Source organism: Carassius gibelio, chromosome A8 (assembly GCF_023724105.1).
Source record: "Carassius gibelio isolate Cgi1373 ecotype wild population from Czech Republic chromosome A8, carGib1.2-hapl.c, whole genome shotgun sequence".
NCBI classification, from domain to species: Eukaryota; Metazoa; Chordata; class Actinopteri; order Cypriniformes; family Cyprinidae; genus Carassius; species Carassius gibelio.
The window spans coordinates 24233432-24334631 of NC_068378.1; the positions used below are offsets into that span (position 1 = coordinate 24233432).

Consider the following 101200-nt stretch of genomic DNA (forward strand, 5'->3'; position numbering starts at 1 on the left):
CTTTCTCTTTGGAGTGTTACAAGCTCTTGGTGAATAAAGAAGATCTGTAAAGTTGCAAAGACTAAAGTCTCAAACCCAAAACTAAACAATATCAAATTTATGTCAACCACGCCCTCCTAAATGGCTCATTCTAACACACCCCCACATGTCTACATCTCGATATGGTAAGATTTGCATAACGCCGTCCAAATGTTTATGCAAAGAAAGAAAAGGTAAATTTTATTCTCGCCGTTGTCACCAGCACCATGTTGTGGAGAAGCTGTGTTTCATAGTGAAAGCGACGCTACTTTGTTTGGTCTTCCAAAAGAGGACACAAGTAGAAATCAGTGGTATTCGTATTTTATCAGCAGTTGTATTTACAACACTGTTCCAGAACAGTTCAACCCAAATATTCAGATGTGTGCATCGCATTTTACGGAGGACAAGGACTGTTTCCTGAACCAGTAGCCTACAATGCCAGTGTCTGTTACTATAAAGTGGGGCAATTCCAACTTTGCACAAGGACAATCTGGCGCTTCTGACTCACAACCTGTGAGTACGTTTTCATATGTAAAGGATTTGTTAAGGAGTAACATTTCCGTCACACGCTTGAGGCATTCGGCCAATCACAACACACTGGATAGCTGGCCAATCAGTGCACACCTCGGTTTTCAGAACGAGTTTTGTAAAAATCGACATTTCAGAAAGGTGGGAGAAAAAAAGAATGTACAGTTTGTAGAAAATATTGGGTTTTTTTTTTCCCTAGAGATCTCTCATATAGCCAAATAAAAGTAACAAATACAGCATCTCATTATCAGCACAATTTTAGATTCTTTGTCTTTTCTAACTACTAATACGAAAATGTACCAAGCTAGTAATTTTTTGCCATTTAGTCAAAAAGTTCCTCATCTTTTCCAGCTACTAAGAATAACATGTATGATGATTTTCTAAAGATATGCAACCGTGGAACAGATAAAAAAAAAAGTGCTTTAAACAACATTGACTGTTTTCCTTTTGATGTGATGCAACAGAAAGATGCAAAACCGCAGTGTGAGATAAAATAGTTTTTAATGGTTTAAGTAAAAAAAAAAAAAAAAAAATGTAATTACTCATTTTAGTATGTCCCAAGAAGTGAACATACTCTGCACCATGCATTATAACGTTATTTATTTAGATGCCTCGTGGAATATGTTAAAAGTTGACAATGCTGCTGTATCACTATAAAATATTAAAGTATCATTAAAATATTAATTTAAATATTAATGTATATAATGTATCACTATATAAAATATAAGTAATGTAGTTTGATTGACATCAGTGAAGCTGACTCATTATATATATTTTTTTAAGTATGTGATCCAATAGTTTAAAGTTAATTTGTTTGGACTCGTGGTCATTATTAGTAATTTACCGAGAGACCACGCAAAAAGCGAATGAACAATTCGCTGAAACGGAATTAAATTGCGCAGTCCCCCTTTTCAGCGCAAATTAACTAAACTATCTTAAAGATAAAGTTATAGTTTGAGCAATGTCTAACATTTCTACCTCTAAAAATGACCGGTGAGCGAAATAAACAGATCGTAATAAATCGACACGAGTTTCGCCAGCCTCCATTACAGATCGCAGGAGTGAGGAATGCTGTCCCGACGTGCGATCAATAACACGCCCGATTTAACGACATCACTATCAAACATCACGCGTTTTGTAAGTGCATTTTATTGACAACGTCCCTTATTAACTGTGGCAGATTTTAAAGACACGATAAGTTTATTTTGCACGACTCTTCACCGTCCATTTCGCCGTGCTGAATGAGCTCCAGCAGCCCCCCCTTCACTGTTGACCCTCCCCTTCATTGCTTTCAGCGAAGCAGCCTCGCAAACGACTTTCCGAGCGCTTTCTCCTGCACGGAACCACGCCGATCTCCCCACTCTTTTACTACAGCGATATCTCGAAATTCTGACGTTGTGTGCGTGTTATATGCACGCGTTTTTACCGTGTACTAAAACATAGCGTATCGAAGACTTGCAGCATTTTGACATTCTTACCTCATCGAGTCTCGCGCAGTCGATCGGCTCGTTCATCTGCGCCTCGTTCTCTCCGATCAGCGATACTTTCGGCGATCTACTGCGCATGTGCTGACACGAGCATCGTAGGAAGTCGATCCTAACTGAGGTGTCGAATAAAGAAATTAAGCGGTAGATCAGCGGTCAGAGCCCTTACAATAATACTCACCATTAGTATAAAACAATAACAAAGCTAGATCATCAGTAACTGTAGTTTTTCGGAGTTTGTCTGTTTGCTTTTTGACGAGCGTGTACGAATATAACATTAAATAATATTGTCGACTTGCGCATCGCTACAGAAAATTATAATTTGTTTTTCCTCGATGAAACGCACCATAATTTTTCATCCTTGATTAATAACACCAGATTTAAATTTTGTGAATCTAAATAAACTTAGAATCCAAATCCGAAAGGGACTTGAATTACCTTTATCAAATTTGGTCAACATAAACACTTTAACATTTGGTAATCACCATCATAATTCTTAATCGTTTATGAAAAGTGAAATGCATTCACGTTACCTCAAAATCGCAGTCATAGGTCGTTGATGCAGATCAGAGATCAGATCAAAAAGCATGACATTTTTACATTTTACATGGAACGCAATAAGAATGATCCAGTTTTGAATCAATCATGCAACCCTGCAAGAATAATAAATGTACCGATTACATGTACATGAATCTAAACTTTGGTCAAACTTTTAATTACAATTATAACAAGTCTCAAAAAATGTTAAAATAATTTGGCCACACCTGGACTATAAAAAAACAATCAGCACAACAAACCCTTAATAATGATTATTTTTTATGTAGATGCACTAGAAATGCAATGTAAACACAAATAGCAGACAATTCACCCACCAGAAAAATATTTTAATCCTTCTCCAGTTTACTTTTTTAATGCACAATAAATGGATATGAGATTCTTTAAAAATCTAAAAAATGTCTTCACAATTAAATGTTGTCACAGCACCATTCAAAAGAGTAAAGCCAAGGGTTACATGAAAGCATAATGCAGAAACACAAAGAGTGTTGTACATGAATTAGTTTCAACAAACAGCTACTAAGACACTGACTCTTCACAAACGTCAGGCAACTTCACCAGCAATGGTTCCTTTTCTCTGTAAGATCAAAGACAAAACTTCAGACTGTCAGGAGAGCTACTTCATGGATGAACATTATGTGCTAATGTTATGGATAAAAGATTGAAAAGGAATGACAGTAACCTTATCTGTCCTTGTTAGTTCTCAGGTCTGTGGTAACTGGGTCGTGTTGGATTGTCTGGTGCAGCATGAGGGCCATGAGACCTGCACGATTCGTCATGGCTGTTTTTAGATTGCGCTCCTGCTCAAACAATTCATCCAACTTGTACCACTAGGGAAGGAGAAGACATAATGGGAATGACTGAAGAAATGAAAGATTAAGATTCATGAATGCAATCCTGTGGGAAAGCAAGAACATCTTAATCACTTTGAGATTATTACACAGCTATTTTCTTTGATCCAAATAAACCAATTCTTTCCTTCAAATAAACGATTCCTTTGCAAATGCACTGACCACTCTGACTCGTTCCAGGTCCACTTCGGCCCTGCGGAGCTTCTCCCAGCAGTAGTGTTTGTTACACTTGCGTTTGGACACCTTGCAATATTCTCCGGTGGGTTCAAATACATCACGAACCAATGGACAACCACAGACCTCATCAGCAGGGACCTGCATGCATATATTCACAATTCTGATTAATGTCCTTAATATCTATGCAGTTTAAATGTTTGTGTATCAAATGCATGTGGTAAAGTACCTTTGGGTCTCTGGAGTGTTCTGGACAGAGAACCTGCAGTCTCTTACAGTAGGTTTTGCTTTGTGGATTGTAAACATCACAGAAGAGCCGAGTAGCACTATTATTCAAGAAGAAAAACAGCCGAAATAATGAGACTTTAAGATTGTGTGCAAATATATTATTTGCTTTTGTCAAAGGCATTAAAGGTGTACTTTTTCCCACAATTAAAAAAAAAAATAATAATAATATATATATATATATATAGAACAGTACACTGAAGAAATGCATGATATAGGCATATAGAAAACAAATATAAAATAAATATCAAAGATTTATTTTACATGAAGCAGTTTTATATATATATATATATATATGTGTGTGTGTGTGTGTGTGTGTGTGTGTGTGTGTGTAAAAAAATATGTATAATGTTAAAAATATTTTTATTTCAAATACGGTAAATGCCGTTCTTCTACACTTTCTATTAATGATAGATAATGATACTGTTACTGATTTCAACATTGATAATAAAAAAAATTATTGAGCAACAAATCAGCACATTATCAGATCATGTGACACTGTTTTTCAATATTACTGTTTTTACTGTATTTTTGATCAAATAAATGCAGCTTTGTTAAGCAGAAGAGACTTAAAAACATTAAAGCGGTCATAAACAGAGACATTTTTCACTCAAAACTTTCTCAACTAGTCTAAAAAAAGCTTATACTAAAGCCAATTTTGAAAAAAAAGTGTAATAGAGTGGATAAACCCCGCCTCCGCAGAAGATCATCAACGCCTGCTTCATCATCACTGCCTTTAGCTCCGCCCATTGGTTCGCACATGTAGTGTAAATAACGAGAGAGACGAACACATGCTCTGAAGACAAGATGCTGTGCAATGCCAAACTGAGGACAAACACAAGGTGTGTCCCAAATCGCGTACTTACACACTATTTTAAGACGTTTTGTAGTATAAATATGTGTGAGAAGTGCGATCACACTGAAAATTCCAAAAAGAACTTTAAACACCCGGATGATGCAATTAAATAACACTTCATGCAACTGTTGCAGCTTTAATTTTGTAGCGGAGGGGGAGGGGCTCGGATCATAATTCATACACTACATGGTTGAGTACATAGTGCATAAGTACATAGTGTATGAGTGCATCGTGTATAGTGCATCATTTGGGACGCAGCTAGTCTTTGCATTGCCTTCCGTTGGATCCCAACATTAAAGTGGATTAGCTTTATTTTTAATGAAGTTCCAGACCATGTCAGTAAATCGTTGGCAATTTGTTCACTTCATTTCACCATAGATTCGTTTGTAAACAATGCACAATTTGATGCCAGAGTGGGCGTTTACTTCAGTCTACAATCCACCACACCTATTCAATCTTGATAACATTATAAGTGGACCTTAGAGAACTGTACAAAATTATAAAAAAAAAGTAGCAGTTCATGAAAAAAACAAGCAGTTCATGACCTCTAAACATTTTTTACATTTATATCACAGTGGAAGCATGTTAATCTAAAAATGTGTACTATTAATATACTGTATATATTTATATAAAAGTGTACTTGCCCCTCTATGCGAGTGGGGTACATGGAGCCAAAAGACGTCTGACTCTCATACTGGTTAGAAGAAAGAGATGAAACGTGAACAGCATTTTAAAAACATAACACTAAAACATGTGACAATGTTTTAGGTTTACACATCACAATTTGTAAAATACAACACACCTTGGCATAGCACCTTTCCATGTGACGTAGTGCCACCTTGGGGTTAACTGGGTGACTGCAGGACACACAGAAGATTTGTAAATCTGTGTCGTCATCACCCTCATTGACCTTTGGGAAAAGAAAAGCAATATCCAGCGCACTGTTATGAGGTCTGAACGATCATATAACACTGAAGACTGGAGTATAGGCTTTGCATCACAGGAATGAATGACATTTAAAATATAAGATAATTATACTTGAACATATTTACAGTGTTTTCAAAGCAACAGAATGCTGGAACTATGTTTATGATGGCTCTCACCTCTTCATCGTGCTGCACAACCTGCTGTTTGGCTTTAGCAATGATGCCCTCCAGCTCATGGAAGCGTTTCTCCATATCAGTGAGTCGCGTGCGAGCTGACTGCTGCTCACGGCGGATTCGATCTAGAAGTTTCTTGCCCTGTTCTTCAGCGATGCACGGGCTCTGCTGCCACTGCTGGATACGCTGGGGCAGGATCTCATAGATTCGACTGGCAAGACAAAAAGACACAGAAATGTCTCATCTCTTACATACAACTCTCTGTAAAATGTAAACTGTAAAGTATTTCCAGGTTTACTTGGCAGCGAGCTTCATGCCGCAGTCATCAGAGCAGTATTTAGAGCTGGCGCGTGCAGCTTCGACACATCCGGGTCCGAGGCACTGTCTGGCTCCTCCGCTGTCCCGAACCTCTGCCCGCTCGCTGTGTCTCACCCGGTCACGGTGCTTCTGTTTGGGCTTGTGCTTCCGAGACTTATTCTCCTCTTTCTTATGAATGAAAACAAAGTCTTTTAATTATGTTCCATTTTAAGTACAATGATCAATTAAAGATTTCTCTTAAGGCTTCTAAATTATAAACATGGTCAAAACGTTGTCGTGGACATTCTACTACATCTAAACTATAAACTAAGATTTTAAATATGATCTTAAGACATATTTTTGGGTGATACAGAGTGACAACTTATATACTTTACAGTATACAAGCTTTCAGAATTTCTTCATACTTTTTGGCTACCAAATATTTTTGCTGCAAAAACGTTTGGGCCTCTGAATAAAACTGAGCTCTATACTCTCATCTGCCATACCATACGATTCATTTAAGCCTGATGCATCAAATATGATCCTCATCCAAAAACACAGATACATAATGTAAAATGTATATTTTTTATAATTTTTTAAAAAAATATCTTGTTAAAGGTTCAAGCATTTTATGCACATATTTTTAGGACTTTACCTTTTTTTCAGATCGCTTTTCTCTTCTTTTCACATGCTTGACTTTAACAGCTCTCTTTCTCATAGCAGGGTCAGCATATGAACCGTCATCATCATCACTGTTCCAACCCTGGTAAATAAAAAAATAAGAAGAAGAATAAAAAAATAAAAAAAGTTTAGGCACAACCATTTCTACAAAAAGAAGTATCGTCAATCTCATCCAAGTATAGACATTATAAAGTAATTTACTTTCTGCACATGCATCAGCCTAAAAAAAAAAAACATTTTGCCTGACCTGATCTAAGGAAGCTACATTTATAAGTTTTATTGCTGATTTGATGCATTTTGCAATCAGAAGATTTTTAGCGTTTCCCATTCAAAAGCATATGAACGGTTCTTGCATTGCTGGAAATGTGTGTCCAGAAGTTTTACCAAGATATCCAGATGGGCTTACTTCCTTTAAAAAGGTATTTTCTGTTTCTCTGAAGTGTGATGTGAGTGTGAGGAGAAGCAGGTACCGTGCTGTGGTCTCCGTACTTCCCGGCACAGTAGTGCTGATACAGCTCCAGCTCATTCTCACTGTAGTCTTCAGACAGTGGGCCATCCTGATAGTCTCTGCCCCTAGACATGGCCCACTCCTCATCCTTCACTCGCAACATTTTCTAAAAAAAAAAACAGAGTCAGTAATCATTGTCATACCTTTAAATATTCCACTAAGGCATTTGATAGAAAAAGCAAAATCACTGGCAATATGACAGTTTTTACGAGAGTGAAACGCACCCTAGCGCGCACTTGACACTGCCTTAGACGACACTTCTGCCGGATCTTATTTGGGCCGCCGAACTTCTTCATGTCTTTACAGAAGTCACACAGTCCACAGTCCTCTGTGCGCATGCAGGCTTCACATTCTCCACACATGCGCGCGGATCGCTTAATCTGTGGACAAATCCCAAATATTCCCCATAGCCAGTCCAAAGGTTGACACTTGACAAACAATTTTATTTTTAGCAACGGTCTTCACAAAGCTCATTGAAATAGAGCAGCTTTATAAATCAGAATTTCTCACCCGTGACCCACGCCGTCCATCCGACTTGAAATCCGGTGTGTCCGGCTGGTTATCGGTCCAGTCTGGCTCCGCTTCTTTCTCTCTGCTTTTCTTAGAACGGAATTTGATCTCTAGGGATTCATTTTTACCTAGATCACAGGGTGTACATATTCAAAGGGACGTTTTTGATGCTATAATAAAAAAAAAAAACCCTGATAAAATAATAATTATAATTCTAATTATTATATAACAAAATATAATACATTAAAATTAAAATAAATATTTAGTTTGTTTAAAAAAATCATTAGATAAAATAAAATGAATAATTTAAAAAATGTCTTACTGCGACACTTTTCACAGTACCAAACTCGGATGGTTTTTGCCATCTTCTCGGAAATATTAATGCAGTCTCCATGAAACCACTCACTGCAGCTGTCACAAGCACTGTGTACATGAAAATAATGGGACATTATGATGCAAAATATTTGGTTTGACAAAAAAAAAACTGCATGCAAACATTTAAAGAGAAACACATCTTACATCATAAAGCAGTTCATGTCTGGTTTGCGACAAAAGCAATAAACAGGTGCATTTTTCCAGTTCAGACTCGTCTCTGGTCCGGGAGGTTGCTCCAAGTCTGACAATTCGCTGTCCTATAACATGAGAGAAGAAACTGAAGAAGCTGAATGTGGATTACATTTGACCTTATCTGTATGTTCTGTAACTACTTCAATCCAGACATTTACATTTCAACAATGTTCCTGTTATACAGTCTACCTGTGCAGTTTATATTCTGCATAATGTTACTGTATATACTATAAAGACAAGCTTTAATATGCTCCTATATGCTATATTTTCTTTATTATCTTGATATGGCTTTTTTTTATATTTTTAACAAAAAAGTAGCATGTTTTTGATATGAACCATGGAATTCTTTCAAATACATTCATTAAGTATTCTGGTGTGTGTGTGTGTGTGTGTGTGTATATATTAGGGATGCACCGAAATGAAATTCTTGGCCGAAGCCGAAGCCGAATAATAATGAAATGCTTGGCCGAAGGCCGAAGGCCGAATACCGAACGCGGTGTTTCGCATTTTTTCCATTTATTTTGCCAATCTGTCACCTTTTTCAGGCCTTCTGAGTTTGCAGGTATGGACATGAGATGCAGCACTAAACAGTCTCTCACTGTTGGTGCTTGTGCATGGAGCAGACGAGTACCTGCAGAATAGTTGAACATTTTATTGCAGTTTTCTGACAGTTGCTCATTTCAAAACGAACAATGTCTTCAAGATAATGAAATGGTTGAAACCCAGTGTAGGCCTACTATTTTACTACACTGAAAATAGTTCAGAATTTTCACAAAATACATATAAAATATAGGTAGTAACACTTTATAATGTTTGTTAACGTTATTGCATTAACTAACAATGAGCAATACATTTGTTATGGTATTTATTAATCTTCGTTAATGTAAGATAATAAAAAATATTTAGTTCATGTTAGTATAAGTGCATTAACAATTTTAACAAATAGGCCTACCACTTTTGATACTTTTTAATTCAGAAATTACAAATGTGATACTTAATTTTAATACTGTATTAGTAAATGTTAACATTAAGATTAATAAATGCTTTTAATAAGGGTTTTTCATTGTTAGTTAAAATTAAAAATAGAAACTACTTATAAAGTGTTACCATAATCCAAAATATAAATAAAATCTTAAATTAATTTCGCATACAAGGAGCCTACCTGCGTGCCATCTGCGCCAGGTCAGGAAAGCGGCCTTGATTATTGCCACAGCCCATATAGAATCACAGACAGCAATTATTTTATCAGTTTTAACAATGAAGCTATGCGTCAGATTTCATCTTCATATAATATCCAATTTTGAATCCTTATCCAACCAGGGTTTAAAATTAGGATTGAGGGGACAGCATTTCCCCATTGTTGCTTTAATGCTTTGTCTCCCATTCTCACCGACATTGTCATAAACATCATAAAAAATTATTTTAAATGATCATACGCCTTCTTGCTACATGCTGCTGTCGCCTTTTTTTTTTTTTTTTTTTGATGACGCGTCGCGCATGCGGCGGACGACTGTGCGCCACTGGTGGCTGGTGTTGCCAGATTGGGTGTTTTTTCGCTACATATAAAGACCCGTTTACGGTGTGTTTTAGCCGGGCTTTCGCCAGGAAGGCTCTATAGAAATCTGGCACCCTATTGAACGAAGTTAACCTGAGAGAGCGTGCCGTTCACAGACACCAGAATGAACGAGTTGACAGTAACGTTCATCAGGTAGTAATACAGCACGTTCAGTTCACGTTCGCCCAAAATATGAACGAGTTCATGAACTATCGTTCAATGAACGCGTTCAGGCACAACACTGCCCATCTAACGGTTGAGCAGTCGAGCTTGTCCTCTGTCTTGCAAATGGGTTATTCTCTTGGAGGATCTCATCGAACATGTCAGACAGCCAGACTGTGCGCGGCTCATCTGTAGTACGAGCCAGTTTACTCTCTGAGCTGTTTTCATCTCCTGCGCTGTGCATCACCTGACAGTCTCCATCACCTAGCGGCTTTCCCAAATCCAGAACAATGTCTGCAAACGGCCGTTTTTGCATCTTTATCTGACACTTTTTAAAGTGTTTCCACACTGCTGACATGTTTGCTGCATAAAGCGCGCGCCTATCACTCTACGCGGGTTATTTGATTGCATCATTAAAAACGTCATTGTTCGGCAAAATTTATTCGGCCTTTTTACTTATTCGGCCGAACACCGAAAGTGCTTTTTTGGCTATTTTCGGCCGAATAATTTCGGTTGCCGAACATTCGGTGCATCCCTAGTATATATATATATATATATATATATATATATATATATATATATATATATATATCAAAGTACCAAGGTATTACAACCTGTACATTACTAATGACAAAACCAGAAGTGCAAAAAAATTTCACTTGCCATGACAGATTTGTCCGGTTAATGTCCAAAAGGAAGGAATGTCACCACAGTCGTCTAGAACATCTGAAGCACAAAAACGAATAAGCTATCATAACCAAGGTGAACTAAACAGCTGTGCAGTTAATTGTTTAAATAGTTTAATAGTTAATGCTTTTGTTTACACCGCGGAACACTGCACAACAACATTTACCTCCGCTTCCTCTACGATTCTTCTTCTACGGTTTACATGACACACGATCTGCTGCCACCTACTGGATGTGTGTGTAAGTGTTTCCTCCGACAGGCAGTAGAAATGCAGGGTTTAATCTCTAAATAATAAAAAAAAGTTTAATGAAATAAAAAGAAAAAAAAATTATAAATAAAAATTTATATATATATATTAGTGCTTTCAAATGATTAATCGCATCCAAAATAAAAGTTTTTTATAGCATATGTGTGTGTACTTTATATATATATATATATATATATATATATATATACACACACATACACACATGTACAGTATATATTTTTTTACAAATATTTATAAAGTGTATTTTTACATGTATATGTTTATATTAATATAATTTATATTATAAATATAAATCTAGTTCATGTATTAAAAAAACATTTTTCTTAAATACATACATGCATACATACATAATAAATATAAATAGCACACTCAAATATATAATGTAAACAAAAAGGTTTATTTTAGATGCATTATTTTTAAACGTCTGTTTATATATATATATATATATATATAAAGCCATACAGACGTTTAAAAATCATAATAAAAATTATAAATACACACACAAAACAATTAATAGAACTATAATTAATCCTAAAAATAAAATAATAATACATAATTATAAAATAATAATAATACAAACATATTAATAAGAATAATTAGTATAAAATTAACTTTGGTAGCTGCTAACAGAGATCAAACGTTTCCTTTTTATGTTATACAGTATAAATACATAAATTAAATTAATCATTTGATTAATTAATTTTAACACTTATAAAATGCCTATAATTTTATTTGATTGTTGAATATTTTATTCAGTTTTCTACTGTTAGAATCAAATGAGAGTATTATATAATTATGAATGAATTAATGCTGATAATACTACCATTTCAGAGAGAATTCAGAGAAAAAATGTGAGTTAATATGGTCAGTAATTTAAACAAATAATTCTGAATTAATGAACAAAAGTTAACTGACAATAGCTTACTTATTGCCAGTCATCAGTCTATAATTAATACATGGAAAAAGAAGGTATGTTTTATAAATGCAGTAGAAAAACGAGATTAAAAAAAAGATATTGTAGTAATCCAGCAGGGAAATGATGTGATAAACCCCAACAAAATAAAATAAGTCGTTACTAAAGCTTTCGACAGGGGCGAACTGGCCGGTACTCCAGGACAGCAGGCGGGCCGGCCCACCACCCACCACACACACAGTCATCACCTCATTCAGACTATAAGTCACACCTTAGTATAAGTCGCATCAGTCCAAAAATAAGTCATGAAGAGGAAAAAAACATAAATCACACTGGATTGTAAGTCACATTTATTTAGAACCAAGAACCAAGAGAAAACATTACCGTCTACAGCCGCGAGAGGGTAATGTTTTCTCTTGGTTCATTTCTCTTGGTTCATGTTAAATAAATTTTTATAAAGAAGTCGCACCTGACTGTAAGTCGCAAGGCCCGGCCAAACTATATAAAAAAGTGTGACTTATAGTGCGGAAAATACAGTAAGTATGAAACATGAGAGGAAGAGTTACTTGCTAGGGATGATGTTAGGAAGTGATATTCAGGTTGCTACATTTTTAATGATTACAGTAGTTAAAGCGGCTAAACTTCAACATTTTAGCTGTATTTTGTGCTTCTACTTTTATACATGGTGGTAATGTTACAGTTAATGCTTACAAACTTTGAAGATTTTGAATACAGAAGTTACATTTGTAATGGTGTATTTTCATAAAGATGTGGTATTATTTGTTATAACAGCATATTATATAATCTATTCCATGCTATCTTGGAATAAAACCTGTTTGTTTTTTTAATCCATTTCATAATTTGTTTATTCAGGTTGAGCTTAGACCAAGAGCAGAGAAAGACACTCACTCCAGCTCAACTTTAAATTACTTTTAAGCGCCCCAAGTGCCCCTTTTTTTTTTGTCAAACCACCCTCAGAAGTAGACAAAATACCTGACAGTACAGAGAGTGTTTAAGTTGAGTGTTTAAATCAACAGTACACAAAGATGGCGCAGACAGACTGTTGTCGAGTTTCCGCACGCCGATTGCTTTGGGTCGGGTTTTATTCCCAGTCCGTCCCTGTCCACGAACATAACCAGGTGAGCAGATCACTCTCTCACTATTTGATTGCTCTAGTCTTTATCCACTCATCATCATCATCCACCAATCAGAACACACGAGAACTCTTTGACCACAGCTGCTGTGTTTCAAAAGCTCTTGCAGCAGCTCAACACTGGTTTTCTCTGAGGTGGTCGGATCACATCAGATTGTGGTTAATCTTGCAGATCATGACTTATATCTACTCTTCCTCTCCCTGCAGTTTGCTAATATAAAGATTCCTCCTTTGAACTCCTACATCTTCTGTAGGTTTTATTGTTCTGGGTCTGAATTTGGGCTCCTGGGATCTCAAAAAAGAAACATTTTCAATCTCCAAGGAGAACGTTATGACAATACACTGTTACAAAAAAGGCTTCATTGGGGTTCTATATAGAACCGGGTTCTTTACTCAACTCCAAAGAACCTTTTATGCTAAAAAGGTTCTATAATGACAAGAAAGAACCCTTTTGGCACAAAGGTTCTCTAGGCTATTATTCATTCATATATTACATTATTCTGCAACATTTTGTATTTGTAATTAAATTATTGTTTGTAAAACTTATTGTTTGTGTAACTTAATATCACATTTTAATCATGCTGATTTTTGGAGAAAAAATGAAATGGCACTCTTTGTGTGATATTGATTAAATACATAAAATTATATAAATATCTAAATTTTCGAACCCCCATATTTTGAATTTTGTGATCATTCACATGCATTCATAAATGCATTTGAATACACCGAATAATGCAGTGAAAGAACGTTAGCCTAGATGCGTGCACTTTTTAGGCATGATTTGTTTAAAATGATTTTCGATCCCCAAACTGACTCAAATGATTCGCGAAACCGCTCCAAACTCCCGAACAGACTCAAATGATTCGCGATCCCCAAACTGACTCAAATGATTCGCGAACCCGATTTGAACTCCCGAACTGACTCAAATGATTCGCGATCCCCAAACTGACTCAAATGATTGGCGAAACCGCTCCGAACTTCCGAACTGACTCAAATGATTCGTGATCCCCAAACTGACTCAAATGATTCGCGATGCCGCCACAAACTCCCGAACTGATTCAAATGATTTGCGAAGTGAACCCGTGCTTTGAACTCCCGAACTGACTCAAATGATTCGCGAACCCGCTACGAACTGCCGAACAGACTCAAATGATTCGCGATCCCCAAACGGTCTCAAATGATTAGCGATCCCGCTACGAACTCCCGAACTGATTCAAATGATTCGCGATCCCCAAACTGACTCAAATGATTCGCGAACCCGCTCCCAAACGGACTCAAATGATTCGCGAACCCACTACGAACTCCCGAACTGATTCAAATGACTTGCGATCCCCAAACTGACTCAAATGATTCGCGAAACCGCTTTGAACCACATATAAATACCTAGACGCCTCATTGGTACGTGATACTTCAACGCGTCCGCCATGTTAGTGAGGGCAAGACTGCCTTAAAACAAATGAAAGTAAATGGGGGAGCTGCGGTTTTTACTGAATAAAAACACGATAACGTTCACATTTATCAACCGATTTCAAAGTTTGTGATGTATGTGCAGTTAAAAAAAACTTTGCCTCCAGTTATTTAGTTAAGTTTGGAAAATTATTAATTAAAAGCTCACATTTGTCTCACTTGTTGATTTCGTTTATTTTTTTTCGGTTTACAAATCTGTTAATTTAGTATAACTGTAACATATTCATGTAATGTAATTTGAATGTACATTACATGATATGTAGTTGTTTTATTGCTCTCTCTGTGTTAAATCCCAACATTTTTCTTTCTTTTTGTTTCTCTCTTTCTTGTATCTCAGGTCACATCGGGACTCCGAAGCGCGTTTCGCGAATCATTTGATCGGGGCTTCGAGCAAGTTCGCAAAACATTTTATTCAGATCTGGACTCCGAATCACGTTTCTCAAATCATTTGAGATCGGGTCTTTCCAGCGGATTTGCAAAGCATTTGATTATATCATGTAGGATACTAGACCAAGTTTAAATAAAGAAAAAAGAGGTTTAGAGACAAATTTTTGTTAATAGCCTGTTAGTAATCCCACAGTCCATAGCATCAGTAACTGTATAATTCAGTAAGGGAAAATTAAAACAAAATTGGATGAGTTTCAATTTTTATTTAATTTATTTAGCAATGGTCATCTTAACCTCTGTGCAGTGTTCAGGGTATTTCAGGACCCTAAATTAAGTGTAACAGCAGCAGCAGAGATTATTAACCGTAAATGAAAACATTTAAAACTCTTAAAAAAAAAATGTAGCAAAACATTACATTCAGATGATATGTAGAACTCTCTGTGATTATCAGTGTCAGACTGTGTGTGTTGTTTTGTCCGGGGCTCGTGGGACAGGCGTACTACTCTGGCTGTGACATCATCATCCTGGGGAGGGACTTTGAGAGGATTCAGATCATCCCAGGAGCCAAACACGGGAACATCCAGGTGGACACACACACACACGGTTCTGGCTTCCAAACAACATCAAGGTCTTTATAAACTGTTACAGCACTTACTCAAGAGTGACACATAGCATAGCTTTTAGCCTCATCGTTGCAGTTTGAGGTTTAGGAATTAGTTTTTGTTTTTTGTAGCCTTTATGTTTATGTCAGTTTTAATTATTTTAGCATTTTAACTTTTTTGTAAAAAGTTACTACTTTAATTTTAGTACTTTTTTCATTTAATTGCTTTTTACTTTACAAATCATTGCAAAACAACTTTACAGAAAATTAAGTTTCTACAATATTTAGTAGTAGCTTACACGATTTATCTATATCATTTTACTTTAGCTTTATTTCAATTACAGAAAACAGTTTTTAGTAGTTTCAGTCTTAGTTAACAACAATGACACATAGTTGGTTGCTTTGGGAATTACTAGTTAGGAATAAAAGTTTAAATGTGTGTGCTTATTTTAAATATATATTTTTTTTTTAATTAAATGTAAAAATTATATATTTTTTGAATGAGTTTCTGTCTTCTGCTGAATGCTAAAATGATGATGCTTTAAACACCAAACGGTTTAAGGTACCCATTCACTTCCATAGTATTTCTTCCTGTAGCATAGAAGTCAATGGGTGCCGTCAACTGTTCGCTCTCAAAAAAACATCTTCTTTAGTGTTCAGCAGGAAAAAAAAAAAACTTTTTCAGGCTGAGGAAGAGTAAACAATCGCAGGATTTGATTGTTTGATTCCTCTCACACAGACAATACAGTTATATGAGTGTTAATCTAAACTGTGTTTGAATATGAAGCAGTTTGTGTGTGAAGACATTTGTGAATCAACCAATCAGCTGTCACTCGATTTCAGAGCCGCTAACTAGAATAAGATCACAGCTACTTTTATTTTCAGTATAAATATGGAGTTGAAAACATGAGGCTTGATGAAATTATACTGTGATAAATATAAACCATATTTATAATCACCGAGGCTCCTGCAGACGTATGTTTTAGGAAGATTGTCCAGGGTTTATTCTTTACTCTTTTCTTTTACCTGTCACTGTTCGACTCGGACACAAACACAAGAGATTTTAATTTCATGAAGGTCATGGTGTTCTTCTTCACCACAGAGAATGATGCTCTTCCTCTTGTTTTCCAGCTCAAATATCTGAGCGTCCTTAAATCGAGAAGCATTTACTGAAATATAAATGAGTTCATGTTTAAAACAAGAACAAATATCTGTCAGCGGCTAAGAAAAACAATAGTTTTCACCTTTGGCAGAATTTTTTCCCCCCGTTTTAAGAATTAACCAATAAAAATCTAAAAATAAATATATTGAGTAGATAATAAAAATTCATATCTGAGGTCATTATGCATCTCCTGCAAATGTCTTGGTTTCATGATGTTCATATATTAGCACTGGAATACAGAGTGTAATAATTTGTTCTTCCCCAGATTATTGCTGATGTGAGGAAGCAGTGAGGAATCCGTTGTATAGTGATCATGCTTTCTGCCCTTTAACCTCTCAAATCTGAATATATACGCCAATGAATCTAATTTTATATCGAGTATGAAGAGATCTGTAATATACTTGACTGTATGTAATGAGAAAATAATTTACTTAATGCAACATCCATTATTTCTTTGCTGGGTTTAAAAGTTTTTTTTTTTTTTATGAATGATTATGTCATCTTTTATTATAAACATGAGTGCAATATTAGCATTTGTATCAACATTATTAGAAATGTCTGAATGAATCAGAATCAAACGAGTAAGTGATTAATGCAGAGATTTTCTTCCTTAGTATTTCTGTATTGTTTTCTGGTATAAATTAATGCTTTCAAACGATTAATCGCCTTAGAATATGAGCTGGGTCATTCTGTCGATTCATTCAGGGCTGCTCTGGGTTTAGTACAAACACAACACTAGTCTAGGGAGGTATAGTCTTGTCTCTGAGAACAGGTTTCCTCAGCTTTCCTTAAGGCTGTCCTTGTCCTGTTTGCAAATGACTAAAAGGGAAGAGAAAATAATACATAGAATAAGTTCACAGTTTTATGAAAAGCAATGAAATCCTTATAATCAAGTGATGATGAACTTAATCGTTAACACTTTTGAATAACGGTCCATTAGTTATTATTAGTAAACTACTTTAGTTAAAATGATCTAAGCACGTTAGCGATATCGCAAGCTATTTATTAATAGTCTGACACTGGCTGTCAACATAATGTTAAAAATGACCAAAAAACATTGAGAAAGAATAGCTGAGTCTTACCTGTGAAAGATAACACCCCGAGATCTGTTTTTTATTATCGTGTGATGGTTTGTAGGTGTCCAATCTGTCGATGAGTCTGGTATGTTTTCTTCTTTCCTGATGTGAGAGTTATGAGAGTTGCCCGCTCCAATATGGCGGCGACGTTGACGTGCGGTCGAGCGGCCAATGGGGCGTCTAGGTTTATTTATTTATTTATATGTCTATGGTTCTAACAGTTGGGACATTGCATGTCTATGCTTTGAACTCCCAACTGACTCAAATGATTCGCAGACCCGCTTTGAACTCCCGAACAGACTCAGATGATTTGCAAACCTGCTTTGAACTCTCAAAGCAGGTTGCTAACTCTGTTGTTAACAAATAAAATATCAATATTTCCATTCCGAACTGCTTTCCACGTCGAAACATCCACGAACAAATGATTCGCGAACCCACTCCGAACTCCCGAACTGATTCAAATGATTTGCGATCCCCGAACTGACTCAATTGATTCGCGAACCCGCTCTGAACTGCCGAACTGATTCAAATGATTTGCGATCCTCGAACTGACTCAAATGATTCGCGAAACCGCTACGAACTCCCGAACTGATTCAAATGATTTGCGATCCCCGAACTGACTCAATTCGCGAACCCGCTCCGAACTGCCGAACTGATTCAAGTGATTTGCGATCCTCGAACTGACTCAAATGATTCGCGAACCCGCTAAGAACTCCCGAACTGATTCAAATGATTTGCGATCCCCGAACTGACTCAAATGATTCGCGATTCCCGAACTGACTCAAATGATTCGCGAACCCGCTACGAACTCCCGAACTGACTCAAATGATTCGCGAACCCGCTATGAACTCCCGAACTGACTCAAATGATTCGCGAACCCGCTACGAACTCCCGAACTGACTCAACTGATTCGCGAACCCGCTTTGAACTCTCGAACTGACTCAACTGATTCGCGATCCCCAAGTCGCATTTATTTAGAACCTAGAGAAAACATTACAGTCTACAGCCCTTTCGCCTGTAGACGGTAATGTTTTCTCTTGGTTCATTTCTCTCGGTTCATGTTAAATTAGTTTTTATAAATAAGTTGCACCTGACTATAAGTCGTAGGACCAGCCAAACTATGAAAAAAAAGTGCAACTTATTGTCGGAAAATACAGTAAGTATGGAACATGAGAGGAGAAAGAGTTACTTGCTAGGGATGATGTTAGGAAGTGATATTCAGGTAGCTACATTTTTAATGATTACAGTAAAGCAGCTAAACACATTTTAGCTGTAAAATGCCACATGCAGTAGCTAATATTAAGAAATATTTTTTGCTTTTACTTTTAAAAATGTTATAGAAGTTACATTTGTAATGGTGTATTTTCATTTAAATGTGGTATTATTATTTGTGCAGTAAGATTAATTACTGCATAAATTAATTAAGATTATTAAGTAATAAATTCATTTGAAGACATCATGGAATAGACTGTGTAATACGCTGTTATAACGCGCCGATTGCTTTGGGCCGGGTTTAGTCAAAATCCAGGGCCGTTTTTTATTCCCAGTCCGTCCCTGGCTGTAGATACCCTGCAGTTCAGGAAGGATGTCGTGCACGCGCACACGCGCTTGTCAGCATAACAGATGCAGCTCGCGCTCGCAGACGAACATCACGCGCTCATTCTGAATTAAAGTGAATAAAAACGTCCTCGGTACAAGACTGGAGTTATTCGAGTTAAGGTGAGACTTCGATTCAATCTTGTTTCTTCATGCAATGGTCATTTACTTCATCTTTGGTCAGTAAACAATGCGAAGTTTACTTCTGTTTCCTTGTTTCAAGTGCAAAGTACACGCTTTAATTTTCAAAATGACGTATGGTCAATTTGGACAAACAATATTTTGACATTTATGACACTGTTTGTTGAGGTGACACCCTACAACTAATTATAATTTGTCATTGCTTGTGTTCAATACTTTACTAATTATAAGTAAATTAATATATATATTATTTAATTTCCAACATCTAAAATAAGCATCAGTCATGTATATGATCAATTCTATAACGTTTATTCATGTTTAGGGTTAAGTACATTGAAAAATTAATAAAGCAAGTAATAGTAAGTTTTAAAGTGATCTGAAGGAGAGCACAAATGTCTTTTATTATCTTTAAGACAAGTATGTACATACAAAATAGATCTATTCTGCGTTGGATTTACCTTATTCAAATAACTTTGTATATAGATACTATAAAGTATGAAATAACTTTAACATTTTTTTTTTAATTGTAAAGTTGATTTTACTCTTAATCAGGGTCAGATAGGGACTAGTATTTAATTTGAGATGTTTGCTTCATGAATGCTCTGTAGGTAAAAGTAGGCAGATTTTTAAAACAGCAAACACTTGTAAAAAAAATGTTTATTATGGCTCCTGGACATTCGCTTGAGGCTTTGATAATTTTGTCAGTTCTGTCGGACTCAGCAGGATTTTAAAATTAGACACTTTCCCAAATCACTTTCAGAGCAGCTGCACAAATATATTTCGTGCACTCAAGTCACATTTTGAAATGTTTCTCAGGACTCTGTCTTAGGGGATAAAAGTCATCATATTTACATTTACATTAATGCATTTAGCAGACGCTTTTATCCAAAGCGACTTACAGTGCATTCAGGCTATACATATTTATTTATTTAATAGTATGATAATAGTATATGTTTCCATTAGGATCCCTTACCCCACAAACACCCAGACTGACTCTGTACAGTCCATCTATGCTAAATGTTTCTCTTTCTGGATTTATACTCAGAGTTAGAGCCAAGCGTCTCAAATGGAGACAGAAGCCCTGGATGTCCAACAGCGGGACGGAGGGCAGGGCAGCGCACCGGACAAGTTCATGCCCCAGGAGAGTCATATCCACACGACACAACCACAGGCCACCCACAAACCTGACGTCACAGGTGAGAGGGATGCTTATGAAGCAAATATTTTTAAGCTTAATGGGAGAAATAGCATTTAAAATTGTCATTACATTTATACGCCAACATTTTTGAAAGCTTTTAGACAAACATAAAGGAATAGTTCACCCAAAAATGAAAATTTGCTAAACATTTACTCACTCCTGGGCCATCCAAGATCTAGATGAGTTTGTTTCTTCATGAGAAATGGATCATTTAGCATCAGTTGCTCACCAATGGATCCACTGCAGTGAATGGGTGCCGTCAAGAGTTCAAACAGATGATAAAGACATCACAGTAATCCACACCACTCCAGTCTATTAGTTAATGTCTATCCATAATATTGCTTTCTCCAGTGAAAAAGTCATTTAATCTGAATCAAGATAGAAATATGTACAGATTATGCACTCTTTACCAGTGAAATCCATTTAAAACGAGTGTGTTGATGCGAGAAGACAACAGAGGATGGACTTTTTTTTATGGACTGAAATGTGACAGTTTATGCTTAAACCTCTTAATGATAGATTTGTTTCTTACGAGCACACAGCTTCTCCTTTCACAAGATTGGTGTGGATTACTTGTGGATTAGTTTGATGTTTTTATCATCTGTTTTGACTCTCGTTCTGACGGCACCCATTCACTACAGAGGATCCATTGCTGAGCAAGTGATGTAATGCTACATATCTCCAAATCTGTTCTGATGAAGAACGAACTCCTCTACATCTTGGATGGCCTGTGAGTAAGGACATTTTAGGCAAACTTTAATTTTGGCGTGAACTTTTCCTTTAAATAATTGTTTGTGACTGACAGGTCCTGTCCCAGCTGAGATTGTTGACAACGGAAGAAACGAGTCCCTGACAGACAGTGTCTCAACCAATGATGATGCTTTACTGCTTCCTGACCACATACCTACAATTTCACGCAAAATAGAGAAAGGCAACGGTATTTACGTTTTTATGCATAAGAAGGCAATGAATATTTGAAAGAAATAATTCTACCAAAAATTTAAATCGCTTGCTACTTCCGACCATGTTTTTTTTATTTTTCTCTGTGAACTATTCCTTAACACAAGTTATAAAACTGATTATGCAGTTAGTTTATGATAATTTGTTGCAAGTGAATATATATTTTATAAACTGTAATGTATTCAAATGTCTTATTATCTGAACTGAACACATTTCAGTGAAGCCCAGTATTCCCAGTGGCTCTGCTATAATTCGTAGTCCTCCGGCTTCTTCATCAGGAGGATCGACGCCTCGCCCGACAACACAACAGAAATGCAACGGACATGCAAAGTGCAATGGACACAGAAAACACACACCCTCCACCTCCAAGAGCCAGCAGCGATTCAAGGCTGATGCCTCGCAGATACAGAAAGTAGCTGGAGATGGTAAGAGTAAAACTATTTGCCCTTTTAAAAATTATATCTATTGGTTCAACCCATAGTCAAACCACATATTTTTATGTATGTTTAGAGCACATGGGGCATGTTTGAAAAGAGGCCTCCACCCACAGGGCGATTCGGAAATATAGGGCCTGGTCTTATCTTTCAGTGACACTAGGACGGGCTTATGGCTTTATCTTCATGTGTTTAATGGTCTCTTCATGTCAGCACTTGATAATTCTTTCCATTAGGTCAAATGTCTTTGTTTGATCACTAACTCACATTTTAAATACTCAGAGGGCTTGATGTTTTGATAACTCCATGAGTTTGTGGCATTATTTCACATGTTGTGAAGGAATTCATTTAGGATTAAATAGATAAAATAAGCAGCCTATATTTTTTAATGTAGAAAAGAAAATTGTTTGGAATTTTCAGAGGGTAATATAATTGTAAACTTATACTTGTAAAATGCTAATAAGGCCAGGTAGACACTTAAGTTTGATTACTATGATCAATTATAATGTCACTCTCTTGATTATAATAACATCAAGCTAAAACCACCACAAAAAAAAGAGAAGAAGAAAAAATATCAGCATAACAAGGTTGGGGGAAAAAACTGCAGAGAATAACACACAATTTTCTCAGAAAATGCATAAAACATAAACAAAAATAACTGGATATTCTAATTTCAATAATAGCATTTTGTATTCTAAATTAAAGCTAATACTTGATACATTTATAGTTATTTCTAACTTTGAAAGATCAGAAGTGACATTGAAGACATTTATAATGTTACAAAATATTTGTATTTAAAATAAATGCTTTTTTTATTTCTATTCAAGAATCCTGAAAAAGAGATATCACTGTTCCCACAAAACTTTTTGCATATTAAAATTATTTCTGAAGGATCGTGTGACACTGAAGACTGGAGTAATGATGCTGAAAATACAGCTGCACATCACAGAAATAAATTACCATTCAAAATATATTGAAATAGAAAACTTATTTTAAATTGAATAATAATTTTTTGTTTTATTGCATTTTTGATCAAATAAATGCAGCCTTGTGGAACAGAAGAGACTTTTCTAACATCATAAATTCCTTTGCATTTCATTTAAGACGGGGTATAAATCTTTCAAATGATCTGACACAGCCTAATGAATTATATCATCATTATAGTCACAAAAAGGGCACGGATGGTTTTGAATACTGTGATAATGAGAGTATGTTTGTGGCTGGTTTCAGACTGCTGTGCACACTGCATCCTAGCGTGTCTGTTCTGCGAGGTGCTGTCGTGGTGTTCGGCCGTGGCTCAGTGTTTGGCCTGCGGTCTGGAGTGTGACGCTCTCTGCTGCTGTGGGGAAGCGGCCACCGGAGGTCTGGCCTGCTGTACTGAGGACACCTGCTCTGCCCTGCTGGATTGTGGGATAGCGGAGGACTGTTGCCAGTCTTCAGACTGTCTGGAGATCTGTGTGGAATGCTGCTCCATCTGTTTCACTGCCTAACTGGACTCTCAACAGACTGATATCAACTGCTCAATAGACTGTAAGCGTTGGGTATATATATCATTGTTATCCCACCTTTTGTATTTATTTAGAATGAAAATTAAGTTGTTGCATCAGTCAAAGTTGGACGTTTCTGTATGAGGCTACTCTCTGAATTCTGACGGGCTTTAAATCTGAAGTGTGTTATTTTTTAAATGCCTACAGAATCCATTTTTTTATGTGAAATATTGCTTCGGTTATTGGAGAATCGACCAATGGCGTTAGTTCAGGAAATCTTTTTCATTATTGCAATTCTGTTTGGTGACACTAGTGGCACAGGAATGACACACTTCATCTTTACCGGGGAAGAGCAAAAGATTTAGACCACCGTTTGGAAGTTAGTAAGATTGTGCAGCAAAACATGATTTTTGTCTTGTTTTCCAGTACAAATATCTAAACAATGTTAAATCAAGTTATATTTATTTGAGATGCAAAATTACTTAAGGTATTAGGTGTAAAGGTTATTGTATTTACCCCACTGGCAGATGATATTCTCTTGTTTTTGATGATTTCAGACAACAAGACTTAATATCTTGGGTTGCTTCTCAAGTAAATGTTCATGATTTAAGAATTGTTAGATATTTGTAATTGAAAACAACATCAAAATGACTATTTGTAATATGGATGTTTCAAGTTTTTACTTGGTCACAAAATACAGTAAAAACCATTAAAAAAAATTGTGAAATATTATTACAGTTTAAATTACAGTTTTCTATTTGAATATATTTCAAAATATTTATTTTATTCCTGTGATACAATGCTGAATTTTCAGCATCATTCCTTCAGTCTTCAGGCACATGATCTTCAGAAATTATTCTGATATTCTGATTTGCTGCTTAAGAAACATTTTGTTATTATCAATGCTGAAAACAGTTGTGCTGCTTAACATGTATATGTTTGAAGCCCTGACACTTGTTTTAGGATTATTTGATGAACAGAACTTTTAAAACAACAGCATTTATATAGCAATTGAGTCTTTACTGTCACTTTTGATACATTTTATGCATCTTGCTGAGTAAAAGTAATTTCTTTCTTACTGACCCCAGACTTTTTAACAGTAGTGTAAATGTTTGTCGCCTATAACAAGGGGGTTATTCAGATAAAGTAGTTAATATTCTGCTGGTCATGTGATCACAACATGAGAGCAAATCCACCTTTATGTGGAATAATACTTTTTGCATTTTATAGTGCTTAGAAAAACAATCTAGTAAGTTGTTTATTCTAAAGAATCAATTTTATCCTAATAGTCATTCTCTGTTTTAAAGTTTAGTATGGCAGCTGAGATTGAGGCATGAGGATCTTTGTTCTCAGCACTCTTAACTAAAGCTGGGTGATGCAAATCACCAGTCAGGATGACTATAAAGCACTCGCATATTCCTCTTGGCATGTTGAATTTCACAGACTTTCTCCAGATGACTCTGGCCGGTGTTTGTACAGCAGGCACTGCTCTAGAGAGAGCTGATGTTGAGTCTGGCAGAGAGACAAGCTTTACTGACACCATCTCCCTCCCTCTCTTCATCCCGCTGTGGCTTACACATTATAAACATCAACTGAAAATGCTGCTCTCCATCACTGATTTATTGATTATATAATAAGCAATTAACAATTAGCAATATTTGAATAAAATGTGTTTAGAACAAATAAAAGTTTTGTTCAGGGATAATTTTTCATGTAGGATTAATAAAGTATCTGTCTATCATAAATGCTATCATTCAATTTAGTTAAAAGCTCAAAAATAAAATAAATTATTAGAATGCTAATTATCATCACTCTAATAATCAAGATATGCATGTGCATAACTATATAATTTACTATACTATTATATTTCATCATAAAAGAAAATGTTTCTCAAGCATATTTATTTATTTATTTAAACATGCTCAAGAAACATTTATTATACCTGTATATTTGGGTCAAAGCTTAACAGGGTTTTTATGCATCAAAACAATAATAATAAAGTTTAATACAATAAAAAAAATTACTTGCATTAAAAGAAAAAAAATCTGTGCCAAAAATAAACATCTATCATTCATTTTGTACCATGATTTACAAAAGACACCCACTAAAATGTTATTTATATACTTTGCATGTAAATAATCTTGCCAGGAATGTTTAGAATAAGACTCATTAGATGATATTAAAAGACTCTATTTAAGAATCACAGTACAGCCCTCAAAAACTAATTAATTGTCATATAAAAATCTTCACCAATAATTCCGCAATAAATTTTTTATAATTTAAAATATTATAACATTTTATATTTTTATTAAGTACAGGTTAGAATAATTTTACATAAATATGTTTGTAACGCTGAATGATGAAGAAACATTATTTCATTCACATTTTGACAAGTTATTTGAAACATTAAAATAAACACTTGTATTTAAATTTCTTTGTATGTATATACAATCACTTTATAAACTGAATTTGATGCAGACACCAAAATAGGATGTCTTATCTTTAACAGTTTCGTTTATATGCTGTAAACCAATCAAGTCGAGTGCATGTGGAGATGACTCTTACCTCCTGAACCAAAGGCTGTAGGAATACAATGTTTATTGTACAGATGTGCCAAGCGACGTCAACAGGAAGTGGAGGAAGTGACTGGGACGACAGGATATAGACCACATGGCCATAAACCAGGTCTGGTTCTGACCCAGCGCTCCTGCCCACTGTTTCAAAGAGTCACTGTCACTCTGTGTCTGCAGGAAGCAGGACAGGAAGCAGCTTTCAGCATCACTGCACCAAAAAAGACAAAACACGGTTTTATACAACAAAGCCCAAATGTCACGCTACAGTTGAAGAAGTCAGTATGATAGTGGGTCTGCTTAGCTTTGATGTTACACTAGTACCCAGAAATTAAACTGAAGAGAAATTTAGTTCACTTGTTCATTTCGTAGATGCTTTTGTTTTAGTGGCTAGCAAATGAAGAACAGCAAGCGCAGTGTAACTGAGCATCTGGTGAGTCTCCTGTAGTCTGTGACGTCTTTGCCTCCGGGGCTGCATGAAGGGTTTGCTAGACGACTGACCACAATCCTCCTTTTGTTCATTCAAGGTTTTGGAGAAGAAAGAGTGCTGACGTCGTGAAGACTCTCACCCATGAAGAACAACAAACTCTGCAGATTCCTTGTGTCTGAAGAGCACCGCAACATTCAAACGGGGTGAAGAAATAATCATAACTTCCTTTATGTGGCCCTTGAAGGTTGAAAATCACACGTATAACAAGTTTAATGAATCATATTAGTGGTGTTCCTCTTATTTGAGCAATGCTAGACCAAATAAGGAACAAACTTTAAAAAAAATAAAAAATAATAATAATAATAATTTCAATATTATTTTAACTGCATATATATATATATATATATATATATATATATATATATATATATAGCCTATATATATATATATATATATATATATATATATATATATATATATATATATATATATATATATATAAAATATCTTATTATATAATACAATTTAATATATGATAAAATCTAAAATATAATTAAGCAACATTAAATTAAAATAATTTATTATTATTAAAACAACATTCATATTCCATAAATATTTTTATTAAAATATAAGTTTGTATATAAATATATATATTCATGATAAATATAAAAATATAAATTATACATATATTTAAACAAATATACAGGTGCTAGTCATATAATTAGAATATCATCAAAAAGTTGATTTATTTTACTAATTACATTCAAAAAGTGAAAGTTTTATATTATATTCATTCATTACACACAGTCTGATAAATGTCAAATGTTTATTTCTTTTAATTTTGATGATTATAAGTGACAACTAAGGACAATCCCAAATTCAGTAAAATAAGAATGTTATTTAAGACCAATACAAAGGAAGGATTTTTTTTCTTTTTTTTTTTCTTGGCCAACTGAAAAGTTTGAACATGAAAAGTATGAGCATGTACAGCACTCAATACTTAGTTGGGGCTTCTTTTGCCTGAATTACTGCAGCAAAGCATTGTGGTGTCTGGCATATCGCATCTTCCTCTTCCCAGTACCCCATAGATTTTCTATGAGGTTAAGGTCAGGCGAGTTTGCTGGCCGATTAAGAACAGGGACTCCATGGTCCTTAAACAAGGAACTGGTAGCTTTGGCACTTTGTGCAGGTGCCAAGTCCTGTTGGAAAATGAAATCTGCATCTTTATAAAGTTGGTCAGCAGCAGGAAGCATGAAGTGCTCTTAAACTTCCTGGTATACGGCTGTGTTGACCTTAAAAAACACAGAGGACCAACACCAGCAGATGACATGGCACCTCAAACCATCACTGACTGTGGGAAACTTTACACTGGACCTCAAGCAACGTGGATTGTGTGCCTCTCCTCTCTTCCTCCAGACTCTGGGACCCTGATTTCCAAAGGAAATGCAAATTCTACTTTCATCAGAGAACATAATTTTGGACCACACAGCAGCAGAACAGTCCTTTTTGTCTTTACCCCAGGCGAGATGCTTCTGATGCTGTCTGTTGTTCAAGAGTGGCTTAACACAAGGAATGCGAAGCTGAAACCCATGTCTAGTCTGTGTAATTTTTTTGAGATACTGAATTTGGGATTTTCCTTAGTTGTCAGGTTTAAACATCAAAATTAAAATAAATAAACATTTGAAATATGTGTGTAATAAAAGAATATAACATACAAGTTTCACTTTTTGAATGGAATTAGTGAAATCAACTTTTTGATGATATTCTAACTATATGACCAGCACCTGTCCTAAATATGTAGATTTAAATATAAAAACATAACATATAACATTAAAGTTATTAACAAGTATAAATAGCATGATATTTTGACTTAAAATTGAACAAATAATATTTCTTTAAATATATAAATCTTTAATCCATAAACAGCTAGATAAACAAGACAGATGAGAGATACAACACACTGACCACAGGAAAAGGAAGAGCTGATACAAACAGGCTTAATTAATGACACACAGCTGAACCAAAGAACTAATCAAATCAGAAACCATGACCACAAAGGACAAGCAGAAAAAAGGCAGACAGGAACTAAAGAATACAAACTAAAAGTCCAAGAAAATGAAACTGAGATATATATATATATATATATATATATATATATATATATATATATATATATATATATATATATATATATATATATATATATATGGTTTAGTTTAGTTTGAATTAAATGCAATAAACAGCTTGAGCTCCATTTCATTACAGGCAACTTCTTTATTATTTAGGTTTCTATGGGGAATCTGCTTTTTTTTCACACATGGAAAATAATTTCGGCCTGCTAAGTGCTAATAAATACAGCCCAGTTGGCATCTCCTCTCAGAACACAGCGGACACTTCCCATCCGAGTGTTTTATATCCACACTCCCGCTCCCTGATGAAGGATCAAGTGAACTATTAAAACACAATCGAGAAGATCTGCCCAGAATGCACTGCAGCACGGACAGGTCTGAGGCGGGGCGCGAGGCTTCATCCAAAACTAACACAGCTGATACGAGGTTACAGAAGAAACAGACGCATGAGGAGAGCTGGAATAACAAAGATATCTCTGTCAGGCAAACAACAGCACGCAGAACAGACACACAACCGGAACCCGCAGGGAGTTTGACAGTTAAACAACATTACCTGTAGTCTTACTAACAAGACCAAACTAATTAAGTAACAGGTTTGGTTTAAGAAGATACGAGAGTAATTAAGGTATGTGGTGATGTAAGTGACGCACAAAGACGATGTTACCGCACTCTGCTGGACAAACAATTGACATGACATGATCAACTCCTGCCCATCTGTTTGAACGGTTTTAACATTAAAAATAGGGTTAAATAAAACAGTGCACACATGGTATTAGGTGAAGTTCTCAAGAGCACACTCAAACAACAACATCAAAAAAACGCGTGAAATCGATTTTCACGTGTGAATAGATTTGTATGTGTGGGTCATATTTCACTCAAAATAATCATATATATATATATATATATATATATATATATATATATATATATATATATATATATATATATATATTATTTAATGATAAAACTAATTGCTTCAAGAAAATGAAGACTTTTTCCATAAACAGTCTTATTATACAAGGTCTTATTAAGATACTAATTAAGTCCTGACAGGATATTATTTACTGTATTACAGTAAAGAGAATCTGATGAGAATCATTAATGAGAAAATAAATAATAAACAAAATAAAAAATATAAATAAAAGCACATTAAAAAACAAATACATAAACAGACCTGGGCTTGTTCAACTTATATTCTGGGGGGCTTAAACTCAATGGTCCTGAAAAGTGGAAACCATATTTAGCATTTTACTTTTGCACGTTTCTGTCATTCTGTCATATATATATATATATATATATATATTTAAAAAAAAAGACATACTCCTACAAATGCATAGCTGTTTTACAACTTTATTCATATTTTTACAAAAAAGAAAAGAATATATTGAAGAGTACAAAAAGAAAACTGCAAAACTGATGCTTGTTTTAATGTTGTAGAGAATACAGGAATAAACATCCACAGGCACGCTGGACCTACTGAAATACAGAATAAACGACAAACACGTTCCCTTTGCTCAAGTCTGACCGGACACTGGACATCTACAGGACATTATCAAGTATGAGATTAATGTAAACTCGGTCTAATTCTTCTCTATTCTCCTGAAGTACAGTTATACAGGTATATATACGTTATTTTTGTAGCTCTCCACAGCACCGACCACAGAACTGATGGCAAGTTTGAGGACATTTCATGAGGCAGAAACTGCAGGGTAACCTCCAAAAACACAAGAAATGCCCAGATCCCATCACTGGACATCCAACATGGAGGCATCAAAAGAAATATATACAAAAGTACTTCATTTATCTATTGTGATTCCCAATGGTTACTGATCTTTAGCAGTGATCATGCAATCACACGGTGGCTGAACACGACCAGTAGAGATTTTTAAGACAACCGATGTCTTTACCAGAGATAAAACCATCTTAAAGTGACGTGATGTACACACTGACATAGCATTGATCCAAAATCTATACCAGCTCATTTTTATATTTTCTTTTCCACAAAAATGCTAGTTAATCTTATTGCATTTAATAAAATCTACAGATTGTAAAATCTACAGATTTTCCCAATTTTATATTTTTTTTCCTTGTTACACTTGCGGTGTTCCCAGTCAAAAATGAGCGAAATAAAAATAGTTATGCTATTTTATTAACAAATACTGTATCACGTTTTTTAATCAACTTGTTTTGTTTCAGTTAGCACAGGTTTTGTATTTCTTTTTGGCCCTGATCGATTGTAGGCCTCACTGATTGTACGAATGCACTTCAGTTTTTGAGAGAACACTGAAAGAAAACATGTTGACAAAAAGATTGAATCCAGTATTTGGTGATAATATAGCAGAATGAAAGATTTACAAGCTATTTTTTTTAAACGATGGCCATTTTTGACCAGAAACACCAAAATTGGCCTGTTTTGTGATTTTCTAGAATGTATTAGTTTTAAAACATAAATCTTTCCCTCTTCACCAGCAAGGTACTAAAACTATCCATCACTGTGGATAGAAATGTCTTTCGGTTAGAATTTTTAAGGAAATAGCAGTGAAAATATATAGTTTAATCTTAAATATATAACATAAGTTGATATATGTAGTAAAAACTATAAACTCTTTTTCAAATACATGTAAGCCATTGTGCTAAATCAGCTTATAATGTATAGATATTGGGGTTTAAGAGGACACATCAACACATATGAACTGTAATGTTGCATAACTACAGTAGTTTCACAAGCTGCTATTGCTAATATACACGATAAAACTCCTCCTCCTTTTTTATATCAGAGTATAAAAAAATAAAAATAAATCAATGCCAAAATCTTAAAAAAGCTAATTTTTAACATGGTCATCCAGAAGTAAATTCAACTTTAAAGTAATTCAATAAACATTCATCTGACTATAAGCATGTAAGAAACGCATTTATAGCAAAACGAGTCTCTGTAGAAATAAAAACAGAACTTGTGAATGTCATGATAATCCTAATAAGGGATGTTGGATTGCAGTAAGAAATACACGATAATGAAGGTTTGATGATTCATTGATATGATTCATTGCTCTCTGGCAGAGAACAAGAACAATATTCTGAGCTGGAAGGTCTTTGAATGTCAAAGGAAACATGACTGTCATCTGCTACTTCACTATGAAAGTACTTGCATAGACAGTCTGACATCGGTGCATGAAACTCAAATCAAAGTTAGAGAGGTCGAGATGCGCTGCAAATCAATGGCACAAATACAGTAGGTGCATTGTAAACTAATTCCACCTACTTCATCTTAAAGACTTAAGTTCAGATGCTTATAGCAAATTGGCTGTAAAAGTCATTTCAGCTTCAATTATATTAAATTGACTTTAACAATCAAGTTGAATGTTATAACTTAAAAAATTAAGCTGAAGTTATGTTGCTATGACTTGTTGATCTCAATATTAGTTTATAATAGAAAGACTCTTTTGACTTTCTTCGTGCCGTTTGGGATCCCTATAAATCTTTCAGACCCTCGATGAGAAGCTGGTTTTAATTTGCTCAATAATCAAACAGAAGAAGTTTCACAGAAGAACACAAAAATGCCAGCAGGAAATGAAAGCCGAGCTGAACAGGATGTTCTGTTTTCTGTCTGTTGCTTTTTCCTGAGGACATTAAAAGCAGGTTTAGGAACAGGTTTACTGCCACCGTTATCAAATGCATGGATGTGCGACGTGCAGATACACACACTCACACATTTAAAAAAAAAAAAAAAAAAACTGTCCCTTTTGTATTTCATGAGCTAGTACTGTAAACACTAACATACAGTCAGCTCCAAACATCTGAGACTTTTATAATTTAATATTATCTTTTTTTTTATTACACTATTGTTCAAGTTTGGGTTTGGTAAGATTTTTTTTCTTCAAGTCATTTATTTAAAAAAAAAAAAAAAAACAGTAAAAATAGTAATATTGTGAAATATTATTTCTATTTAAAATAACTGTTTTCAATTCAAATATATTCAAATATACATGTGACTTCAGGGTCACATGTTGCTTCAGGAGTCCTTCTCATATTCTGATTTGGTGCTGAAGAAACTTTTTTTTTATTATTACCAATGTTGTAAAAAAAAAGTTATATTTCTTATTTGAAATAGAAATCTTTTGCAACATTATAAATTTCTACACTGTTACTTTTGATCAATTTAATGCATCTTTTAAAGTATTCATTTATTTAAAAATGTTACTGACTGAATCAAACCTTTAAACAATAGTGTATATTATTAGCTTCACACCTGTAAATTAATTTAATGAAAAACGAGAATCTAAAAATTGTCTTTTTTTAAGTGCATAATCTAAAATATTTGTTCTTTATTTACGATTCCAAATCTTGCATATCGCCAGGTTTGAAGTCTCATACTTTTGGAGCCCACTATATATGAGTGAGATCTGAAACTTAAAATAATCATTTATTTTGCTATTCCACCAACTTTTTGAATAAATTCATGTGGCTAGTGTCCACGAGTTAATATTACAGTGCTACTTTTCATACAACTGCATATTAAAAACACAGAATTGGTGTTTAGCACTAAATCTACTCTATGTACATATCCTTCTATATATTATCAGAGGTCCAGACAATAAATGAGGCTCTAAATGTCAGCGTCTGCTCCCAAAGTCACTTGTGTCACCTCTAGAAAAAAAGTCTTGAGGATCTCGGACTTCTACAGTACGGCGATTGCTAAAGACTTTAGGATTACACTGCCCTCTACTGGCCGACCATGGAGTGCGCAAGCAGGATTTGCATCGTAAAGCAATACTATCGTCCGAATTGAAGGCATCACAAGTCTTCTTCCATGCTGAAGCTACTTCTACGACTACTCGTTTTGGATGCTCCCGGGGAAACAGAGGAAAGCAAGGGATCGGCGCCCCCTACAGGCGACAGAGCATCAACGTCATCCATCAAAATATCTTCTAATCCCATCTCCGCCATCAGGGCTGGATTAAACACGGAGGCTGTGGGGTCATCCAGCTCGCTGAAGCTGAGTGTCCCGAGGTCCAGGGGGCTGGTGACCGTCCCGCCCACTGAGGAAGTGGAAGAAGGAGGAGATAAGAAAGAAGAGGGCGTGGTCTGGTTGAGGGACAGGAGGGTCTTGGAGAAATCGTTGCTGGGGTTGTGATCCAGAGTTAAAGTCTGCGTCTGGGTCAGCGTGGAGTCAGATTTCTGAGATGATGAGACGCCGTGGAGACGAGTTTGCATTTCCAGCTCCTGTCGATCACACAGGCTCAATCATTAAACTGCAAGAGGGGCATTTACACATGGACGACATGCATTTCAAATCACAACTTAACTTTTAATAAGAGTTGAACAAAGGTAATCTTTATGCAAATGAGCGATGGTGTGATGTGGTGATTAGCAGATTATAGGTATTTATCTGCTGCCTGATCCTGCCCGATTTGTCTAAAACAAATGCTCACTAGAAAGCAACAGACTCACCGATCTCCAGAGATTTAATTGTTGTCAATTGCCGCGTTTCCACCGAAATTACCCTGAACATTTGTACCAGCAACTTTTTTCCCCAGGAACTACTAATAAACAGCAGATTTGAGTTTTAAACAACTAAATTCTCGCCTGAAATGCTTTGCAAATTACATTTCATGACACAATAACAGTAATATTTTGAAAATGATCCAAACCAATGCTGCGTGAACTCAACCAATAAGGATGTTTAGTGCCCAAGTCCCACCCCCGAAAGTTCCGGAACTTTAAAAAAGTACCACCTCGCCAGCAGGGACTTTCTGAGGGGCATTTTTTTTATCTGGAACTTTATTTAGTTCCTGGTTCCTGCGGTGGAAACACACCGAGTACCAGGCCAAAGTCCCTAGTTCCTGGGTAAAGTTCCTGTGGTGGAAAGGCGGCGAATCTAAATTAAATGTGAATTAGCACTAGAGCTCAATGTGTCTGGAATGACTAAATGAATAGTAAAATAATATATAAAATAAAATAAACCAAAATGATTACTCACATTTCACATTTTCAGTGTGGTGTTGTTATTATTTACAAAAATTAAAAATATAAAAAATTATATATTTTTTCTAAAACTAAAAATATTAAAAAAAAAATTCACTAATTGAAACATAACTGAAATAAAATATAAATATCAGATGAAAATTAGAAATGTTGCCTTGGCAACTAACTGAAATAAAATAATTTTAATTTTAAGTACTAATATTAACTGAAACGGAAATAAAAATAGATTCAAGCTAAACAGAAATATAAAATAATAACAATAAAAAAAATGACAAAAACTATAATAATAATAATAATATTACTATAATTAAAATGAAAGAATAAAAGCTCATTCAAAATATAAAAAAAATACTATAATAAAAGTACATAAATACTATTAATTCCATGGTGATTTGGTGAAACGTTTGTGAAATATAGTAAAAAACTATAGAACATTTTTAATTATATAAAAAGAATTAATGGAAATTACGAAAACAAAAACTAAACTGCTAAATACAAATGAAAACTGAAAGTATAAAAATAAAAGCTTAATCAAAATATTGATAAATAGTGCACTAATAAGTCAGAAGTAATACTATTATTACTAATAATAATTCTGTGGTGATTTGGGGGAAAATTTTTGGAATGGATTTAAATATAGACCGTTTCATCGGGCGCACGCGCCTGGACCTAAGTTAACTTCCGGTCTGTGTTGTGTATATCGGTCTGGCTGTGGTGCCTTCTACAAACGCAGTTAAAGTCAAGGTGATGAGACTGAAGGTGGGCTCAGGTGGTTGTGCTGCGGGGTGCGTTTCCCATACATTTATTTATTTTTGGAGACTCGTCACAATTTTAAAACTGATCAATTTTCAAAATGGCTTCGTTGAATAAACATGAGTAACGTTACTTACTGCACGTTTAATAATAATAATAATTCCTTACATTTATATATTTAAATGTCAAAACGAGGCACAGGTGTTTTTATATTGCTGTATGTCGTCTGAAGGAAGACATGCATGTTATATGCCTGATAAAGCAGCGTGTGAGCGTACCAGCTCTGCTTTGTTTACAGCTGTTACTGGGGAAACCTCTATTTCTCGCGCTTTATGTCTATGTTTTAAAACATCTGCTGGCAAAGGATGAATTCGCATTTTCATTAAGTCTGCCTGATCCACGCAGCAAACATATTTTGTTTGTTATCAGAAAATCTACTCTAGAGGGACTTGGCTGTTGTTATTTATTCTATTTGGAGTCTACCGGAAGTTAAGTTAGGTCCACAACAGTGCGCATGCGCAGTAACGTTTTATGTTGTTGCCGTTGAAACTGTCTATAGTTAGTGTTTTTAAGTATAGTAAACAAGTTTTTTTGTGGTGAAATCTGTTGTATGCAGCATACCTGAATGCGCAGCAGCAGGCTGCGGTTGGCGTGTTCCAGTTTCTTCTGTCTCATCTCCATGTCTTTGGCTCTCTGCTGCTCTTTCTGTAGCTTACGGATGTAGTCAACCGATGCCTTTAAGATGGTGCCCTTGTTCCAGCGCATCTCGCTGTTGAGAAAACACATGCAGACACTCTTACAGACACATGTACTGAACAAAATCATTACTAATTATTCAGAAAACAAATACAGTGGGGGAAAATAATTCTAAAACCACTTTGAATGACATTAAAATCATATTTTTACAATTTCGATATAACAAAATAATACTCAGTCTAATGAACTGTCATAACTATAAAATTGAAATCTTTCAGCTCTGGAAACCAGAGAGAAGTGAGAACGAGAGCAGTGATACTTACGGGTCAGAAGACTTTGGAATGAGAGCTCCTAGTTCCTTAATGCGGTCGTTAATGTTGAACCTTCTTCTTCTCTCAACTACAAAACGCACACACAAACACACACATACTTGAAATTGATGGGAATGTCCAAACAGGCAAGATGTTTGTTTCAGATTAACTGAAATGTAATTCATTTCCTTATACTCTACCAAGGACGATTAACCTTCAGGTTTTCGTGCACATAGTGGTGACAGATCTCAGAGATAAAAAAGAAACTGCAAGAATTCAAACTCACTTAAGTTATGGTTGTCTTTTTTCTGTCTCTCCTTCATAATAGCTTTCACCTCTGCATCTATAAAACAGTTAAAATGACAACTTGTATTGAATTTTACAAGGGAAGTGTGAATTTCTATGTCACTTGCATCACTAGAAAGAAATGCCAAAATAATGACTGTTTCCAAACAGGTATCCCCAATACTTTCTCTATGGGACTAGTGGGACTTTTCGTCAGAATCAACTAACAAATAACTTATTTATAGTGGTTTCAGATAGTAAAATGAGATACAAGGAAGTACATCACTATTATGTTAGCTAAATAACATCCACAAACAATATCTGCACTTCTATTATTCCAAATGTCTCATAAAACACTGCTAATATATTGCAATTGCTACTAAAACATCAGTTTTATTTATTTTTAAATGCACACTGGGCAATGACTGATGAATGGTGGGTATCTACATTAATCACTTAGTCCCAAGTTCTGCAAAAGCATAAATATCCACTGATTCATTAATGAATCATATGCAGCGATGACTGTATTTGAATATTGTGTATGTTAGAACAGATCTGCAAAATTGGGAAATGGCAAATGTGGTGTGGAAGTCTGCTGATACAGTCAGACTGACTCGACTGGCCGGTGAAGGATCGGTGCCAGAGAAATGAGGAAGAGGAAGCAGAGAAATAAAGAGATGGAAGACCACAGACAGAGATACACACCGGTCAACTCACTCTTGACGTTTTGGAGGTCTGCAGGGCAGGAGCTGCTGACGGTGATGGTGGGTGCCGCCATGCCCTGACTGCTGTACACATCCAGGAGGTTTCCTGAGACTGGCAGCTGTTAAAAAAAACAAATCGTAATGAATTAAACCTGGACTGACCCCGCCCACTGCATTATCTGGTCAGCGGCCCCCTTATTGCCACATGGTGCACCGTGTGGATAACCTTCATTCAGTTCAAGATAACCACAAACATGAACGTTAATATCTGAAGGGCGACATCTTCAACAATGGCCAAACGGCTCTGTGTGCACGCTTATTTGTAAAGTGAAACAATCTAGACAAGGCAAGGACTGTTATATAGAGAAAATCTGCAAAAATGCAAATATAAAAAGCAATTCGAAGGGGGAAAAAAATACAAAAACATAAACTTTCCTCTGTTAGTGCTTCCTGAAACCTTTGAGAACATAAAGATAGCACATTTAACCACAGATTTGTTTAATTTCTTAATAAAAACACTCATGTAAATTTCCACACAACAGCCAAGTTATTCTGCTTGCGTTTCAGTAATGAGATTCAACGAGGCAGCAGATGCATTAAGAGCGCTGAAAACAAAACTACACATTGATAACCTTAACATCAGACATTGTTTAAATATTTAAACCTGTTACAGAAGATTCATAAACATGCTTGAAGTTTGAAACACGCAGGTTTACCCGAAGACGCATTTCATTCATCATGTCAAACAGAGCCAGCCTGAAAGGTGGCTTTTAATTCTGCGAAACCGATAAAGTGACACCTGTGCAGAAATCAGTAACATATATTCCATCCAAGCTATGAAATCTGAGGCATTAATGTGCACTAATAAACCTACAAGACTGTTTGCAACATGTTTAGATCATTTTTAAATGTCTTTAAAGCACAAATAAAACACAAACCTACCATGATCTTCCCATGGCATTTACACAGAAACTCACAGGACAAGCAACCCGAGAGTTGAAAATGCCTTCAAATTTACCTCAATCTTGCCTTTTTTCTTCTCATTCTCTGGCAGTAAAACCAGAATCCTCATCTTCTCTCACACACCCACAAAGTGCTTCCTCTTTCTGTGCGTCTCTCCGTAAAAAGGGACGTTTAGAAATGGGGAAATATCTTTTGGAGTCTCAAAAAAAAAAAAAAAAAAGGCAAGCTTGCCACAGAATTCAGCTTGTGTGTGTGGCAACTCTCTGTCACTCCTCCGTGGCGTGCTGACCCCACCCATTGTGAGCCATGTGTCAGAAGTTTATATTTGCTTCCAGTGTTTCAAGCCCTGATTCAACCCAAACTTCCTGAATGCAAACACTACACTGACAAAATGTAAGCATTTGAGTCTAATCATAACTGGTTACACAAGCGCCTCTATCTACCTGAGCTCCTCCCAGACTCAAATGAAAATTACTGATTTGAAAACCGAAATTGTATTTCCAAAGCAATGGCATGTCAGAACAGGATTCGCTTTTTCTTGCAAAAGACTAATGCAGAATTGTGGGCTTTAATTAACTACCGCTAATTATGACAAATGGCTGTTGTGTCACCATCATCATGTCAATCCGGGAATAAAAAAAAAAAAAGCTGTTTCAAAGAGTCGTGCAAAACTAGTTCAACAAACTTTTCTTAATCAGTTCTTAAGAAATAGATGACAAAAGCACTTGAGTTGCTCAACTGATCCTTAATAGAGTTGAGGATGTTGCTACATACCGTGCTGGGAAGCTGCAAACCGGAGTCGATCAGTGTCATGAATTCATCGTTTAAACTCGATTCCAGACTGATGATGTCATCGATGACGTCTTCGATCTGTGCATTTAAAACCAAGAGAAAGAACAGCTTGCAGATCATTTTTTAGATTCCTTGCGAGACAAAACAAAAACAGCTTTACTGTGCATTTCCGCCATGAGTCATGAAGCAGTTGGATGTTTAAATAACACACTACACACTGATTTCCCGAGTGACACACTGGCCACATGGAGATGAGAAATACAGACATCCAATTCAAAGTCCGATAAAAGTCTCGAACCTTAGCCAGCTTGTATTTCATCGTAGGGTTTTCCAGTCAGTGTTTATGATTGAGAAGGCTCCTTCAGTATGTACACAGGAGAAATACAGGACTGAAAGACTTTAATAGCCAAGCCCACACAAAGTGCAAAGTGTGCTGGGGTCATTGAGCCATGAGTGTGATATTTACCAGCACAATGTGGTACCAAAAGCAAAGTGCCCAAAGAGAGTCTGGCCGACTTTCACACAGACTTGACAAAGCGCGCTATTGTATTTAGCAAACGCGAGACGCATTCTTCAAAAGGATCTTTCAGAGTCTCAGAGCCAAACATTTAATTAGTTGTCTAGCATACTCTAAATGGCCTAAACCTTGAGATTATAAGGACAATAATTACTGGTTAGTACAGTTTTGTAAGCATGTGGAATTCACAATAAATAAGCTGGCTGGAGAATAAAACCTTTTCCTGTTTGATACAATAATACTAAAGTTTGACTTCTCTCACAAGTTATGTTTCATATACTGAATGTGCTGTTATCTTACTTGGGCAGATCTGGGGCAGATTTAAGATACTGTATGTTGAAGAATTCCTTAAATCTATATAATACTATCTCAGGGCAAGGATTGTAAAGGATATCTTGCAATTTTGCATGTGAAAGTAGGCCAAAGCATACATATACATATACATATACATATACATATATATATATATATACACACACACACACTATGCAAGTAATATTTTTTTTTTGTAAAGAAACTAATACTTGTATTCCACAAGCAAGGATGCATTAAATTGATCAAAGCTGACAGTAAAGTCATTTATAACGCGAAAAAAGTTTCAGTTTCAAATGCACACCATTCTTTTAAGCTTTCTATTCATCAAATAATCCTGAAAATATGCATTACAGTTTCCTCAAAAATATTAAGTTGTACAGCTGTTTTAATAATAATAATAATAAAAGTTTATAATTTCTGAAGGATCACGTGACACTGAAGACTGGAGTAATGATGCTGAAAATTCAGCTTTACCATACAGCAATAAATTTTAACATATATTCGCATAGAAATCAGTTATTTTAAACTGTAGTCATTTTTTGGTCATGTATATAAATAAAACAAAATGACACCATTTACTTTCTAAAGAAATGTTCCTGGTCTGTTATCAATGATTCATCAGTGCATGTTATGTAAATGTTTCATAATCTTCATAAAAATCATGTCTAGAGATGAAGAAAGCCACCGCTATTTTAAGAGTGATTTCTCTGCTGATGTAAACAAAGAACAAACAGCAGGAGGGAAATAAAATTAACCTATAATAATTCTTATTATTTTAGTTAAACGTTTTCTGATCCAATAAAATCCCATCATAAATAATCAAGCCCCCATACATTATTTCCTGCAACAGAAAAGCCATTTCATGTTGAAATATTTATTTTCAAAGTAAGAATCCCTATTTTTAAAGCTCATATTCAGGGTTGGATTCAAAGCACTAATGCTAAGGTTAACATGCCAAAGTCATAGGTTCAATTTCATGCAATAATAAAACATATACCTCAAATTGAATACAAGTCACTATGGATAAATGCTTCTGAAAAATGCATAAATTTAAATGTTTGTGCCATGGGTACTTTTTCAACCAATTAAATATTATGATTTTTGCCAGGTAGTCAATAAAGCATGCACAAATACTGCTAGAATTACATTGAAGGGCCCAGAGCCTAGAATCATGGCATCAAGTAACACTGAAATCTAGTTATTGAGCAGAGATAGTAAAGGTTATATTGTAATTGTGCATGTAAAAGTAGGTCAGAGCACTGAAGATTAAGTTATGCTGTCACTGTTTGTGTAAATGGGTCATCTTTTGTTATGGCATTGGCTCAAGGACTCTTTATCTTTACAATTTTTTATAACTTTATGGCCATGATGCAGTACTGCTAAAATTACATAACGTGGAGACTGAGACAGGATAAACTACCATTCAAATGTTTGGGTTTTAAATGTTTTTAAAAGAAGTGTCTTAAGCTCATCAAGGGTCTAATTGTTTGATCAAAAATAAATGGGCTAAGTATGATTTTATTCATATACACTGTTGCTTAAAAGTTTGAACAGTAAGATGGTTTGGCAAGATTTTTTTATGTTTTGAATGAACATTAAAATTACAGTAAAAACAGTAATATTGTGAAATATTATTACAAATGAAAATAACTGTTTTCTATTTGGATATATTTTAAAATGAAATTTATTCCTTTGCTGCAAAACTGAATTTTCAGCATCATTACTCCAGTCTTCCTTCGGAAATCATTCTCATATGCTGATTTGCTGCTCAAGAATTATTTCTTATTATCAGTGTTGGAAATATGCTCATTCATATTTTAGTGCAAACTGTAATTCTTCTTTTTTTCCCCAGGATTCTTTAATGAATAGAAAGTTTACGTTAACAGCATTTACTTGACATTTATTTTTTTTGTCAGACTGTTAAATTTAAATGCATGCTTGATGAACACAAGTTAAAAAAAAAACATAAAAACACATTCTTGGCCATATAAATGCTAAACCAGAAACATCTGATCTTGGTTCAGTTTGTACCTCTTCTTTATTTGATCCCAGGCTGAGCACCGCCAGAGGGCTGCTGGGAGTGCTACTGGCGGCAGGAGCCAGCGCAGGAGCGGAGGTGGGCTGGGGCGAGGGCGATGTCACCAGCGTCTGATTGGCTATTTTATTGCCAAGGGTGTGAGAAAGGTATTGCTTCACTTGCTGCCTCTGAGCTTGTTGGATGTGGTACTTTGTTGGGTTTTCCAAGTGAGTTTGAACCTGGGATTCAAACACAGGACAACTCATGTTGTAAACAGTATTTCAACATCCAAATCATCAACATTCATGTTTATAGGTTTCCCATACCTTCAGCACTTCCACAGGCACCTGGGTCGGTGTAGCCGGGAGGGTGGATGTGACGGAGATGGCAGGGGAGGCGTCATTGGGCCGCTGCTGAGCGCTGGAGGCCTGTTTCTGGGCCTCCCGTCTCTCCTGGTCCTGAGCTTGCTGTCGCATCAGCTCCTGCCTCATCAACACGCGTGATGTCATCACGGAGCCAGCTGGGGTCACAGGGTCAGCAGGGGTCACAGAGCCACTATGAGGGCAGACGATGAGAATGTAAATCGGCTTATAGTACCACGCTACACCCCGTGCTGTAATCATATTACCACATGCTATTTTTGAAACACAGGGCTGAGAGTTCACCACAGAGACAGCGTGAGAACAGCAACTTAAAACACAAGACGGTCAAAAATAATGAGCTCTTATTCAACATATCATGACATTTTACTTTTCATGTCAAACTCAAAAACTGCATTTCTCATAAACCCAAAAGCTTTTGATTAAAAATTGTAAATTTCTTATTTATAAGGTCTTGTTTTGCATGCTAATTCGAAGAAAAATATCAAATGTAATGACTTTTTCTGACTGAGGCAAACCGGGAGAATATAGTTGACCAACTGCCTAGTTCCTGCTCTGCATTATTTAGCAGAATATTGTGTTTCACTTGGAAATACATCACACTGTGGATGTTAAACGCAGTGCGAACGCTATTTTATGTTGTCAGTATAAAATCAAAACTGATGCATTTACTTTAATATATATCCCTGGTGTAATTTTCATCAGTGCATGATATTCCAAAGAAACAAAATATTTGTTCTCATAACATAACTCTAACTAAAAAAATATTTCATAAAAAAAAAAAAAAAAAAAAAAAAAAAAAATGTATATATATATATATATATATATATATATATATATATATATATATATATATATATATATATATATATATATATATATATATATATATATATATATATTTTTTTTTTTTATAAAGAGAGGAACTATACATAAATAATTTATAAAAAATATATAAAAAATTTAATAATATATAAACATCACCTCTGAAACTACTTTCCCCTTCGGCTGACATCTTTTTCAATTCTCTCGTCCAATCATGTCAAATGACCACATCTCAAAATCTGATCAACTGACGGGGAAAATAAATTTATCCCACATATTTTTCTAACTAATTCTCATTGACTTTAAAAACAGTGTTTAAAATATATACAACCATCAACATTTTATTCATTTAGCATACACTTATGTCCTTGATAACATTATCAAGTTGTGCTATCAATGGCCACTACTTACATAACAACTGTAGAGCAAAATAAATCAAATCTCTCTGTACAGTCTTGCATTTCCAACAATACGGCCTTCACATTCCCTTCACACAGACTTGTTTTTTTCTGATGAGTCATTCTGGGAAGTCCCAGAGCGAATGGAAAACAAGCAGACAAGTCCACGTTGCCTCACACACAGTGTTTGCAACAAGCACATCCAAAGAATACTATGTCAGGCTGATGATCCGGTCGGATAAACCTGAGAGACTGTGGGAGACAGCACAGTGTGTGAACTTTGAAACACTGGTGTAATTGATTTATCTTGAAAAACACTTGGCTATGTAATTCTGAAGCTCTTCAGAGTACTCAAGAGTACCACTATCGTGAACTTATTACTCATTAATCAATTGTATTTTTATTTTTTTCTAAGAAGTACAGTGGAAAGAAGTATTATGACTGTTCGGGGGGTTTAAATTTGTGCTGAATCACTGTGAAGTCACTGGAAACAGACACTGGGAAGTTCTGTCAACAGAAACCCAACGCCCGTCTAAACACCTTCAGGACAGCATGCCCTGACCTGCCTCATCGTAGAAAAAACATAGGACACTCACACAAATGGGCACAAAAACAGTGTTTAATTCCACATAAAACAAGCAATGTAATGAATATGAAAAACAAGAAGAATGTAAAAGATCTCAACAATTTAGAAGCACAGTAACTGCCGGTAAATTCCCAAGAGGTAGAGCTGATTATACCATCCACCAAATCAATGTCACAGGTATGCAGCAAAATATGATCAAAAACTTCTAGGCATCTAACACAGAGTATGCAGGAAGTAGATCAGATTAAACCTCGGCTCTCTCACAAGCATAACTGGTATGCGGTCAGAATCTGTGTGTAGGTGAGAGTACAGAAACAAACAGGAAGTGTGCTTATATAAATCGCGGTTACCGGACTCACCTCGGGGGGATGGGTTGACTCTTCAGCTCATAGAAAGCGTCCGAATCGGTGGAGAAAACACCTTCTACCTCAATATCTGCCACGATCCCAGACTCAGGAAGAAGGGGTTCAACACTGAGAAGGGAAGAACACAGCTACGTCAATTTCTGTCAGTCCACAAACTCATCTCCTAGAATCTGACATGCTGATGCAGAGACCGTGAACAGGAGGGGTGTAAAGTAAAATCCTGTAATTAATAAAGTCTGCCAGTCACTAACCACATGCAGTTCCTCATTCCCAGTACTGTTTAAGACACAGGCTCTGATGGCGGGAAAAACCATGATGCACATACACAGAACAGTCTATCATTTAATACACCCAAACCAAGGTTTTAATGGTATCATCATACACTTAAAATATGCAAATCTTAAACTCATGTGTGTGTATACAGTATATATATATATATATATATATATATATATATATATATATATATATATATATATATATATATATATATATATAATATAATATTTGCAGTGTTATTAGGTCATGTTTTCTCCCTTTTTTTTCAAAACGCGACAAACGCCAATCTCCCTTTTTTTCAGAATGCAATATATCCCCTCAACCAATCACAGCGCACCATTCCACCCACTACAGACAGTAATGGGGCACAATGAATACACCCAGCATCCTAGTTTTCCTCATCTACTTTTTGATCAACAAACAAGGGCTGCACGATAAATCGCCTGTGAGTATCATGGGTATCTCGTCAGTAAAGCCGGTTCTGTGATTAATAGTACCGGTAAATCTCCATCACCTGTTTTCAGATGGAAATTATTCGGATTCATTTAATACACAGAGCTGTAGATCAGTGACAAGTAAAGCTATTTCGCATTCATTTGATCATGAATGTGATGTTGTGTAGCTTGTCAGTGTTAATGTTTTTATTAATGCCATTTATGTTTTTGTTAATACAGCATATAGCACTAGTCAATGTAACATGGCAAAGATTAATGCAGCACTTTTGAAAGTTGAATGTAAGGGAAATATCATTTTGGAATTTCTGTCATCTAATGTGATACAGTTGTTCATGTTCTTGTTCATGATGAAGTTTTCTTTTATTGCTGTAATTAATTTATAGCATTAACAAGATGACCCGATGAATCTATGTTGGAAGCGATGACTGATGGTTGTATTTTTAGTCCAGTGCCTGTACATAAGATTAGTATTGACCAAGTTCAGAGGCTGTCATATGTGGATCAACTTTTTTTTATGTTATTAAAACCTAAAGTCAAGCAAAGTTAAGTCACCTTTATTTATATAGCGGTTTAAACAAAATACCTTCCGTCAAAGCAACTGAACAACATTCATTAGGAAAACAGTGTGTCAATAATGCAAAATGACAGTTAAAGGCAAGATGCTATGTGAACGTTCGAAACAGAAAATAATGGTTTTCATCTCATTCTTGGTAAAGAAAACACATTTTTACTCAAATTAATCAAAATGGATTTATTGTTAAAACTCTTCACACACACACACACACACACACACACATATATATATATATATATATATATATATATATATAAATAAAATTAGCTATTCTCTGCTCACATCCTCTGATAATAATAGCTTTGTAGGACTATACATTATTTGGATAATTAGTCAAAAAAAAAAAATTCTGTTACATAGAAGTAAATAAAAAAATAATATATTTACATTTAATATTAAGGTAACACTTTACAATATTTTAAAAATACTTGAGAATATATATTTTTTTAATGTATTAACTAACATGAACAAACGTTGAACAATATATTTATTACAGTATTTATGAGTCTTTGTTAATGTTAGTTAATGAGAATACAGTTGTTCACTGTTAGTTTAATTCAGACTCGGACTGCATTTAATGTAAACAAGCACTGTTGATTTTAATAATGCATTGGTAAATGTTGAAATTAACATTAACTAAGATTAATAAATGCTAGGACTATTAAAAAAAGGACTTTTGTTCATTCTTAGCTCATTTTAACTAAAGTAGTTAACTAATGAATCTTAATGTAAAGTGTTACTAATATTAATATAAATTCTGTCCAGTTTTATTGTGCTACTTTCAGTAAAAGTCTGGTTATTTTATTGGCTTGTGTTTTTTTAAATTCAGTATCATTAAAATTGAGTTAAATTTAAAAAGTCTTACAAAATTATTTGCATTATTAAATAAAATAATAAATAATCATTACAAAACATTTTTGGTTTCGGTTTCTGGCCAAGTGCATCCAGAACTTTCGGTTTCAGTTTCAATCCCAGAATTCAAATTTCGGTGCATCCCAACTTAAATTAAAATACATGCTCTTTAATAATAATAATAATAAATATTATATATATATATTTGCATGTCCTAATAGGTTTGTGTACACTTGCTCATAAATATACCTAGACAGCATTCTTGGCCATCAAAACCTTAAAAAGCATAAGTGCCATAAAACTAGTAAGCCTCTCATCTATACAATATTTTCAGCACTGATCCCAAAAATGATGTCTATGTAGGCAAATCACAAGGGTTTGAGAAATATCCACAGTCTTACCAATGTGCTATTATAGCAGAAAGGTTACAAAAACATCTGTAACACCATCACCTCTGAGCATAAACTATGAAATAGCATCAACAGGGAACTTTAAATGCATTTCTATATCACATACCTAAAGCCTCTTCTGGATAGTGGAATAACCCAAGTGATGTAATCAGATCAAACGTTATCAAACGAAAGCATCCCGGTAAATCCGGTTTGTAAACACCTCCATCTCATGGTCTGCATCTGAAGCCAGGACTGATACGATACTGTCACGCTGATTTGCACAATCTAAAGGCAGGATTTCACGCGCAGGGAATCATCGTTTCGCTAGTGTTTTGGTTTCAGTAGGTGGCCATGTTTGTGCCACTCGGCGCACGCGAAGCTTCTCTATCCTCCGGTAAAATTACGAAACCTACTACGATGAAGCCCTAGCTCATGTATATCAAAAAGCCTCATTTAGACGTGGCCTGTTAACCTTCCTGGAGCTGTCAGTCAGAATACCATATTAATATTCATAGACCGAGCCCTTGCTATTCGTTAATTGGCCAGCTGACTAGCGCCCACTCACCAACGCCTGTCTTTGAGCCAACCAGCCTGCCCGGCTAAGGAGGGCTAATTAATATTCATGAGCCTACCCTTCAGCGTAGTGCAGCATCCAGAGACGCTTTTCAGGCTGCAGAACTTCTCCCAAATACCCCAATTTCAACGAAAATTGTTCATATACGAGAAAATCATCCCTAAACTAAAATAATCTGTTTTCCAAGTGTATCCACTGCGGGCTGCCCCTAATAAAACTACAGCTTTACTTAAAACAGAGAAGCGGAAAAGCCGAATATCATTAGTTACCGCCAGAGGGAGTCACTCCATCAAGCCTTTATCAATATAAATGTATTCCCTTTTTATTTAACTCTATTTTTATTTATTTATTTCATATATTTATTTGGATTTTCCTTACAATATAATACAAGCTTTTGTAATATTGTACTGTTAGATAATAATGGATTTATGTATTTTCAATCTATTTCACTCAGTTTTATATAATTGCTAACTGTAAACAGACTACACTTTCAAATATCTGCTGCATTTATTGTATCATCAATTGTAACATTTTATTTTACTCTTTCTGCACTGAACAAAACTACCAACGGTGTGATAATGTGACGATAAAGAATATTGAACTTTGAAAGCACATTATGCAACAAGTGCTATGTAAAACATAAAAGGTAAACTTTTATGGTAATTGGACTATAGAGAGAAAAATGTGACTTCATGTCTTTTTATCTGAGGATAGCAAATAAAAAAAAAACATTCTTTTAGGGTACAAAAGGAGCAAAATAGCATGCGCACAGCAAGCATTCAGTCAATGCAAGCAAGAACTTTAGAGGAAGGACAGCAAAAACAAGGATATAGGGAAAAAGAAAAAGGGAAAATGGGTGCGTGGGTGGATTTGCTGAGCCATGTCCCATGAAATCTGAGGCCCAGGACTGAAACGGTAAAACAAAATCTCTGGTTAAACGGCTCTTGTAGGTTGGAGTAACACAGGCAGGATTTTTTTTTTTTTTTTTGGCAGGATGGAAGGGAGAGAAGTTAGCTTTAAAGTTTGAGGCTGGCAGAATGGCTTTGATGGCTGGTTTGGTGAATTTAAGGAGATGATTCTTTTCATATTCTGAAATTCCCCACATTTCAGGGATCCTAAAATAATGTATTGGATTACTTTTGCAACTTTTATGTACAGCACCTTTGTCCCCATTATGTTTTGAAAGTGCAAAAGATATAAAGTTGAATCATAAATTGTCACGTGCCAATGGCTTCTTCCTCCTGCACATGACATTTAGAGACTTGAATTTTGCAAAAAAATAATAGGTGCAGTGTCCAACATCTGCTTTTGGTTACTATGCATAATAATCCTAATATTTCAATAATTTGAATGAGAAATACCCTTTGAATAACTGCATACATTCCTTTGAGTACAGTCAAGTTATACACAAAAATAAAATGTGTAACCTCCAAAATGTGACACCAAAAGCACAGTCTGATTCTGAATCTGCATCCTAACACTTCAGTGACTGTTGATGCAACAGAAAGTTGAACAACCTCTAATCCTAAGCATCTAAATTGAGTTTATCTTCAGGCTGTCAATATTTTCACATCTAGCCTTAAGATGTCCAACAAACAAATTAATCAATTTCGCCTATGATCTAGTGAACCACACTCTGCAGGATTAATGCATGTAGATGCAATAAAACAAACAATCACTTTCGTTGGTTGAGTTAGTCATTGCAACTAGAGTTTATGTGATGCTTTTGCACTCACCTGATGAGATTGACAGATTCGGAGGAGTCTAATATGACGTAGACGGTCTGAGGATGCTCGTGCAGCGCCTGTTGCCCAGGTAACATCACTTCCGGTCTGCCCTTCTCGGGTCTGACGGACTGCTGGCTGGACATTTCTCCAGGTGTGAAACTGTATTTACAACCAGCAAAACACACGAGCTCGAGTAAACGAGAATAATAATAAAGCTAAATAGCTAAAATGAACAAATAATATCAAAACAGTTGTTTTCTGAAGAGGTTTAAACAGAAGACCGTCGTACTAACGTTACCCGACCGCTAACTAAAGCTAGTCTACGCGTTTCCTCAATATCTCCGTATAAATGCTTTCTTTATCAGTCTGCGCTAAAGCTTGATTGAAAATAAAGTCTTAGAAGTCTAAAGTCCGTAGTTCCTAGTCTGGCTGCTGTGCAAACAACAGTTACGTCGCTCTCTTCTCCTCTTCTCTGCACTTAAAGGGGAGTAATTCTGATTGGAAAACCCCACAGTGACGCTCCATGATCAGACGAGTGTGGACGGACAGACGAGCGCTCCAATAGATATACAGCATGGGCGGGGCTTCACTGCGATCAGCCAATAGACGACCGATGGAATATTTGTTTACTTCAGACGTTATGTCAGCCTTTGATATAACGTTTCAAACTATTTCGTCATCCTTTAGTTTTGGATAGTGAACGTGTGATATTCGACTGAAGATAATAATATAATTAAAATAATGTTGACGATGAAATTAATAATCTGTGATTTAATTGAGTATATAATATGGCATCTTATTTGCTGTGCCTTTAAAAAATAGACAAAATATTTGTTTAATTTAAGCTTAATTATTTATTATTGCCTAGGCATAGGTATATGTTATTGGTTCATTTCACAAATAGGATACACTTAAAAAAAAAAAAAAAAAACACAACAAAAAAACCCTTAAGAGGCACAAATTGAAATGAATGAGACACTCTTTTTGTTCTTTTATTACTTTATTTCATAAACATTTTCATGATCTTGCACAGATTTCATTGGGATATTAACATACAATGGTACCCAGTGGCCTGCCACTAATTTAATCAACAATAATAATTCTAATAGTACTTAAAATAACAGTAATACCCATTATGTGTACAATAAACCAGGTTTCTTGAGGAAAAACAATAGCATGTATACTTGTGCCATATATTGTGACGGTTCGGCTAATGGGCTTGAAGAATCAAACATATCAAAGCTTGTAATACAGCCGTTTCTTGTTTGTCTGAGAGAGTGTTTCTGAGCACAATAACACATGTGAACCGTCCTTGAGAAGATAGGGCTGTCTGGCAATGTTTTACAAATCCCTTTCTGCTGATTTGTTGCAGATGTAGGCTACATCACTTGAAGAGTCAGCAAAAAAAAAAAGACAGAAACAAGACAGGAGGCGCTCATTCTGTGAGGATGCCAGAGAGCAGAAGAGAAGAAATGGTTGATCATCTGTAGAAAAGTAATCATTAACATCTATGAGCCAAACAGTTGTCCGTGCCTCCACATTTCTTTCTTTAGATTCCATATAAAAAACTGCTTGACCAAACCCTGGTTTATAATAAATAGGGTTTCAATGTTTGGTGTGTAACAAAGTAATCATCCTCATGGCAAAATGTTTTGGTGCAATAGAACTAGGTTATAAAAGTGAACAAGATTCAGAACACTCAAGTCGAAAATCCAGGTGTAGGAACAGATTACATCATCATCATCAGACCATGCGGTTCGTGGAATCTTTTGGTATGCAGATCTGAGCATATACAATATATACAATGTAATTTAATTCTCTGTTCTGCACCACAGATATGTAATGGTTTCTCCCAAATGATTCTTGCCACACAGAATAATCTTTAGAGTACCATTTTGTTCTTCCTCCACATTAAAGACTAAAACTCTCATTTTATAGCCTGTTCATGTAATTATGCAGGAAAACTGAATTCCTGATCCCATTATATCATATATTTATAAACACAAAGCTATTCCCTTGATCAAACAATAAAATAGCACCTCTGTTTCTGTATATGACTCTTAATGTCAGATAAAAATGCACAGTTGTTCAGATATCCTTACTAAAAATTAACTACAGTGTACTTCATCGACATCTTCTTTGAAAAATGTAGTTTTTGTGAGATTTCAGAGAAATAAATCCCTTAAAAAATAGTTTACAAATAAATTTTGTGGCCCAAGTGATGAAAAATAGAAACCAAAATATTAAAAATCTAATTTCATGCATTACCTTCCAATTATTGTGGGACTAAAACATACTTAAGAGCACACAGAAACAATAACTTAAATTCTCCCAAATGTTAACAAATAGCGTTTTTCCTTTGTATTTCGGTAGTGTTCATCTTTTGGTTCATTGCAAAGTTTACTACCTCAAGTAAAAAAAAGAAACAATAAATATTAGCATTAAACAAAAAAGAAAGGTAAAGAAACAAAATATGTGATAAACATTTCAATTTAGTACACAGTTATACTTTGGCAAAAGGCAATTGTGGAAAACAATGTGAAGATAAGCACAAGATTGCAAAATATCAGTAAGGCAGGATATCAAGAACAATTATACTGAGAGAAGCAGGAAGATGAATGTGTGTGTCAGCGTGAGTGACTGGCAGGCTCAACTGAGGATCTGGGAATGACCAGTACAAGTCGTAAACATATGGAAGTGAACACACACACAGCCCTGTCCCAAAGCCACGCCATCAACAGTCCAAAAACCTCTGAGGAAGGAAAACACAGACAGGCTGGAGGCTGGTGGACTGGGAAAACACACCGACTGATTCACCTTCACTTTCTTGAGCAATGTCTTTGACAACAAAGAGCAAAATTAAAGCAATATCAAACACAAAAAAGTTCTTAGTGAGTCATCAGGCGTTCACATTTGACAAATAACTGGATTCAAAAGAGGAAATGAAAATGAAGCTCTTTCTAAAACACTGAATATCAACCTCTGTAAAAAAAAAAAAAAAAAAAAAGAATCTTAAGATGGTCTTATCTTAAGCTTTTCTTGACCTGGAATTTACCACAATGCTCAGAAGTCCATTTAAAACGGCACATAACAGAGATCAAACACCGAAGCTCATCGACAATACCTAACCCACAAAACTGGGCTCAGAGGAATAACTTATATTTACAAATGAATTTGTCTTTTAATCTTTTGCACTTTTCATACACAAATACAACACGGTTGAAAACGTTTGATATCCTCATCAAAACTTTTACCTTTTTTATTTATATATACTACATTTATCAAAACCCCCTCTAAATAAGGCAGGGATATCATTGAGCTTACAACGATAAAAACTAGCCCGATTCAAACACACCCTCATGACCGTAAATCAGCATATTATCTGCATTCTTATCAAATGCAATAACACTACTGCATTCAGAATCACTGATGCACACTCAAAAAACAGGATAAAATCTCTTTTATCCTGTAGGGACAGCCCTGTCAAGTCCCTTTATTGAAACGTTCCTATTACACATGTTTTCCTCCTCTGAATGGTTTTTCTGTACAGTCTGAACAAAAGGGACAGTCCTAGGTGTGAATCTCACAAAAACATGTCCAGGTCACATTGTAGGAGAGCCAGATTCTGCCATAGAATAAAAAAAAATATATAAGTAAATTTTATTTCATAATTATTATTTTTTTCATTTGTCCCATAAATCTGACTTTTGTTGCAATTGTGAGTCTATATCTCACAATTCAAAATTTTTCTCAGAATTTTTAATTTACATATTGTAATTATGAGTTAAAGCCAGAACTGTGAGAAATAAACTAAGAATTGCAAGAAAAAATTCAGAACTTTGAGATAAGTCACAATTATCTTATTTTTTATCCCATGGCAGAAACCAGCTTCAACACATTTCACCCCCAAAGCACCATTAAGTTTTAATTTTTTACATTGTGACATATTAAGATGTTTTGTTTTCATGTTTTTCTCAATAGTTCTTAACAGATTCTCATTACTGCAAAGTTTTTTTTTTTTACCGGCATAAATTAATGACAATACATCATATAATACTACACTTTATAAATATGTATTTTACAATTTAAATAATATAAAATTTATTTCAACTTATAGTAATGAGATTTTTACTATTAAACCATGTCACAGTGCAACAAAAATCTTAACGGTCATTAAATCAAGATTCATTTACTTTATATGCAAAAGTTTGTAATTTAGTTTCTTGACATGTTCCCTGACATTCACTCCTAGAATGTGCGCGCGCTGTGATCAGCGTCCACTAGGTGGCAGAGTAAATTTATTGGTGTTTTCTGACCTGAAGGACCGTGGATTCAACAGGAAGCACATATTTCTGTCGTTGTGAGTGGTTAAAACCCGCTTAATAAATATTCTTGCTATGTTCCAGCAGTTCCTGATTACCACACATGTACACAGGCTTGCATAGCTGAACAACGGTTCATGTGGCCAGTCCTGTCACAATTCACTACTGAATGCAATAGCCAATGTGTAACGTCATCGAAATGAGAAATCCAGGGTACCAAGCAGATTATTGCCATTAATATTGGCAAGATTCATTCTTCATAGCAGATTTGAAATCAACAAAATTCCCTCCAGCTTCTGGTTATGTAAACTAGGGTATTTTACTGTAGAATCTCTTCTAAGTCACCTAAACATTTCATGAAACCAGACCAAACGTTCACGCACAGCCAGCAAACCGTAGAACCATCTCACTTTTCCTAAACCATAACCTCGATCGAGAAACCACTTCACAACACCTCGAGATTTGGCAGAAACTGTCGATTTAACAAAGAAACTTCTAGCGGCTGAAAGAGTTGATGGACGTAATCAAGTGTCCTCTGATAAGTCATCTTTGAAGTGTGCACACTTTTGTCAGATTGTTCCAAACACTGGTTACTCACACAAGATGAGCAATACACAGAGAAAAATACCTGTAGATATTTCATGCAATTTACAACTGACAATTAATAAAGATGTGTGTAAGAGAGAAGGTATATGTGTGTGTGTGTGTTTGTCTATTATATCCTGTCACTGTGGTCACATTTGTACAGCTTGTGTGTGCAAAATGATATCATGTTTTCAGCCAATCATGTGCTTTCTCCCGTAGGTACTGGCTCCTCCCCTTCTTCCTCAAGGGCCTCGGATATCGGACCGTTTGACTGCAGCTCCTCACCCCTGCCGGCTCTTGATAAGACCTCCATCCAACGCCGCTGCAGCTCCTCACAGTCGGCACTGAAGTAGACGGTCAAATGACTCTGGCTCATTTTGAAGGCGTTGCGTCGTTCTAGACGGTCACTTGATTCGGGTAGAGACACCTCGAACCCGATGAGGGGAATACTGCGCTGGGCTTTGACATCCTGTGCGTATGGAGAGAGAAAGGTTGAGTTCACTGGTCAATCATTAACTGACCCCTGTGAACCGCATTAGTCACGGAATGAACACTAAGGCCTTGTTTACACCTAGTGTAAACATCAGTTTGATCACATGACTCTGGCAGTAACATACATGTCAAATGCATCCCCTGCAAATGCAACCTTATGTGACCAAATGTAATTTTGATGTCAAACAAGCATATGCACTACTGTTTAAAGGTTTGGGGGCAGGGGGGTTGATAACATTTCAGTGTTTTATTAAGTTCCTTCTACTCACCAAGGCTGCATTTACTAGATTAAAAATCACTGGCAATACTGTGAAATATTACTACAATTTAAAACAACTCTTTTATTTTTGAATATATTTTAAAATGTAATTTATTCCTGTGACGGAACGCGGAATTTTCAACATCATTACTCCAGTCTTCAGTGTCACATGATCCTTCACAAATCATTCTAATATTCTGATTTGCTGCACAAGAAACATTTCTCATTATTATCAGTGTCGAAAACTGTTGCGCTGCTTCATATTTTTGTTCAAAAGAATAGCTTATTATTTTAAATAGAAATCTTTAGTAACATTATAAATGTCTTCACTATCAATTTTCAAACAATTTACTCGCTGAATAAAAAATAAATAAATAAATCACACTGACCCCAAAATGCCAGCTCTACATAAAGTCATGATGGTTCAAATTCTTGTCAAAAATACAGAAAAAAATAAGAAATCATATACAATATACAATAACACACACACTTTCATAATAGTGGTGTTTAAACCTGTGGATTAGTTGATGCAGCCTCGTCTTACCTGCGGAGCACCATAGATGTACAGCACCAGTGGTTCATTGTCAGGAATAACAAACCAAGCCTTCTGCCATCCACGTCCACTTCCCTTCTCCATATGATGCAGGAAACTACACAACACACTGTTCTCAGCTGCCACCGAGGCCTGTTTCTGTAGGAATAAAAGGGGAGAAAAAAATATAGACCACCACTAGCTTTTCATGCTTTGGGTTGCCAGATGTCAAGAGTTTAAATGTGCTATCAAACCTCTAGAATGGAGCGGCGTCTCAGTGCGCTGTTGCTCAGACTGGCCGGAGAGGGTGGCACTCCCACTAGCATGGTGTAGCAGTCTATACACACACGGTTGGCTCGGTTGTTATCGTACAACAGACGGGCGCGGAACTCCGAACACTTCCCACACACCACCTGAAATCAAGAAGCCCTTCGTCAGCCCACTACGTCCACATCAGGAGCATGTCGAGTCAAAAGAGAGTTACAGGGTAACATACATGTCCACAGGCTTTGCAGTGATGCCGTCTTTTAGTAATCGAGTTGAAAGGCTCCTGACACTTCATGCACAGCGTGACCTCCTTCTCCCGGATCGGCGTGGGCGCTCGCTTTCCAAGCTCTGAGCAATTCTGAAAACAAAGAGCGGTCAGAGAACACTGCAGCGGCCACAAAACATATTCAGAAAATTAACATGAGTTCAAATGTCATTGCATCAGTGTTTGCGATAAAAAGTACTATGATTTAAATTAAATGCCACTTGGTTTGATATTTTGTAAATTAATGTAATTACATACATTTTTAAGTGTGGCATCAAACAAATAATTTAGGTCACTATATTATGTGTTTATTCATATGAACCTGGCGTTTTCAAACATTTTGATGCCTCAGACGCCCAAATATGGCCATCCATTTGTGAATTATAAATGTTATATATTTTCATCTACAAAGAACCATTCATACTGTGGAAATCACTTTAAATATGCATACAATATTATCTGGTAAATATTTTAATTATATAGTATATATAATATCCTTGCTATTAAGTTGGCATCTTTTTTGAATTGATTAGGATCATGATTTACAACCTGAGTTCAGAAACCATAAACAAATGATTTTTTGATTTTTTTTTTATTAAACTACCTTTTTTTCACTGTATTATATTTTTAAACTAATTATATTATTTACTTACTCCGGATAGAGATTACATTTTATTTTACCATTAAAATCTGAATGAGGTCTGGATAAGGCTTTAGTGTTATTTTAGTAAGATTTATATACTATTTACAGTATTTATCAATATTCTGAATAAGCTTTTAGTAATTTTAATACTTCAACTTCAAATTATTTATTTCCCTGGGTTGCCAATGCAACATTTATATTTGAAGTTAAGCAAAAAAATTCTAATATAAATATAAAAATAATTTCATTTCATTGAAGTTTCATTTTAGCTATATTTTAATGAACACATTTTTTTTTGAATAGTTGTACTTTTAGCTTTAGTTAACAACACTGTGAGTGATAAGATAAAAACTAACCGGAGAGTTTGGAGGAGTGAAGTCCTCCTCCCGAAACGAGCAGTTGTGCATCCGGAAGGTCTCCAGCGTCTGTTCATGTCTCTGTATAGTGGCCTGGATCGCCTGTGAGAAAGAAAGTGAACAACATTTGTTAATAATGTAAGCAGGAGTGTTATAGTCGAAGGATATGAGAACCTGATGTGATGAAGGAAAGCTTACCTGAATCCAATCTCTCTTCTCCTCTTCCGTACTGGTGAAAAGAAAAAAAAGCAAACATATAAAAAATGCCAAAAGCCGCACATACTACTCTTGTTTTCCAGTGGATGACATGCTTATCTTGGGTATTTTCTCCTAATGCCCAAAAGCTCAGACAACATTTCTGAGGTTTTCAATCAACCCCAGATCTGATTTTAAAAGCAGAAGAAGCACATTCCCTCAGCCGTACCTTGCTTGCAGTTCCAGTGAACGCTGTTTTCCCGAAACCAGAAAGGTTCGCGGTACGTTCATGCTGCTGGTCTCCTTCAGCTGTGAAGCAACGCAGAGAGAATCAGCCATTTGATAACAGCAGATTTATTTTGAACATTATGCTGTAAACAAGATAAAAACACGCTGAACCTCCATCCCGTCTACATCAATCCGCGCTCGCACTCCAAACTTCTGTCCTATCAGCCTCAGTTTGGGAACACAGTACAACAACCTGTCATTGAACTTCAGAGAGAGACCAACAAAGTTAAACATGCATGATCTACCAACATTTTTACAAAGAAAAAAACTGATTTGTGTCATTAATGTTTGTCTTTGACTTACCAGAATGAGGTATCTATCCTGTGATGTCCCGTTTTTGGCTGACAGTTTCAGGATGTGTCCCTCTTTGATGAGCTCATTAGTCGGGTTAACAATGTCCTCTTCTCCACCGAGCAACTCGTACACTTTCAACAGCTTTCTCATGCGCTCCTGAGGGACAAAACATTCACACGTTTGTACAGACATCAATATGGGCAACTTTCCCCACCAATATTTGCTCATAATATATATATATATATATATATATATATATATATATATATATATATATATATATATATATATATATATATATATATTATAGTAATAATAATAATGAATAATTATATCTATGTAATTTTTAAAAAATATTTTAATATGTACTTTTACAATAGAAGAATAAAAAAGACTGCCCTGCAGTGATGGGAATAACGGCGTTATAAATAACGGCGTTACTAACGGCATTACTTTTTCCAGTAACGAGTAATCTAATTGATTACTCTTCTCATCTTAATAACGCCGTTACCGTTACTGCCAAAAAATGCGGCGCGTTACTATAACTGATGATGAAGCTGTTTTTTTTTTTTTCATCAGACCAACTAGATCTCTGAGCGAGAGGCAAATACTTTTTTTTACTGTTCTTCCTTGGTTAGTGGGCAGAGCACGAGACAAGCGCATAAATGCTGACGATTGGCTGAGGTAGAGTAAAATTTCATTGTAAGCCAATCAGAGGTAGAGTTGGGCGGGTTTTCGAAAGCACGCATAGTAGTGATGGGAATTCGGCTCTTTTGACTCAGCTCACTGAAAAGAGCCGGCTCTTTGGCTCACAAACGGCTCTTTAAATGACTTTGACTATAATATTTCAATTTTTATTACATAATTATTTAATTTCTATAGGCTAAATTTGAAAAAAAAATAGAGTTGGCTCTTCAGATATGCGAGCCAGCTCCCGAAGTTCAACTAAAAAAGCCGGCTCTTAGAGTCGGCTCATTCGCGAATCGCGAACGACTCATCAAAAGCTCATTCGCGAACGAGTCGATCCATCATCACTAACTGTGCGTTCACACCGCCGGCGTCGACAGCGTCAAAAAGCGCTCTTGCCGCTCTGCTCACGACGCTGCAGAAAGATTCGTGAGCGCTTAGACGCTCTGACGTAGATCGAATGCTTATTTTGTATTTAAAGTGGCCGCAAAGCAAACAAGCTTGTTGATCTCGTGCAGACTAACCACAAGGAGGGTAACGTTATAAGTTAACCTCATTACATATTGTTGTGGACGAAATATTAAGATCCTTTACTTAAAATTAACAAATCTCAGACACCTTGGTCAACGTATCACTTTTAATTTATTTTTTATGTCCCTGTACACAAACAGGGACACCTCAGAGATTATTGCAAACTTGAAACAGCAATAATCAACCTGTCCTCCATTGTGCTTGGGAACTAATGGTCGGAGCTGCGTTCTCTGGAATCCTCTCAAGCGGTGGACTTCTACGTTCCGATTGGTTGCTGCCCAACCGCGTCATAGCTCATTACCATAAAGTTGCCTTGATTTCAACTCTCCTCGACGCTCTCAACGGCCAAGTCGCGCCGCGCCGCTCCTCGTCGCTGCTCGATGCCGGCTTACATTGAAAATGAATGACTTCCGGCCGCTTTGACGCTCTCAACGCCGGCGGTGTGAACGCACAGTAACGCTCATTCGCGAACGACCCATCATCGGACAGGACAGGACACACAACGAACAACACAAGCCAGTCAGTCAACGAGAGACAGGTATGGCGACGAGCCCAAATAATCCAAAAGTAGCCTTCTCTAAATAGAAGTATATACATTACTTTTTCCTTCAAGAAATTAAAGAAACAATAAAAGGAAATATCAAAAGTTCCCAAAAATCTATCGTGTTATTTGCATTGATCCACTATATAAACATAATATCTACATACATGCCATTTGATTGGAGGCTAGTCTCACTTTGTCCCACAGCAACTTTTTTTTTTAGATGTGTGTACAATGTTTCATGTTTCTGTTAATAATGTATTGTATTAAGTGTCCATTTCATTATAATATTCAGATTTATCATAAATAATTGAACATGCACATGTATTTTAAGTTCCTTTAAAGAGGGGTAGAGGTGGGGTCACGTTTGAGCATTTAAAATTTAATTTTACTTGAAAGTAACGCAATAGTTACTTTCTTAAGTAACTAGTTACTTTAAAAATTTGTAACTGAGTTACTAATTTAGTTACTTTTTGGAAGAAGTAACTAGTAACTGTAACTAATTACTTTTTAAAAGTAACTTGCCCAACACTGCTGCCCTGTGCATGCTGTTTATGAAAAAATAAATATATACACACACATACACACATACATAATATACATGTTATTAAACTTTAGTGATATTAAAGTAATATTATTAAACAATGTTATATATCTATCTGTCTATTAATATGTAAATTAGATATTATTAATATATATGTTAATAATATAAATACAAGTAAAATAAAAACTACTTGAAATGTATATTCAAACACATGATGTATTATACATATCACTAAAGTATATATTATTCAAGTATTATAATAAAGATATGTCATATAGTATTACATATATCCAGTATCCAGTATATATTGTACATATGGCAAAACTACTCGAATTGCTTTCTGAAAATATGCTGTCATTTACAGTACATGATTCATGCAATTCATAACTGAATGTTACAAGCCAAGAAACGTTTTGTGCATTTGAAATATTAAGCATGTGAATAAGAGTAAATGTGTGCATATTTTAAAATAAAATATTACTTGCTATATTCAAACTGATTGCCTGATCACAATTAGACTTAGACTTTGTGGTTATGAGCTTGTTTTCAGTGATGATAAAAACGTTCGATTTGACGTTGTCTGTTTTAGGTCAGGTCTATTTGGAGGGAGGCGTCTCATGTCTCAAGATGTCGAAAATAAAAGCATAAGCAATTAACAGATTCAAATGAAAGACTTTCAAAACAGACCTCACATTAAAGAGGCAAACAAGTTTAATTACAAAGGGATGTTAAGTAGCGGTGTTGCTTTTCACCCCAGACGGAGTGTGTGTGGTTCGTCTGAAGCTGCACTCACCATTTTCCTGATGGCAGCATTTGAATGTTCTGCCGCTGTGGCGATAAGCTCCAGAGATTCTGTAAAGGATAAAGGACTTGATATTCACAAGGTGTCATTTTTCCATTTCGCCTTTTATCGTGGCTTGTTAACCTTGCATGAATCTTTTCAATGCAATATTTCCAGGCACATGCACCAATGAAACAGAAAGAGGGCCGCTGCGGTCAGTGGAGGAGATAAGGCCAGTTTGAGCGCTCCACCGCTCTGCACTCACTCTGAGCGTCTTTGAAGTCGTCTGCGTCCTCTGGCAGGCGGTGAAGATAGTCTTTGAGCAGGAGCTCGTAGCGAGGAATCCTCTGCACTGGCTCCAACATGTGGTGCTGTAGGGTAAGATTCCCACACATCTCCTCTTTCTGCAAAACACACACAAAATCATGCAATGAGCAAAAATAAACCACGCACCACAAACCCATCAAGAATGTCTGCAAAGACAGACACCTTAAAGACTTTTAAGATTAAGTCCATTTACTTAATATTTATTGTGAACAAAAGTTATCTGTGCACATAATTATTATATGTAAATGCTTTCATTAAATATATATACATTATATATTATACGTTAAGTTTTATACTATAATAAAAATACAAATATATATTAGCACTGTGAAATGATTAATCGCGATTAATGGCATCCAAAATAAACGTTTCGTTTACTCAGTATATGTGTGTACTGTGCATATTTATTATATATATAAAGATATACACAAATAGTAAATATTTAGCAAATATTTACATGTACAAATTTATATTAATTTAATTTATATTATATATAAATATATTTAATGTAGAAATATGACATATTTGTCTTAAATATATAAACATGAATGTGTTTGTATTTATATATACATAATAAATATACACAGTACAAACACATTATGTAAACAAAAACTTTTATTTTGGATGCGATTAATCACAATTAATCATTTGACAGCACTATATATATATATATATATATATATATATATATATATATATATATATATATATATATATATATATATATATATATATATATATATATATATTAGTGACATATATATTCTGTCAAAATATATGTTTTAATGCATGTGATTATTTATTTCAGGTAAATTCGTTAAAAATATTTCACGCAAATTAATGCAGAGGTGGAGCTAGAGCCAACCCACTCACAACTGCAGCTTCCAACTATTTTTTTTTCGACAAGAATTGCGTTAATGTATTTATCAAACGGGAGACCTTTCATACACACACCACAGTAAAAAAAAGATGGATCTCAAAATCATGCAGTCATTGTTGGAAAGGGGTCAAATATGCAAAAGATGCTGGAAAATCTAAGAATTTGTGGGACCTGAAGGATTTTTCTGAAGAACAGTGGGCAGTTTAACTGTTCAGGGATTTGTGAACAACTATCACACACACACATACACACACACACACACACAAAAACAGCTGTAACAAAGTATTAAGAATCAAGCATATGTAAACTTTTGAATTTTTGAATATATAATATTTATATTTTAACAAAGTATATTATTAAAATACATCCTCAAGTCTCTATACTTTGCTCCCTAGATATATGTTTTTTCCAAACTTTAATTTAGATTAATATTTAAAATTATAGGGTTGCTCAAATTCCTGAGCAATCATTTTAAAAATTTTACTTTTCCCAGTGCAATCAAATCCTTCTGGAAGAAATCAAGTCTCTGCCTACTTTATTTCCCACTAAATATTTAGTTTCACTGTGAAACACATCATGTTGCAAAAGTGAATGAATGCTCTTTCATGCTGTCTTTAACAATTAGGCTAACTCCCAAAGCCCGGGCGAGCCCGATCCAGATGATTCATGGGTAGTGTAACCGGTGCGTGACATGCCTGATCTCCTTCCAGCAGTGCTGTGATCTCAGGCGCTGGGCGTTGAGCTCTCTTAATATTCTCCACACAGTGGCAACCAGAGACGTTTGAAGTGCAGCACCAGGCCTGATTGTTGCACCATTAGTATTCATCATAACCTACAACTCCCCAAAAACAGTCCCGCACCCACAGCGACTCTGTTTCATCTGACGCACTCTATCGTGGCTGAGCCGTGGGAGCGCTCACCTCATTTTTAACATGAACGCTCTTGTCTCAGACTGTGAAGGTGAATTTGGTGGAGTGCACCTGGTGAAAAGATTACTGTATGACTAACACACGCTCCGTTCACTCAGTCCACGGGTGTGAATTATGCAATGCTGGGCGCAATTAACACTCGTTATAAGAGTGAGGGAGCTGGGAAGACTTTCTCATATTCACACATTGGAGCTGAGAGTGTGATGCTCAACAGCACTCACCACATCTGACTTCCACTTCATGTTAAAAGAAAACGTTTTTTGCCTTGACATTATCACAGTTTGAATTTTAAAGAGAAATTTTATTCTAACTCCTACTGTCGTTTCATACTTCTACACTTGAAATCTCTTCAGCGCTCTGTTTTAAACTCTACTGAGCTGCAAGCATACTAGATACAAAGTTAATAACAAAAAAGCCCACGTTAAGATACCTTATTTTAGCCTTAAATCAAATGCAGCATTGTTTGTATTCTTCCCAGATAAGGAAATAGCAGAATGCACTGCAGTTAGATTAGTCATTTAAAAATATATATATAAAATACTGGATGCAATCAAGAGATATTGTTTAAATATACATTATCGTTCAATGTTTGCTCTTATATTGCCCAAGGCTGCATTTACTTGATGAAAAACACAGTAGAAATAGCAATATTGTGAAATTTAAATAAGTTAGTCTTCAGTGTCACATGATTGCTGATTTCCTGCTCAAAAACATTTATTTATTTTTGTGGACACTGTCATCATATACTTACTTAAAAAGTTTAAAAGAACAGCATTTATTTGAAGATTATAAACATCTTTACCTTTCGATAAATTAAATGCATTATTGCTGAATTAAAATTATAAAAAAATATAACTTCTGAATTGCAGTGTATGTTTTGTGCATATATAAATATATGAGAGACTTAGGGTCACCTTTAATTTAATTATTACTGTATTCTCTTTACCTCATGAATATTTTATAATACAATATGCAGTTATGATGTAAAATAATACTTTTAACAAGAATCGTACTGATCGCAAACCTCTGAACAATAGTACTGTATATCATCCAATATTTATGTATGATACAAACGTTTATTTAGACTTGTTTTCTGAAAAAATTAATCTAATGAAGGGAGTTATGCTTAAAAGCAAGAAAATATATCGTTCAGTGAGGTAGGAAAAATAATAATTGTGTTTTCCCTTTGTTTTTTCTGACCCCACTGACAGATATTTTCTTATTTTAAGCATAAGCTCTTTTTTTATACATTTATCTGAAACCAAGACATAAGTCATTTTTCTTCTCAATCAAATATACAGTATGTTGATTTCAGAATGTCTAGTAAGAATAGTAAGTAAGAATAATTTCTTTACTACTGCTACATTCTGTATAGCATACATCAACCGATTGCTTGTAGCATCGCAAAATATTTATGCATGATACAAAAAAAATGTCTTATTACAAAGCATCGCTAGTTTAGCACAGTGTTTAGATCCCGGTCTGGTACCTGGATGTTGTGAATGATGGCTTTGAACTGAGAGGAGCGCTGCATCCAGGTGTTCACCAGCTCCATGGCCCGGTCAAAGTTTTTCACATACTCGCCGTACATCTTCAGGAAAGGCGCCAGTTTCTGCAGGATGTCCCCGATGCGGGGGTTCAGATCCCTGAGGAGAGAGGCGGAAGTCAAGGTCCGTTCATCATTTGTGTCCCAACTCAATGAGAAGTTCACCCTTCCCTTTCCAAAACTGGACTGTTTTATGGAAAACATATGTTGCATATGTCCACTGAAATCAAACTCCATTGAAACTTTTCTAGTTATGTCCAAAAGAAAATTGATGTAAATCTCTGATTTCATCTGATTGCATGAGCCACTGTAAAAAAAATTAATAAATAAACCTTGTTAAATAGTCAAAGCCTTTAACAACACTTCAGTTTAACACTCTAGAATTTTCTGTTATGTTCCAACTCTACTATTTAAAATAACATTCTATATTTAGACTAAACAAATATTTTTCAATGGCGTTATTAATAATTAACATGAACATATTTTTATGTAACTAGCTCTTTATATAAAGGTAATATATATATAAATATGTCCAAGTTTATCCACGAATACATAGTGTATACAGTATACACTGCTGTCAATATTTTTGTCTTGTTTTCCAGTACAAAAATACATTTACTTGAGAAACAAAATTTCCTCAGATATTGAAGTGTGTAGAATAAGTCTTGTTTTCTGAAAGTCAGCTTTTTTTTAAAGAATAATAAAAATATCTCACAGATGGGTAGGAAAAATAATCTGGTTTCCCTCTGAATAAAGTTTATTTTTCTAAACCCACTGGCAGATATCGTCCAGAAAACAAGACTTAATATATTAAATGATTTCGCTTTTTAAGTAAACCTGTCTTGTATTTGTACTGGAAAATAAGACCAAAATACTGTGTAAGAATCTTTTTTTTTAATACTACTACAAACTATATGTGACCCTGAAACACAAAACCAGTCATACGGCTCAATTTCTTAAAATTGAGATTTATATACCATCTGAAAGCTGAATAAATAAGCTTTCCATTGATGTATGGTTTAGCCAAGATACAATTATTAGAAAATCTGGAATCTGAAGGTGCCAAAAAATCTAAATACTGAGAAAATCACCTTTAAAGTTGTCTAAATGAAGTTCTTAGCAATGCATATTATTAATGAAAAAATACGTTTTGATATATTTACAATAGGAAATTTACAATTAATCTTCTGGACAGAGAAAGTATAGAGAGAAAATAGAACATTAGAAACATTACCATTTTACCATAATAAAATCTCTATCACAGTCCCTTTCTTTCTTTCTTTCTCACCATTCCTCCATGCGTTTCTCCAGCGCTGGCAGCAGGAACTGCTGGTGGAAGCAGTAGATGGAGCAGATGTTGGAGAAGATGCCCATGACCACCTCACAGGGGAAGGAGCTGCGAGCTCGGGCCTCCTCCATCAGCTGGGCGCAGAACACCTGGTCCAGGAGGTGCAGTCTGGACACGTAAGCCTTCTCCGTATGCAGCAGCTCATTAGCAATGTTAAACACCCGCTGCTGGACTGACAGCTGCAAAACCAGAAAATGATGGCTGAATAATGAGTCTGAACACTCCTGTCACAAGAAGCTGAAGAGCATAGTATAAGTCTCATTCTGAAGATTTACTTCTAATAGTAAGAACATTTAAAAAAAACATTCAAATGTAATAAAGTTATATTAATGAATTTAGAATATACTTTAGAAGCATGATAAACTGATCTTAATAAATAAAAAATTTAGTGATTTTTAAAAAAAGCTTCTTTATATTGTTAACATTTATATTTTAGTAAATATATTTATTTAATAACATAAACCATTATTAATTGTATTTTATTATGCATTATAATTTTTATTATTCATGAAAATGAAAATAAATTAGAAAAAATATTTATGATGTAAAAATTTAATATAAAAAAACTATTATAATTATATTAAATTAAAATAAAAGCAAAATATAGACATATATTTAATAATATAATGTATTTGTGAATTCACATATTAAAAATATGTATTTTAATCAGGGTTTCTTGTAGCAAATTTGTAATTTATCCTTTAGAATTAATTAAGATGTATTTACAATATGTAAATAAGTCTTTGGTAATACCCAGGTATTTAAAAGTAAGATCATATTTCATAATTTTCCCACCTTCTGAATAAAGTGTAGTTAAACAGGTAGAGTGTCTGAAGGAAACACACTTCTCCTCACCTCAGTGGAGTCTTGTCGTTCAGCTTTAGGCAGAGGTTGTAGAGCCATGGGGTTCATCTCACTCTCGTCCCCGCTGCCCTCCTCCATATCACTGTCTCCCTCTGAGTCTCTGCCGCCCTCCACACCACTGGCCCCGTCTCCTTCGGGCCCCTCGGCATAGCTGCAAGGAAGCCCGGGCCCTGGGCTGCAGGGGCAAATCTCCCTCTCGTCCCCAACAAAGCAGAGCTCCTCGCTGTGTGAGGGCGAGCTGATGCTGTCAATACCACTGTCTCTATTGGCCAGCTTCCCATCCATCTGTGACGGAGGGAGGGACAAGCGTTCCGAGGGGATTTCTGATTGGTTGGCTGTAAGGTCCCTCGTTTCCATAGTGTCCAGCAGTTTATCAGAGGCACCATAGCCTGATTCCATAGAGAGACGCTTTTCTGAGCAGGAAGCCCCGAGTTCGCTGTCATCCTCCTCGGTTTCGTCCACCTCTTCTTCCTCCTCCTTTTCTTCTTTCTCGACCTCGTCCTCAGCCAGCGGCGCCTCTAGTGGTTCCTGAAGGGACGTGCAGGGCAGGATGAACTCCGAGGGTGGAGGGCTAAAAGGCCCAGAAGCGGCCTGCTGTTCGGGGACCCGTGGGGTGCACATCACTCCCCCGGTGATATCTGGCACAACGATGATCTGCTCCCTAAAAAAAAAAAAAAGAGAGATAAAAAAAAAAAAACTTTATTCACATTGCATACGGCAAACATGTCTTAATATGTTTATAGAAATATTTAAAATACATCACATTGTGAGCATATTTATTATTAAAATAATAAAATAAAAACTAAATACATTCAATTAAATAAAAAAAAATAAAAAATTCGACTATCAATATCCTTAAGACAAATATTAACTTTAGAAGCAAATCTGCTAAAAAAAATCTATTAACATCTGTTTTCACTTCTTTACAATTCTTCTACCCAAACAATACTTCACTAAATAAATAAAAAATATATTTTGTTTAAATAATTAAAAAAATAGGCACTTTCTCTAAAAAAGTCTTAATGTCTTACGCAATTCTTATCAATGACATATTGCTTTACCTTAAATTTAAAGCCAAAGTAAATTAAAAGCTTAATTTAGTAAGATTTATGCTTAAAAAAAAGAAACTCTTTCTAAAAAAAAAAGAAAAATTTCAAAAAAAAAAAAAAATCTAAACATTTTTATGTTTATGCCTTTTTTATGCAATTATGCTTCTCAAGTACATAATGTTTTGAGGATTTTTTAATATATTTTACTAGAAAACATGTAAAAAACATTAAGTCAAATACATTGATTAATAAATAGATCAGTAGTTATGAATAATAATCTAAAAAGCGGCTCCAGTGACAAGCGTTTGACTGACGGTGATCTCTCACCTCTCAAACTTCTCGATGAGTGAGAGGACACAAGTGGGGGAGGAGCTTCCCTCTGCTCGCGGTAAGGTGGCGTGTGATTGGCGGGGGTCGGCAGGGAGAGGGCGGGAGGGTGGTGGAGGTGGGAGGGGTTTATCCGGGGGGCATGTCCTTCGAGCACTCTTCTGCTGTAGATGAGGGGGTTTCGGGGGCACTGAACGAGACAAAATCAATCCTCAAATCAATACAGTGAGACTGGTGCGCAATCACATGACCGCATGATAGACGCACACCTATATTAAATTGGAACAATAGGGTAGAATAACAAGTACTTTAGATTCCATTAGATTCCATCATATATATATATATATATATATATATATATATATATATATATATATATATATATATATATATATATATATATATATATATATATATATATATATATATATATATATATAATATTTTAAATGATTCATGAGGTCAAAGACAATTCAGTAAACACAAGAATAATGGTGATGTCATTTTCATTTCAAGGTTTGCGTATATTTAAATATGCATATAGACTACCATTCTAAAGATTTTTTTTTTACTTTTTGCTATGAATGTAAGAAATTTATAATTTTATTAATTTAATAAACAGTAAAGATTTTTACACAATTACCAAAAATTGCTTTTCAGAAGGATAATATAACACTGAAGGAGTAATGATGCTGACATTTCAGCTTTGCATCACAAGAATAAATTGCATTTTGAAATATATTAAAATAAAAACAGTTATTTCAATGCTTCAGAAGACTTGAAATATGGCATAAAAGTTCCCTTTTTGTAATTTTTAGAGCTTGTTCACGTTTTTTGTGAATTGTATAGAAACAAAAAGCTTGGACATTCTGCATTTTGTGTCATATTGGTGAGTAAATGATGATAGAAGTTTAATTTGTGGTTGAACTATCCCTTTAAATGTACCTTGAGGCTTTGGCCCAGGTAAAGGTGGGCGTGTTTTAGTGGGTGGAGGCGGGACGTCCTGAGGTCCGTCCTCACTTGTGCCATTGCAGTGCTGTGTTTCCAGGGGTCCAGGGTCAGAGCAGAGGCGCTGTGGGGTCTCATGGGCTCCGAGGCAGGGGCCTGGCTCAAGGGACAGACTCTTGGTTAGCAGCTGTGGACTGGTGGATGATGGGCCTGACAGAAAGAGAGAGTGCAGACTCGCTTGGATTTGGAGAGTAAAGGGAATCTGAACAAAGGGAAGAAACCATGGCTGATGTTCTTTATCAGTTACAGCCCATAACTTGTCATTGGCTCCATTTGAGTTGGTTTTGGCCAAAATGAGACTTGTTTTTAAATTCAGATTAGTTTGAGTTGAAATACACCACTCTCTCTTTCATAGCCAGAGCTTTGTGATTTAACAGCAGCATGTACACAATACAGTGTGTTCCCATCAGGGTCGTAAATGTGAAGAAAATTGACTTTGGCAAGAAAATAAAACAGTTACTTGTAAGCGATGTGAGTCATTGCAAATGATCGACCAAAACAGTCACAATTCATGCATTTCCTAACAACTTTTAACATCAGAAGATTTTGTAGGATAATGAAAGTTTTTCTCCAGTACAACATGGGAATTAAGCCACTACAACAATGAGAAAAAAAAAATATGAGAAACAAACCTGATGTGCTTATTTTCATTTTTACAGAGAGACAGACTGATTCATATTAAGTGCCATAATGATCCGCGTTGTTTGAACGTTTGAGGTCAGTATGTTTTAATGTTTTTAAACGAAGTCTCTAATTGCTCACCAAGACTGGATTTTGCGATGCAAAAATTCAACCCACTGCCATTTAAAAAATAAAAACTGTCTCATCATTGCAAGCGTTATAATCTCAGACAGCAAACACTTCAAGTATCAACAACAGAGAAGAAAACGTTGGGCAAATTCAATTCAGTCTAATTTAATGGAGCCGGCTGGGCGTAATGGATTTCAGTTTGACTGAGGGATATGTTTGAATGCCAGAGATCATAAATGTACAAAACGTTTTCACACAAATCACCTCTGGCTCAACAAACTGCGAGTCCAGATCCAGTGATAAGTCCAAGTATATATACTTCACATCAGTCTTGGGCTTCAATTACACACTTCGTTTGTGCTGACACAATGTGAACATGACATCAAACTGTGTAGAGAGACTTCTGGGTAAATAGGGAGAGCGGTTGAGTGCTCTGTGCCCGTGTTAGGCCATCGTGTGCTAAGTAGGTCAGTGTGTTAAAGTGCCAGTCACTACTGTGTATATTTGCCTGTTCAGCTCAATCATTGTAACACGTCATAAGTTTGGATCTAGTGACATAAAAATCACAGGCTACAAACATTGCACATGAAAATACGATTTGAAGGGCTTTGATATCAAAATGAGCACGGACAGGAAAAAAATCTTGTAGGAATTTCTTAAAGTGGTACAGTCGGGTCAGATGGTCAGCAGACCCGCCGTCTAGATGATGTTGCCATTTTAAAAAAAGCTTGTCCGTCCCCTTACAAAGAGTTAATTGGTTCCATATGGTGATACTCATACCAGCTAGTGAAGGCAGGGGGCTGAAATGACTTCCACATGCTCCACCAAAATTACTTAAAGGTGAAGAAAGACTAGTGAGGGAGAAAACCAGCGTTATCCTAGCCGCAGATTTGGATTCGCAGCACATGTTGTTTTTCCCATGTGCTCTGGAGTTCCTGTACGGGAAAGGGATGTGTGCTGTGACCTACAAGCCTGTTTAAGTTTGATGTATTAAATATGGATCAAAAGAACAGGCCCATCCAAAACACAGTATAATGTTTTTCAAATTAATCTTTAAAAAACTTTTTCTGTTATTACAAATAGCAGGATTACACTATGCGTCATGAAAGCTGCACAGGTACACGAAGGTTGAGGTATTTATTAAAGGGGTAATCCACAAAGTCCAAAAACAGGTTAAGGTCATAACACAGGAAATCAGTCCAAACAATAGCAATAGGAAACGGGTGATCCGAACAGGCAGAGAAGCAAAACTAGGACTCAAGACGCAGGAGAATCAGACAAGAGACTATAAAAAAAACAATGCAGACAGAGAGAACCGGGCTTATACAGGGTGAGCTAACAATGCTAATGTTAGCTCACCCTGCTGTTATGAAACAAATATATATTGCAGTATATTGGAAAATATCATGTAATATATTAGGGATATATTCTTAAATATTTTTTTTCCAATATATTGCAATATCTTGAAAGCGGCAATCATTTGTATATTTTGCAATCTATTATATAATATATGTATCATCAATATATTATTAAATGTATTCAAATATATAAAATATTAGAAAATAAAAATGGAAAATAATATATTACAATATATCACAATATATTTTAAGAAATATATTGGTAAATACATTTTCCTTTCGTAAGGGTGAGCACTCCAGCTGAGATGGTGATTGTGACACTGTGCTTTATAGTCGATATGTATTCTGGGTGGCAGTTATATATATATCATTTAGATACTTCTACGTTTTTTTTTTTTTTTCTTATTTAGAATTTATTTTTTATTTTATTTTTTAAGTTTAGAAATTGTAATAATTGTTTTTGTAATTTTTATATGATTTTTAAAATGTATATATATATATATATATATATATATTTTTTTTTTTTTTTGTTGTTGTTGTTTTTTTTTTTGTTATTTCAGTACATCAAGTTTTATGTGAAAATGAGAAATGTTGCCTTGGCAATTAGCTGGAATTAATTTTTTTTTTTTTCAGTTCATGTTTATTTCAAATTACAAAAATAAACTGAATCATAAAACAATATATACAGTACTACAGTTTATTAAATGCAATTATTCAAGTACTACAATTACTATAATAAGAAAATTATATTTCAGTCTTTCTACTTCAAAATGTAATGTTTAATTAAATGTTACTTGTCAGTTTTTTGTAATTATTAGTTAAATAGTTTAATTGCATCATTTCAAAATTTAAATGTTACTATCTGCCAGTGGAAAATTGTTCATCTAGATGCTTAGAAAAGAAAAAAATCATATTGACATACATGAAGTGTAATACTTAGTGTAAGCAGTTTGTTCAGATACATAACCCATATATGAGCAATGATGCCACTATAGTTAGTTTTGCTTAGCTTAATGCTAATTATACAAGCTCATTGCCCAATATAACAATTTAATACTTAAATTAACAGAGATGAATCCAGAAACACACGGTTCAATTTCTATTCAAACAGAACCTAACTAGTTTCTCACATGGTCTGTGAAACAGACTTCTTTTTCCATAGCAGACAGAAAAAAAATCTTTCCATTTACAGGCACAAAGCCTAAAGTCAACCGAGGCACAAAGTCATCAAGACATCTAAACAGACGGGAAAATTCTTCCTGTATGGCCAAAAGCGTGCATTTGAATGAATACTAGGATTGCATGCTCATTCTACAAACTGAAAGCCATCATTGTACTTGTACCTTACATGTGCAATGACAATAAAGTTGAATCTAATCTAATCTAACCATAAATAAAGCACTGCTGAAATACGCTTCATACAGGCGCCTTCTCTTCTGAGAAGTTTACTTCTGACTGACTGATATTCTCATGCTCCATTTCTCCTGAAGGCAGAAAGTGAAGACAGGGGCTTTTAGGGCCATGAAGATAAAGCAGAGACACACACACCGGAGTAAAAATATGCGCTACTGCTCTTCAATTCAGAGATTTAAGATTAATCCTTGACATGCTTTGGCAGCAGTTTATTAAAGGAATACTTCACCTCCAGTTCTGTCTTCACCCCCGTGTCACTTCTAATCCATATGAAAAAGAGAAGTTATGGTTTCCACCATCACATACATGTAACCAATCCCATAAACGTCAAGATCAGGCTTCTCATATCATTAGCAAAATATTTTGACAAGAGTTTGTTGATTTTTACAATTAATAACCCTATATAAGCTCTTTGATAAAGTAGTCAATCCAATGATATCAATTACGTTATGTGTCTGATGTTATAGAGAGCAATACATAAAATGCATTACCATTCTAATACATGGACTTGTAGAGAAGAAACTCCTGTATAATTCACTTTTCCTCTTCTACGGAATCAACTTCTGGTTCAAACAGACATGGCTGAATTAATCGAGTATTGCAGTTTGTCACTGTGTCAGCTGCTGTGATTGAGTGGAGGCGGGGACTAATTTGCATATTCATGAATCTGCCTATATGCTATGATATTTTTAGGCATGCAGAAATTACTTTCACAGGAAAAAAATGCTTAAATATGTCATTTTGATTACCAGTTTGATCAGTAGATCAATTTTATGAGATAAAATAAATGAGTAACTTCACATGAACCATATATGAGCCAATATCACATAAGCAAGAGTGCTGTTTTTCCAGAATATCAGCACAATTGCAAATGTTATATTGACATTTAACATTTACAAGTTAATATTGCGAGCTACATTTTAAACATTAATATCAGCTTTTTTGTACTATTGGTCCACAGCTGCATTAAACAGCCTTTTTAAATACACCTAAACACCACTTTGGAGGCAACTTCTGCAGTGCAAAGATGGATTTGGTTGATACCAATTTTATGTGACTGGTATTATTGTCTTTTCACTGTCTGAATTTATTTATTAAATGTAAGAATAATTTTTTTGACATACAAAATAATGCATACTTTTAAGGTTAAATAAAATTCCATTATAAGGGTAAAAGATCCTGTGGAAATCAGTTCAAGGGGGCAAATATTGCCTTGTAGTGGATCGTATTGAACTCATAGTTAATTTCTGTCACTGCTGTAAACTAACACCACACATACATGAAAAATATGAAAAGCTTCAGTATAGTGAGTGGTCCATGACAGGCCTAAACCAATCCAGGTACACTGCAAAAATATTTAGCGTTTGAAACAACATAGGGTGACTAAATGACAGAATTTCCATATTTTTGTTTAACATGCCTTTGAGAAACTCAATTCCAATGAGAAGTTCATGTCACAGATGGTCTGTAAGCATCCTCTGAACTACCCATGATTCAATAGAACATCTGCCTCACCAGCTTCCCTAACAAAACCACTTTAAAGACATTCACAGCCAGATTTACTATTGACTGTAGCAGTTTGCATTTCAATAAGAACCCGTGGGTTCACTTCGAAAGAATTCCCATCGTAAAACGAAAGTTCCAAGTATGTGTTTATACGGTCACAACTGAACCTAAAAGAAACTGCCAACCTGGCTAAAACCAGAGGAAAACATTTCAAGGTCATTCTCTGAGTGTGAAATCGGGACATCAGCGCACACCTCGTGCATAAGCAAACAGGATGTACCTGCACCTGCACTGTAAGGAAGTGACTATTAAAGACATTCAGGTCCCAGGTCAAATTCTTCTCCTAAATGGTGCCAAGAGGCCTGTAAAAAATGAGCTGTGGTCTGGTGTAGACAGGTGGAGGTACTGCTGGCAAGGCACTGAGGCACAGAGGACTTGTGTTTGACAACCTCTGCAGAAATCTCCACCCCATGGGTCTGATATCAGGGTATTAGCTATATCTTCACCATTCAGATTGATGTCTACACTATAAAACCTCACAGAAACACTCTTATTTGAATGATGACGGACTTCGCAGCTTGTCAGACACGTATTGGCTTTTTACACTGGTGAAAAAAAGGTACACTGAAATAAAAAGTGTAGTGTAGAAACATTAAATTGCTAGTTAATTTCACAATGAATAATAAAAAAGTCATTGTTTACAAGTAACACTGAATAAAATGTGACATTTTTGAAGTAGAAAAACTGTGAAAAACAATTTTTTACAGCATAATATATACACAATATTCAAACCATGTGGTTTCCTTCTCAATTATTTACTACTGTTTGGGGTCAGCATTATTTATTTTTTAATCATTCTTTTGGAAGACATTAATACTTTTATTCAGCAAAGATGCAATAAATTAATCAGAAGTGAAAGTAAAAACATTTCTAATGTTACAAAAAATTCTATTTTAAATATTTTTTTTTTCTTTTTGAATTTTCTATTAATCAAAGGAATCTGGAAAAAATGTACAATACCGAAAATAATAATATATTTTTTTGTATTAAATCAGCATATCAGAATGATTTCTGAAGGATCATGTGACATTGAAGACTGGAGTAATTATGCTGAAAATACATTCAACGTAAAAAAAAAAAAAAAAAATCACATTTAATTCTACGTGTTACTTTTAATTTCTTTGTAATTATTTGTTAGTATAATTTACTATCAATTTCTGAGTAAAAATTGTTCCAGGTAAATCCTACCTACACCAATGTTCTTGGCCTGTGGTCTTCTATGCCTATGTTTTGGAACAAAGATAAAATAGGACGCTTGTGGTTAGAGACGTCAGTCTGTGATGTCTATAGATTAGGGCTTCCTCCTGTAACAATAACATGACCAGTCAGAATCTGATCTGTCAGTCAGCTCAGGATCAATAAGACATTTAAAACCACATCACTTTGCTGATTCATCATCTTCTGTGACTTTTCATGAATATTTCATGAGCTCGCCGATATGGAATGGAAACAGGCTCCTCAGAAACACTAGACATCAGTTTTAATACTCATCTCAACATGCAGAGAATATAAAGAGTAACAGCAAGCATCAGACCGCTGCAGCTACAGAAAGAAAGAACTTTTTCTTTGATAAAATCTATTCCACAGTGAGCTGATGGATGTGTTGAAACATAAGGACTATTTTTATCCTGATCAGAAGCATGTGCACTGACAGGACAGTCAACACATAATCCAAGCCTCAGCGAAGATTTGCTCTCATCCAAACATGGCCAAGACACAAGTGAGGATGACACTGCATAACAATACACAGCCTGTGAAGCAGACAAACAAGTCTTTATCACAGCACCCGAAAACCTGTCCACAAATCTGCAGGGAAACATAACTGGAATCTTTGGAAGGTTTAAAGCAAGACATCACAGGTGAAGAGGGTAAACATTGTGCTAAAAGATATCACCATACTTCCCCAGTTGATTGATTAAGACTCGTTTTGGAAGGACTTTTTTGTATAGCAAATGTTCTGAAATGTTATGTTTGAATATGTTAATTAGCAATGTCTAATTAAATATGCACTCATTTTATCAGTCAATGCACTGCATGAAGGCCACTATAAGTTTTCAGGGAAATACTTTCAGAAGATGCACTTGAATGTAGTTTATTCATTTCCTAAATTGCAGCAGTCCGAAAGAACGCATCACTAATGTTTGATTTTTTAAATATCAGATTCTCAGCTCATCAATTTGAATGTATTTGAAGAACAGAAATCTGAAGATTGCATGCATAGAGACAGGAGTTCAGAATGTAGATATGAATAAAACTGAATAGTTTAGTGTATGCAAGTGCTACTGAAGTGGAGATTTTTGACTCAGTGAAGGAGAAACAACTCACAGTCTTTAAAGATATGTAGTGTAATTGAAATCTACAAAAGCAAATATACTGAACACAATTATAAATGCAACACTTGTTTTTGTCCCCATTTTTCATGAGCTGAACTCAAAGATCTAAGACTTTTTCTATGTACTCAAAAAGCCTCGTTCTCTCAAATATTGTTCACAAATCTGTCTAAATCTGTGTTAGTGAGCACTTCTCCTGTGCGGAGATAATCCTTCCACCTCACAGGTGTGGCATATCAAGATGCTTATTAGACAGCATGATTATTGCACAGGTGTGCCTTAGGCTGGCCACAATAAAAGACCACTCTAAAATGTGCAGGTTTACTGTATTGGGGGGTCCGAAAACCAGTCAGTATCTGGTGTGAGCACCATTTGCAACATATCTACTTTGCATAGAGTTGAACATGCTGACATATATGCCGATCCAGAGCATCCCAAACATGCTCAATGGATGACATGTCCGGTGAGTATGCTGGCCATGCAAGAACTGGGATGTTTCAGCCTCCAGGAATTGTGTACAGATCCTTGCAACACGAGGCCGTGCATTACCATGCTGCAACATGAAGTGATGGCCGTGGATAATGGCACAATGGGCCTCAGGATCTTATCACAATATCTCTGTGCATTCAAAATGCCTTCAATAAAATACACCTTATTGTCCATAACATACGCCTGCCCGTACCATAACCCCACCGCCATCTTTGAGTTCAGCTCATGAAAAATGGGGGCAAAAAAAAAAGTGTTGTGTTTATAATTTTGCCCTGTTTAGATAAATTGCAATAAAATCAACATGTTTTACATATTTCCTATCCACTAGTTTAAAAAACACATTATGAAAAGCCAAATAGCCCAAAATGTCAAAATTGACCAATGCATTAAAAAACAATATATAGAGGGTTGATAATCCAAAACTGAAAATTTGCTTAAAATGCTCACTCAAGATTAATTTGTTTCTTTATTAGAACGGACTTTAAGAAATTTACCATTACATCACTTGCTCACCAATGGATCCTCTGCAGTGAATGGGTGCCATCAGGATGAGAGTCCAAACAGCTGATGAATACATCACAATAATTCACAAGTAATCCACACCACTCCAGTCCATCAATTAATGTCTGGTTAAGTGAAAAGATTTGTGTTTGTAAGAAAAGAAATCCATAATTAAGGCGTTTTAACTTTAAACCATTGCTTCTGGCCAAAAAAGTCCTGTTGTCCTCACATATCAAAATCCATCAACATATTAGTTTAGGGATTATTTTTTCACTTGTAAACTGTGCTTGATCTGTGCATATTTCTCTCATGATTCAGATGAGGTGACGTTTTTACTGAAGAAAGCTATATTCTAGACAGAAGACTTATTTTTTAGCTGGAAGCAACAGTTTAAAGCTAAAAAGATCTTGATGATGGATTTGTTTCTTACAAACATGCAGTTTTTCACTTCACAAGACATTAATTGATGGAGTGTTGTGGATTACTTGAATTAATTGTGAAGATTTTCAGCTGTTTGGACTCTCATTCTGACGGCACCCATTCACTGCAGAGGATCCATTGGTAAGAAAGTGATGTCATGCTGAATTTCTCCAAATCTCCATATACATCTCGGATGGCCTGCATGCTAATACAGTTTCTACAGTTTTAATTTTTGGTGAACTATTCCTTTAAGAAAACTACTGCAGTCAGAACTACAGATGCTTAAATACTCTATTATGTGACCCACTGAAGGTGGTCAATAATGTAGATTAAACCAGACGTAGACATCTGTGCCTCTAAAGGCTCCGTTAATGGGTCAGACATCAGCAAAACACTGCACGCATCTGCCACCCAATCTCCTATATAAATCTAAACAAATCCACACATCAATCAATGCACTGCATGAAGAAGCCACTACAACACCAGTGCATGAAAGTTAAGTGTTTTCAGGGAAATACTTGCGATGCTGAAAGTTTCAGAAGTTGCACTTGAATATAGTTCATTAATTTCCGAAATGCAGCAGTTTGAAACAACGCATTGCTGAAATGGATACTGTAGTCAGGCACACCCACTCTATGGTGAGTTGACAGCCAACAGGCATTGTTTTGATGTATCATACAGAGCCTTTTGATTTTTATAATAACAGATTGTCAGCTCATCAGACATGGTATGATGAAACCGACATTGCATTGACATAGCCAGTCCCTGACAACAACATGGAAACACAAACAAACACACCTAAAGTGCACTAACGATGGCAGGGGCATGCTGTCTCTGCATCGTCAAAATAACCTTCAAAAGGCATGCATACTGCAACACAGGGGAAGCCAACAGCAGTAGTAGTGTCCTGCACACACACGCACGTCTACATGTCAGGCTGCACTACATGTCTCCCTACATTCATGTGCAGCAGTAATGATGCACCACTCTGTAAAATGAAGGTGAAGCACCAGCGGTATTTCACAGACAATTCAAAATGTGCATGAAGGTGTGATTTATCATGTGCACAGGAAAGGTGCATGTCATTAATTTTACTCCATTGCATATAAAGCCCATCCCCCTCCACCAAAAATAATTTTAAAAATCTGGATCAAAGCATAAACATTTAATCCAAACCCAAAATACACATTTTATGACAATGCATGATGAAAACAATCAAACGCCAATACAAATTATGCAAAAAAGGACGATGGTGAATACACGCACTTTACATACTGACACAGTGAACTATAGAACATGCATGTATAAAATTCCCACCATGATGGTGTATATGATGCTGCAGATGAGCAAACATACAACACTGCATATGATTAAACTACAGTTATTGACACAATTTCGTTATTAAAACACACATTAAGCTTTAATATGTCGAAATAAAATATGAAATACAAAAAAAAAAGGTTCTTACCCCGGAGCACACTGGTTTTATCCATGTACATCGCGCAGCAAAATACGAAACCAGTCATTAAAATACAGAACGGGGAGACACAATCCCCCCCAGTTGCTCAAAGATGAAATAAAGATCTAATAGATACAATTAACGGTAAATAAACGCAAACCCGGTTGCTCCTCCTGTCTACCGGCGAACGATCTAAGGCGCGAGGAGCGTCTGCGCTCTCACGCGCATCTCCAGCGCCTCGAGAGCACGCGCTTACTACACAAACCCGCCGCAGAAATCAAGCTAATCACACCGAAACGACGCTTAAACCAACATATAAGAGGTTTGAGCATCGGTGGCCATGATGACACCGACAATGCGGATACGATAAGGAAATAAAGTGCACCCTCGCGCCCCCCACCCCTCTCCGACTGCCCTGACACACACACACACACACACACACACACACCCGGTCCCTCCTCCCATCACCATCCTCAGCTCTGTTTCCTTGACAACAGTTTAGAGGGTTTAGTTTGGACTGTGTGTATATTATGATACCGATTGTCATTCAAATAATAATAATAAAAATGATTCAATTATTTGTGTCCCTGAGTGTATATTCTATATTCTACATACTTGCAAAAAGTGGGTTGACAACGAACCCTCTTCCACAGTATATTAGGCCTACATTTACATCACACTTATTCATTTGGTAAAATTATTTTATACAGGGCAACTCACAGTTAATTTAAGGAATATAATTTAATATGTTTTAGGATGCACAATGTACATAAGGGATGCATTAATGTGTGTAAGTTCTCTGTGATCATGACCTCATGACCATTTGCTTGAGTCAATGTACTATAGCAATACAGTGATGATATCAGATAATAGTAAAATTCATATACTTCCTTACAGGTACTCTCCAAGAAAAATGTTACTGTTAGTATCATAGTATATGTCTAGTATATAAATAAATCGAAACAAATATATTTAAATACATATATTAAAAAAATACAACATAAAAAACATGTATATGTATGCACACTATGTATGTACATGCATATACATATACATACATACAATTTTAACCATTTCTGCAGCTTTGTTACTGCACTTTAATCTACTCTGAAAAAATAGGTTGATGTGATTTTCATTAAGATGGCATAATGGAACTGATGCATTAGACACGCACTCAATTAAAAAGGTTATGACACATCGAGGGCCTGTGACTCATGGAATAACCATCTTATAGTTAAATGGCAGGCGCGGTGCCGTGTAATTAGGCTCTCTTAAAATTAGGCATCACAAGTGATCAAACACGTGACCCTATCTGTCATCATCTACATGTACTGACTTTAACCAGAGGATGTATGAAGAGGAAATGAATGAAATAAACCATAACGCTAAAACATGGGAGCTGATGTAAAGGAAGTCTCACCTTTTAGTCTAAAGAGACAATCACCCATTTTAACGGTGAAACATGCATGTGCATTATTTTAACCAGTCTTAAAAACTGTTTTTAATGTCATTTAAAGCTAAATTTATGATACTATTGTTTCTAGATATTATTGTAATCTTAAAAACATTACTGGAGATTTCAGTTCTTTACCGTTCAAGTGGATATGATCTGTACTTTATGCCTTTTACCAATGTTAAAAAACAACTGCCCCTTGTCTTTAAAGAGATTTTGCTTCAACAAATAATATAATATTAGTTTTTTACATAGTATAATTAGAGATGAATACCATAAAGTGCCCTCAAAATACACAAAAATAAGTATTATTTGAAGAAAATTCAGGACATTAATGTCAGCATTTCACTGCATTAGACAAATTATTTAAAAATTAAAATAAGGCAGTTTCACTTTATGTAAATGTTTCATTAATGATACAGTTATTCATAATCATATTTATTTACTCCAAACATATCTTTTATGATATGAAATGTAAATTTCTATTAAATGTTTTGTTTAAAAAGAGTGTTTTTACCATTTTACTATATTCCTTTCAAATAATATTCATGTTTTGTCATATTATAGATGTATAATGGCTTAAGGGAGCTTAAGGCTTTGGTGAAATCTTGGCCACCGCGCATCCAGTAAAGTAAATAAGTGCAATGACTTAGCTAATGCTGCTGGTGTTGACATAAACCGCAAATCATTCATCCAGATGGGTTTCAAGCCGGATTAACGTTGCATTTTTACGATTTTGAGTAAAGCATGAGAACACAATAATGAAGTTAACACAGAATATAAAAGTGTGTCACACCAACTTCTCAGCAGCGATGACATCAGGTAGAGAAATGGGCTTGGCTGATCTCGAAGGTCATACAATTTACACCCAGCTTTCCTCCAGACAAGACACATCATGCTCTAGCATGTCTCTGGGATCATTTGTGATGGTGCTTGTCTCTGTTGTCCAACGTCTGAATAATCCTCTAACACATAGAATGACTTGAGATTACGTGGCATGGGTTTGCCCCATCGCTCCTTCTGTTTCTTTTATTTTCCTCACCCCTGCTGGGTCAGCAGTGCTGTTGCTCTCTCAGACCCTGGCACAGGTCGTAGGCTTTAAATGGAGAGATTTACCCCCTGATTCCCTAGAGAGAAGGCCATCTGCCTACTGTCATTATTGTGACTTTGACACAGAGCGCATGCTCACCGACGGCATCACAAGTCTAAACGCCACAGGCCAATGACTCACGTGTGCACTAAGACACAGACTGGCAAACAGCATTTATATTCAGAAGTTTATTAAAAGCATGTGCTAATTTCCACATGCATTAAATATGTATTGTAAAACGTAATCATCTGCAGTAAAACACAAAAATACATTTATATTTTCTAAATAAAAGAATAACATAAGTACACAGATAATAAAATAAATAAATGTTAGTGGCCCTTGGGAAAAAGTAAATAAAAATGTTAACCAAACCTAAACACAAACAAACAAAATAAATGAATAAATAAATAAAGGCCTTTAAAAAATAAATAAAATGAAAAACAAATATAAATACATAAAAATAAACAAATAAACAAGTATACAATTTTTTAAAACTCAATTAATGAAAGAAAGCCCTTGCAAAAATAATAAGCAAAAAAGTAAACAATAAATAAATAAAATTCAAATTACAAAAAAGGAAAAAAAAACAATAAATAAATAAATAAATTACAAATAAAAAACAATGAGTAGCCCTTGCAAAAACAACAAAATTAAAACCATGAATAAAAATAAATAATAATAAATAAAAACATATGCATAAATAAAAAATAAACAAACAAACATCCAAACTAAATGAGTTGCCCTTGCAAAAAGCCAAATAAATGACAAATATACTGTATATGTAAATATATATCTATACACACACACACACACACACACACACACACACACACACACACATATATATATATATATATATATATATATATATATATTAGAAAATGGCAGTAATAATAGCGCAATAGTTCTGCGAGTACAACTGAATGAACTATATATAAATTTCAAGTGTTAAATTATTAAAATGATCTCCAGAGGTGCAATCGTCCTCTTGCGTTTACCTCAAGGTTATAAAACCCCAACAACAGCCCCACTGAATGATTATAAGAGAGATAGTAGAAGAGTTCAATGGTCTTTTGTTAGTAACAGAAGGGATGAACTAAGGGTTAATGGGGTTGACCTTCACTCTCTGCATTCAGCACACTTTTATTGGCCTCTCTATACACACATCACCTTAGTGTAATTAACAAAACACACTCCACACTTGTGCAGAATGCATTTCAAGTACTACATCATTACATGTACATCTACAGTACTTCTTGACTCCTATTTTGACTTAACTAAAAATGCAATGTAATACCGTAAACTCACTGGCGGTTTAGACATTTATAATATATATATATTTTGTATATATATATATATATATATATATATATATATATATATATATATATATATATATATATATATATATATATATATATATATATATATATATATATATATATATATATATATATATATATACATTAAAATCACATTAGTTATATTATATATATATACACATTTATTTAATTACATATATCTGTTACAAACTAAGGAAAACAAATTAGAGAGAGAAAAAAATTTTAAACAAAAGAGAATGTTATATAAATAATTTTTACATACACATACACATACATAAATACATATATATATATATATATATATATATATATATATATATATATATATATATATATATATATATATATATATATATATATATATATATATATATATATATATATATGTATTTATTTATGTATTTATTTATGTATGTATATGTAAAAATTATGTATATAACATTTTCTTTGTTATATACATGTGTATATATATATATAAAATATATATATCTTGGAATGTATGTGTGTGTGTTTGCAAAAGAATTAACAAAGCATACTACAAAAATAGTAAAATTACTATGCAAAATGCTGTTGTGAACACATCTATAGTGAAGTACAGGAAGTGTAAGTGTATGAGTGGATTATGGCCGGCTGTGCTTGCACTGGAGGGTCTAGTGTCTGTAATGGAGCTGGTGTGAGTGCTGTATTGTTGGGCTGAATGAGGCCTTGAGAGTATCAGCTGTTTGCTTGCTGACATGTCGAACTCATTCCCAGAGGGCTGGATTTGTTACGCCTCCCTTACCAGATGTCTAACAACACTCTCAGATAGAGGGGGCTGGTCATCTGCTCACTTGTGAGAACGCATGATTTTAAAAACATGATTAATAATATCTGGTCCTCGGCTGACTTTCAAGTGACTGTGAATATAATCAGCAGTCGGCATGTACAAAGTGGATAGACTGCTCTTAAAGGGACAGTTCAAACAAAGATTAAAATTCAGACATTTACACACCCTCGTGTTTCTTTCTTCGGTTGAACCCAAAAGAAAATAGCTAATAGCTAATAGGTAGCCATTAAATTACATAGTCCCCCCCCCCCCCCCACACACACACACACTATGGACGTCAATGGCTACCAGCAACTTTTTGGTTACCAACATATCAGAATAACTTATTTTGTGTTCAACAAAGTAAAGAAATACATGGGTGGAACAATGATGAATAAATGATAACATAATTTTCATTTTTGGGTGAACTATCCCTTTAAATAAGCAGATTCATCATAAGGACACTGAAGTCCAAACCAAAGGATTGATTCGTTTCCTCAAAAAGCGCTTTCTGTTTAATAAAACGACACCTTTACATTACAGTCTTCCCTAAACCAAACCTGCTCAAAGAATCTCTCTCTCTGGGATTGAACCAGGTTGCAGATATTCAAGAGTACAAAAAAGATTTATTATGCCATTGCTTTTTACTGCAAGAAGCTCCACTTATCTCTTGGAAAGAAAGAGAATCCATTTGCTTTGGTTACAGCGTTCCAGGCTTCTATTTCAATTCTGATACTATTGTATGTATAGATGAGCTTCTCTGAGCGGTCAGGAATGCAATGCTTTGTTCAGCTCAGACAGGGCTGGAGTGCAGGTTCAGTGACCTTTGACTTTGATTTTTGAGTCTGAGACTTATAATGGAAGACTTAAAGTCATGGAGCCAAGACACAGAAAACAGTATACTAACGTTTTATTATTTATTTTATTTTAAGTCTCTTAAGCTCACCAATATTTGATCAGAAACACAGCAATATTGTGAAATGGTTTTAGAATTTATAATAGCAGTTTTCTATTTGAATATATTTTACAATGTAAAATGTTGACATGATACCTTGTCAAGAAATGTAGAACTGTAACTGATTTGAGTAGCTTCCAATAAAATTAAACACAAACCAATTATGAAAACATCCATTAAAAAAAATATTTAATTGTGACAAAATATTCAAGAATTGAGTAGCATTAGCTCATTTTAATGAAGTAACCTAAACAAGAAGCAATGTTGACTTATCATTTTCATTTGTGGGACACAATCACAAGGACATTCGGTTTAAATGCAACCCCAAGGTCATGGTCAAGGTCAATTCTCAGTGAATGCACAAAATGATCAAATGAAGATCTTAAATGCAATGTGAGTTCGATAAATGATTTGGATAATAGCATCTGCAAAATGCATAATTGTAAATACATAATTTTTACATAAACTGTTGCATTGAATTGAATCTGAATAGAACTTCAGTAAGTTCTATGGAACAGTGAGCACCATGAAAATGATTCATAGATGAACTATATCATATGGTTTTGTCATTTACACTTCGACACCAGTGCACACGTGGACTTGGCCTCTAACTGCTGCTGAAAAAAAATCAGAAAATGCTACACGTATAGGAAAATCCATGAAGCACTACATGCATTTCTCTCATCCCTTCACTGCTGGGAAAAGGTCACATGTTTTATTTTGTCTGCCTCTCTCATTACATTTTCTGCTGTGGAGAAGCAGAGACCGAAGACACCCTCCTGTCTCCAGACACACATTCGTCTCTCTTGTGAGCTGTCTAATCAGCTCGTGATTTTGAGAGTCATCTCTGTACTTATCAAGCCCTGGTTCACTCGAGCAGATTAAAGCATCCAGGATTTAAGCGAGTGGGTTAAAGCTCCCTCTCGAGCGATTAGAGCTTCCGCTCTCTTTCTCCTGCCACGTTGTCCGTGGTTTTAAACGGCAGCACGGCATTCCCACACGCTGACACACTGACACACTGGCTTTCCGCTCTTTCTCCCTCATCTCAGCTGCAGTAGCAGACAGCATTTCAGCTCCTTGACGTTTCTAATTATGTTTTTGCTTAACATTCTTTGGTGCACATTAAAAAAATTTAAAAAAAAATTAAAAAAGTTTTCACACAATTAATTACACATTACCATGGAGAAATAACAGTATTAAAAAACATTTGAAAAAGTCTGAATATTTGGGGCACAAATGAAACTTGAAAAATGGGGGATTTTAGAGATGTATGAACTATTATCACATGATAAGCGATATCACAGTGAGATAAAGCAGCGAGAGCAACGTGCAATGTGATTTTATACAACAGTACAGTAAATAAGTTAATATTGTGTTATATTTTATATTCAACATAATATTGTCTGTTTTTGCTCAGTACTGCCAACAAAAATAGGTAACACTTTAGAATAAGGTTCCATTAGTTAATGTTAGTTAACTACTTTCGTTAACATGAACTAAGCAAGAACAATCCTTCTACAGCATTTATAAGTCTTAGTTCATGTTAATTTCAACATTTACTAATGCATTATTTAAATCAAAAGTTGTGCTTGTTAACATTAGTTAATGCACTGTGAATAACCATGAACTAACAATGAATAACTGTATTTTCATTAACTAACATTAACGAAGATGAATAAATACAGTGATAAATGTATTATTCATTGTTTGTTCATGTTAATTAATACATTAACTAACATTAACTAATGGAACCTTATTCTAAAGTGTTACCCAAAAATATTACCCCTAAAGCCACAGCAGAACTGTTGTGTGCCTCCGAACAACACAGCGGTGTTCAGTTTCTGAATGAATCCGCGTTTTGAGCAAATCGTGTGAATCAATGATTCAAAGCCCCATGTAAAAGAGATCGAGACATTTACTTCATTCCTGAACGAATCAGCAGTTCCAATGTATGAATGACTCATATAGACATTTACCGCCACCTGCTGGCATTTTTAGTTTCTTATTTAGAGTATCATTTAAACAGCCACACAGATGGGAAATCAAAAATTACCTGTATTACAGTCTATGATGTAGCTGTCCATCAGTATAAACAATGTGCAAAGTAATTAAACCAAAAAGTACACGATTTATGAAGTTATTGGCTTCTAAAGTAAGGAGTCGATAATCGCTTAAATGAGTCGTAATAGATTTCAAATCTTTTGCCCATCTCTATGTACGTCACTAGGAACACTTTGCATAATAATCTCCCTACAAACAGACGCTCTGGTTGGTGTGATAGCATCATGTCGAGGAGACAGTGTGTTTTTAATTGTAAAGGCAAGGTTGTTTTATTTTCACTGCCAAAGAACGAAGATCAGAAGAACCAATGGCTAAAATTCATTTTTACCACAATACCAGAGCAGTACAACAAATTCATTTTGTTGTTTTCACAACATTTCACTGATGACTGCTTTTCTAATCTCGGTGAGTACAGCGGAATTTTCAAAGCGTTTGGCCATAAAAGAGGGTTCATTACCAACTTTATTTGGACCAACAAGCATCTCCGAATCCCAACCTGTAAGTATGATTATATAGTTATGTGTTTGTTTTCTCCCGAGCGTCTTATCAGTATGTCACGCTAGCACTATATGTTAATGCTAACACATTTTTTACCGTGAAGTTGTGTGCTCAGTTTGGTTATGTACATGCTTACATGAGTATGAAAATGTTAGGAACAACCAATCAAAACTGACTATGTCAGTTGACCAATCAGAACACAGTATGCTACCGAAAGGAGGGGTTTAAGGAAACTGAATCTTATGAACAGTTTCGCGCGAACTGTTTGGGGATCTCTGAGAATTAAGGTAATTTTAAAATGATATTTTGACAAAATGAGAATGTTTTTTTTAACCTTGCATGGATTTAAACCTGTTGTACAGGACTTAGAAACAGTGATAGGAAGCTTAGAATTTTCATCTTACTGGCTCTTTTATAAAAATAAAAAAACGTTAAAGGAAAATTATCTCATTTTATGTTCCATAGTTTAGCCTAAACGTTTAACTTTAAGATATGTTTTAATAAATTTTATGTTGAATCAAATAAAATATTTATTTCTAAAGCTAATATTTATAATGTCTACTTTCTCCTTTAACATAAAAATGGCATTGAATAATATTTTGGGGATATTTTCACAGCCATATGTAATTTGCGATTAATTAGATGAATATATATAAAATGTCCTGGGACATAAAATTGCAAGTAGTCACTACTCACAATAAAGAGCTTGTTTGCCTTAGCATAGCAGTATTTACTGTTTCCTCTTTTAGCAAAGATCCTGGTTAATTCAATTAGCTTTTGCATTTTTTTGGCATTTAACAGCCACACGGTGCTAGTGTTTTTCACTGAATTAAGAAAGGAAGCAAAGATAAAGGGAAGGTGAGAGAACAGTAACAGCACCTCGCACTGACTGTCACACTGTCACTTTATTCACAGCTAGCTAACACTCACACAGTACCTGCTAAAGACTGTTCGCTCGGCTGACACTGCGATTAATCACATCCGCTTCAGGCTACCAGATGCATTAGTAAGCGTGGCTTTACATAATATAAAACTCTGAGGATAATCTTGATTTCACTGAGGAAATATAAAAAAGCACCTTTAAGGAGTGTAGAGGTCATGTGGTTTGTGCGAGAAACACAGAGGGTCAAAGGTCAAGTGCCTTGCTCAAGAGTAAAACCTGGTTCTCATGGCGTTGGGAGTCGGCTAACTAACACACATTAGCTTGTGCAGGATTTGGTGAAGCTGACGACTCTCATGAACGGTCATGGCCTGCTCTGTAACATCATGGCTGTGTCCTTTCAGTTCTCCTCTGTGAGCCCTGGCCAAACCTCTGAGGTTTCTATTTATACCCGTGAGTGGTGGATGTGTGACCAGAATGCCTGTCAGTGCTCTTTGATAGCTATACATTCTCAACTTTTAAATCTCTACACACCACTGTCCTGTTTTATGAAACTATGGACCTTTTGGAAGCTCAACAGAAGTGGAAATAAAATTGCTATTATTACAATTAGCAGTGTTTGCTAAGATAAGTATCACCATTATGTGCTCATAATTGAAGGAATAGTTCATACAAAAATGAAATTTGCTCACCCTCAGACCATCTGAGATGTAGATGAGTTTGTTTCTTCATCAGAACAGATTTTTTTTAAAGGGGGGGTGAAATGCTATTTCATGCATACTGAGTTTTTTACACTGTTAAAGAGTTGGATTCCCATGCTAAACATGGACAAAGTTTAAAAATACTCCTGTTCCAAAAATACTCCTTCCGGTTTGTCACAAGTTTCGGAAAGTTTTTTTCGAGTATGGCTCTGTGTGACGTTAGATGGAGCGGAATTTCCTTATATGGGTCCTGAGGGCACGTTTGCCGGAAGAGCGCGCGCTCCCGTATAGCAGAGCACTGAGAGCACAACAGACTTCACTGATCAGAGCGAGAGCATCGCGAAATGTCACAAAAGAAGTGTGTTTTTGGTTGCCAGGGCAAGACAACCCTGCACAGATTACCAAAGAAAAAACAGCATTAAGGGGCCAGTGGATGGAGTTTATTTTTACAGAGCATCAACGGAGTTGTGCAAGTGTTTTTGTTTGTTCCCTGCATTTCGAAGATGCTTGTTTTACAAACAAGGCCCAGTTTGACGCCGGATTTGCGTATCGTTTATTTCTTAAGGATAATGCAATCCCAACGAAAAAGGGTCACGATCATGTGTTGGAACCTCAGGCGGTGAGTAAAACTGCTTAAAATATCTCTGTGTTGTTAACTTAGCAATCAGCGCGTAAGCACATCAAGTAAACAACATGCGATGTTGTCATCAAACTGCACTTTCCACATGTACAGCTTAAAAAAAAAAAAAAAAAAGACGACAAAGTGGAACTAAGGCATTTTCCAAAACCGCTAAGCAAATATATACAGTTTCAGTACATACCACATAGAGACGTCGTGGCTGATGCTGCTCTTGTTAAATTTCAGCCTCTGGATCTGATTCTGGATCATAAATATACGCTGAATCTGACTGTTAGCCATGGTTTGTTTTGGTTGGTTTTGTCCTCACGTAATGTCACAGTTTCCACATGCTCTCAACGCAAAAGCCTACTGCCGCTCGTGATTCTTTAGCTCCGCCCACACGTCACGCCTCCAGACGCTCGTGTTTTTCCGGGAAAAATCGGTACAGACTATCTTTCTCTTATGATTATAATAAAACTAAAGACTTTTTGGAGTTATGAAGGATGCAGTACTACTCTATAGGTACTCAAGATTAACAGGATATTGAGTGAAAACGAGCATTTCACCCCCCCTTTAAATGTAGCATTACATCACTTTCTCACCAATGGATCCTCTGCAGTGTATGGGTGCCGTCAAAATGTTAAAAACATCACAATAATCCACACCACTAAAGTCCATCATTTAACATCTTGAAAAGATGCATGTTTGCAAGAAACAAATCCATCAAGACATTTTTACTTTAAACTGAAACTTCTATAATCCTAATATTGCTTTCTCCAGTGAAATACTCATCTTATCTGAATCAGGAGAGAAATCTGCACAGATCAAACACTGTTTACAAGCAGAAACAGTCCAAAACAATTCCAAACAAATTTTGATGTTAGAGGACAACAGGGGATGGACTTTTTCCACTCGATTACTTGTGGATTATTGTGATGTTTTTATGTTGGACTCTCATTCTGATGGCACTCATTCACTGCAGAGGATCCATTAGTGAACAAATGATGTAACGCTAAATTTCTCCAAATCTGTTCTCATGAAGAAACAAACTCATCTATATATTGGCTTGAGGGCGAGTATATTTTCAGCAAATTTTCATTTTTGTGTGAATTATTCCTTTAATTTTAGGATTTGTTTAAATCAATAAGTATTAAATACAAGTATGAAACTGCATGCAGTTTGCTTTGTAGAAATGCTTGCTCTGAAACACCTGAAACAGTTCAATAAAGCAACAATTAAATCTAAATAAGGACTTTCCTACTCATTTTGTGTTTATTTCATAATCTCCACAGCACGGAATATGATCATAATTATGAATCAAAAATGAAAATATGCAAAAACCAATAGAGACAGACTTTTATGGGATCCTAACAAGAACCAGAGCAGTAAAGCTTCATCAACATGGCTCTCAGTTGCTCCACTAACTCCGCTGTTTATTTCCCCAAAGGCTCCGAATCACATTACCCTACAACAATAAAGCAAGTGTAGACCGGGTCGAAATATTACACAGGGCTGATTCTTTCTGTATTTGCAATTTTGGCTCATTTAATAAAAATTAACTTCTTGAAAAAGGCAAATCAGGCAAAGGCAAATCAGGCAAAGGCAAATCAGCATATTAGAATGATTCCTGCAGAATCATGTGACACTGTAGACTGTAGAGTAATGATGCTTAAAATTCAGATTTGCATCACAGGAATAAATTATATATTTAATATACTGAAATAGAAAACACTTTGCAAAACAAACAATTTGCAATAAAATTTCCCCATTTGGCATTGCATTTTTGTTTGTTCAAATAAACCCAATATTGGCTGAAGTACAAGAGACTTCTTTTAAAAACATAAAAAATTCTTAAATATTCTAAACTTTTTGACAGCTTTAGTGTAAACAGTTCGGGAGTTTAGGGAGATTGACTTGATTATGTCATCAGAGGTGCATCATGGGAGTGGGCGGTCTTTGCAGAGCAATTCTGCATAATTTATCACTCTCACTTGTGGTATGCAAAGAAACATAAAACATCATCTAACAACCTTTTAGTTTTAGTGGTAGGTCTGTCTGGAAAGGTTTTAACATTACTGTTAAAAAACATTTTCTCAGAGAAGCAAACGAGTGGGCTTTTAACTTCCGGAGCCTGGCTGTTGTGCTCTGTTGCACAGCAAACCACAAACTAGGATGAGTTAAAGTAAACATAATGTATTATCCTTACTCTGTGTTTATAAAAGAGGCCAAGAGGGTCATGAGCGAGGCTCTGTTTTGCATACGAGGCTTCCTTAAGGTTCAGAGAGCCGTTTCAGTCGGTTTCCTTCTTTCCCAACCTATATATGGATGCATCTCGGGGACTGTTTCTTTAACGGCGCTCTAGAGATTTACAAGGAGTTTGGCTCATTCACACACATGTAATTCTCCACAGAGCGCCAGGCCGAGCAGCCAGACAGACTTCCTACTCATCTACCGAGTTGGCCGTTGACCAATGAGAACTGCTGCGCTTTCACGCTGTCCTAATAACAGCACTTCTGCCGCTCTGAGCGTTGAGAAGTGAAAGAGCTAGAGTTTTCTCGCTCACAGCTACTCGTGATAATCTGTCTGGGAGGAGATAAGAGTGTCTTCCAAAACTATGTGACAATGATCATGGGAGTTGTGGGACTGATCGTACTCGGGCTGCGTTACGCAGATACACACCCTGTTAAGAAAAGACGGGTCCAAGTTTTTGCAACTTGTTCTTCTTTCACATTCCAACATTTTGGAATGAAATGAAACTCCATCATTCAAGGCAAACAGACTCTGAGACACAGAAAACATGGTGTGAAATGTGGTTCCTGCCATTACATCTACAAAAATACAATCATGTGTTTTCCACTGAGGTCTTCCTGTTAAAAACATGCTGGTGCAATAATGGTAACAAATGATAAGACCACCACAGTACTAAATGATTAACTTATTTATGGTATTTATATGATACTCCATTGTACTTCAGAAAATATGCCATTGCCCTGTTGCATAAATAATAATAATAACTAGAATTAAAAGTTAGTGAACTAACTTTGATGTTGGCTTGGCCATCTTGGCCATGGGGCAAAAGAGCCACAGTACTTGTGTGCCCAACATTCTTGAGTTGCCCCGCTGCAAAAAAAAAAAAATAATAATACCATAAAAAATACACCTGCAACAGTCTTTTTCCATGGTCCCTTGCTGTTTTCTTTTTTAATAAAAAGCCTAGGCTATGATAACAGCTACGACAGGGTTGTCTAGCTGAATGCGAAATAAGTCATGCAAAAACCATAATCTCCTAAATACCATTCAATTTAATGTTATTTTAATAGTACTGACAACATATTTTAAGTTATCACACTACTGAAAAATTAAAGAAGGGACAGTATATATAGTATACTTCGGTGAGTCAAGAGCTAAACAAAAAGTCCTGTTTCATTACAAAATACTGTAACTTTTATAAACGTTATGCTATCACCACAAAATTTTAATTAATATTTATTAAAAAATAAATATTTCATAAAACTGAAACTTAAATATATTATTTCTATAGGCTATACAAAACAGAAAAGAAAAAAGACTAAATAATAAGGCTGAATAAGCTAATCTATAGCATGTTAAATGGTGGTTGCCTGTCTATGAATGGTACACCCCTCTAAGCACACAGAAGTGGTTTGACCCAAGTCCTCAGCAGCCAATGACACTGACCTGTTCAAACTGATTTTTAAGGCATACTTCACGTGTATTTCACGTGTATTTAACGTGTATTTAAAACGTGAAATATAGCTGATTTTTCATGAGTAAACAACGCGTATTTAACGTGTATTTGACCCTCTTGGCCTTCCATACACATTAGAAGGGAGACGTGAAAAAAGGACATCGCGTACTTTATCACAGAATATTTGTTCGGCAGCACTTGTTTAGTTTAAAAGTAGACATGTCAAACTTTCTATAGATATATCTCTCATGTCTCTTCGTTGAGTATTCATGGAGTTACAGTTCATTTTAATGACGTGTTTGTAAATGAAGATCAGCGCAGACAAGGTTGAAGACAGCACACCTTGTTTGTTATCTTTATTTTATAAGTGCACAAAGTTTTGTTGTTATTGTGTTTGTATCCAAAAAAAAGTAGACCCTTTACAGATTCGATTGATGTATTGCTCTTATCTGTACGTTTAAAACTGAAAATGTAATTTAAGTAATTGTCAGGGTTATCAGCAGAAAATGACTCAAAACGCGTATATGCGTTAATCGACTCCAGAGTTAAAAGGCTGTCGTGACTTTTTTCCTTCCAGTATTCATAAGCTGTATCGCGCTGTCAAATTATATGTCATTTTGCACACATAAACATCTCAAAAACACCTGAATTCTGCTCTTGTTGTGTTCTAATGGGTGGATTAGTGCTGTGATATTATTTTTGGAATCTCTTAAAAAATGCTGATGAAGTGCTCATTTCTCTCTCGTCTTTCTCTCTGTTCTTTGGTCAGAGACATAATTTATTAATGAGATATCTGACCCGGTAATAATAACATATGTTGATTTGGCTTGTCAGAGTGAATGAAATGTGTAGCCTATTTATTTGTCTGATCTCGCCCCAAACGCGGCTGTCATGTGACTTTTTTTTCCCTTCGCGATGTCAAATATTGCATTTTGCACACATACACGGCTCAAAAACCCCTGGATTTTTCTCTTAGTGTGTTCTAATTGGTGGATTGTGTGCATTCGCAGGAATATTTATTTTAAGAAGCTCTTAAAAAATATATATAAATGACTTTACCATGTTGTGACGATGGATAACAATTGATGTGAGGTTCAGCCTGACAGATAAAATCTCACAATCACATATAAACACTCATTTTCATGTGTATAATATATTGTTCTAATTGTTTTGTGCCGTTTCGCTGCAGTGTTTTAATGTGACAGGCTGTAAATTCTCTTCAAGTGTTCAGAGAAATACATGGCGAGCTCGCGGGCAGTCGCGCTGCTGCGAATATATCATGTTATTACTTTAAACAGTTCAGAAACATCTGAATTTAGCTCTTGGTGTGTTCTAACGTGTGGATTGCGTGCAATCGCCGATATAATTTAATTATAAAAGGTCTTAAATAAGAATAAATTCGCTCGTTGTGAGCTCCGTGGAGACAGCATGAGCTGAGCAGCCGTGATTCTTCTCTCGTCTGTCTGACTGCTCTCTGCCCAGACATAGTATTCATAAGCTGTATCACGTTGTCAAATTATATTTCATTTTGCACACATAAACAGTTCAAAAACACCTGAATTCTGCTCTTGTTGTGTTCTAATGGGTGGATTAGTGCAATTCGCTGTGATATTATTTTTGGAAGCGCTTAAAAATGCGGATGAAGCGCTCATTTCTCTCTCGTCTTTCTCGCTGTTCTTTGGCCAGAGACATAATTTATAAATGAGACCTGACCCGGTAATAATAACATATGTTGGTTTAGCTTGTCAGTTTATATAGCTAGCCTATTTATTTGTCCGATCTCGCCCCGAAACGCGGCTGTCATGTGGACTTCAAGTGTTCAGAGAAATACATCGCGGGCTCGCGGACATTTGGCTGCCGCGAATATATCATGTTATTACTTTAAACAGTTCAGAAACATCTGAATTTAGCTCTTGGTGTGTTCTAACGTGTGGATTGCGTGCAGTCGCCGTTTTAAAAGGTCTTAAATAAGAATGAATTCGCTCGTTGTGAGCTCCGTGGAGACAGTGCCTGAGCTGAGCAGCATTGATTCTTCTCTCGTCTTTCTAACTGCTCTCTGCCCAGAAATAAATTATTAATGAGCCCTGACCCCTGTAATAATCAGATATGTTGGTTTAGCTTGTCAGTTTGAGGGAAATTGTATTATTTACTTGGTATTTTTAACCGGTTTAAAAGTGAAACGAAACCTGACTCCTCCCTTTAATCTCGGTTATTGCAACTAGGGGCGCAATTTTTCTCAGATAATGTAAGTCTATGGGTAATGTAATTTGACATTTAAAAATTAATTAAAAAAAAACTTTAAGTCTGATCAGTCTGAAAAGATATAGCAACCAGCACCGCTCTATCCCACAGGTTTCTGCCAAGTTTGGGGCTTGTGGCTTTAAAGCCCTAGGAGGAGTAGCGTACAGAATAATAATAAGAAAAAAAAGAAGAAGTTTAAATAGCATAACAGTATGTTGGCTTGTTGCCAAGCCAACATAATAATACCAGTGCACGATATCCAAAACAAAACATAATGAAACTAATGGTAATATGCAAGTTTTCAAGATCAGTTAAGACAAAAAAAAAAAAAAAAAAAGACAAGCAGAACAACTGTTTTCAACACTGATAATAATAATTAAATAATGCAATCAGAATATTAGAAAGATTTCTGAAGGATCATGTGACACTGAAGACTGGAGTAATGATGCTGACAATTCAGTTTTGACATCATAAGAATAAATTACATTTTAAAATATATTCAAATAGAAAACAGTTATTTTAGGTTGTAATAATATTTCTGTAGAAATAATTGTAGCCTTTGTGAGCAGGAGTCTGATTTCAAAAAATATATTGACCCAAACTTTTGATATATAATTCAAATCAAAGCAAAGAATGCACTTAAACCCTCTTTTAAATTGCATATCTATCAACAGAGGCTTGAAGAGCATTCACACACATTTGATACAGCTGTTATATTGATTATATGAGATCCAAGTGATTTTAGCCTAACAATGCATGGACAATAAGCCCATCTGTTACTGTCATATGCAACAAGCACAAAAATGTTTTAAAATAGCAGCAGAATAAAACACCTGCATGCTATTTATATGGGTGACGATGAAACTGATCCCGTTCACAAGTCTAAGTGAGATAATTTTGCTCCTCTTGCATTAAATCAGCCACAAGACAGAACAGTGCTATTTCTACTCTACATTCATTCTTTCTACATTAACCTCAACATCATATTTTTTATGATGTGCTGAGATGCATTAATTTTACTGAATTACACAGACTGACTGAACAAGATGTCTTTATGCATTGCAGAAGAACAGCTATGTAAGCCCCACAATTTAAAGCAAAATTCACAAGCAAATACTTCAGCACCAAAGTTTAAAGCCACAATGAAATCAAATTTGACAACAGGGAAGAAAAGACAAATGCAACTTCCATTTCATGCCGAATTTAATGCTTTGGTCATTCTATAAATTATTTTGTGTCATTGTTTTTCTAACACTTTTCTTCGAAAATTTCATATCATATCGTTTTGAATTTCTTTTTAAAATATGCCTTTAAAACACCAAACAGACCTGTGAACAACTTGATTTTCACCAAAGGAGCTCTTTAAGGGTAATGGATTGAGCAAACGCACGAGTTATTAAAGAAGACATTGACCGGGGACAACTCTTCATGTGTGTGGCCTTCCAGTGCATCAAACACCACTGACACGTTTCTGAAATCCACTAGCGAGTTGGTGGTCAGCACACATGCGACCCACTGAACTCAAATGAACTCCAGACACATTTAATTGGATTTCGAAGTGCAGTGCTTGAGTAAATATCTGACAGAAACTGACAGACCCTCAAGTAACCACACACCAGAGTACAAACTTTGCAGCGGCAGCATTGCACTAAACACCAAACATGGCAACGTAGCACCAAAAGGGACTCCGGTCAGGCTCCACTGTTGCCTTATCAGCAAGTGAGCAGTCGAGCATGTGAATATCATTACATGCACAACAAACATCTGACGAACTGGATCGCCAACACATGTTTATCTACACAGATTACCGTGGCTGCTGCAAACTGCAATACATTGCACTGTATTATCAAGATACATTCTCCATGCTCTTTATACAGGAGTATCATCTTCTTAAAATTGGGAATCGCATAAAAGTGTCTCTCTGAATGCTGGGCATTGATTTAGTGACACGCCGTCCTCTGAGACTAACGTACAGAGGCAGGATAATACATTATGCCACTTTGACTGATGAGCTTGTCTTCAGGCCCATCCATTCAGAGCACAACTGCTTCTAAGCTGTGTAGGACAAATAAGAAGAATCCTGATTTATTTCGGTAATCATTTGTATGAGCTTGGCCTCCCTTTAATATAGTGTACGGGTCATTTTTCTGGGACTCAATAGTACAAGCGCCTACACAACATGCTAGACACAAGGACTGGAGTGGTGTCATTTTTCTAGTCTTGAAGACATCCGGAGCCAAAGCTCGCTCTCAGAGAGAAAAAACATCAAGGATTCCAAGTATTCAACATCTATGTTTCCATTTACATCAACACATGTGTTACTTTAGATTAAACCTTTATCCAAAGCAAACAATACAGGGTGATGTGCGCTCATTTACTCTATGTAAACATTATGTATGTCTGTTCTTTTATATTATCAGAATATAGCCGGGTATTTATGCGATTGAGTTGTTGTTTATTGGTCTGAAGTGTTGGAGTAGGAATTGTAGAACTGCAGTAAAAAGCTTCTGTACTTCTGGAGTCACCTAAGGTTAGGAGTCTTACTCAAGGACACAATGGTCACAGTTAACAGAGCTACCATTGTGGGGTTTGAACCTGCAAGCTTCGTTTCAGCAGATCATTAGCTACATGTACTGTATGGGTCAGTGATGCTTGTTTTTATACTCCAGATCTATTGAATCATTAAAAAAAAAGTTTTTAATTTATTACTATTCAAAAATAATAAAAGTTATTTAAATCTGAAATATTTCACAATATTACTTACATATTTTACTGTGTTTTTATCAAATAAATGTGGCCTTTTTGAGCACAAGACCTTGAAAAAAATCGTATCCCCAATTATGTTATTTTGTTGTAAAATATTAAAATAAACGCTAATATATATTAAAAACGTCATCCAAATTAAAATCAGTAAGGCATAACCAACACATAGGAAGCCATTTTGTTCTCATGTGACAAGAAAACCATCAAAACAACCAGGACTTCGTGACTGGGATATTAAAAAATATATAATATTTTGACCTTTTAAGGAAAAGCCATGTTCAAATACTGTAATTTATGATTGAAAAGTTGAAAATATATATTTTTAAAAAGGTGGTCACATCACTTGACAGTTTATAGAGTTATTAAATCACCTTTTCTTGAAACTTTTCAACATTAACATTAACATAATCAATCCTAAATATTATTTTTCCAAGAAGCTGGCACATTAAACTAGATTTAAAAAAAAAAAAAAAAAATGCATTTGCATACATCAATGACACCTCTCTTATTTATAATGATGCTTTGGGGCAGGACTGCATGCGAAACCAAATCTCTCTGTACTGACAGTGAAAAGAAAACGGGACACGTGTCAGAGCATCTAACCTTAAATAAGCTCCAGACTCACCTGATCTGCGCAGGGCAGGCTGTGGACTGGGTAAACCGCTGCTGATGTGGTATGAGAAGCGCATGCTTTTGAACTGACTGGAATAAGAGGATGAACTGTGCGGACTGGAGCTGATGAGATGCGCGCTCTTGGGTCGATTCAACTGCATCCCTGCCTGCGAAACCCTCACGAAGGCATAAAGCACACAAGACGGGGACGATTTCCAGGGAACTGGCTTTATAATCCAGGTCCAGATATTAAAACCGAGTCTTCGAAACAGTCCAGGTCTAAAACCACCAGCCTCTCTCGCGTCCCGAGCTCGTCCTCCTCCTGTAGATGCTGGAAACGGTGAATCAGGCGGATCGATCCCTCCTGATCAGCCGGTGGAGAGTAAATCCGAACAGAAACAGCCATCAACGATCAATTTAACCAGAATCACATACAAGTCCAAGCAAATGCGATATAAAGAACTCCCGATGCGTTTTTGTGAAATGAGCTTTGTGAAATTCAGTCATCTTCTTATGCCATTTGATGTGTGGCGGTTTCAGAATGTAACGTTAAAGAAGCAAACGAATAGCGTTATGAATCCATAACATAAGACATGATGATCATTATTACATGACGTGTCCGAAGCAAACGAGGTTCGAAGAACCACATCGGTTCTGTTAGTGACATTCGCGTTTAGAAACTAACTTTCCCATATCGCCTTCCATAAACTTCTGGTTGCGGAATGTAAACGGCTCCGCATATTGTCGTTATTATTCAGACGGTTTCCCCCCGTTTCCGTTCAGTACAACCGTATCCAAAAAAAAGTGCCCAGTCAGCTGCTTCAAACACAATCCACATTCGCTGTCTGAAAACTCCTCCGGCTGTCAGCGTGTGTATTTTACGCGGGATCCTCAAACAAAACCAATGTTACAATGTCGCAGTGTTCCATTGTTAGAATGTTGGAATGTTACTTTTCCGCTCTTTTCGCTCTGCACCGGTTGCTTGTCTGTTCTTTTGTGGGACTCGACAACGCCAAAGTCTGTTAAACTGAAAACCTCCTCCTTCTCCTCCTCCTCCTCCAGGAGGATATATGAAACCGAGCTTCAACCCCCTCCATCCCTCTCTCCTCTTTTCCCAAAGTCTGTTTCTCATTTTCTCCCTCTCTCTTTATTTTTTTTCTAAGGGTCTGTGCTTGAAATCTGATGCAGAGGAAAAACTTTCAAAGGATTTGAACGTTCCCCCTTCCTGAAAAGAAACCCCAATCGGGGAGATCGTTTATATTTCATAAATTCATAAATAAACATTTACACCCCATAAAACTATGTGGATTTTGGAGGAGAGCTAAAGTGGTTGTAAACATGGACTCGTCCCATTTGAGCTCCATTGCACCAGTAGCTCGAGTTCAGAAGGTTTCAAAGGGAGGGGCCATCAAACCTGAACTTTTTGAATTTGAGTGGATCTAATTGGGTGTTATTAGGTTAATAGCACTCCATTGTATGTACAACCCTTAATAGCCAATGATTCATTGCTTTAATAATCAATGGATAAAATATATATATATATATATATATATATATATATATATATATATATATATATATATATATATATATATATATGTTTAGGGTTATTTGTAGAGAAATGCTCAAATTGTAATGGAAATAATGTCACACAGAATTTAAAACAAAATAAAAACTCATAAATAGTCCTAACAATAGATGTCAATACATAATATATCTTTTTAAAATAATTTATGATCTTGGAGTAAAAATACCTCTGACGTGTCCATGACAGCTTTTGTGAGATTAACCTGAC

General features: G+C 35.5%; 5 protein-coding genes across 13 annotated transcripts in view; 1 reads left to right on the forward strand and 4 right to left on the reverse strand.

The window, feature by feature from the left end:
• The window catches only part of LOC128018959 (uncharacterized), a 16369-nt gene extending 14187 nt beyond the window's left edge, over window positions 1–2182 (reverse strand). For both annotated transcript variants that reach the window (XM_052604878.1, XM_052604876.1), the window contains exon 1: window positions 2025–2182. The gene's annotated coding sequence lies outside the window, so the exon portion shown is untranslated. The remainder of the gene's footprint in view (window positions 1–2024) is intronic.
• Window positions 2183–2893: 711 nt separating this feature from the next.
• On the reverse strand, window positions 2894–11075 carry LOC128018960 (CXXC-type zinc finger protein 1-like). The gene is made up of 16 exons (XM_052604879.1): window positions 10985–11075; window positions 10795–10857; window positions 8367–8479; window positions 8170–8270; window positions 7848–7975; window positions 7562–7717; window positions 7300–7443; window positions 6804–6911; window positions 6150–6337; window positions 5855–6062; window positions 5554–5661; window positions 5396–5445; window positions 3840–3936; window positions 3599–3751; window positions 3268–3415; window positions 2894–3162 (listed from the first exon to the last, which is right to left on the reverse strand). The coding sequence occupies exons 2-15, from the start codon at window positions 10795–10797 to the stop codon at window positions 3269–3271; spliced, it is 1704 nt and encodes a 567-aa protein (XP_052460839.1). The 5' UTR covers window positions 10798–10857; window positions 10985–11075; the 3' UTR covers window positions 2894–3162; window position 3268.
• An 8340-nt stretch (window positions 11076–19415) lies between these two features.
• Window positions 19416–29654, forward strand: LOC128018961 (myoD family inhibitor). Of its 4 annotated transcripts, XR_008185023.1 has the most exons (7): window positions 19416–19564; window positions 20628–20778; window positions 21586–21717; window positions 21959–22165; window positions 23405–23704; window positions 26759–26864; window positions 28927–29654. XR_008185023.1 is itself a non-coding variant. In XM_052604881.1 (6 exons), exons 2-5 carry the CDS (start codon window positions 20649–20651, stop codon window positions 23662–23664), a joined length of 729 nt encoding a protein of 242 aa, XP_052460841.1. In that variant the 5' UTR covers window positions 19416–19564; window positions 20628–20648; the 3' UTR covers window positions 23665–23704; window positions 26759–26916. The 4 variants fall into 4 exon arrangements, 3 of the variants coding, with proteins under 3 accessions (XP_052460841.1, XP_052460840.1, XP_052460842.1); XM_052604881.1 differs by lacking the exon at window positions 28927–29654 and having other exon boundaries at window positions 26759–26916; XM_052604880.1 differs by lacking the exons at window positions 26759–26864; window positions 28927–29654 and having other exon boundaries at window positions 23405–24743.
• Window positions 29655–30195: 541 nt separating this feature from the next.
• On the reverse strand, window positions 30196–50067 carry LOC128018962 (transcription factor E3-like). 3 transcript variants are annotated; one of them, XM_052604883.1, is made up of 10 exons: window positions 49542–50067; window positions 44674–44787; window positions 42452–42680; window positions 42140–42364; window positions 39259–39354; window positions 37523–37640; window positions 36819–36875; window positions 36545–36620; window positions 36147–36294; window positions 30196–34010 (listed from the first exon to the last, which is right to left on the reverse strand). In XM_052604883.1, exons 1-10 carry the CDS (start codon window positions 49673–49675, stop codon window positions 33582–33584), a joined length of 1626 nt encoding a protein of 541 aa, XP_052460843.1. In that variant the 5' UTR covers window positions 49676–50067; the 3' UTR covers window positions 30196–33581. The 3 variants fall into 3 exon arrangements, with proteins under 3 accessions (XP_052460843.1, XP_052460844.1, XP_052460845.1); XM_052604884.1 differs by having other exon boundaries at window positions 37535–37640; window positions 49542–50023; XM_052604885.1 differs by lacking the exon at window positions 49542–50067 and adding an exon at window positions 47356–47696.
• A 446-nt stretch (window positions 50068–50513) lies between these two features.
• On the reverse strand, window positions 50514–100457 carry LOC128018964 (FYVE, RhoGEF and PH domain-containing protein 1). 3 transcript variants are annotated; one of them, XM_052604887.1, is made up of 17 exons: window positions 99419–100457; window positions 69330–69488; window positions 68385–68574; window positions 67000–67669; window positions 66085–66323; window positions 64740–64896; window positions 61380–61518; window positions 61127–61185; window positions 58040–58186; window positions 57848–57940; window positions 57678–57757; window positions 57452–57482; window positions 57254–57355; window positions 56219–56347; window positions 55977–56135; window positions 55735–55881; window positions 50514–54908 (listed from the first exon to the last, which is right to left on the reverse strand). In XM_052604887.1, the coding sequence occupies exons 1-17, from the start codon at window positions 99564–99566 to the stop codon at window positions 54639–54641; spliced, it is 2919 nt and encodes a 972-aa protein (XP_052460847.1). In that variant the 5' UTR covers window positions 99567–100457; the 3' UTR covers window positions 50514–54638. The 3 variants fall into 3 exon arrangements, with proteins under 3 accessions (XP_052460847.1, XP_052460846.1, XP_052460848.1); XM_052604886.1 differs by having other exon boundaries at window positions 69330–69542; window positions 99419–100405; XM_052604888.1 differs by lacking the exon at window positions 99419–100457 and adding an exon at window positions 79688–80072.
• Window positions 100458–101200: the final 743 nt, after the last annotated feature.

Excerpts from the sequence above, each read along its gene's own strand:
- LOC128018960 (XM_052604879.1), bottom strand. Across the intron at positions 7,976-8,169 it reads GTACTGTGAAAAGTGTCGCA|GTAAAAATGAATCCCTAGAG; the intron begins GTAAGACATTTT and ends CCTGTGATCTAG. Across the intron at positions 5,446-5,553 it reads TGGAAAGGTGCTATGCCAAG|TATGAGAGTCAGACGTCTTT; the intron begins GTGTGTTGTATT and ends TCTTCTAACCAG.
- LOC128018961 (XM_052604881.1), top strand. The coding sequence starts at position 20,649 with ATGGAGACAGAAGCCCTGGATGTCCAACAGCGGGACGGAGGGCAGGGC. Across the intron at positions 20,779-21,585 it reads CCACAAACCTGACGTCACAG|GTCCTGTCCCAGCTGAGATT; the intron begins GTGAGAGGGATG and ends TGTGACTGACAG. Across the intron at positions 21,718-21,958 it reads CAAAATAGAGAAAGGCAACG|TGAAGCCCAGTATTCCCAGT; the intron begins GTATTTACGTTT and ends AACACATTTCAG.
- LOC128018962 (XM_052604883.1), bottom strand. The coding sequence starts at position 49,675 with ATGTCCAGCCAGCAGTCCGTCAGACCCGAGAAGGGCAGACCGGAAGTG. Across the intron at positions 37,641-39,258 it reads GTTTGCAGCTTCCCAGCACG|CTGCCAGTCTCAGGAAACCT; the intron begins GTATGTAGCAAC and ends TTTTTTTAACAG. Across the intron at positions 36,621-36,818 it reads AAAAGACAACCATAACTTAA|TTGAGAGAAGAAGAAGGTTC; the intron begins GTGAGTTTGAAT and ends TGCGTTTTGTAG.
- LOC128018964 (XM_052604886.1), bottom strand. The coding sequence starts at position 99,566 with ATGCAGTTGAATCGACCCAAGAGCGCGCATCTCATCAGCTCCAGTCCG. Across the intron at positions 57,356-57,451 it reads AGAAGAGAGATTGGATTCAG|GCGATCCAGGCCACTATACA; the intron begins GTAAGCTTTCCT and ends TCTTTCTCACAG. Across the intron at positions 55,882-55,976 it reads GACGCCGCTCCATTCTAGAG|AAACAGGCCTCGGTGGCAGC; the intron begins GTTTGATAGCAC and ends TTATTCCTACAG.